The sequence below is a fragment of the Cimex lectularius genome, unplaced genomic scaffold (genome assembly GCF_000648675.2).
Source record: "Cimex lectularius strain Harlan isolate CLEC.00 unplaced genomic scaffold, Clec_2.1 scaffold124, whole genome shotgun sequence".
In the NCBI taxonomy this organism is placed as follows: domain Eukaryota; kingdom Metazoa; phylum Arthropoda; class Insecta; order Hemiptera; family Cimicidae; genus Cimex; species Cimex lectularius.
The window spans coordinates 245958-368457 of NW_019392703.1; the positions used below are offsets into that span (position 1 = coordinate 245958).

The 122500-nt window shown below is 35.9% G+C and overlaps 7 protein-coding genes, 2 long non-coding RNA genes, 1 other non-coding gene and 1 pseudogene across 14 annotated transcripts in view; 6 read left to right on the forward strand and 5 right to left on the reverse strand.

Annotated features, from left to right (window-relative positions):
* Positions 1–27774: 27774 nt before the first annotated feature.
* On the reverse strand, positions 27775–29755 carry LOC106666315. Its single transcript, XR_001340408.2, has 3 exons — positions 29565–29755; positions 29361–29479; positions 27775–27965 (listed from the first exon to the last, which is right to left on the reverse strand). It is a non-coding gene; the product is annotated as an uncharacterized LOC106666315 (long non-coding RNA).
* A 403-nt stretch (positions 29756–30158) lies between these two features.
* Trnak-cuu lies at positions 30159–30231 on the forward strand. Its single transcript has one exon. It is a non-coding gene; the product is annotated as a tRNA-Lys (tRNA).
* Positions 30232–33386: 3155 nt separating this feature from the next.
* On the forward strand, positions 33387–48704 carry LOC106666356 (transient receptor potential channel pyrexia-like). The gene is made up of 6 exons (XM_014393494.2): positions 33387–33715; positions 40297–40615; positions 40670–41449; positions 45181–46191; positions 46258–46503; positions 47811–48704. The coding sequence occupies exons 1-6, from the start codon at positions 33486–33488 to the stop codon at positions 48558–48560; spliced, it is 3336 nt and encodes a 1111-aa protein (XP_014248980.1). The 5' UTR covers positions 33387–33485; the 3' UTR covers positions 48561–48704.
* Positions 35281–35412, forward strand: LOC112126673 (annotated as a pseudogene).
* Positions 48705–56561: 7857 nt separating the features above from the next.
* LOC106666297 (transient receptor potential channel pyrexia-like) lies at positions 56562–66671 on the reverse strand. The gene is made up of 6 exons (XM_014393381.2): positions 66365–66671; positions 63014–63332; positions 62253–62954; positions 61169–62185; positions 60185–60430; positions 56562–57262 (listed from the first exon to the last, which is right to left on the reverse strand). Exons 1-6 carry the CDS (start codon positions 66589–66591, stop codon positions 56669–56671), a joined length of 3105 nt encoding a protein of 1034 aa, XP_014248867.1. The 5' UTR covers positions 66592–66671; the 3' UTR covers positions 56562–56668.
* Positions 66672–78531: 11860 nt separating this feature from the next.
* On the forward strand, positions 78532–82863 carry LOC106666379 (cytochrome P450 4C1-like). 3 transcript variants are annotated; one of them, XM_024226214.1, is made up of 13 exons: positions 78532–78640; positions 78705–78934; positions 78986–79092; positions 79149–79239; positions 79298–79480; positions 80574–80640; positions 80707–80833; positions 80893–80959; positions 81050–81162; positions 81244–81312; positions 81510–81678; positions 81736–81915; positions 82579–82863. In XM_024226214.1, exons 2-13 carry the CDS (start codon positions 78733–78735, stop codon positions 82617–82619), a joined length of 1416 nt encoding a protein of 471 aa, XP_024081982.1. In that variant the 5' UTR covers positions 78532–78640; positions 78705–78732; the 3' UTR covers positions 82620–82863. The 3 variants fall into 3 exon arrangements, with proteins under 3 accessions (XP_024081982.1, XP_014249033.1, XP_014249034.1); XM_014393547.2 differs by lacking the exon at positions 82579–82863 and adding an exon at positions 82269–82538 and having other exon boundaries at positions 78533–78640; XM_014393548.2 differs by lacking the exon at positions 82579–82863 and adding an exon at positions 82269–82538 and having other exon boundaries at positions 78549–78640; positions 78744–78934.
* A 205-nt stretch (positions 82864–83068) lies between these two features.
* LOC112126671 lies at positions 83069–84532 on the reverse strand. The gene is made up of 3 exons (XR_002910131.1): positions 84430–84532; positions 83341–83877; positions 83069–83272 (listed from the first exon to the last, which is right to left on the reverse strand). It is a non-coding gene; the product is annotated as an uncharacterized LOC112126671 (long non-coding RNA).
* A 197-nt stretch (positions 84533–84729) lies between these two features.
* LOC106666331 (DNA polymerase epsilon subunit 2) lies at positions 84730–86713 on the forward strand. Its single transcript, XM_014393434.2, has one exon. It carries the CDS (start codon positions 84880–84882, stop codon positions 86437–86439), a length of 1560 nt encoding a protein of 519 aa, XP_014248920.1. The 5' UTR covers positions 84730–84879; the 3' UTR covers positions 86440–86713.
* Positions 86714–91096: 4383 nt separating this feature from the next.
* On the reverse strand, positions 91097–100265 carry LOC106666332 (cytochrome P450 4C1-like). 3 transcript variants are annotated; one of them, XM_014393436.2, is made up of 13 exons: positions 100153–100265; positions 100052–100083; positions 94221–94383; positions 94051–94157; positions 93888–93978; positions 93620–93825; positions 93463–93548; positions 92283–92409; positions 92014–92196; positions 91886–91954; positions 91644–91815; positions 91410–91589; positions 91097–91336 (listed from the first exon to the last, which is right to left on the reverse strand). In XM_014393436.2, exons 3-13 carry the CDS (start codon positions 94375–94377, stop codon positions 91173–91175), a joined length of 1542 nt encoding a protein of 513 aa, XP_014248922.1. In that variant the 5' UTR covers positions 94378–94383; positions 100052–100083; positions 100153–100265; the 3' UTR covers positions 91097–91172. The 3 variants fall into 3 exon arrangements, with proteins under 3 accessions (XP_014248922.1, XP_014248921.1, XP_014248923.1); XM_014393435.2 differs by lacking the exon at positions 100052–100083 and having other exon boundaries at positions 91100–91336; positions 100153–100264; XM_014393437.2 differs by lacking the exon at positions 100052–100083 and having other exon boundaries at positions 91101–91336; positions 93463–93532; positions 93640–93825; positions 100153–100263.
* Positions 100266–105243: 4978 nt separating this feature from the next.
* The window catches only part of LOC106666298 (annexin A13-like), a 46683-nt gene continuing 29426 nt past the window's right edge, over positions 105244–122500 (reverse strand). Inside the window, exons 2-9 of the mRNA XM_024226215.1 lie at positions 109190–109630; positions 108540–108653; positions 108384–108477; positions 108160–108296; positions 107890–108085; positions 105650–105762; positions 105486–105587; positions 105244–105299 (exon numbers count right to left, since the gene is read on the reverse strand). Of these exons, the coding sequence (XP_024081983.1) occupies positions 105279–105299; positions 105486–105587; positions 105650–105762; positions 107890–108085; positions 108160–108296; positions 108384–108477; positions 108540–108653; positions 109190–109498 (1086 nt within the window). The 5' untranslated portion in view covers positions 109499–109630 and the 3' untranslated portion in view covers positions 105244–105278. The remainder of the gene's footprint in view (positions 105300–105485; positions 105588–105649; positions 105763–107889; positions 108086–108159; positions 108297–108383; positions 108478–108539; positions 108654–109189; positions 109631–122500) is intronic.
* Positions 112211–122500, forward strand: part of LOC106666334 — a 30337-nt gene continuing 20047 nt past the window's right edge. Inside the window, exons 1-2 of the mRNA XM_014393439.2 lie at positions 112211–112335; positions 122368–122468. Of these exons, the coding sequence (XP_014248925.1) occupies positions 122369–122468 (100 nt within the window). The 5' untranslated portion in view covers positions 112211–112335; position 122368. The remainder of the gene's footprint in view (positions 112336–122367; positions 122469–122500) is intronic.

The window sequence follows — 122500 nt, forward strand, 5'->3', positions numbered from 1 at the left end:
TATACATATACACATATATAAACATTTGTATAGTGATCTTTTGGAAATAAGTAAGCCTGTTAATTAGGAACATTGGGTACCCACTAGTTTTCAACATTTGTTTTATTTTCCTAATTTTCTCCATGTAAAACTGAGCGTCACTCAATTTAATGGCCCTGTCAATAAAAATTCTTAGCTAAATTGAGCTTCAGGATGGAAAGAATGGTATGAATAAATTGTTGACCTCACAAACGCTATGACACCCAATGAGGTGGGTAATATTTTGGGACTTGGGTCCACATACCATTTGCCTTACTACTTCAGAATTTCCAGTGAAAGATGTTGAGGTTGTTCTGGGGGAGATAACTGGTAGGATTGATAGAATCAAATTGAGACAGCTGGTATCGTTCTCAATGAAAAATCAATACACCTCAGGAACCTCTTTCTTAGAAAAATCCATCTCCTCAGCATAATATATTCCGAAAGCTTGGCGGTATTGCAGTAATTTTCATTCTTGTACCACATCTCTGATCCTAAAACATCAATATTACAAAGATTTATTTTGACTTTGCTTCCTGTACTCTTTGAAATATTTCTAAACATTATTGACTATTTGATTTATTTAAATTTAAAAAGATTTATTTAAATAAATACTAGTAGAACCAAAAAAGGTTTATTCTAGGAAAGAAAGGAATTTGTCGATGTAGACGTCGCAATTTCTAAACATGAGTATGGAGGTTTTATTCTAGCGTGGTCAGTATGAAAAATATGCAATATGTATGGTTGGATCTGTTTTTTTACATTTTCTGACAGAAAGCGCTGATTTAATCAAAGCTATCTCCCCAACACAGGCGGATACATGATTCTTTTCAATACCGCCGGTGAAAAATACTGCCGGGAAAATATGTCGACTGTCAGAAGTGTTTTATCACATCCTATCTTTTTCCCTCTAGTGCAGATCATAGGCTTTTCTATATTTTTCATCTCTCTCAGATCCACATTCCCTTATTTCGTAGACTTGTAATTTTTTTCGCTTTCCTTTTCACCATTTTATCAGCGTTTATTTTTTCAATGTTTGGTTTCTTTAACTCTCTTTGACTATCAATGTTACACTCATGTCACCTGTTTTGAATTTTTCTTTTGATGTATTTACCAGGTAACCAAAAAGGTTCGTATGGTTTTTTATTTGTTACTGTTTTATTACCGTTACTCAGTGTTTCTAATTACATAGGAGGATTAAGTATTTGCACCAGGTAATACCAAGTGGATAATAAGTAAGTTCATAAAGCAAAAGTGAACAGTTCATTGAAAATTATAAAATATTTTCTTCTTCGTAGCTTCAATCCTCATAATTCGAGCGTGCTTATTGATTGAATTTTAAGCTCCAGTACTGAAGGGCAGTTTGTAAAATTACTCTGCATTCGGTGAGGAAACTGAACGCACTGCTCAAAATAGGTCCAAAAAGTTTGCTTTAAAGGGGATTGAAGATGAACCAAGGTCTGGTAGACCGTCCGTCAAGAATGACGTTTCATTGAGGGAAGCTATCGAACTTGATTCAAGTCAAATATGTCAGGAGTTCGTCGGAGTATTCACCACAAGCGATAAAACCATTCGCTCCAGCTTACATCGGCTTGGCACGTGGAAAATGAGCAAACGCGTTCATCATAAATTGCCCGACGATATCAAGCGGCATCCTCATCTAAAAGTTTGCCTTTCATTACTTACACGGCACAAAGCAGAAACTTTTTTGTCATTGATTATCCCATACGACGAAAAAATGAATAGTTTACAGTAACACCAGGAGGTAGAACCATTGACTGTTAGTCACCCAATGACCCTTCCCATTGACGCGAAAATAATCAATAACAAAAGGTGATGGTTTTTGTTTACGTACGTCAGGCTCACTACGAATTCCTCCTTCACCGGAGAAAACTGCTAAAGTCAAGTATGAGTAGCTCTTGTCCTAGCCCATAAACAACTTGTTCTTGTAAAAAGAAAAGGTGTAATTTTTGACCAGGACAACCGAAGGTCTGATACAGCCAGACCGACGAAGGAGGTGATAATGTAGCTTGATTGGGAAATCCTACCACAGTGTCTAAATTTCCAGGCTCCATCAGTCGTTCACCTTTTCTTTGCAATGTACATCATAAGCTCAATCGGGAGTTCAATAATTGCCAATAGCTTGAAAATGAGCTGAATTTATTTTTTAATTCCCTAAACTCAAACCTTTATAAGAAGGGCTATAACTCGTTGGGAAAAGGTTATAGATCCCAATTGAGACTATTTCCTGGATAAAATATTTCTACTAATTTCAATTGTGACAATTGTTAAACGCTTTAAACCAGCACAAACCTTTCTGTTATCTTCTATATAGATAACCTAAAGAAATTTTAACATGCATGCAGTTATGTATAGTTATGTATTATATTTATGTAAGTAACAACATTTTAACTCTTTTCAAAAGTTTGTAATTCTAGAACACACGTGTTGGTCAGAAAACGACTTTTTTTTTAAGTAATCACTTTTCATTTATCTAAAATTAATTTTAATTATACACATTTCTTGGGGGTATGTTTTTTGTAACAAAAATTAACAAAAAATTAACTTGGGGTTTGTATAAGACCATTTTTTGCTAAAGTTAATCGTTTTCGAAATAAAAAGAGAAGACCATTTCGTTGTTACAAAAAGCATACCCCCTCACTCGTTTTCTGTTGTATTTAACTCAAAAATGGTCGATGCTAACAAAATTTTCCTTTCAGTAAAAGTGACATTAAATAAGCTCTAGAATAGAATTGTACAATAAAAATCTGAGATTCTTATCTGAAATAATAAAGTTAGTGTCATTTTCCAGCTAGATGAGAAAGTAATGCTAAAACTGTTACCACCACCCAATCCCTATCCAAAATTAACTTGGGGTTTGTATAAGACCATTTTTGGCTAAAGATAATCGTTTCAAAATTAAATTCGTGTACTATAGAAGTTGATATATAATGTGTTATATATATATNATATATATACATATACTAATAGCTGAGGTCATTATTGGTCTTTTGCGTGTTTTCTTTGTTTTTCTGGGAATCAGTATTTTAATGAGGAGTCGTTCAAAGTTTTTGAAACTGTTTTTTTTTAAATATATCTTTTCCATAAGTATTTTCAAAATATCTCTCAGAAACCCAAAAATTGCTATGCACATTTCTTTGTCTCTACTATTCTAACTCAATCTCCATCTTTCACAATATAGTAAAAAAAATTTAAAAAATCTTTAAAAACTTGAAAATATACAGATTTGATAAAGAACCCAGCTACTAGAAATGCTTCTAGCGTTACTTGAATCTGAAAAGACAATATTTTATAAAGTAGCCATGTTTCGTCGACGTAGCTGCTCCATGCCTGGAGTCTCAGCCCGCCCGGAAAATTTGGGATGCTCCATCGATCAAACAATTGTCCGTTGGCTTGTGATTTACCGTTAGAAAAACATTTTAAAAGTGGTTTCATAAATATCGATCGGACTAATTTTCCGATTAAAATTTTTTATAGAACGGTTTCACTATCAGTTTGACCAATATTAATTATATCAAGTTCAGCCTAATCAACTTGTCTTCCTTCCTTTTATCAAATGAAAAGACTAATATGTCTTGGAATTGGTGGAAACAATCCGACATCAATCGATATTGATAAAAGTCCCAAGCTGATCGGGAAACAACAATTTCCGGTTGTTTAACTCCCGCATAGCATTTACTTGAGTCCCAGCTCTTCGAGCAGGTTAGACAATTAACGAGGGAACAACATAAAAAGTCAATTGGTTGACCTTATATTCGCTCGTCCTTGGGATAATTTACTTAAATGAAGATTCATATCAACGATGTTAGGCGCGATGAACCCTGCATTATACTTCCTTAATCAAGTAATCCCAGAATTTATTACACCACAATTCTGACATAATATTAAAGAAGGCGACACAATATATTATATTTACTAGAAGTGTATGATACACATCTTATTTTATTACAAGTACTAAAAAACTCGTATTATACAAAAACTGTCATTATTGAAATGGTAAAATTGCGGTTTTTAATTAAATTAATTAAATAACCTTTTTTGGGGTTGTTTTATGAAACGCCATAGGATTGCATGAAAATTGACTAATATGATGAAATTTTGTCAATTTAAATTCGACCAACAACCCATCAATGTTACAATAAACAAACACGTCCTCGTCAAAGGAATAATCACTCACACGTGACATGTGTTAATAACGTTTCAAATATTTATAGGAGTCGAATTTACAGTGAAATCATGAAATTCATTCATTTCATCCTTTCCAGTGACAAGTTGGCGAGTGAGTTCATTAATGTTTTACATAGTTTTCTTTGTTATAAACTTGTAAATTATAAATTTCAGTAAAACAATTATTTTCTTAAAAACATGGTTTTAAGTCAGAAGATCTCGCCGGAGCAAATTCTTTGGGCAAGGACAGATAGTAGCATCCGTTAATGCCCGAGGAGCCCTGGGTGTGTCGTCCTCTACCATCGTCCATGGTCTACAGCGATTAAGGGCTAAGGTCTCAATCTAACATCAGGTAGTGTTTGAGCGAAATATACTACGGCTAGAGAAGATCGTTTTAACTGTCATTAAATTTTTCGCTCGATTGGTAGTCAACTCCAACGGTCCTAATGTAATGGTGAGCTCTAAAACAGTCATTACAAGACTTCGTGATAATAGCCCCTAGACGTCCCGCATTAGGTTCTCTACTATTGGGGGCATCGAGCAGAAAGGCGACTATTTTCGTAAATCCGCAAATCTACATCTCACTTGGACACTTGAACAATGGAGGGTTCTCTTCAAAGATGGGGTAATCAGATGACCGGGAGAAGACGTGGAGAGCACTGGTACATGTGCATGTGTCTCAGCCGATTCAAAGACAGCCACATACGGTCATGCCCGAACCGAACCGTTTATCATAATATATGTTTGACTGTACTAAGATACATAGAAGATTTTCGGAATGGGCAAGCGGGGAGCTAGGTTCTCTTGGCCCCTCGGGGCTGAGCTGCCTCTACACCAACGCTGCGGCAGTAACACCATTCCATCGTACGGGAAGCAATGTACTAAGATACATCTACCGAGGGAGTTGTAGCCCACATAAGTGGAACTGCAACGACGACGGTGGTACAATGTGGTTAAGGCTCGGGGCCCAAGAAAAGAGTACCTCGTGTCCTCATCCACATCCCTCTCTCAATCCAGGTTCCTTCATTCTTCTCTGTGACCCCTCCCAACCCTTGGCTACAAGGGGGGGGGTTGTCCGGGCGCAAAATAATCTTGCAGCCTGAGGGCGTGGCAACCTCTCTCAAGCACAAGCTGTACTCGTGTCGTCATGGGGCGGCGGGTGCCTTATCAGAGGCACACGAGGATTAGGGTACCAGATTCTGTCTGCACAGACGGGGGAGGGTGCATAACCATCTGTACTACGGGGTAACAGAAATCGTCTTCTCTATCTAGGGAGTACGCGAGGGGGGGACGGGCTGATGTATTTTGGCCCGTTAGCCCCTCGCGTGCGGCGTACGACCCGACGCACAATGCGGGCCCGACCACTCGGAATGGACAAGCGGAGAGCGTGGCTACTGACTCTTAGGGGCCGGGACACCACTACACCAATGCTGCGGCAGTAACACTCTTCCGTCGTATGCAGAGGTGCGTCAGCTCTCATCTTGAGAATCAAAACGTCCGATAAGGCCGTATAGGCTAGGTGCGGACGTTAAAGATCCTCTTGTCTTGATGACGATGAGTAATCGGGGTAACAGAAATGTTCCAAGGTTCAGCCCCAGTTACACTGGGAATGGACTCGTAGTGGTTCGTGGTGACACCCCCGGCAGGAAGTTAGAGAAGAGGCTGTCTTCTAACTGTGACCTTCGCACGAAACTTGCGTATGACTATCGTTATACACCCGGCCTATCGGGATACGGCGGATCGGACCAAAGCGTATAAGCGTTGAGGACGCTATGACTACGCTGTCAGAGTCCCTCGAATGCGTGAGTAGTGGCGGATGGGAATGGGCAGTGAATCGGTTGCTCCTATTCGCGTATGCTTTGCACATAGGTGTAGGCTGAACTCGATGGAGGCTTTTACCGTTGCCAGTCTCCTCTTGGGGGTGGTTAGCAATTCCACTTTAAACAAAACCGCGGCCTGAGCGGATCCAGTAGTTTCTACGCTTGGGGATTACTCTGGGAGATAGAGTGACCTTCTAGACTAGGCTGATGTATTTTGGCTTAGGTAGCCCTTTGCGCACGGCATACGGTTTGATGCTTAATGCGGACCCGACCAGTCGGAATGGGCAAGAGGGGGAGGCGAGGTTTTCTTGGCCACTCGGGGCTGAGCTGCCTCTACACCAATGCTGCGGCAGTTACACACTTCTGTCGTATGCGGAGGTGCGTTAGCTCTCATCTTGAGAATCAAAGCGTCCGATAAGGCCGGAAGGCTAGGTGCGGATGTGAAAGATCCTCATTGTCCTTTTAAGGACGACCGAGTATACGGGAAAGCATTGTACTAAGATACAATGGAGAAGTTCTGGAAGATGTGGTTGCTCCGTTTCTTGGGGACAACTCTCGAGTCAATTATCACAATGAATTATAGTACGTTCTCCTGACATGAATTCTTTAGGACAATTATAGCATCGTTGAACAGCCCCAAAAAGCTAATGTTGAAGAATGGGTTTGTGTTTTACAAGACGAAATTAGATCGCTTATTGACTCGATGTTCAAGGTTCGATTAACTGGGAGGAAGAAGTATTTTAATCCTGAGGAACATCGAGTACCCTGGGTTGAGAGTGCGACATTTTTGGGGAATAAAAGTAAGTTATTGGCGAGAATTTGGGGGTTCAACCTCTCCCAAAAAATATACTGGGGCAGACCAACTCCTATGATTGTATCGGGTGTTGGGTTTATGTTAATTTATTGGAACGAATGTGATTTGTTAGCGTGAAAAAAGCGGTCGTTTAACTCCGCCAGGAGGAATATCGAGCACTTTGGTGTGAGTGTGTGACGTCTGGAGAGTAAAAGTAAGTTATTAGCGAGAATGGAGTGGGTTCAACCTCACCCTGAAGAATATCGAGTTCTCTGGGGAGTGAATGTGTCCTTCTATGTTTGTATCTGGTAGAGTTGGGATGTTGTAAGAACTTATGTAAAAAAAAATAAAATATATATATATAAATACCAACGATTCGGACGTGGCCTGGGCGGCGTGCCGATGCTTGATGGTTTCTGAGTGGAACGCCTGGACTCGCCAAGCGAAGTCCTGCCGTCCTGCTGGGAATCGCCTTGCTGTGCTGCAAGGTCACGGTGGTTCTGTAGGTCCCATGCCCACATCTGTCTGTAATATATTTATGCTTTCGTTTACATTTGATAATTGACAACCTGAGATTCAAATGAAAGGGTAGCATTTTAGCATATCGATGTTGGTTAGTAAACAGATCGAGACCCTTTAATGACTTTAATGACCAACCTCGCCCAAAAGAATATAGTGGGGCAGATCCTATGTTTGTATCGGGGTATGTTAATTTTTTGGAATGAATATCATTTATTAGCGTGAAAGGAAGGTTTTTTTAACCACGCTTCTATTATTGAGTACTCCGGGGAGTAAAGGTCAGACTTCTATGTTTGTGGTTATGTATATGTATATATTGTATATTTTATATCTATTCAGTAGGTGGAAAGAACCAATGACAGGCTAGCATTTTAGGACGTACTATACCTATACAAGCTGAGTGTCAGTAACCAGATCGAGAGATGCTCAAATGGCTGCAGTTTAAAACAAGAAATGTGAGAAAGACCAGAAAAAGAAAGAAAACACGGAGAGGACCGGCGTTGACCTCAGCTATTTGTCAGCCTATAAACCTCCTGCTTTATATACTAGATGCCTAGAAAACATAAGGCCCTCCGCAAGGCCAAAGAAGGTACTATGAGTTATTAAGAACTAAATTGATAGTTAAATTTTACTCTATCAGAAAATAATTTTCAGGTGTTTTGGTGAATTTTCTTATAAACCATCATATAATTTTTGTTAAAACTCATAAATTTCTGATTACGTTTAATTTGATATACATTAAAAAATCTTGTGTTTAATATAACCAACGAAAACTTGTTGTTTTCAGTTCGCTTTCATAATGTTTTGAAATTTTATTAATTATTTATACTACCGGTATTCAAGCAGTGGAAATTTTATGAAAAATATTGTTTTTCAGTATTTGTACAGTAATGAAGTTTTCCGTTTTAAATGCCCAAATCACGATAAAAGTTTGTTTCGCAGAGAAGCTCTTTTATCCCTATATTTTTTCCCATTGGAACCAGCGTTCCATTCGACCTTTTTTTACCTATTGAACCTCTTTCGGCCCGTGGGTGGAATTTTCTCTGTGCCTAACAAAACTCCACAACTGTATTTATATTAAACTCAACCGAATCGAAATACATGTAATACATTTTCCATTGTCATGGTCTATCTTATTATTTGTTACTGTTCAAGAAACAAGCTTCTGAATAAGTTTTTTTTTCTTTCTACATTTTATTTAGAAACGTGACTTGGATTTACAGAAGAAGAAAACAGCCCCTATTTGCGAATTTCTATTTGCCCAGGGCCTTTTCTTTACAAATACCTACGTGACTGTTGATTGAAATTCCCGTTGCATATCAAACACATATGTGCATAGAACATATTTCCACTGGGTTTTTTGTACAATGAATTTGAATAGAATTTTTTAGACTTTTATTTTAACAAATGCTTGTTATTTGAAAAGCGAAGAATCTAAAAAGTCTGTATGAAAAATGATGATAAGCGCACAATTCAAAATGTTAGTATTTTAAACAAGAGAATAAAAAACAATGTACTAATTTAGTTTTACTGAAAATGATAACGTTTTTTCGGTATTATATAAAAAAATCATCATATTTTCATAAATTGTTGTTAAATGTATCATATTTTCATAAACTGTCAGGAAACTGGCTGAACAATTGACATAGTTGAACAAAAAATCAATTTAATTAATAATATCAAAATAAACAAGAAAAATAAGCTGAATAATTGTGATTAAAAGAAAATTTACATTTTAATATAGTCATGTTATCAATATAATTGGTATGGTTTATAACAAATACAGTGTGGCGCTGGCCCGAAGAGAGAGGGTGAGAGGAAAAAACAAGCAGAGAGGGGAAGGACAAAGGAGTTATGAACGGTACCGGGTGAAGTCAGGACTTTTTTTTGGGGAGCTGATTGCCTGGACTTAATGAGACATCCTTGGCTTCAGGATCATACAAGAGGACTCGTTGCACACATCGGAGACCAATATTCAAGATTAGCATTTCTTCGACTTCGAAACCAGTTTCCTTCTCTCTACAGGATCAGCATAGCGAGGCAAGAATTATCAACTTACATACAAATATACAATACAATTATCAACCATCAACTTTAATTTGTAATCTTTCCTTAATTAAATTAATATAAGATATTCAAAGGATACTATTTATAGTATAGCAAGCATTTATGTACATAGTTTTCTGAAATTTGCTCATTGCACGTGTACCTTTGTATGTTAAGTTTTTTTTGTTTGTTTGTTTAAAAAAAAAATTCAAAGAATCTTGTCATTCTTATAGAATACATTATATAACTTCTCCAGTACAAGGAAATATTTTTTTAAAATTAAAATATATAACTGCAGCAAGATAAATTCCCCTTTATATATGTTTATTTTTGGACAGAAGGTAAGATTCAATTAAACAGAAAAGTTCCGAAGATCTTATTTTAATAAGACAACAGGAGTATCATTACACGTTCTTTAACATTATAATTTTGTATTAATATATCAGTGATAAGACCAATTTAGTGATTGAGTGTAATATCAATAACTTCTTGTCGTCTGTTGGTTACAAAAGTCGGTTCAGAGCCTTTGTTAATAATGTGTGGTGATTAGTGAGCGTTAATCGATACTTCAGAAATCGTGAGATGCGGTCTGGTGTGATGTAGGTTTCAAAAAAACATTTTCTTTATCGTGCCAACGTTTCGATCTTTATTGAGATCATCTTCAGAGCTTGGGATTTATAAACATTGTTTGCATTTAACAAATACATTTAGGAGTGGAAAAGTGAAAAGTGAGATTTTGCTGTTTTATGTTTATATACATTGGATTTTGAAGGGGTGGGGATGGAAGTCGGTATAGAAAAGACATTTTTGTATAAGGCTCTTTTCACCCCTGAGGTACCGGAACAGCGATCTGTGCCCGCTGCCGTGCCCCAAGACTACGCACAGGTCCGATGATATGCCAAAATATTGTCTATATACATCAAGCTTTCTGCACTTGAAGAGGTGCTCGACCGTTATTCTATCCTTACATAACGGGCACCTACGCGGTCGCTTTCCGGCCAGAAGGTGCCCGTGTGTTATTCTCGTATGACCTATGCGTAGTCTTGTCAGTATGGCCTTTTCCCTTTTCGAACCGTTCTCCGTGGACCAGGGACCGACTTCTTTCTTAACCTGCCACAGTTTGGCAGGGTTAATTCTATTTCTTCGAGCCCAGCGGGTTTCCCATTTTTTTTTTTTTTACTGAGTTTGAAATTAGTAGTTTTTTTCACCTGCATCCCCGATCTCTTTGTTTTACTGTTTATCATTGAAGTACTGTACTCAACGGTAATTTATTAGCATGAATGAACAGGCTTATCCCTATAATTACACCGAAGAATATAATAGCTATTTCCCGCTGTCGATTTTTTTTTCTTGATTTTCGAGATGCGGAACATAGTAGATTCAGAAAATGTGAATATTTTCTAAACCTAAAACACCATTGAGTTTTTTTTTTAAATTGTTAAGTAATGGTATATTTTTGTAGAAATGCGGTTCATATTGGATTTAAATATTTTCTGTGTAGTTATTCAGCCCGGTTTGTCTTATAATCTTTCCTTTCGCTGGTTATAATTGCTTTGGAGATAGATTAGGAAGAGTGAGAGGGAAGAGGTGATAAAGTGGGGTACTGAGACGTGTTGATTTATTGTTAGATAACACGGCAATAAGGATTAAATAGACTAAACCCACTTCACTCGCTATTGTTGTTGGTCTTAGCACAGTTTGCGCCGTTTGTCAGAAAAATTACTCGCCGTCTACGTAAGTAAAACCGACAGATAAAAGTTTATAGTTGTGAGGCAGTCCGTCCCAGATGAGACCTCTCATACTACAGTTATTTCTTATATGGTTGGGGGTAGGTATGGACGAATTCAGACTGTTTAATGAATCACTTACAAAAATATGAATATCCTGTTCTGACGCTACTCGACGCAAATGGTGAAATTTTATGAGCAAAATCATGTAATAAATTGTTTGTTAAATTTTATGAGCACAACCATGTAATTAATTGTTTGTTAAACTTTCTTGTTTTGAATAAAGTTATTCCGGTGTTTTGATAAATTTTCTTCCTACTTAAAAATAATTTCCATCATAATTAAATAATTTTTATAAAAAGTTATGAATTTTTTAATCTCGTTTAATATGGTTTAGATTAAAATAGGAATGTTGTAATTGTCATAACGAGAAAATTACATATACTTAGTTTGAAATAAACTACAAAAAATATGAATATCCTGTTCTGACGCTCCTCGACGAAAATGGTGAAATTTTACGAGCAAAATCATGAAATAAATTGTTTGTTAAATTTTATGAGCACAACCATGTAATTAATTGTTTGTTAAACTTTCTTGTTTTGAATAAAGTTATTCCGGTGTTTTGATAAATGTTCTTCCTACTTAAAAATAATTTCCATCATAATTAAATAATTTTTATAAAAACATGAATTTTTGATCTGGTTTAATTTGGTTTATATTAAAATGCGTGCATCAAAAATGAATATCACAATCACAAAGCCTCTTTTGTTCTTAATGCATTATTTTGAGCAAATCATGTAATAAATTGTTTGTTAAATTTTATGAGCACAACCATGTAATTAATTGTTTGTTAAACTTTCTTGTTTTGAATAATGTTATTTCGGTGTTTGTTGTTATTGTTATTGTTAACTTTGTTATCTGTCAACATGGTGATTCACACTCAAAGTAGTCTTAAACTGTTCACTTAATTTAAAATCATTACCATGAGTCAAAAGTGACAGCGGGTTTTTTATAATCAGTTTTCCCCGCAGTAACAGGCAAAACAAGACAAAATGATTATATTGCTAAGGTTGTAGAAGGTTATAAAGCCTTCTAACACAAATGAAAAAAAGAGTCAGGTTGCAATATGTATATATGTAAATATTTAGTCAAATATACTACTTTTCCTATCCAACCATGACTAAAATAAATTTGAAACTACAAAATGAGATTTAATAAAATCAAAATGTGTCTATATGTTTTGTCTGAGTGCATGTGTTTATTAGCGTGAATGGCGAGGGATGAGGGTGAAATATAACGTCATCATCACCCCTCGAACGATGAGAGCATAAGAGTGTGTGTTCGGGGTCGATGGCGGAATATTTATAAAAGTACTCCATCTACCCCAATCTAGATTAGTTTGAATATAGGGTCGGTGGAGGAATATCAAGTATTCCACCGACCAAACGGAATGAGTGTATTGTATGGATGTATTTATATGTATGAATGTATTTATTTGTATGAATGTAGTGTTTGAAAGGGTAAATAGAATATAGATATAGTTGGGGGCTGAAATGACCTAGATGTCGGAAGCCCCATTAAAAAAAATAATAATAATAATAAAAACAATCAAATCAAACCACAGGTCCATTAGAAAGAAGCTTTACTGAAAAACCACCAAAGAAGAGATTGACTATTCTAAGATTTATTAATAAAATCCAATTGTAAACACAACTGGACCTTTTATTTGTGTTTTATTAACCTCTAGTAATTTAAAACGGACCGGAGAATTGTCTATGAAATAATTAAACATGTGTCCACGTTTTTTGCCTCTCAGTGTATTTGACTATTGCATGTAAGCCGGCACGTTTTCATGTTACCACCTAAAGTTGTCAATTTATAAAAAATCAGTTTATACGAAGACGTTTGAATAAAACATTTCTGAAAGCACATCCCATTCCTCGGGTCTCACCGCATACGCTCAATCCAATCGAATAAATTGATGTAACGATGAATAAATCGATTTGAAATGACATTCGCTGTTTATAGAAAGCCCGGTTATATCGGGGTAATTTCTACAGCAAAGCTTCCGATTCCAATAGTTTCTACACGAAACAACAAAAAACAATTGAGTTGTGTAAATACAAATACAATTCAATCGTCATGTAGTTCTAGTCACTGGATATTATTATTTGAACATGAATTTGAAACATTACTATTTGAAATTCATTATAAAAAGATTACCATATTACATACTAGCGTATTTATTATTGAACGCTGTACATTAATGAAAGTATCCACAAAAAAGTAAAAGAAATAACAGTTTAATGTGTATCCACTTCTTTTTTATCGTTTTTTGATACATTCTGTGATGGAGAATTTTTCGTTTGGTTTTGTTATCCCGAAAATAGTTTCAGAGCCTATATAAGGCCTTGCGGATCCTCCTTTGGCCAATGTGTCTGCCTTTTCGTTACCCAAAATTACTGTGTAGCCTGGTACCCGAGATTTTATCAAATTGTTTGTTTCCTCGGTTTTAGAGATTTTGGATGTATTTTCTAACTAATTTTGATGTGATTTTTTACACGCTAATGCTTCAAAGGCTGTTTGGCTAACTGATCGTATAAGGATTTTTTTTCAGTAATAATACAACCTTTTTTAAGATTTTCTCATGTGCATGGTAACACGTGAACAAAAGTTATTGTTTCGGCAAGAATGTCAAATTAAAAACTAAAAAGAAATATAGATAATTGAAAGCAAATAAATTAAGGTAAAGATAAATAAGGAACCCTTTTTAAAAAGTCGGTGGTTCCCACCCTTGGTCCCAAAAGGTTTCATTTGGCTCATGGACCGGATGTTAAAACATCCGCTAACACCTGATAACTATAAAAAAGAATTAAAAACTATTAAAACCTTAGCAAAAAACTACGGGTATCAAGAAATATTTATTGATAGGTTGATAGTTAAAAGAATAAAAAAATTAACTTTAAACGAATCAACAATAGGACTCAGCCACCCCAGCAAAAATGAATCATTAGGTTTCCGTTGTTTGCCATACATTGGTGAATTATCGGAAAAAGTTAGTAAAATTTTTAAACAAGAGGGTTTTAGAATAGCGTTTAGAAGTACAGGTTCACTTAAAAACATCCTCTCAAAACCTAAAGACAAAGTAGACAATTTGGCAAAAAGCGGGGTTTACCAACTCAATTGTAATGATTGTGATATTAAATATATAGGACTAAGCGGTAGAGAAATAAAAACAAGAGTAAAAGAACACTTGCCTAAATCGAGCAAATTTTCGGAATTTGAGGACCATCTGAAAGAAACAAAACATAATTTCAATTCAAATCTAAATACAAGAGTGTTACATAGTTTCAACAAAGGGAAAGAATTAGATTAGTTTGAGAAATTTGAAATTAAAAAATTTAAAATTGAACATGGTGATAAACGCATTAATAATATAACAGATTTTGATCTACCTCCCATTTTAAATATGTACATAAATAATATCAAACATCCAAATAATTAAACTAATTATTTTAATTGTTATTATTTTTATAGTAATTTAATAATATTAAGTATTTACTAGTATAATATTTATTTGTGTTATAATTTCCGCGTTTCGCACGTTCAAATTGAGCGCCATTAAAAAAATCAGCTGCTAATTGGAACGTCGCGTTGGCGGAGGTATCAGCGGGTTTACTTTGGCAATTCATGTCGAGAGACGTGTTGCAGAAGTCCTTCAACCTGATGATGAGCTAAAAGGCTCGAAATCCGGATCGTTGCAAAACAACTTACTGTGAGTAGGAACTATCTTTTTAAAAAGGATTGAACACCACACTCACTCCATCATTTATCATTTCTATAAATAAGGAACGGTAAGAAAGGGGGGAAAGGGGAAAGAAGGGCAGGCAGGCGTAGAGGAGATGCACGACTTAGGCCCGATCCCACTACTCCCTTTGTGGCTTAGCCGTGGTAGCCGAGGAGGGTGGTTTTGGAGAAAGTGAGAAAGAGAATTTTTGTAGAGAGGAGAAAGAGCTTGTACTGCCACAGGAGACCGAAGTAATAATGAATTCATCCGGTCCGGACGGAGGGATACAAACACTTGAGGAAAAAGTGTTCGAAGTTCAGAGGAAACGCTTAACATCCCGGAAGATGCCCCCAGCGACATTTCGTTTCGACATTATTATAATGTATATTTGGTTTGTATTGGGAGGAACAGTCTCTAGGTTTTACTGTATGTTCTATTAGTTAAGCCATGCACCTTTTTGCAGTTACATAAAAAAATTCGATACCTGCCATACGGGAGTGCTTAACATCCTAGTAGTATAGTTAGATTAGATTAGATTATATCGAAGCCGGCCTCTTTATGACCTGTGTACCGCGACCAGTACTGGTCTATTGTGCATGGCCATTTTTTATCTAGAACTTCTCGTTAAGCTTGAAGCTTTTTACCAGACACCAAAACTTTTTCAAAGGCCCCCAAGCCTGTATCCTTCAGGCCCTGGTTTTTCCTCTCCCAGGATTAAGAATCTTAGACTACATAGACCTTCGCAACAACAAAGTCCGTGTTCCGCTTTTTCTTCTTTTTCTTGGCAATATCTGCACAGGCTTGCTTCTGTTCCTCGAGTTTATACATATGCCTCCGGAGTGTGCACAGTTAGCAGTCCAACAATTATTCTAGTTCTAGCACGTTCTAGATTTAGTAGTTCTGCTGTTAGTTTCTGCGATGGCCTTTGATAAATTTTTTCGCATGCCTCTGTCCTGGTCTACATTCCCAAGGAGCGGAGAACTATTAATCCATTGTCTAATGGATCCGCGTTCTTGGAAGTTTGGTAAGCCACAGGGTTCAGACCCAATAGGGGTCCTCATTGAATTTTGCTTGGCCAATTTGTAGGCTTCATTGACCCTCCGCCCTATGTGCCCTGGAGGTAATTTTGTTATTTTCACCAATGTCTAACAGGGCTCTAATGCAGGCCAAACGACTCTGGACTTTACCGTTGATGTGACAATTGCCTTCAGTACCGCCTGGCTCTCCGAATAGATCGCTACTCTTCTATTGACAATCCGCAGCCTTTTTATATCCCTGGCCCTGCGTTCAATAGCCTCAGTTTCCGCTTAAAAGGCAGTGGCACATTTTCCAAGGCTTATATTATTGATTTATTTCCATAATTGCCAGCTCCTCTCCCGAATTCGGTTTTGTAACTATCTATAAACTAGAGTCGACTAACTGGGATCCTTTTCTCCCAGTATACTTTACAAGGTAATTTGATTACAAATCTTTTCTCAAAACTAAATTTAGGGGTCATGGCATCAGTAGGCATCCCCAAAATTCTGTCTTGCTGAAGGTTTCTTCGAATCGTAGTATGGTACTGAACCACTTCAAGGACGGAACTACTAATGGGTGGGAGAAAACCTAATAAAAGGAAAATTACATCCATCCTGGGCGGCACAACCATCTGAGCTAGAACAGTCAGAAGATGCTCACAAGGACTGGTCCCTTAACCACTTCTATGGACACCACCAAGAAAGATTCTACTGTCTAGGCTATGCGGGCAAAGTTGTCGTAGTGGAAAAAGGCCGCCATTTAAGGGACATTATTGACCTAGTACTACGAGCTCTCAACCTGGTGGACCGGTGGTGTAAAAGGGAGGAACCATATATCAACCTTCGGAAAAGCTTAACGGCTTCGTTCACAAGGAAAAGGCCGATGGGAAGTCTAAAATTTTCAAGTCTAAGCGAGACACCGATTCCATTCTCCAAAGAAGACAAATATCTCGGGGTGATTTACATATTTACATTATACACTGTATATTATGTCTTGAGGGGAGTCGCCAACCATTGTTGATTTCCCAGTTTTGTGCAAGATTAGTCCTTGATGAGGAGATCCCCAGGCAATCTCCGCTTTAATCGGCGGACGGAATTGTAGAGATGGATTATATTGGATATGGATTGGGCTAGAGGGTTGGAGTGAGTGAAGAGTTTATCGTGGAACTGGGTGAATTTGGACCGGATTAATTTATTTACAAAACGTATTTTAAGGTCATTGTGGAGGATGGCGTTGGAAACATAGTAAGGAACGTTAACTATAATTCTAAGGACTTTGGATTGGAAGGATTGAATTCGTTGAATATTGGTAGGTTTAGCAGTGCCCCACTGTTCTAGTCCGTGTCCAAATCGGTTTCAGTAGTGTTTTGTACAGTGTTAGTTTGTATTTTGTCGACAAATTAGATTTGCGTCCGAGTTTATAGAGTAGTCCGAATCGTCTATTCAGTTCCTGTACTTTTACTTGGATGTGTTGTTTCCACGTCAGTTGTGAATCAAAATAGAGCCCGAGTAACGTCCGCAGTCAGCTTTTGGAATAGGAATGTTGTTGAGGTGTATTGTGTGAGGAGTTTTTCTTCTAGGGTAAATTTAGTAATATGGGTGCACTTGTTTTCATTAATTTTTCTGCAATCCGATGTACGTGTGATTGGAGATCCTCCGAAGCTTTTCCAGGATCGGGAGTGGACGAAAGGACGGCCGTGTTGTCGGAGAAGGATGCAAGTAGAGTAGAACGTGTGGATGGGATGTCTGATGTGTAGAGGAGGTACAAGAGTAATCCGAGGTACAAGAGTGGTAGTCCCGCTCCCCCAGGGCAGTAGTCGGAGTAGTCCGACCCTTGCAGGACTCTGAAATATCGTCCAGTAAGGTAGGATTGAAGGATTAGGTATAAGATGTTTGTAAGGTCGAGATTTAATTTGTACAGGAGACCTTCGTGCCATACACGAGCAAACGCCTGTGATACGTCTAGGAAGGCTCCCGCACAGTATTCTTTTCGCTCGAGGGATGAGTATATATGGTTTACAACGCGAAGCACCTGTTGGGTTGGAGAGAGTTGGGAGCAAAAACCAAATTGGTGGTCCGGATGGTGGGATTTAAATGAAGACGTCAACATCTAAGCAAATTTACCCAAATAGTTAAAATTGCCTGGGGGAGGTGGAGAAGGCTCTGTGCTAACAGCTGGGGATTAAACCTCAAAATGATCCTATGGCTCTACACGTGTTTCGATTTGTTGGGGACCAAGACTTTGCTGGTTAAGGCGACCAGGTGACACTCTTAAGACATGTTTGCCTCAGTGTCGCAGAACCCCTGAGAACCACGCCAACTGCGGCCTTGGCTCTACACATGTGCCAAAAGACTAATGTTGCTCATACTCAGATCTAGGTGCGGAAGGTCCTGCGTCCGCCTCATTTTTCCCTAATCTCAATTAAAATTCGATGGGTTATGTCGGGATTCGAACCCAAAACCGAAAAACTTCGAATTACCCTTCCTTATAGTTTTTAATCATTTTATTTTCTTTCTGTTTTCCTAGATGCGTTCGGATCAATTTAATCAATTCAGATTATCAGTAACTTTCTACACTCATATTTTAAATGCCTAATTGTTTTAGATTTTACTTATGAATTTCGCTAAACAAAATATGTAGTTATTTAGAAACTTCTCATTTACTGCCTTATACAATTTTTAAATAAATGTAAGCCGAAATATAATTTTGTGAAAAAAACTGTTTCGTTTGAAAATGAATGGTATATTTGGACCTTTTAGATTGCACAATATACGGTAATAATCGAAATATAGCGCCAAATAGCGCGTAAGTACGGCCTCCGGTAATAAGAAAATCAAATTAGGCGTGTTTATCGCCCTTTTAACATGGAGGAAAAAATAAGCCCGTTCTTAGTAATTCTAGAGGTCGAAGACGGTGTTGATTACCACTCTTTTTAGGTCAACTTTCCCGCTTTTCCCTTTCCACCCGGCATAATATCCCACAATGTTCCGGTTTTTGTCAAATTGAATCTTGTAATTTTCTAGAATTTTTTATTGTACCAGGATGCGTGAAATGTTCTGTCATTATAGTCCGTCATACACCCGTTGGACTAATTTGGTGGCGTGGGCGAAGATTGATGGCACCCTACGGCTATAAATCTGTGTCGATAACAGCTGATAGGCAGATCGGATCATGAAACAAACAAGCTTTAAACAGCTCGTTTATTAAAGTCAATTTGAATGAATGAAAAAAGAACTTTATTTACAAAAAGAAAATACATGTATGTATTTAAGGAAGGATAATTAAAATTAAAACAAAAAATTTCTTTTACAGCATTGATTCTTAAACCGTCTGCTGGAGATGGTGGCCGGCGGAGATTTATTTAAATAAGAGATAATATATATACGTATATAATATAATAATAAAAATTAAGTAAACAAAATAAAATTAAGTTAAAACTATTAGTGCTTCTCAATATAAAATTAAAACTGAAACTTCTCAGAGCTCTCTGCGGTAGTGCACTCTTTGCAGAAACAACCAGGTTTGAACAATCCTGGGAATTAACTTTGCGATCAAATGCGTGTTCGAAACTAGTATTTTCAAAATGAGAACTCGAAATTCTAAAAGAATGGGACTCGGCCAAAAAATAGAAAAGTTCTTCTTTACAGCAGGGGTTTGAAAAACCACTTAAATTGAGGACAACTATAAAGTATTGGTTCAAATGAAAAAAAATAGTGTCACGAGCGGGATTCGAACCCACGACCTTCAGCTAAATACGCCGCTGCTTATACCTTACATAAAGATTAATATATTGAAAGAAGTTCTCTGGTCAACGGACCACGAAATATAATGGTTTTAATAAGTAAAATGAAATATATCTTCACTAAAGCTCTCCGTGGCCATTTCATTTGCCACTGAGAATCGAATCCAGTCCAATCGAAATTTGAAAAATGGCAAAAAGGAGGAAAAATTGGAAAGGTAGGTTGAGATGGGATGTTGGTGTCCGAGTGGATCGAAGTCACGATAGCTCAAGTGGTAGAGCAGCGGCGTATTTAGCCGAAGGTCGTTGGTTCGAATCCCGCTCGTGACACTAACTTTTTCATTTCAACCAATACCTTACATAAAGATTAATTAATTGAAAGAAATTATTAAGTCAATCGGACCACGAAATATAATGAATTTTTTATTATTATTGGACAAGTCGACAAATGCCTTCGGATGATGAAGTTCTTTGTGGATCAGAAATGTATTGGATCTAAGACCCAGCTCGGTAAAACGTTCACAATGCTTACAACGCATGGATGATTGAAAAGAAAATTTTAGAACCAGTATTCAGGGTTGTTAAAACAAAACAAAAAGTAACATTAAGATCTTGGGCTAGTGAATTGAGTTCCTTAAATCAGGATAAATTTTCGTTAATTATTTCAACTGCTCTAATTTTAGAGAGTCTGTAGTCAGGCAGTGTGAGTGTCCTGCTTGGAATGAAAAGTGGAAATTGATGGTATTAAACAAGATACACTGCATTAAAAAATTTGAAATTGATCTTTTTATATAAGGTTTTGGTTGAAATCAAAAAGTCAGTGCCACGAGCGTGATTGGAACCCACGACCCTCAGCTCAATACGTCCCTGCTCTAACCTAACTCAAGTGGTTAGAGCAGCGGCGTATTGAGCCGTGAGTTGTGGGTTCGAATCCTGCTCGTACCACTAGCTTTTTCATTACAACCAAAACCTTACATAAAATGATTTAAACAAGACATTACTGCGACCACTTTGTATTGGCTGGTTTCTCATATGGATCCGCAGGGTGTAGCACCACCTCCCCATCTCTACAACCTTTCGAAATTTCCCCCTTTTTGTCATTTTTCAAATATCGTGTAATCAGAATTCGATTCTCGGCGACAATGAAGTGGCCACGGGGAGCTATTAATGAAGTTATACTTCGTTTTACTTATTAAATCCATTACATTTAGTGTCTATTGACCAAATTACTTCTTTCGATTAATTAATCTTTTTATGTAAGGTTTTGGTTGAAATGAAAAAGTTGAAGCCACGATAGCTCAAGTGGTAGAGCAGCAGGGTATTTAGCCGAAGGTCGTGGGTTCGAATTCCGCTCGCGGCACTGACGTTTTCATTTCAACGAAAACCTTAATTTTAAAACCGTAATTTTTGTTGATATTTCGAACGTTGCTGGTCATCTATGGTTTGATAGTATCCTTCTGCCCGACAAAAGAAATAATTTGGTCAATAGACCACTAAATACAATATAATGGATTTAAATTAATAGTGGAAGGGTTTGAAGGTTGGATCAGACCGAATTGATTGACTTATAAATATTATTTGTGAGATGAGAAATATCATTTGGGAGAGAATATACTTTAATATCTGTGGTCAAAAGATGGCAGAAGCCTTGATGGAGACTGGAAGTACCTAAACATACGCAACAAAAATCTACGTGAAAAATAAATTCACAATATGATTACATTCGATACTATCATATATATATACTCACAAGATAATCAAATTCGACCCATTTTAGTTAAAAACCATGTCTTTCGATCGACGTCTGTGGGAAATGTTTGAGTCCGAGATTATACGTTTTGATATAATTTGAGAGGAAGCGATACGGGCATATAAGTCACTTGCAATTATAAAATATTTTGTCAGAATTTTCTCCTAATAAAGACGTGTGTAGTGATTGGTGACAATTAATAGATAATTATTCAGAAATCGTGAGATGCGGTCTGGTGTGATGTAGGTTTCAGAAAAACATTTTCTTTATCGTGCCACGTTTCGACCTTTATTGAGATCATCTTCAGGGCTCAAAGTGTATGTCTTCTGTGTAATTGTGCCATTCTTGCGTGTGGGCACTCTCAACACGACACGCAAGAATGGCATAATTACACGGAAGACAAACACTTTGGGCCTGAAGATGATCTCAATAAAGATCGAAACGTTGGCACGATAAAGAAAATGTTTTTCTGAAACCTACATCACATCAGACCGCATCTCACGATTTCTGAATAATTACTAATAAAAACTGTAGTATTCTATTTTCAAAATCCCTGGACGAAGAAAGCAGGTAAGTCATAACCAAGAAAGTAATGCCATCAGTGGATCTTATTTTCAATACAATAAAATCAAGCATTTCGTCAAAAATAATAGTCAATTTCCTAGCTGTTTAAATGTCCTAATGATATGCAAACACTCTATTTTCCTAAAATTTCAATTTCAATAGGTATATTATAACAGAATAAAGACTTAGAGTTCATTGCAGTAAAGTTGGGGAGAAAAACGAGAGAAGACACTTTGTAAAATTGGGCAAATTTGATTCCAGTTTTATTGGCTAGAATAGCGCTTTTTGCAAGGTACATTTGTGAATAATGATTTTCCTCCTTTCCGAAGGATTTGTCCGGATTAGAGAGGATTCAAGGCAAAAGGAATTCAGTTCTTTTGAGCCTAGACAAAACGCTCATTAAGTGAAATGAATGGAAACGAAGTAATTTAGAGCCAATCAGTGAATTCCCTCACAAATTGAGTGAAATTTCAGTTAAAGATGACAGACGGACTACTTTCCGGCTAGTTTAGTTTGTAAAACTTATTGTAGAAATTATTACATAATATGAATTATTATATGAAATGAAATTGTGTTAAATTCGTTCTGATTGTGACACCTTTCTCAATAAGAATTAACTTAGAACAGTTCTCGTACAAACAAGAATTGTGAGATATTTTCAACTAAATTTATTTTTTAAGAGAACAGTTAAATAAAGGAGACTTCAAAATCTTCAGACTGATTAAAAGTCAATTGAATACATTTCGAGATATAAAAATTCAAATTGACAAATCTCTTTCTTTTATAAGTTTTGAACTTTCAAACAACAATATTACATTACCAGACATTCAAAATTCCTTCAGTAACATTGGAAAATATCAAATGCAATTTATACATTCTTCTAATAAAGCAAGTTAATTTTTTATGACCGACAAAGTGCATGATATAGTATTAAACCCTTAGACAAATCTTAGACCATAGAAAAAATGGGAAATAAATATAGAATCGCATTTACCCACCTGCGGTTGACACAAAGGCATGTCCTCGCCAAAGAAAGTCCACGTAGATGCCCTTTATGCTGTACATAAGTATCTGTAAAGCACGTATTAACAGAATGCAGATTTTAAACGCCTTCTAAGGCACAATAGTGGTTTTAATAAGAAATTGATTCGATACCTGCAGCAGGTAAATGTATATTTTTACATATATAGATTTTCGTACCTAGGTATAATATTCTTTATTTGAGTGAATGTATCTATTAGTGTGATCGTTTTAATATAAATATATTTTTTCTTTCCAAAAGATAGATTGGGGATGAAGCCAGGAAGACAGAAACAACATTTATTTTCTTGTCGAGCTTTCGGCAGAATATATCGCCTTCATCAGGACTATATAAAATCGATGAAGCACCCCGCTGCTGTTGATTAATATTTTCTTTGGTGATTGATCAGCCTTCTCAGTTTAAATAAATTTTTTTTCTTTCCAAAAGTTAGATTAGGGTGCTTCATCGATGTTATATAGTCCTGATGAAGGCGATATATTCTGCCGAAAGCTCGACAAGAAAATAAATGTTATTTCTGTCTTCCTGGCCTCATCCCCAATCTACCTTTTGGAAAGAAAAAATATATTTAAACTGAGAAGGCTGATCAATCCCCAAAGAAAATATTAATCGTTTTAGTATGTTGAGGGGATGTAATATCGAGGACAACTACCCCAAAGTTGACTAGATTATTTAGTTTTATATTTGCAGTCTGATAGGTGGGGTATTCACTGCCGTAATACAAAAACTCTAGAGATTAACTAATTATGTGAATGTATTTATTTGCATGAGTGGTTAAGTGTGTATTGACGCAGTCTGTGTGGAATATCGAGTACCCCTGATCATTCGAATCAATTAGGTTAACTTAGATATTCGTCTAATTTTTACTTGTGTGAATGTATTTATTGGCGAGAAAGAAGAGAGGGCATCAAGATGAAAATTGTCTTAACGGTTTCGGATGGAAATAATAATTGGAAATAATTGGTGGGTTCTCAGCAGTAGATCTCTTGAGACCTGCTAAACTGTTAGATAATCTTTTAAATAGAATGTGTACTTCAATTGATTTTAATGACGCGTAGGAAGGTTAAACATAAAGGATAGGGAAATAAAAAAACGCGAGATAGACAAAATGCCATAGCCATAGCAACTAGCCGGCAGGAAAAATAAGACTTAGGAAAGTAATACACTGATGGACAAAATTAACACACAACCCTTAAATTTTTACGTATTTAGGTTTATTCGTATTTTGCATAGCAAAAATAGGTTTGATTATAAGATTAAGATATTTAACAAGGAAATGTTTATTACCTAATTCTAAAAAAAAATTATTGAGTAAAGAACACGAACATGCAACTTGAGGTACCTACATCAGGGGGCGTACGTTTCTCCTAGGCGTCTCCATAGTCATATGCCTGACTGGAGCCATTTGAAAAAGTTTAAGAATAATAATAATAATATCAAATGAAATCAATGAACGAAAAAGTTTAATTAAAAGCTATCTTTGGAGTAGCAGAATGGAAGGGCATAATGGTACTTTTTGTGCAAATCGGTCAGTACAAAAGTAAAAAAAAAGAAAGTAAATAAAGCACTAGTTACTGTTTCTTTCTACTACGATAGCTCCTAATTACCTTTAATTAATATAGAAAGATAATGGTTTTTATGGGCACTCTCAACACGACAGACAAGAGTGACACATCTTTGAGCCCTGAAGATGATCTCAATAAAGATCGAAACGTTGGCATGATAAAGAAAATGTCTTTCTAAAACCTACGTCACACCAGACGCACCTCACGATCTCCAAATAATAATGGTTTTAATTTAAACTAAATAAATTGAGTGTTGGGTTAAATTTGTCCATCAGTGTGTTTCAAGCGGGTCCTGAGAGTTTAAACAAAAATTGGATCCAACTGAGTAAAAAAAAAAAATAGTTGGAGAGAAACGGAGATGATTAAACAGTTGACGAGCAAAAACACCAGTGAACCCTTTCTACATCCGGCTAATATTGAAGTCCCCAAACTTGTGAAGCTTAGCAAGGAGATTGAAGGATATGTGATTATCCTACTACAGATGGTATTCCATCCAGACTTAACGGTTTTCCCTTTTTCTTTAATACGTTTCTCAAAGAATAAATTAGTAATAATAACTTAGCAAATTACTGTACGTGTTATTTAGAAATGAACTTTACATGTGTGATCTAATAATTAATTAAATTCTAAAAATCGAAATATAATTGTTTATTTTTTCTACTTTCTATTCAAGCAACTTACTTTACTATTGGGGCGTATTAAGGCCCACTTGTGTGAACGATTTTGAAATTGCCACATACGATTTTTCCCATTGGTTTTTATATTTTATTTTATTTATTCAATTTTTTGGTAATTGAACATTTAATTTCGAAGGAAACATAAAAGGGTTAAAGGTAACAGGTAGAGGTGGTATGATTTGAAGTAGGGCTGCTGACTCCGGTATCGATCCGTCCGGTACAGGCACGCCATATCTTTCCCCCACTTCATCCTCCATTTAATTACACACATTTATCCATTTATACAAATAAGAAACTCGTCCGTTTAATTCTGTTATATTTTTAAAATTTTGAAGAGGTTATTCGAATAATTTGCCGTCATTTGGCGGCCCTTTGATCATAAAGATGCGCTAATCGGTCTGTATATATGTGGGAGGTTTATGAGCCGACAAACAGCTGAGGTCATCGCCGGCCCTCTGCGTGTTTTCTTTCTTTTTCTGGTCTTTTACGCGTATTTAGTTTTAAACTGCAGCCATTAAAGGGTCTCGATCTGGTTACTAAATACGGCGTCGATATTCTAAAATGCTACCCTCTCATTTGTATCTCAGGTTGTCAACTATCAACATAAATATATTACAGACAGATCTGGGCATGGGACCCAAAGAACCACCGCGGCTTTGCAGCACTGCAAGGCGATTCCCAGCAGGACTGCAGGACTTCTCTTTGCGAGTCCAGGCGTCCCACCCATAAACCATCAAACCTCGGCACGTCGGAATCGTCGGTATTTATATCATTTTTTGACACAAGTTCCTACGACGTCGGTATCACAACTCTACCAGATAAAAACATAGAAAGACAGATTCACTCCCCCAGAGAACTCGATATTCTTCTGGCTGAAGTTCAACCCACTCCATTCTTGCTACTAACTTACTTTTATTCTCCAGAAGTCACACACTCACCCCAGAGTACGCGATATTTCTCCTGGCGGAGTTAAACGACGCATTCCTTTCACGCTAATATATTACATTTATTCCAATAAAATAACATAAAGACAACAGCCGAAGCAAACATAGGAGTTTGGTCTGCCCTATATTCCTTGGGGCGTGGTTGAACCCACTCCATTCTCGCTAATAAGTTACTTTTACTCTCCAGACCTCACACACTCACCCCAGAGTATTAGATATTCCTCCTAGCGGAGTTAAACGACCTCGTCCTTTCACGCTAATAAATTACATCATTCTAATAAATTTACAAAAATACAACACAGACATAACACATACACTATACACGATAAGGCAAAATGTTGCCTAATAAGAAACTAAGTCTAATCGGTCTAATAAGTTAGCGTATCTCGGCAATTGTTTTCATATTCAAATCTACTGAAATACCATGTTAAAATTTATCAGCACAATTAAATGGAAAATCCAACTTAAAAAAACTGTTAAAAGAACCATAAGCAAATTAATTATTTATTATCTTGGTCCCATTATTATAGGCAGAAAATGATAGGTTCAAATTATAGAATTATCACCCGGCAGATCACAGGAGGAAATCTATCACATTTATTATAAATATGTTTTTCTATTTTTTCAAGACCACAGGATATTCTGTACGCTGGAAATTTATTTATTATTTCTAATAATGCATATTATTTATCTTGCATTTTTTTACATTTTAAAAATAAATGTAAGAAAATTTATTATTTATCGTCTTGGTCCTCCTATTATAGGCAGAAAAAGATAGGTTCAAACTATAGGGTTATCCTCTCAACGAAATATTGTTTGGTTTCGGCATAATCTACATTTTAGCAATTATTGTACCTTGTACAGTACACTAGATTGTTTTTTTATCCACTGTGTTTTATCCTCTGTGTCATTATTAACATGTTAATATTAATATTTAATATTTTAATGATTTTATTCTCCTTCTCTTGCTCTATCCCTTATTATTTCCCTATTTATATCTCCCTCACTCCTTTTTTCTGTCACTCTTTATCACACTTTCTTTCTCCCTCTGCTCGTCATTCTTTCTGTTACCCTTTTTTCTGTCTTATAAATATTGTTTGTTTTCGGCATAATATATATTTTAGCAATTATTGTACCTTATCCAGTATACTAGATTGTTTTTTATCCCCTGTGTCATTATTAACATTTTAATATTAATATTCTCCTTCTCTTGCTCTATCCCTTATTATTTCCCTATTTATATCTCTCTCACTCGTTTTTCTGTCACTCTTTATCACATTCTCTTTCTCCCTCTGCTCGTCATTCTTTCTGTTACCCTTTTTTCTCTCTTATAAATATTATCTGGTTTCGGCGTAATATACATTTTAGCAACTATTGTACCTTATACAGTATACTAGATTGTTTTTTATCCTCTGTGTCATTATTAGTGTCATGTTTTGATTGTAGAGCCGTAAGAAGGCATAAATACTGAAAGCCTGGCTGTAGTACAAAACTACGACGTAGATCACACCTCTGATCCCGGATAACAATCTAAAAAATTGATAACAATTATATGAAAATAATATTTTTAAACAACGTCCATCTATATATTTTTTATCTCGATTAAAGTGCTAAAACAGTTCTTTGTGTAAAAATAATAATTGTTTATTGCTTTCGTTACAACTTATTTTTTGTTTGAATAATGAAGCTTTTGTGTGTTATTCTAATGAAGCTTGTAAGATGTTTTGAAGAAGGATGATAACAGGATCTTATCGACGCTCATGGCAGATTTTCTGTAAACAATTTAATATTTGAAAAAATTAAATAAGAAATTATTGAGAAAATTTATACAAATGTATTTATGATGGATTTTATTGATGCTTAATGGAATTGAATGTGTGATGATTGTTGTTTGCTTGGAATCTTGTGCTATACATTCGACCATTTCGTTTCCGATGTTTTCTTAAACAATTTTCCGATTGGACTTGGAATCTTTTCTAGTGGTAAAGTGTAAGTAATAACTGAAACGAGAGCGAAGTCTATTTCCATACTGCCTACGGGTATTAACGATCGGCAAGGAAGGCTGACCTCGGTTTATGCATTTTACAAAGATGTTTGAATTCTGCGAAATTCGTCTGCGTTTTAAATTTTCGACGAGGTTCTCCATAAAAACTACAATAAAAAAATAGTTCAAAATTATGGAGCATATTGGTTCTGCGAGTCGGTGAATACAATACATATTGAATTTGGCAATGTGTCTGATTTTGAAAACCGCGAGTGTAGAAGAAGCCCATTTTAGAAAAAATTGTATATAGAAAATAGATTTATTGGTAGTCTCTAAATAAGGAGCAAACAGGATATGTATTCATATTTAATATGCTATGTTCGATGCTGTCTACTGATTTCATTTCATGCAGTTATGTTTTCTATTTGCGCATTTATGTCTAAAATATGTTGAGAAAAAGAATTAAATTAGAATTTCCTTTTTTAATAAAATATAATTCTTTTTCATATAGTAAATATGCCAAATGTATGTTATGTTATCGATATTCAATAGCTTATCAAAAGAGCAAGAGAATGTTAATCTTATCAAAACCTATTTTTTAAATCAATCGATTACCTATCTTTTATCTCAGTATTATTATTTCACTATTAATAACGCAGTTATTATCTGTAAGCACGAATGTTAGAGATGTATGAACGCTTTATAAAGCTGACAGTCGACATAAGCTTTAAATATTGTTAAAGCAAGTTGACTGGAAAAGTTGTTTATCCTCTTGCTCATTTTTATTTCATAACTTGATATTCAGAACTTTTTGAAAAGTTATTTCTCAATTGAAATTTATTGTTTACGCTTTGAAACTCAGAGAGCAAAATAAAGCACTTAAGCTGTTCAATTTTTTCTTTCAACTTACTAATGAAGCACCCCAAAATCAAGCCATGTAAAATTATAATAATACATATTTGTAAGGAATTGTCTTTTTTGGGGATCTCCGTTTATGAAATATAATAAATTATAGCATAAAAAATATATTTAATGAAACGACCTATTGAAGAAAAATTACACTAAAAATATTATCAAACCTATGACTTGTGTTATCGAACTCTGGGGGGTCAGCCAAGCATTTCAACTGCCATCGCAACCAAACATAACAATCAAACGTCCTAAGAAAAATTATTAACCCTACATTTCCTAAATGGAGACCTTGACGTTCCCTTCGTTCCAGAAGTAGTGATAGTCCATTACAAACAATTTTCCACGCATCCCAATACTTCGGCCCGTCAGCTCAGTTCTACTCCGCGTCGACTGAAACACGAAGTAAAGTCACTATTTATTTTTTCTATAGGAAGCTCACTACTGTGCGAGTGGCGTATGAAAATAGAGGTATTACCTAAACTATTCAAATCGGTTGGGTGGTCTTCCAGGACCTCTTGGTAGTTGACCCGGTTCGTTCGCCGGAGATGATGAACGTTCCTTCTCGGCAGTTGGTGTCCTAGTTGAGCGGTTGGACGTCCTCAAATTTCACAAAAAAAAAAACTGAAGGAGCTGGAATGAATCTAGACAGTCTAGGCCAGGCTTGGCCCCAAGTTGGTATATAGGGATAATCCTTTTTAGCCGAGAGGCTTAGCAATGTTTTTGTAACGTGGAAATGAAATTTTTTGTTCACTCTACGTTCCACCATTCCTTAAACACTAGCTCATTTATTCTCTTGTAAGTCCTCTCGTTGTTACTCTGTCTATATATTTATTTTTATTTTAGCTATTTTAATTATTTCATTCTCTTGCTCTCTCCCTTATTAGTTCCCTAGTTAAATTTCTCTCACTCCTTTTTTCCCTTGCTCTTTATCACACTCTCTTTCTCCCTCCTCTCTCTCTTTCTCTCTCTCTCCTCTCTCTCTCTCTCTCTCTTTCTCTATCTCTCTCTTTCTCTTTCTCTTTCTCTCTCTCTCTCACTCTCTCTCTCTCTCTCTCTCTCCTTCCCTCTTGCCCGGCTAGCTCAGTCGGTAGAGCATGAGACTCTTAATCTCAGGGTCGTGGGTTCGTGCCCCACGTTGAGCGTTTAATTTTTCTCTTTAGATGTAAGAGTGGTCCTCGAGACCAAATCTTGAGAGTTATGTAATATGATATGATATCAATCAATCAATCTCTTTCCCACCTTAGTTTTTAGTTAGTGCCCATTTATTATAATAATATTGTATATCACATCATTGTCCCTTACATTTCTACCCACAGGGACACCTTCCTTGTGGGCCCAGGCAAAGTCCGACCATCGACCCGGGTTTCGGGGGTAACCAATGATGGAGGCAAATTTACCCCCTTACCTTCCTATACCCTTCCTTTCCTAATTATCCTTTCTCTTCCTTACCCCCTCTGCTTTGGCAGAGGCTTCCTGGGTTATTGAATCCGCACCTCTCATGTAACGGGTGTATGCGCGAACGTCACCGAGATATCCCTACCCACAGGGACATCTTCCTTGTGGGCCCAGGCAAAGTCCGTCCATCAATTCGTCAAGTGCCTGGGGGTAATAGATGGAGGCAATTCCCCACTTATCTTCCTATACCCTTCCTTTCCTAATTTTCCATTCTCTTCCTTACCCCCTTTGCTTTAGCAGAGGCTTCCTGGGTTACTGAACCCGCACCCCTCAGGCAACGGGTGCATCAGTAGGGGGTTCGTACGAACTCCCAGGTGGGCTATCAGTCCCACTATGAAAATAATATTGACCCACGGGAGTAGAGTATTCAAGCGGCTCTAGTAATTGAGGTTGGACTCGAGGTGGTCGTGGTTTGCAAACAAATTGAATCTTAGCTGGAAGCCAACCGGTGCCGGAGCTAGAGTGCCTTCTCTATCTAACCGAGGGTGGTGAAAGCCTGAAAAACCGTGCCAGAAACCACAAAACTGCCTTTTTCAAGGCACATGTATGGATGTGCCCTTTTTAGGGCACTTCTGAACTTGGTTTACATTGCACCACCTTGCTAACCAACGGATCTGACAAGTCCATGCATGTAAAATCTTCTTGGTGTTCTCTTTGGGGAAACTGGGCGTCTGAGAGGTCCTCATTCATTTTTATATGAATTGTTTTTAAGTTTAAGGAAAATTAGTTTAAGTTTTAATAACAAAACCTGATGACGCCGTATCACCTTATCCGGTAACGGACGTTGATCATCATGATCGCAATGCGTCTTTGTCAACAGCAGGTTTAAAGAAGAATCCACTGCTTTGGTTGAACTCAGTCACAAAATCTTTCTTCTTCCAGGACCCTCACTTCAATTTTCCTTCTAGTATAACATTAAGCAGATCATATTTATACGTAGAACATGACTGAAATACCCAAGTTGTGTTGTTTTTACGATTAATTATTAATATTAATGTTATTTAGTTTCTGTTGTTTTGTTTATTTTCCTGAATACATACCCGGTAAAGATTCAGTCCAGGTTAATTTCTAGCTTCCTTCTCGCATGCCTCAAGCTTTTTCATAGTGTCTTCTGTTAGTGTCCAAGCTTTGAGTTGAGAAGACGTATTTCGTTCGTATTTCAATAATCCTTTCCTTAACCCCAGGTCGAGCTGTGTACTGCACAGTACCCTTTTCTTTTAGTAAATGCTGTCCTTTTCTATCTCTTTATTTTTTGCTTATTATTGCTCACTTTTATCTCTTTAGGTTGGTCCCATAGGTCTTTGAACTGACAACCTAGGTATGTTACCTTTGAGACCCTCTCTTAGGTGACTTCCATCTTGATTTCAATTTTCTGCGATTTTTTATTGTATAACCATAAATTTAGTCTTTGCCGCATTTAGAGTTAAACCATGTATACTACTTGTTTACCTTATCCAGTAGGCTTTGTAGTTCTTCAGTTTGCAATTAAAATGGTATCTGCATATCAGATATTATTTATTGGGATGCACACCAATTACACAAATTACACCTTCCTCCATGTCATCATGAGCTTCTTTGAATATAATTTCGGAATATATGTTAAATAGTAGTGGCGACAGGATGCACCCCTGCCTTACACCTCATTTGGTTTCAATGTGCAGCCTATCGTAACATTTGCTTTTTGGTACCAGTAAAGGTTTGCGATAATGTGAATAGCTTTATCATCCATTTGTGAGTTTTTTAGAATTTTCTATCAATTTTATATGTTGTACTTTCAAACGCTTTTTAACATAACAACTTGTGGCTGTGGTTTTTAAGTATGAAGGCTTATAGATATCGAGTCAAAAAATGTATCTTTTGCAATTTTCCTACGGCTTAGTGAAATGTCCCACGTCATATTCTATATAGAGAAAAAATCTGATATGGCGTATCCATTTCTTAGCAGTTCACGCGACTGAAGAACAGCATTATTTGAATGAAAGATGCACGTCATAAGTCAATATCCTCGCACCTTTGATGCCGGAGGACGTTGAGGCAACACGAAGCCGGTTTTGAATTACAAGGATTCTCACTTAAAGTCGACCTTTTTCGTAATCGATCGCCACTTTTTGATCCGGCCTTTATCCGGTGTCTTACTTTCAGAGGCACAACGACACTGGAGAATATAAATTCTTCGTTCAGAGATATTAAAATTCTCTTCTTTTCTTTCTTTCAAATTATAAAGACGAGAAAAACAGAAAGGGGGTTTTTACATTGTAAATCATTTTTAAGGAGGGAAGAATCAGAGAGAAATTGGTAAAATCAGACCGTCAGGGGCACGCAACAGCCTCTGAGCAACAGGCACTGGAGGCAACAAGTTGCACGTTCTAATACTTCCCGGATCGACCCATTTCCAAGAGATAAATATTCATAAGAATCATAACGAACTCTCTTATATTTTATTTCAAATAAAAAAGATAAAAACGATTTTTGAATAAATTAAAATTCAAAATATACGTAATGAAGACTTCAGAAATATCGTTGTATTCTCATCATCAGATTTCATTGAAGGGCTATTTAATTTTCAATGTTTTCTCTGATAATCTATCTTTTTTATATAGTTTTCATTTTAATAATCTACTACCTGAAATATTAAACTTGTGCAATTGATCAACTGTGAAAATTTATGATGAAAAATCAAACGGTCTTTATACTTTTTGAAGTTTTGCAACATAGATACATATGTACATGATCCCAATTTTCATTAGTGCCTTGTTTTTTTTTTTCTTCTTTTTAATGGCAAATCTAAGCCTCGTTATCAGATACGCGATAAGACACCGATCTTACGTCTTCCACGATGGTTAGTCAAATGGCAAATTGTAGTCAAAGTGATAAGGTTTAGTGGGGGCAGAATACGTTTCGAACTTTTTTTAGTCTGCTATGACCGGCGGGGGCGGCGGCTATGAGGATGAGCAGATCCGAGTACACGCGGGTTCCTGACCTCGAACTACTCGAAGTCCCGGAGGGAATCAGGATCCAGAGATCGCCCTGGGATCAACCCTCGTTGACCGCATCCAATTCCGGTTCGATTTGCCTGACGGTAGACCGTAAAAGACACGATAGGAGGAAAGAAAGGCTCAACACGGAACTTCTAACTGCGGTGTTTCGCTCAGATCACCAACAGACAATAAGGTAAAAGAACATCAAGTAAAGAAATCAAATTAAGTCAAAGTTAATCAAACTATGTTTAAAAAAATCCCCGGAACAAATTCTAAATTTTTAATTTTGTATTCTAAAAAAAAAGTCAACACACCAAGGTTATATTGCATAGCAGACAAGCGGTTGTATTTGTTATCTCTAGGCGTCTTATTTTATCAAATTAAACAACGCAAGAGCGAAAAATAGATCACAATTTAAATATCTTCTGTTATAATATTTCACTAGAAAAAAATGTATTATTCGTTTGATCATAAATTTTGCTTCAAACTTCCTTGATATTTTCAGAGTCACATCTATGTCTGTTGATACGCTTTCTTTTTAGGAATATTGTATTTTTTGGCAATTATTTTATAAAGGATTTATCAAAATTTTGAACTTTGTTCAATTGATATCACTAATTATCAAACTAAATAAATTTAAAAATTTAAAAATAGTTTTGAATAATTTTTCGAATGGTTTTCATAAGTTATTTACGCCTGAAGTTCAAGATATTTCATTATATGGTTCGGGACAAAAAGATCTTCCACTCTAATATTTTGGGTATTTGGTAAATTTTATTGTTTTATATATAACTTTTTTTATTAAATTTTAAATGTATCTTGTTAATTATCTGCCAATAAAATATTACACAGTTTTGAAATTAATAGTCAAAATTAATTTTGAAAAGGTACAGAATAAAAGCCCACCGTATTATTTTTGGTATATATTCAATTTTATTGTTTGCATTATTTTTTAAAATCATAATTAACTTTTTGCTACATTTTGAATAGATCTTGTTAATTATTTGCCAGCAAAGTATTACACAGTATTGAACATAATTACAATTAATTAAGGTTTTCAGTTGAGATAAAAAAAGGGAATGGCACGAGCGGGATTCGAACCCACGATCTTCGGCTTGATAGATGCTCTGCTCTACCACCTGAGCTACCGTGACTTCGATCCACTCGGACATCAACTTCCCATCTCAACCACACCTTTTGAATTTTCCCTCCTTTTTGCCATTTTTCAAATGTGTAATCAATTTGATTCTCGGCGACAAATGAAATGGCCACGGAGAGCTTTATTGAAGGTATACTTCATTTTAAACTTATTCAATTCACGAATAACGAGCGGGATTCGAACTCGTGGTCGAGATGGTAATTTGATGTCCGAGTGGATCAAGGTCACGATAGCTCAGGTGGTAGAGTAGCGGCGTATCAAGCCGAAGATCGTGAGTTCGAATCCCGCTCGTGCCATTGACTTTTTTATCTCAACTGAAAACCTTAATTAATTGTAATATATTAATTGGTCAAGCGGACCACGAAACTACTGAATTGAAAATAATAGTAATAGCTCACCGTATTATTTTTGGTATATATTCAATTTTATTGTTTTCATTATTTTTCAAAAATCATAAATAACTTTTTGCTACATTTTAAATGGATCTTGTTAATTATCTGCCAATAAAATATTACACAATTTTGAAAATAATAATCAAAATTAATTTTGAAAAGGACAGAATAATAGCCCACCGTATTCTTTTTGGTATATATTATCTATAACTCTGGTCTCCCTTCATAACGAATAAATCTTTCGCCTTTTACTAAAGATTTCCGTGGAGGGGGACTCACTGATGAGTCTGTAATGAATGGTATATATCCCATTTTATTGTTTTCATTATATTTAAAAAATCATAAATAACTTTTTGCTACATTTTAAATTGATCGTGTTAATTATTTGCCAGTAAAGTATTACTCACACAACCCCTTATAAACACCCCTGACAAGGTGTAACCAGACACTTCAATTATATTAAAATCAGGACTCTTAGCTGGCTATTCCAAAGCTTGATTTGTTTAAAGGCTTTTACCATTTTCTCTGTATGCATTGACTTTGGTTCATTTACTCGGCATTACCTCTTAGTTCCTTGTTAAATGATTTTTTATTAATTCTAGATATTGGATACTGTTCGTTCTATTAAAAACAAAAACAGCTTGTTTTCTTATTGTAACCGATGCCACACTATACCATTTCTTCTCCACCTTTTCGAAAATACCATTTCCTCTGTCAGTAGATAGTGAAAATAAAATGCCAAACCATAAGGGACTTTTTATATCTGAAAAGATCTATTCAATTTAAATCTATTCCTCCTTCCAGGAGATACAGTCAGGGTTGAACCTTTGCATTCCTTATGAATTTTATTTAGCGGTGGTATTCGTTTTATTTTCCTCCTCTGGGTGCATCATGGCGAAGCTGTTAAATAGGACTTTAGGGCTGGTTTTTCCCTGGTGGTTAAGGCAGATGGTCTAGTTGTCTTCTTTCTGCATGTTTTGGATTATTTAAAAAAGTAAAAATGACTTTCCTACTCCGTCTTATGTTTCTTGACATTTTCGAAATATTTTTTTTACGATTTTTCATTCTTAATACAATTGCGCGATCAGAAAACGACATACAACAAGCACGACCCATTATAAACGCTTAATTTACAGTAGCAGCAAGCTGAGTTTCATTTTTGTTTACAAACAACAGGTGTGCTGTTTTTCCTCCCACCTCATAGTCAATATTTACTATTATTTCCAGGTTTTAAAATTTTACTGATATTAAGTAACAAAATTTAATTAAAATTTAGCTGAAAAAAGTCATTTATCTGTTTAAAAAAACTTACTGAAAACAAATAATTGTAATCTACAGATAAAATAGTAGGGTGTGCTATATTTTTTTCACACCTCAGTGTCAATATTTGCTAATATTTCCCGGGATTAAAATTTTACTAACAATTAACTTACAAGATTCTATTAAAATAACTTAAATACGACAATTATGTTTAAAAACTTAAAGAAAATAAACAATTTTGATGCTTAGGCAAAAAACTAGAGCGTGCAATATTTTTTCTACTATCTCAGAGTTAATATTTACTACTATTCCCAAGGATGGATGTTTTTCTTGTAATTAAGCAATATGTTTCACTTAATAATTAGCTGAAAAAGTCATTTATGTGTTAAAAAAAACTTAGTGATAACAAATAATTGTAATCTACAGATAAAATAGTAGGGTGTGCTATATTTTTTTCACACCTCAGTGTCAATATTTGCTAATATTTCCCGGGATTAAAATTTTACTAACAATTAACTAACAAGATTCTATTAAAATAACTTAAAAACGACAATTATGTTTAAAAAAATTAATGAAAATAAACAATTGTGATGTTTAGACAAAAACTAGTGCGTGCTATCTTATCTGTACCATTTCAGAGTTAATATTTACTACTATTCCCAAGGATTGATGTTTTTTTTGTAATTAAGCAACAAGTTTCACTTAATATTTAGCTGAATAAGCCATCTATTCTAAAAAAAAAATTTAATAATACTTGAAATGTATAAACAAAATACAAGGGTGGGCTATTCTTTTGTCGCGAACTTTATAAGTCTGGCTTTCGTTGAATATATTCACGAGGACTTCGCAACTTAAATTAACAGTCCGAGCCTTTTAACTGGGAAAAAATTAATTAAAATATTTTTCAAGTAGTCATTTTTAAACTTGTATTTTTTATTCTAGGGCATTCTAAATTCCGTAAAATATATTCATATTTTTTGTATTGAAAGTCAAATGGAAAAGTACTTAGCTAAGCCATCGAAAATTGTTCGTTGTGGATAATTACGTGAAATATGTTATAATATATAAACGAACAATAACATTCGCAAGGAATAATTTAATTTCAACAAGTCGTTTTGTCAGCCGTTGATAAAAATGAACAGTTGGATACGATCTACACCGATTTTTCAAAAGCCTTTGACAAGGTAGATCACTCAATTTTTCTCAACAAGTTATGCGACTTGGACTTAGACATTGACATTGTCCAGTGTTTTGAGTCATATCTAAAGGGTCGCACGCCCCTTAAAATGTGTTAATTTTATCTCAAAGGAGATAAATTCAACTTCAGGGGTACCACAAGGTGGACATCTGCCCCTTTACTGTTCAAAATATTTATTAATGATCTGCATAAATAAAGTATAGTAATTTAAAAATGTTTGCTGACGATGTCAAAATTTATAAAACCATAGAAATAATCATTGGCTGCAACCTCTTACAGTGGGACCTAAACTCTTTAGAGCAATGATGTGCAAATAATAAAATGTATTTACATTGTGAGAAATGTAAGACTGTTACCTATAGCAGAAAAATGATTGATTTACATACAGAGTAAAATTATGTGATCAATGGCTGTGTTCTAGAGAGACTTGATGCGATTAAAGACTTAGGTGTTTGGCATGATGAGAAATTAACATTTAGTAACCAGATAGACAAAATTCAAACTAATGGTATGAAAATGTTGGGATTTGTCGCAAGGAAGTCAGTGGACTTGAACAGTAAGACAGCTTTGAAAGTGTTACATTATTCATATGTGAGACCAATCCTTGAATATGGTAGTGTAGTTTGGGCCCTTATATACAATAAGCCTACATTGTTTCTGGAAAGTGTCCAAAAAATGTTTTTAAGAATTGCTGCATTTAAATTAAAAATTAAAAGAAAACCTCATGAGTCCACTTTTGAATGAAATTGGTATCCTCTCTCTGGAAGATAGAAGATTTCTCGTTGACTTGCTGTTCCTCCTTAACTTTACATTCTAAAGTGGATGTGTTGAGCTGCTTGAATGTGTAAGAATCCATGTAACTCAATTTAATTCGGGGATAATTAAGATTTTTTGTCCTGCTCCTAATCAAACCAACTAGATGAAATATATGGTAATAAACAACCTAATGAACCCCCAATCATCCTAGATAACTTTTACCCAAACTTTCCCTTGTTTAGCCATACTTGCGCTATACCGGATCCCTTAGCCCTCATTGGTCTCATTTCCCTCCATATGTAGAAGAGGCAGCCATGAGGGGGTCAATCTGACGCGGCACTAACCTTATACACGGACGGATCCAAGCAGGGTAATCTGGTGGGTTCATTTTTTGATCCCTGTAATAATTTCGCCGTACAAATTAAATTGAGTGGGGTCGTGTCCAGTTTTACTGCCGAAGTGTTAGCAATCTTGGAAGCCTTAAAGTATGCTCAGATTATGAACCCTTCCGACTTAATTATATTCTCTCACAGCCAAAGTATGGTCCATTCCCTTTATAGTATCCTTAAAGCCAATCACTTCGTCCTCACCAGATTTTTAATTTAATATGTCAGTTAAAAACCTCCAATACTAACATTCATAAAATCTGGGTAAAAGGACATAACGGCAATGTTTACAACGATAAAGCCGATATAATGGCGAAAGAGGCGGCTGTATCTGGTCCTTTGCAGTTTTTCATCTCGGTTGGAGATATTAGATCTCATTTGTATACGCACTCCTTGAGATCTTGGCAAAGGGAGTTTAGTTCCACAAGTAATGCCAAGGGTTACAAATCAATTCAAACCCAGATTCCTCCCCGTGGTTCCGTTCTTTGAATTATCCCCGACAATCCCTCACTTTCATAATCCGCCTCCGACTAAACCACCATGGTCTACCTGTCCACCTTTACAAAATTAAAATCCGGCAACAACTTAGTAGTGGCCATTGCCAACCACGTCCTTCTTGAGTACCCCCTTACCGCCTCAGACAGAGAAGCATTTTTACAGGTTCTCCTGTGAATAAAATAAAACAAAAAAATATTTAAAAAATTGAATAAATGTTGTTTGCATATAATGTGGATTAATATTGATGAACATTTTTTTATTATTGTTGAACATAAAAACTCATAGGTGTACTCCGTCGTAGCATGATCGTCCAGCGTAATTGTGAATTTAAAATAAACAGTACAAATTCATAAACATACTTTTTTTTAAAAAAAACCTTATCTAGAAGGTGTAGCTTCTTATCATTGTGCCAAGTGTCGTACAAAATGTTATCTCATCCTTAGTAATTCTATTATCAATATACTTTCCTGTGAGTTAATCACTGGGAAATGTGGTTTACAAGATTGTTATTAGTTTTGACTCATTTCAAATTTTAAAAACGTCCAAATTTACACAAGCTACCGATCATCTGTTGAAAACATATGCGAATGGCAAATGAAATTCCAATTAAACAATAAAAAAAGACGAGTAAGAATAAATGTTTTGTTTGTTATTTGAAAAAAAAATTGTTAGTTCAAATTAACAAACCAAATAATAAAAATATAATATGTACAAATACTCAAATATATTTTATATACTTTTTGCGCTGTTGTAAGACTTTGTAAAAATTGAGATTATCAAGCCTGTTCTTAAAAAAATTGGCCAATCGAAATATCACCATTCTATATAACAATTACACGATGAAAGGGGGCTCTCGGTGGTCGCAACGGTTTAGGCGTTGACACGACGCTCATCATTGTAAAGTAAAGGTCCTGGGTTCGAATCCAGTGGCCCTGCATTCGAACCCGACATACAAATGGGCTTTTTTTTCGAAAACACCGAGTCCCTGAGGGTTTATATGACCTTTGCTGTTGCGAACTCTCGTTTAAAAAAAAATAATTTAAAACAAAATTAAACAATCCAAAAATATAGGATTCATTGTTATTTAATGCAGTTAGAGTTCTAAGAGATTGGTCTTTTTTGTAGGTTACTGGAGCTTGGTGCTTCGCCGGATGCGACTTGCAGGCCTACAAGAGTTTCTGTCTGTCACATCGCCGCGCTGAAAGGAGACAAAGATATTTTGGACATTCTGCTCACAGCCGGAGCTGATTTTACAGCCAGGGACAGAGAAGGAAGACAGCCGATTCACCTTGCAGCATGGGAAGGCCACGTCAGCATATTGTCAATGCTGTTGAACATGGACGAAGAACTGATAAACAGTCCGATTTTAGTCGAAGAGCACCCCACACACGAAATAGACTGTCTAGATTCGTGGAATCACAAACACGACGAGCTTTTGCATCTGGTATGACTAATTAATGATTCTGTTCCAATTTAATTTTCATGATATATTTTACAGGTCCCGGACGATGTTTCAGAGGGTAGCACTTCTTTACATTTAGCGTGCAAACGGGCTCATGTCAACTGCGTCAAAATGCTCATTCACATGAAAGCAAATATACACGCGGAAGATTTAAACGGATTGACGCCCCTTGACGTCTCTGGGCTTTGTTACGACGAAATTGACAATCCCGTGCCGAAAAGAAGACGTAATTCCAGTTCGAACACGACGTCCTCCAAAGAAGAAACCCCACCGTTGGAAGAGTTTAGAAGTAAAAAGATAAAGAAGAATCCTTCCCTGAGGAATGTGGTGAAACCTGTTTACAGGGTGGTGAATTTGCTCATCGAACGCGGTGCGAACATGCCGAAAGGCAACTTGATCAAGAGTCGGAGTTTGATCAACTCCAAGAAAATGTCAGTGACGACTCTTCACACTGCGGTGGCCAAATGCGAATTGGAATTAATCGAGTGCCTTCTCCAAAACGGAGCCAGCCTTTCTACCTGGAACGACGAAGGCGAAACCCCGATACATTTAGCCATCAGGAAATGGTTTTTGGACGCGCTCAAAGTTCTAGTCAGCTGGGACCCGAAAATGATCGACGTCAGGGACAGTGAAGGCAGGACCCCTCTGCACCTGGCGGTCCTCCAGGAGTGGTCGAACGGAGTTGAAATACTCCTCGAAGCCGGAGCCGACGTGACCGCGGTTACGAACAATCGGGAAACGGTTTTTCACATTGCTGCTCAACTCGGAAACAGATTTATGCTCGAAGAATTACTCTCTGTACCGGACTCAACCAAGGCAAGTCGTTTATATAACTAGCTGGCCCAACAGCTATATACATGCAAAATTCATCGTTTCGCTTTCATCCTCACTTCCTTTGATCTCCCGTCGCATGGCCTCGAATCATTAATATGACTAGTTGTTCCATCTAATGCTTCAGATTATGATAGAGGTGTAAAAAATCATTACATTTTAGTACGGTTTTCTTGTTGCGATTGTTAGTATTGTAAGTAACGAATGGAAGAAATGGCAAATAATACCAAGGATCAGATCTCCTGGGAGGCTTTTGGCCTTGGGTGGTTGAACAGAGCGAAAAACAAATTTCTCAACTGTTGTCATTGATGATCCGAATAAGAAGAAAGTTTGGTCAAGTTTTCTACCATTTTTATTTATATTTAATTAAAACAATAAAATACAATAAAATAATTACATAACGTATTTACATAAAGAAAATTAAAAATTAAAAATCTTGCCTGAATGCAAAATAAAAATGAGAGTATAGGAACCTTAGAAAAATATCTGTGTAAGTGCTACCTGCAAAATGTTTTTAAAAAATTTATTAAAGGGAATGGTTGAAAGGAGTGACTGTAAATTTAGATTTTAAATATATAGTATATTGTTATTTGAAATGAAAAAATAGAAAAATGCGTTAGTTTATGGTTTCTCAAATGGCAGTAAGTTAATTGAATTATTAAATTAATCTAGCTTTTAAAACAGACTCACCAATGACGTTACTGAGCCACGATTTGATTTTAATCGCAATTTTTATTTAGAAATCGTGAGATGCGGTCTGGTGTGATGTAGTTTTCAGAAAAACATTTTCTTTATCGTGCCAACGTTTCGACCTTTATTGAGATCATCTTCAGGGCCTGGGATTTACAAACATTGTTTACATATAACAATTACATTTCTATACCGACATCCTCCCCCACCACATCAAAATCTAACGTATATAAACACAAAATAGCAAAATCTCACTGGCACTGTCGACACGACACGCAAGAATGGCACTACTACACAGAAGAAAAACACTTTGAGTGAGTAGAAATACTTTGATTGAATATATAAAAAAATATATTTTGCATTGTATAAATTCACTTTTCCACATCCAAAATGTAATTGTTATATGTAAATAATGTTTGTAAATCACAGGCCCTGAAGATGATCTCAATAAAGATCGAAACGTTGGCACGATAAGGAAAATGTTTTTCTGAAACCTACATCACACCAGACCGCATCTCACGATTTCTAAATAAATATCGATTAACGGTCACTCATCACCACACTTTAATCACAATCTTTTTTTTACTCAGTTAATTGTACACAATTTTTTTAAAATGAAAAATTTGTGTCACAGACGGGATTCGAACCCACGACTTTCGGCTAGATACGCCCCTGCTTTACCACTTGAGCTACCGTGACTTCGATCGCCCATGCCACAAACTTCTCATTTCGACTCCCCGTTTTATTCCAACTGTAAGCATTTTCATTTTGAAAAAATTGTGTATAATTAATTGAGAATTTATATAACTAAGCTAAGCCATAAAAATAATTAAAAAGTTAATTTTTTCTTAATTAATTTTTTAATACGGGAGGAATCATGTTATGCCAGTTGTGGCCAATGTATAGAAAAGAGTTTAACATAAATGTACAGTTAGGCTGAGGAAAGCAGAATTTCTTAATTTGGAATTTACAGTTTTGAATTTAGCATTTTAATTGCTTCCTGTATTGAAAAATTCACGAAGCGCTCTATAATTAAAAAGGTAATGTTTTTTGTTTTGCTTTTTCCTACAATGGATACCAGGGACTGGAGGAGTTCCCTCCTGAGCACTGAAGCTCCATATTTTTGGGGGAGGGCTCGCAACACAAATGTGAACTTAAGCCCCCAATGTATCGGTGTTCTTCCATCGAAGAAACTCATTTTTGAAGGGGGTTGGGACCAATTTCAGGGTCGCTGAGATCCGGTGCCGCCCCTTCCATTGATGAGTGCCGTGTCAATTTTTTTCAATTGCGGCCACCGGTAATTAATTGAAAGATGTTATTTGGTCAATCTGACCACGAAATCTAATGAATAAATTTTGATGTTAGACGTAACGGTAGACATTTATAAGAAATTAGTCATTAAAAATACTAATATCATGATTTATACCTTCTATATCCACTCAATTCGTCGGAAGTGTCAGCGAAAGCTGTTAGGGAAGCCGTTAAGTCCTAATGTGGTAATTTTTCTTTAACAAAGTGGGGCCGAGCACAGACCCCTGTGGCACCCCACGTTCAACAATTTTCTTGCAATTCAAGCTGCAACTTACCATAACACTTTGGCTACGATTTTGAATACATGAATTAAACCGCAGGAATGAAATACCTCTGGTACCGAGGTCTTCACATTCTTGTAATAAAATTTCAGGGGAATAAAAACTCGTTTCGTTTTCCGGTGTTTTGTTCTGTATCATTTTTTTTTAAAAACGCCCCATTTTTCATGTCTCAATCGATTCAAAAGGGTGTAGGGGGCCGTTCGGGCCAACACGCATTAGACTGGCACATTGGGTTACGATGATTTATACGGACTACATTTCGGTACACCCTGCAGAGGACATTCCGAAAATTGCGTATCGGAAGGAGTATTCGATATCCAAGGCTCTTTTTAACGTTTATCAAATTTTAGATTTTTCATATGATGAAAGGACGTTCAGAAAGAGATTCGGCAAACTAAAGCCCTTTTATTTGGCACCCTCACGCATGCAAATATCCCACCGATTTTTTGCACATTCCTACCATTAGGCACTTTATGGAACGCCGTCCATTAAATTATCGTAGAAATAGACGTCATCAAGTCTACAATGTTAGTAATAACATTTAGCTGAAAACAATATATTATTTCTCGTGTATCATGAGCACTGTCGTGAATCATTTGAGTGAAAAAGGGTCATGCTTGCTCGATTAAGAATAGGCCAAGCGAGTTTGACACACAGACACTTAAGGTTAAGCCAAAGCCCGCGTTTGTGTGCATGTAGAGAAAGGTTGTCCGATTTAATTGAAGAGTATGAGAATACAATTACCTCGGTCCCCTGTTCTGAATTTGGTTGTTTCATTGTATAGTACTGATACTTTTGTTCTGCTAACGCTCTAACCATCTCTGAAAGTGAATGTATTTATTGGCGTGAATGGGTTGTGTGAGAGGGCCGATGGCGTAATATTCAGAACCCCCATCGACCATCAATTAAGTTAGTTATATAATAGGTGTAAAGGGTGATGAAGAAATATCGAGTACTCCTCAACCCTGAGTGAATGATATCTAAATAAGAAAGGATGTATTTAAGAATGAATGAGAGTGTGAATGAGTTTGGATCTAGGAACTGCAACTTGTTTCTGAATTGACCTAGCTGTTGACAACATCCGGTGCCCAACCTCGGTGGCTGAACGAACAAGACCGAGGTTGATTCTCAAGGCCTGTCGGAATTTATTGTAAATTACAAAAACTTAAATTGCCGGTAGACTGCGAGAAGCGATAGGTATGTCTGTCATGAACCAAGGTATACACGTGAGCAGATTTGAGCTTATTCCAAATCCAAATGTATTACCGTATGAATGAGATAATTGTTTTGGTTGATCAAAAACAATCATTAAACAGAAAATTATACATTAGTGGGAGTAAATTATTTATGGAAATGTCAAATTTCAATTAATAGTTAATAAATTTGGAACTTTTTTGGAATGTACGACTATTTAAGCATAACTTTTATTCTTAGGTTCTCGAGTATAGAAATACATCCATGCACACGCCGATCTTTCAAGCCGTTATAAACAACCATTCATTATGTATGGAAATTCTGTGTGAAAATGGTGCGGACCTGACAGTGAGCGTGCAAGGTAATTTTACCCTGCTACATTGCGCCACGTCCAACAACTCGCCGGAAATAGTCGAATACCTCCTCCGCGACCCGGAAGTGGCGAAAAAGCTGAAGGACGTTAAGCTCAGAGATGAAAAGGGCGGGATGACTGCCCTGCACATCGCTGCAAAGCAGGGATTCGTCGAATGCATCAGACCGCTTCTAGCAGCAAGATGCGACATATATGCCAAAACGTCCGAAGAGCCTGAAAAGTGTTCGACGCCACTCCATCTCGCTGCCAAATACGGTTGCCTCGAAGCCATCGAGCTAATAGTCTCCTGCGACAGCAACACTTTGAAATCTGTGAACAAAGACGGTTGGCAGCCTCTGCACGTCGCTGCCAGCTCAGGTCACGGCGAATGCGTCAAGCTCATGCTGAAGATGGGCGCGGACATATCGGAGACCGTCCAGGACAGAAGCTGCAAAAGGTCCGGGCTGGATATCATCATGTACTGTGTCCCTCAGCCCATCGATTTCATCGAACAAATACTCGATTCCTACATAGAAGTGAACCAACGTTCATTATCAGATCCCGAATGCAGAATTACGCTTAAATACCAGATTTTGGTGCCCAACCAAGAATCCGGAAAACAGCTGAAAGTACTCAACGCTGTCTTAAACAGCGGAAAACGGGCGCTCCAAGAGCGATTCCTCCTCCATCCTTTGGTAGAAATATTTCTCTTTCTAAAATGGAAAAGACTTAGAATATTTTTTACAGCGATAATGGCAATACATGTCATCCTCACTCTGTCTCTTACAGTTTTAGCGCATTTAGAATATGTTGAAAAAAACTCAACCCATGTGCTAAAAATTTGCGTTGAAGTCGCCAGAGGGGTACTTTACGCGTCTCTCCTGCCCATAGTAATAGTTGTAAGTTTATGTACGACACGCCATTTTTCATAATTCCTTATCCTGATTTAAATTATTTGTTTTCAGGAAATCGTCAATGCTAGTCAGCTACAAAGGTATTATTTCCTTGACTTCGAGTCGTGGGTGAAGTGGGCCGTGATCTTTTCCACGATTGTAGTCGGCCTGATTGATCCGAATCTAGTCTGGGCCCGTTACGTGACATCCGTCGCGATACTTATCGCCTGGATGGAATTGCTGTTCCTGTTAGCCCATTTTCCCTCCTGGGGATTTTACGTCTTGATGTTTTCACGTGTAGCATCCAATGTTTTCAAGGTAACATGTTTTATGAGTTATTATTTATGAGTTTTACTTTTAAAAAGTTTTAAAAGTTTCAATTCGGCTAAAAGACTCTTTTGTACAGATAGATAGATAGAGATGTAGATGTAGATGTATTAGTCGTAGGGTGTAATATACTGCGCCCTTGAAGAGTTGTAGCATACCCGGCTCTGTGCCTATAGCACACCGGTGAGTCCTAGTTCATCAAGGAATTTGATTAGTAGGACCGGTTTCAAAGAGATAGATAATAGATAGATAGATAGTCATGTGAAACCAGCTTGCATTCAGTGCATTCAGGTCTCATGCCCATGATCGATTATGGTGGGTCCTCGGGATGAGAATATGTAGGGAGGGCTCGACCAGCAGGATTAGGGTGGATCTAGTGGTTGGTGTGAAACTTTTGGCATTGCTGCTGGCAACCAGATAAATTTTCTTTTGGCAGCTCCGCTGAGCTTGTTTTGTCCTTAAGTAGCTTTGAGGAATTTTCCTCTCTTTTAGTTTAGATGTCTTAGCTTCAATTATATCAGCTGAAGATAGTATTTCAGGGTTTAGCTCTTTGCCCTCGGAAGGCTATTTACTTCTGGAGTCGCTCGGTATCCAGAGTCAGCGTACTAACGGTCAGGCCTGACCATGCAGCCATTCGGGCTTATGCTCTCTCTCTTGGGGAGAAAGGTATTTCTATAGGAATCGAGGGTAAGGTAGAGCGTGAGTTATGGGAAGGCTATTACTTCTGGAGTCGCTCGGTATTCAGAGTTCGCGTACTAACGGTCAGGCCTGACCATGCAGCCATTCGGGCGTATGCTCTCTCTCTTGGGAGAGAGGTATTTCTATAGGAATCGAGGGTAAGGTAGAACGTGAGTTATGGGAAGGCTATTACTTCTGGAGTCGCTCGGTATCCAGAGTTCGCGTACTAACGGTCAGGCCTGACCATGCAGCCATTCGGGCGTATGCTCTCTCTCTTGGGAGAGGGGTATTTCTATAGGAATCGAGGGTAAGGTAGAGCGTGAGTTATGGGAAGGTATTGGATGGCTCATGCTAGGAAGGAGGAGAGGAGCCAAAGCCACTATGGCCTACCCAAGCCTTCGCACTCTCATCATCCTCATGGTCATCGGATCCTTGACTCTAGGTCATACTGATTTGTTCAAAATTTTCAGGTCTGTTTATTTTTGCAATTGTTTTCTTGCAACAGTTTGTATTGAAATGCAAAAATTAATTTATCTTATATGTATTTTTTGTTGGGGAAGTAAGGAAGATATGCAGATCAAGAGGATAAATATGGTACCTAATTATTATTATTTTTTCAGGTTTTGGGAACATTTACGTTTTTAGTTCTTGGATTTACATTTGCTTTCCTCATATTGTTCGAGGCGAATGTGCCTTTTAGGAACTTCATGGAATCGCTGGTTAAAGTGATCGTTATGATGTTGGAATTCGATTACGAGAACATGTTCGAATCTGCGCACGAAGTCACCGCATTTTCCATCATCGGACGTTTCATGTTCGCAACTTTTGTCGTCCTCGTCGCCATGGTGATGATGAATCTCATGGTGGGCCTGGCTGTCAGCGACATCGCCGAATTGGAAGCCCAAGGGAAGACTCAGCGGCTCGCGAAGCAGACGGCTTTCCTCAGCTTCCTCGAACGCTGCGTCTACAACGAAAAGCTCCAAAAAGTTCTGCCATGCGGTGTTTTCAACGTGCTAAAAAGGAGGAGGGCGGTGCCCGAAGTCACGGTCATCCTGCCGTCGCAACCGATGTACTCCGATGATTTCGTCTTACCGAGAGCTATGAAAGAAGCCGTTTTGGACAGACTCTGGGACCAAATGGGCCAGAAACACAATGAAATTTCTATTAGCCTTCTCGACAATAAAATCGATCGGTTAGCCGGAATGGTGGACAATAACCTAAGGAGCGTCAGGTCCTCCTCTAATTCTTCAAGCATATCCTTATCAACGGAAAACACACTCACCGAAGACACTAAGTCCATTTTAAAACAAATTTTGAACGATCAACGACAATTAATGGACCAAATAGAGCTTGTTCTCAAAAGAAATTAATCTAATTTCAAAGGTACTTTTCAAGAACCCAATGTAAGTCGTCGTATCAAACAACCTACATTATCATGATGTCAGAATTTATTTATTGCCACAAATTCGTAGATATAAAACAATAAATGTAAAATAAATAAATTACTGGCTTTATACCTGCTTTACAAAAACCTCTCCCAAGGGATGAAATTAAGTTGGGCTATAGCACAAGAAATTCTATTAGTTGAAACCAAATTTAATTATTTTTCCCTTCTGTAAATAATTAGCGATTTTGTTACATTAACATTCCCTCAAAAGATTAGCTCCAATGAATCCCCTAATCTCTCCTGAATTTCGTCTCGCCATACTCTGTTAGATCGTCCTTTCATCTTCATAGCGTGTAGGAATGCCACCTGATTCAAGAATTGTGCTTGAGCACGGCATCGAGTACTTGAGTCATCTTTTCTGATTTTGGGAGTAAGAAGTGTTCTTTTATTGTTTATACACTAGCAAGCAAACAAAAGTGGTCATCCCTAATATTTTTAATTATCTGTCAGAAGATCTTCCATTGATTATCTTACAACACTATTTGGTCCGTTTTAAAAGGTTAGAGATAAATAAAACACAGATGAACTCTTCCACTTGTGTTTACAATTGGATTTTGTAAATAAATCTTTGAATAGACAATCTCTTCTTTGTTGGCTTCTCTGTAAAAGTGAGTCCAGAAGGCATGGATCAGGTCGCCATTACGTTTCACACCACAAGGAGATTTATTATCTCAAATGTACCCCGTAATCGGAATTCCACCGCTGTTCAGTTCAAGCAATGACCTCACCAAACGCACTCTAAGGAACTAACTAAGTTATACAGGTTTGGCCAGAATCATAGCATTATTGGAAGATGAAAGAAGTCAAGTGTATACAGCCCGGGTTCTTAACATTCCCAGAACAACTGTCCGAAGGGTCTTCTATCGCTACCAAGAAACTGGAGGTTACTCAAGAAGGCATGGATCATGTCGCCATCGTGTCCCATCTTGTGTCGTGATCCTTTTAGTGCAACGAATCTATTCCGTAAGGACATTCTATCGCTGTTGAGATCAATCAAGACTTCAACAAGTTAGAAATGTTTTTGTTAGTTTACGCAATGTAAGGGGAAGACTTTCAGAAGTCGGATTGCATGCGAGAAAGCCTGCCACTGGCCAGAACTTCTTACAAGGCACAAAACATCTCGGTTAAGTTTCGCAAGAAATCGCATCAATTAATGTGAGCAAGATTGGACTAAAATTTTGTTTGCGGATGAGTTCAGGTTTTGTTTGAGGTCTTCTGATGGCCAAGAGAGGGTTTGTAGAAGAACAGAAGAGCGATATATCAACATTCTCACTCCGGATATGCTATGGAGATGGTGGTGTTATGGTTTGGGCTGGTGTTTCTATGGAAGGTCGCACAAAATTGATCGTCATCCTAACAGCTGAGCGGTACATTATCAGAAGTTGTTCCTTACATGCCACTAATTGGCGACGGTGTTAAGGTCCCACACAGCAATGATCGTTGCTGACTACTTGTAACGGGCTTCAATTCAATGTTTGGCACTACTCACACGGGGCTACTCAAATCTCGGAACGACTGGGATACTCGGAAACTAAGATACGCGTGTAAGTTGGTAGTGCCACTCAGACGGAGATAATCCAGTTTGAAGTTTGTAGGTGAAGTGGAGAATGAATTATTATTTAGATTCTTTATGTTATGTACAAACGATGCTATTCCTTTTTCTTTTGTAAATATTGAATAAATTACATTGCTACAATGAACTATTGCTATTTTCCAAGATTCCCTCATGTTGCAGTATGATGAATGGCAGGAGTGATGAGCTGCATTGGTTTTCGCTACGTGTCCTTTCTCATTCTGTAGAATGCGAGGAATTTTGAATCTGAGTCCGGCAATTCTTTTGCAGCAACAAATAGTCTACAATTTATGTTTCCTTCTATTTATGCTTGTAATCAAAATCTTCTCACTGTCCTCTTTCTGCGGCAGTGATTACAGTTCTGGATAATAATATCATCACCACTACTAGAATCATGTTGAACTGGCACACGGGCACTACTGGGTCTGTCTTCACTTCTGTATATTTTGTTACTTCAAAATATACAGAAAACCCACTGCTACAGACAACATAATAAATGCACAATCAAACCACCCACACCAACACAAACCTTCAGCACTGCGACACATGATACACAGGCTAAAAACAATCCCACTCAACACCGAAAACTACAACAAAGAACTGCAAACAATAACAAACATTGCAATAAAAACGGTTACAAAACAAACACCATACAGAAACTTCTAAAAAACAAAACAAAACAACGAAACACAAATCAACAACAAATGGACAACATTCACATACACAGGAAAAGAAACCTACAAACTAACAAATCTGTTCAACAAACTCGGACAGAAAATAGCACTAAGGACCAACAATAACACAGGTAAAGTACTAAAACGAAACATAGACACAACTAACCCGCTTGACAACAACGGTGTTTATAGCATCACATATCAATGCGGATACACTTACATCGGACAGACTGGAAGGAAACTAAGAGATCGATTCAAACCTCTTAGATCCTTCAGAGACAATGACGGAAAATTAAATTACGCCACACACTTAATACACTACAACCACGAACCAAACACAATAGAAACAAGCATGACATTAATACACAACGCACAAAAAGGACGAAAACTAAACATACTGGAGAACCTCGAGATATACAAACAAATAACACTTAAAGACGGAAAACTTATAAACGCACAAACAAACTCACAATCACACACCACCTTCACACCACTAAAAACACTCCATAACAAAAAACGAAAACGTTCAGAAGAACAAAACATCGCAACCAACACCAGGAAAAAACAAAAAACCGACAACGCACAAATAATAACTGACAATGAAAATAACCGCCACCAAGACCGACCAACGAGCACGGAGACCACGCCCCCTAACGCAACGCCCCCAGCGACAAGCGACGGACGCAACACTATATAAACCCCACTCAGACTGAATGACAGACAGTTTTTCACTGAAGATGGCGTAATGCCGAAACGCGTTTGAATAACTCAAACAAAAAACCCGCGAGTGAAGACAGACCCAGTAGTGCCCGTGTGCCGGTTCAACATGAGTTCGCCAACTCGCAGACCAAACCCCATCATCTACCACTACTAGAACCACAAGACATTTTAGCGCACTGAAAAAAGGCAGGGAACTGAATACCTACTGATGGAAACTCGCAACTTCAGTGGTGGTCGTGTGAGCATGACGGGCAACCAGAGTCTCGAGTCTCTAAGACTCTGTATCTCAGTTTCCGAGTATCAAAGATTTAAGTATCCCCGTGTGAGTAGTGCCTTTGGAGTAGCCACTATGTTAGTCCCGACTTAAATCCTACTTAAATCCTATACCTTTGGGACGATTTGTCAAAGAAGGTAAAAAGTCGCCCAGTGATGCAGTATGAGTATTTGTACGAATTAAGCTATTTTTATATTAAGATATTTATAGTTCATTTTTACTTTGGAACAGAAGATCAAACTACCAACCAAAATATCTGGCAAATTCTCCAAAATGTGGATATGTTAAAAAAGGCCAAATTCAATTTTCTCTTTGTTACTACACGGAAAATCAGGCATTTTGGTCATGTTACGTACTTGGAATTTATCCACGACATAACAAAGCATATTTATTATAGCAATGCTTTAAAATAGCATGTTTCGTGTGGTATAATCAGTAAAGATTCGACGGTGGGTTGTCCCATTGTGTGGTTTATTCTTCGGTGAATCTTTTATATTTCCCAATGATATTTTTAGTCCGGAACAGTAGGATTCTCCATTATATTGATCCGCGCTAACAAACTGACGGGGAAGATTTACTTCACCTCTCCACAAATAGGGATGTTTCCAAGTAAGAATTTAAACAAAAATGAATGAAACCAAACCTATCGATAGTTATTTCACAAAATAAATCCATTCTTGTCGATCAAAATCACTTCCGAATACTTAGAAACTTTTCATTTATTATATTGTTACTGTAGGTGGAATTTGATAACTTTGGTCAACTTTAAAGTGTAAAATTTGTTTTTAAACACCAAGCACCAAATCATACCAACAAAAAAAATCGATAAAGAATTACTTAATCGAGAATGATTAAAATATTTATACTGATATATATATATATATATTGTTGGAAGCCTTGTTGAAGGGGCAGGCTTTTATGTGTTGTTTTTTTTTCAACTTTAATTTGTTATGTTTACTTAAATTCAACCCCCAAAGTTCAAATAAATGTTTTTGTAACGATAAAATGATCATTCACGAGTTTAAGCGTGTTCCCTTGTGCAAATAACGATGTAATTCAATAAACTGATATCGATTCACGTCGTATTTTCGTCTTGGAACTGTCTAGAGAATAATACGGCTCTGTTGGAACTCATATAGGACTTGCCGAACTATACATCAACCTTAATGAAATTCCCCCTTTCCCTTCATACGCCCCCATACCCGGTACCTTATTTTGTTTCCCTCGACTCTTCTTTAAAAGGAGACCTTATTGTTTGTTCTTTAAGATGGTTGATAGAGATAAGAAACCCAAGGGCTCTGTGAGTAGGGGAAATTGATGTTGTATACAGACACGGATTCATAATAATAATAATAATAATGTAACAGATACATAATAAACAATTCATAATTTCTATAAATACACGCTGTCAATGATTGAACATTTCGATACATCCAATTACCCTCCGTCTCACCCCTGTTATAAAATAAGAAAGTGATGGCTAAGTTCATAGATGAAGTTAGGCTCGGCGTAGGCGAGTGGCTGACCAACTACGCGGACCTGCGTTCGTTAAAAAGACGTCTCTATAAAGGAGAGCTCGATAATTGGGCAAACTTGGATGCTACGGGGCACGGAGTGATATGCTTCACCGATGAGGTGGGCAACCGGCGGCTTTCTGACGGTCGTCTGATTTGTCAGGAGTCCCGGTTTGTCCAGGCACTCCGCCTAAGGACCAACTCGATGGGAACGAGGGGGGCGATGAGGAGAGTAGATAATAGTTTTCCAGCCGAATGTAGGAGATGTGGGGCTGGCAACTCATCGCTGTCCCATGTGCTGTCCACATGCCCATCAAGTTAAAGGTAATAAAAAGACACGGCGAATTCGTCAAGGTCCTTGCTGCCGGTCTCCGTGCTTCCGGGTACCTAGTCAGCGTCAAGCTCCCCTTAAGGATTGACAATGAGCAAACGCTGCGACCGGACATAATCGTCACTAATCAAGATGAAGTATATGTACTAGAACTTGCAGTGGTATATGAAACTTGAGCCGCATCGCGGAGGCAAAGAAAGAGAAGTACATAGTTCTTCGTGGCGTTCCCCGAGAGCGGTACCAGAAGCCGTATTTTAAGGTCGAAGGGATAGTGATCGGAACGCGGGAGGCACTTTCGGAGCGCACCAAGAGACCGTGACCTCGGAGTATCAAACGCGGTAAGAGTGTACTCCTCACCATGTAACTGATCGCTCTGCGCTCTTCGATGGCTCTTGCGTGTAGTCATATGGACAGGGACAGATGCTTTATGCTACCTGTCAGACATGAGCCGTCCAGTTGTCGAGATTGCTACCGGACCGAGACTGACCCCGGCATGGAGAAGGATACACGATGGACCAAGAGAAGTTGCTGAAGAGAGGAGCTGTCCGACGCTGGATAGGAGCCTTCTGGAGCCCGGACAGCGAGGATCCCCACAAGAGGACACCACCCATGGCGAGGAGACTTCCCCTGGGCATCCGCCCAGGTAATAATTCTTCAATTAGAAAAAAAAGTGAAGGGTAAGTTCATAGATGAAGTTAAGAGAAATTGATAACGAGATTTGTCGGTTTGAGAGCGAAAATTTAATCTTTGGAATGTAAACACGAAAATGATCATCTTAATAGAAATGATAAATGATGGAGTGAGTGTGGTGTTCAATCCTTTTTAAAAAGACAGTTCCTACTCGCAGTAAGTTGTTTTGTAACGATCCGGATTTCGGGTTGAAAAGGAATGATAATCTTTATTTTTTCGTGCAACGCCATTGATTTTTTCAACCATCGATGGATTTCATAAGGGTTGTCAAAACCGTCGTCAAAACCCCAGGTTGAGAGAAAAACACAATGACGTCACAAGTCGAAATATCAATGACGTCAAAACCCACGTCAAAACCCTCGTCAAACCCCATGGCGTCGTGCCCCATCAGACCCCATGAGCAGTATCTCATGGCCCACAGCCGGTCTTTTCTCACTACTACTTTCAATACTTTTTGTTACATCGGACACAAATGACATGCGAAAGAACTACACAACATAGCACACTGCTGCTACACTGCTTCCTCCAAAAATTGGAGGGACTCAAATACACGCTTTACGGCCCACCGACGCTGCCACTTTCTTTTAATTATGATTTTATTGCGTACCAAAAGATTTATAACTAAGTACACGGATCGCCATGTCATGCTCTCGATGTTAGTATGTAATAATAATCTTTATTCACGGTTTTAGCCATTTTACATCGCATACAAATACATAACATGCAATGTTGGAGCAGCACTCAAAGCGGATGTAATTTTATTCTTAAAGTTTTGTAAGCTATTAAAGAATAAATCTACTGAATTCATAAGCCTACATATGATAATAGGTGCTGAGAATAAATAGTTAGTATTGCAGAAAGGGATAGAAAATAAATTTTTATGTCTAGTTAATTTCAAAGGAACATTTAAATAAACTCGTTGCAGAAGCTCAGGGCTTTCTATAATAAAATTAAACAATTTCTATAAAATTATAACATCAAAAATATCTCTTCTTATTTTAAGGGGAATAATTTCCATCACAGCTCTTAGTTCATTATAATTTATACAGTCTAAGAGTTGTTATACAATTTATATTGTTGAAATCCTCGGAGTTTATTAACAGTTATTTACAATTTGTTTACAATTGCATCTATATGATCGGTAAAAGATAGAGTTTTGTCAAAGATCTCCTAAATCTTTTATTGATTTTTGCTCATTTAAATTTATATCACAAATATTATAACTAAATTCACTAATTTCGTGGTCCGCTTGACCAATTGATATATTACAATTAATTAAGATTTTTAGTTGAGATAAAAAAGTCAATAGCACGAGCGGGATTCGAACCCACGATCTTCGGCTAGATACGCCGCTGCTCTACCACTTGAGCTATCGTGACCTCGATCCACTCGGACACCAACTTCCCATCTCAACCCCACCTTTTGAATTTTCCCTCCTTTTTGCCATTTTTCAAATGTCGTGTAATCGGATTGGATTCTCGGCGACAAATGAAATGGCCACGGAGAGCTTTAGTGAAGTATACTTCATTTTTAATCATTAAATTCACTAATTTCATGGTCCGCTTGACCAATTAATATATTACAATTAATTAAGGTTTTTAGTTGAGATAAAAAAGTCAATGACACGAGCGGGATCGGGATTTTTTTTATCTCAACTAAAAACCTTAATTAATTGTAATATATTAATTTATAGTAATATGTGAATTTAATGATTAAAAATTAAGTATACTTATACATTGAAAAACACTTGACAATGTCGTTGATGAACTCAATCCTTAAGCGATGGGTCCGTCCCCACTCGCGAGTTTATCGAACTTCTCAAATGTGTTTCGGCATTGTGCCATCATCAGTGAAAAACTGTCTATAATTTCGTCATAGACGTTTGAAACTTTTTTCCTCTTTAAAAATGCCTTAAATCAAGACAATCTAATTTTAACTTACAATAGCGAATACAATTCGAAAAAGGCCGGAAGATTTAATAAACTAGAAATTCTGTGAAGCATTGTAATAAAATAAGAAATTATTATTAAATTTTTTTCAATGAATAAATAAATTATGTATTCCTGGAGTTTTAATTTTAAAAACTTACAAAGAGTTGAAATATTATGTAGATTAACAAGGAAGGGACGAAACAACAAAGAGAAAACATTTTTCAATATACTAAATATATTAAGTTACAAAGAAAGTATCGCATAATTATTATTTAAAAAAGGGGTTTTTTTGTTTTAACTTTGGTTATTCATATTTAAACTGTGTTATTGTTTGTTGTTTGCCGCCTTGAGGTGGGCCAAAATTAAGTCTAACTTCTCTTCCAGCGTTTCTGTCCAAATTGAATTATCTTCCTTTTGTACGGATGCGGTAGCGTTCGCGATCACTTTGGCTCTCAGTTCTGCAGGCAGTTCCTGCGGTCGATGCGGGTGCACCGAGACGATCGACGCGACTTTCAAAGAAGAGACGACGTTCTGAAAGCTGCACGAGAAACAGCTGAAGACGAATTTGTTGTAAAAGCAGGATTCTAGGAAGCTCAGGAAAGCCGTCTGCTTGGCCAGACGTTGAGCCCTTCCTTGGTTTTCGAGTACTGCTACGTCGCTCACGGCCAGGCCGACGATCAGGTTCGCCATGGCCATAGCTACGAGGAGCATGTAGGATAAATACAAAAATCGGCCGGTTAGAGAAGAAACTGATAAATCTGCTCCTGCCTTGAATGTGTTGTTATAATCCAGGTCCGTCATCATGGACATGACTTTGCACATCGCTTCCCAAAAACTGCCGAACGGGGGTTGTCCGTCGAAATGTATCATGAAGGCAAACATGAATCCCACAAATATAAACACGAACCTCAACAATACCTTTAAAAAAAAGTAAATAAAACAATAAAAATTACTGAAACAAAATAAAAGGGGCAGATTAACAAAAATTAAACGTACCTAGACGACAAAATACACTAACAAGCAAAAAATTCCACCCAATTGATTTTATTTTCTCGATAAAAGACAATTTTGCCCTTGATTTGTCTCATTGTTTTATCAATAAATATTTGTTTATGCTATGTTTTAAATTGGGAATATCAATTAGAGGTAAAAACACTTCATCCTTAATCCAAAACAAGGATAAAGGATTTTTCAATTTACGGATTTTAAAATGTGTATTTAGTCCCATTCTGAAGCAATAAACTGTTTAGGTTTCATCTTTGTTTTCTTAATTTCAATTTTTAATCTTAAAAATGCCACTTAGAGCTGAGGATGTTGGGCGTGGTGTGGCACTTACTGATGATGGACGTTCCACCTGATATGCGGATATTGCCATCGTAGTTCCCTACGAAACACTGCGAGACGCCGTTAGACGTTTTCTAGAAACTGGGTCCTACCATAGAAGGTCCGGTTCTGGACGCCCTAGCGAACAGAACCATAGGATGACCGTTTTTTGACTTTGAAAATTTTGCGGCACCTTACAGTCGGTCCAAGCGATTCATCTGCTCCAGGAAGTTCGAGGTGTCCAAATTTCTCAACACACTGCTCGAAGAAGATTAAATCAGAACGGACTGATGGCTTTTCGCCCCGTAAGAGGACTAGAATTGGCCAGAATACACAGAGTTGCACGGCTCGCAGCCATTGGTCTTTGGACGATTGGTCTGCTGTACTTTTTACAGTTGAGTGAAATGAAATGTTTCGAAGTCTGTATTTTTTTCCCAAAGCCAACCTTTTCAATGTAGCTTAGTGATGGTGTGGGGGGAGAGTCGCACCAAGTTGGTTGTTGTTCTTGGAGGGTCTTTGACCGCCACTCGCTATATGGATGAAATTTTGGAACATCATGCGTTTCCTATCATCGATGAATTGAGCGACAATCCTGTTCTAATGCACGATAATGGATATCATCACGATGGAATGAGTGTAATTTATTAGCGTGAAAGGAAGAGGTGGGTAAGAACCACGCCCCGAGAATATCAAGTACTCAGGGAGAGTGAGTATGACCAGACTTCTTGTATAGAGTGGTGATGTTTGCGTTTTATGTCTAGTGTCTACTCTGTAGTGGTCAACCTTAGGTTCAAATGAGAGACTAGCATTTTAGGATATCGACTTAGCTTACATGTAAAAGCAGAAAGGCAGTAACAGATCAAGACGTTCAAATTACTATAGGTTGCAAAATACGCGTGAAAGATCAGAAAAAAAAGGAACATAAGTATAGGGCCGGTCAATGACAGCTGTTTGCCGCACCTAAACTCCCCATTTTATCGTTATTATTATTTTTTCTTTTAGGGGGCATTCGACAGCTTGGTCATTTCAGCCCCGCATGCGAAATATTACAACACACATTTAATACGCATTCACGCAAATTAATACAGTCACACCTATATACATTCATTCTATTGTTGGGTAGATGAAGTACTCATTATTTATCCATTGACCTGCATGCAATAAAAACTAATCTAATTGGGGTCGATGAGGTACTTTTATAAATATTCCGCCATCGACCCAAGTCACATACACAGCTCGAGGGGCGATGAGGATGGTATTGTACTATCAGCCCCTCCCCATTCACTCTAATAAATACACTCACTCATAGAAAACACAAACACATATTTTGAAGGCTATTTACGATTAAAAAAAATTCCAAATTCTTCTAAAAAGGGGAACAGGGGACCCTGAAACTCGCTACCGTGTCCGAGAACCATTCTTAAATCCGGCGGCATGCCTACACGCTCTCTGTATGAAGCCTAGGCATGACACGACTCTATTATGTGGGACACATCGAGCAACTTTTCTCTGAATAAGAGGCACCTGTCAACCGCGAATGGCCAATCCTCAGTCGGGTGAGGACAATCCCTCGGCTCATGCTCAGGTTCTCTCAGGGCCATCTACCGGTCGTGCTCTTGACTCGCAAAAGCCTCTCCGATGACCCCGCCCACTGACGATGCCATCTTTCTTTTATCATGTTTTTCAATGCGTGCATAGCTTCAGAGGGACTGATCGCGATGGTCCGATCCGGAGAGTGGGAGGGGGGCTTTCCCCAATCAATATTTACACACCATATAAATATTTTTATTCTTAAATCAAGGAACGTAAGGCCTCTGTCACACCAGTCGCCTAGTTGAGTCAAATGAATTCACTATGGAAAGCGTTTCTACTGCAAATTTCAATATTCAGAAGTAATACTTCGGCTTAACCCCGCGATATGGGACCTGAGGTGTAAAGAATATTGTGTTAACTTTCAAAAAAGAAGCTTGGAGAGAACTGAGACGCAAATGTTTTCCCGATTTCAACAGCATGGAGCTTGCCAAACAAGAAGAAGGTCAAGCACAAAAAGTGGTGAAAAGCCTGGTGTTAAACAAGCCAAGAAAAATATATGCAAGGCAGTGACTAGTTGAGAGTCAACCAGGCGTTGAAACAAAAAAAACCGCCTCGTGTGAAACTAGTCTGAGTCCCGGGTTCGAACCTCAACGGGCTGAATTCGAACCAAAAATACTTACAATTGGGATTTTTTTCAAACCGGAACTCCAACCACTGATTTCTCTACAAACGGGAGACCTACGCGGGTTTTAGACCTAGACTAAACTTGTTGCAGAAGTGTTCATCGGGAGATGTAACCAAATCAATGAGGACATCTAACCTCTGCTAGATGTAGTCCTTACAGGTCACCCCCTGACATCAAGTTAACTTCTTACAAAATTGCGGCGGTGCAAAATCCTCATTGAATAATAACTATTTTGATATACATAGTGTGGGCTACTAGTGAACACTAAACAGATAATAATAGAGTAAAACCGTAATTACCAGAAATATGTTGGCGGCGACTTTTTCGAACATTAAAACATGCAGGCCGCCGAGAGAAAACCTGGCAACCAAGAAAAGCAATTCTGCCCATGACAGCAGGACGGCGACACAGGCGTAATGTCTTCTCTTTTCGTCCAAAATGTTCAAAGTCAGCGTGTACAGGCTCGTCACTACAACAGCCCATTTTATCCACGATTCCGTATCGAAAAAGTAAAACCTCTTCCGAGAAAGTGCTTGGAGGACTTCCTTAAAAACATAAAAATTATTCACAGGCATAGTTTTAATATTATTATATTGTTTATTTTTCATCATGACGATAGTAGGATGCACTCATTATTTTTCTGTGAAAACCTTTATAAGATGTATAACTAGACCAAAATTAACACAGTCCTTTTAATTGAGGTCGTTGTACCATTAAGAGGATTTTTAATTATAATTGTAAAATTGCATTATTTTGGAAATAAATCAGTGTTGCCAACACACGGGCTGAAAAAGCAGGAATAACACTCCGCCCGCCCTAAACTCACGGTATTTCCTGTTAAACTTACACGAAATTGCTAAAGTTGACATTGCTCTGAAGCAAATTTGGGCATGAAAGGATTAAATTATGAACTGGAATTGAAAAATTTATGTTTGGCTAATATAACAATCGATACAAGCTGTAGTGTGAGATGAAGAGCCTTGTTGCACTAGAAGATTCCAAGATGGTAATTTTATACGGTGCCAAAAAAATCAGTGTTGCCAATACATGAAACATCGAAGGAAAAACACTGCGCCTACCCTAAACTCATGGGATTAGCTAAAATTTAGAATATTTGCTTAATTTAGTGCTGCTTTGATGCAACGTTGGAAAAGAAAGCGTTAAATGTTATCCAAATTAAAAACATTACACTGAACAAAAGCTGTCTAATTAAAAATTTTAAAAATGAGTTGTTTTGATCCTAATTTCGTCTGGTGAAAAACGAAGTGATAAAAAGTACTTACTATTGCAAATATTAGCAGTAAAACGAATACAGTTGCATAAGTCCACCCACTCGCCACTTGGACTTTTTGGACATAGGTGAAAACGAAAAGTGACGTTAATAAGACAGTGTGTAAGACGTATAATACAAACAAAAACATAAAAAAATTCCTCATTTTCTCCCACTTATAAAACAAAAACGTTTCGACCAAAGGATGGAGCATTATTTTCTCTTTGAGAAGGGAATTTCCGTTGTCCAGCACTGTATTGAGGAAGATCATCTGTCTCTCTTCCTCGGGTTTTGCGTTCGTCGGCCCGAGTAGAATGTTATAATCGAGTTTTACTTCGCAGTTTGAGTATTTCAAGGAGTTATCGCAGCTGATGTAAGTGTCGAGAAGTTCTTCTAAAACGTCGACGCATTTTGGAATATTTAGAACCATAAAGTCCAAGGCGGATTTTCTGACGCCGTGGTACATCACCTTTTCGGCTATGTTCGCTCCTCCTTTTAGCATGAGCACAACGGATTTTCTGTGTCCGTAGCCGGCCGCGATGTGAAGCGGTGTCCAGTCTAAATCGGTTTTGACATTTAAAAGTTCAACTTGTTCTTTTTCGTTTGTATTTTGTAGGATCACTTCGATTATTTTCCAATAGCCCTTCTCTGCGGCGAAGTGGAGGGACGTTGATCTGTGGTGCGGATCGCGGCTACTCGTCTGACGAACATCGGCACCTTTTTCTATCAGGATTTTGACCAATTCGATGTTTCCGTTTTTAGCGGCGATATGAAGAGGTGATAAGCCGCCTTTTCCATTATCGCAAAGTTCGTTCATGAGTTTGCGTCGGACTGCATCTTTTTCCAAAAGTGCTCTCATAATGCTGGCCGTTTCGCATTCGGCTGCGAAATGAAGTAGGTTGAAATTACCAGGCAAACGGACGTTCAAATCAGCCTTATGTTTTATGAGAATTTCAACATTTGTTGTGTTATTTCTTTTTATTGCGCGAAACAACGGAGTGAATTCTTGACAATCTTTAGCATTTATTATCTGAAACATGATTAAGTTAATAGAACAGAAAAGAAGACTTATCCTTGTTTCCTATGCATTAACTTACCTCTAAAGAACTTTCAACGCTTAACAATTCCTCTAAGATGGTCGGGCAGTCTATTCCAGCTGCCACGTGAAGGACAGTCTCTTTTGTTTTTTCGGTAACGACTTCGATATCCGCCCCTGATTCTAGAAGGATGCCTACTCCGCACGCCCATTTTTCTTGAACCGCCTGGTGAAGAGGAGTGAGACCTGCACTGTTCTTTATATTGATCTGTTTCAGTTCCAACCAGCTCAGCATTGTCTTTAAGGGTTCGAACAGTTTTTTTCTGACGGCCAAATGCAATGGAGACTCTCCTTGTTCATTTAGGACAATAAGGTTAGCGCCATTTTCCAACAAGAAGTCTATCAGTTCTAAATTTTCATTTGCGACCGCAGTATGTAAAGCGGTGACGTCGATTGACGGGAGGTGAATGCCGTCGACGATGGTTTCGTTTTTGTCTGTAAGTACGGCTCCTTTATCAATCAATACGCTGATGATGTCGTACAACGGTCTATCAGATGCGTGGGACGGTTTGCTTTCGATCGGAATCGTTTGGTCAGATGAGGAGGACGTATCTTCAAGCCCAGCGACGTCCAAAGGAGTCAAACCACGGGCATCCCTGCTATTTACTTCTGAACCATTGTTCAATAAATGTTTGACGAGTTGTACTTTGCTCAACTTGCAAGCGATGTGAAGAGGGGTGCTTCCAGCGCTGATCTTCGGCAGCTGTAAAAGCGACGGTATAAATGCGAGGCTAAAAATAAAAAAATTCGGCTTATATAAACCATTGATCTGATCTCCTCGTGGTCGTGATCCCACGAATCCACCAGGTCAGTTTCCCGTATATAATCTTTTGGTATCTCGACTTGAGAATGGATGAGCTCTGGATGGCCTTCGAGTAAAACGTCCAAAGTGGATATTTGACCGGACCAGGAGGCCAGATGAATCGGCTGTCTACCATCTTCGTCTATGCAATCGCGGTTCGCCCCGGCTTCAAGCAATAGTCTCAAAATGTTATCATCCCCTCTGAGGGCGGCGAGGTGGACCGTCGAACACATAGAAGAGCGGCAACTGGCCTGCGGTTTCGCTCCATTCTCCAATAACCTAAAATTATGATCTTATCAACAGCTGAATGCATCGTTATTCTACATATACAACACAAAATATAAATAATTATAACTATGGGCTCAAGAAAGACTTAATGTTTTAGGTTTTTTATTGTAAAATTGCAGGCCCGGTCTAAGATAAAGATAAAATTTTAAAAAAACATATCACCTATCCTGTTTTACGGTGTCTAATCTTAACCAAACATGGTGACACATCCGTTGGAAGAGATAAAACTGTTTGGTCAGCGAATTCAAAAGTAAGGCAAGTAGGTACACACTTATTACAACATCGGTTAATTACCTTCCATTTATATTTAGTTCTGACGATCCTCCTCAATTAATTGTTCATTTATGAAATGAGAATTATTAAAATAGTTTTACTTTACAACTTATAAGTTTCAATTGTTGGCCATCTTAGTGAGTGAAAAATTCGTTTTTTTTAACATTCAAAAAGGACACAAGCAACAAAACGAAAGCAAAAAAGTTTATTTATCTATTCATTTTTAATTTACTGTCAATACTTAGTAAATTAAATTTTGAAACTTTCTGGGTTTCATACGAAAATTTTCATTTTCAAGGCTCGTAAATACATAAATATAAAGAAGAAGAAAATAAATTGTATTCTGGGGTTTTGGGCTTTTTGAATAACAACAAAAGCACAAAATTTGGCACAATTCATGTCAAAAAGAAGACAGGAGGTAGGCAAAATTATTATTACATTATTAAAAGTTATATTATGCAACTATTTGTGTACAGATAAATGTATTTTTTGAATAATTATTAGGTTTTATAATAGAATTATTAGAAAGGATTTTTTAATTTTATAAAGAAACTGATGTTACAGATCAAAGGGAATCTGGCCAAAATAATGATCTGACGAGAGAATTACAACCGATTGTTGTTTAAAATAGTAATTTTTTTAAGTTCTATTCATGAGTTAAATAGTACACATTATCTTTTCGAGAAAAAATACAATTATTTATAAAGCAAAACAGCATAATAATTTATATTTATGAAACTACGCCAAATTCGATTTCCAAAATAATTTCATTGCTGTAAACCACCCCACCATGGAGATTTAGCGAAATAAATTAATTATGAAATTTATACATTAAGTCATTTTACAACAAATACTAAAAACAAAAAAATTATACATCTCTGAACGAGTTTATACCGAAATGAAATAAGAAGTTCATTAATATTTGCATAAAAAACAACATAAAAATAGTGCATAAGTGTTTAAATTTTTACTTTTACATGAGTTTTTTTTACATAAATTATGTATTAATTTTGCGTTTAGAACATATTTTTGACTTTTCGTTCAAAAATAATCTAAAATAATTTACGTCTTTTGGATGTAATTAAAAATATTTTTATGAAAATAAGGGGTTGTACATTTATAAATTTATTTTTTATTCAAATGGGACTTAAGATTACTAAAGAACGAGACGTTCTAAAAAGCACTAGTTAAATAAGCATAGTGTGTTTAAATCCAAATAAAATTTTTCACTTTTTCATGATTTTGTTTACATACATTATGTATTGATTTTGCTTAGTTGTACATATTATTTCCTTTTTGATCAAAAACAATCTAAAATAATTTAAATTATTCGAAGTGATTAAAGATAATATAAGTATTAAATTAAGGGGTTAAACATTTATAGTTTTATTTATTGTACAAATGGATGTGCTAAGAGACGTTAAAAAAAGGCCGTAGGGTGTTTAAATCAAAATAAAATTTTTGCTTATTTCTGAGATTTTTTAGAACATATTTTTAACCTTTAGGTCAAAAACAATCTAAAATCATTTAAAAAATTTGTGGTGTTTGAAGATATTTAAAGGACGAAATTAATTAAGGGATTGAATATTTATAATTTTATTTTTTATACAAATGGAACTTAAGAGTACTAAAGAACGAGACTTTCTAAAAAGCACTAGTTAAATATGCATGAGGTGTTTAAATCAAAATAAAAAATTTTACTTGCTCATGACTTTGTTTACATAAATCATGTATTAATTTTGCTTTGTAGAACATATTCTTTACTTTTTGATCAAAAACAATCTAAAATAATTTAAATTTTTTGAAATACTTAAAGATAGTTAAAGAATGAAATTATGGGGTTGAACATTTAAAGTTTTTTTTTTCAATTAATTATTCTTTTTATGTAAGGTCTTGGTTAACATGAAAAAATTAGTGTATACGCAGCTCCTCTAACCACTTGAGCTAGGTTAGAGCAGGGGCGTATTGAGCCGAGGGTCGTGGGTTCGAATCCCGCTAGTGACACTAACTTTTTCATCTCAACCAAAACCTTACATAAAAATAATGTTGTGGATTGAAAGAAAACGTTTTTTTTTTTTTTTTTGAGATGACCTATTATCCAACCTTCGAGAAGGAAAAATCATAAGTTAAATTGTTGAGGTCGAAATATAAGGAAACATCGATAAAAATAATAATTAATTGAAAGAAGTAATTTGGTCAATTAGACCTCTAAACATAAATGTATTTATAATTTTATTTATTATACAAAGACTGTTAAAGAACGAGACGTTAAAAAAAGCACTAATTGTTTAAATAAAAATAAAAATTTTCACTGGTTCATGAGTTGCTTTTTTTTTGTAGAACATATTCTCAAACTTACGATCAAAAACAATCTACAATAATTTAAATTTTGTGAAGTGATTAAAGATATTTAAAATGTGAAGTTAAAGGGTTGCATAGTGTGTATAAATCAAAATAATATTTTTCACTCGTTCATGAGTTTTTTTAGAACATACGGTTGACCTTTCGATCAGAAACAATCTAAAATAATTTGCGTTTTTTTTTGGAAATAATTAAAGGTATTTTAAGCATGAAATAAATTATGTATTAATTTTGCGATGTAGAATACAGTTTGATTTTTCGATTTTTGATTTCGATATAAAAGTCAGGAGGGTTTGGATGTTAACAGGGTTTTGGCAAAGTATAGAGTGCACAGAAGGTTTAAAATAAGTTAGAGTATGAAATTAACCTGTCAACCAAAAATATCCCACCTTTTCACTTGCTCAGCGTCGGATTGTAAGACTGCTAATAATAGATCTGAGTTCTGCCTTTCCTGCTGCCTGACAGCCTTGCCCCTGCAATGCACTTGGTACGTGGAAGTTGCCGGTTCAGAAGGCACCCTCAGCAAAAATTTCGACGACAAACATTCACCGTCTTTACTGTCCGAATCCTCCGGTGGAAAAGTCGGAACGGGCGCGTAATTATTATCTTGCCACATCGTCTAACACTGATCCCCTCCCGGTGGATTTTGTCTTTACCACTTTTGCCATTGCACGATCGTGCGCTTTATCATCTCAACTTTAATTTAGGTAACTTTACCTTGGCCACTGCTGTTTTTAGCGTCCGCCTTAGCTGGCTAATTAAAAAAAACCAACAACTGCCAAATGGTGAACAATCGTTCCTTTGTAATTATCCTAAGGGCTGTATACTCTAAGCCCAGGTATCAGATATATTATTAATAAGGTTGAACAAAACGGGGACAAATAATTGCCCAAAATACAATAACGACGTAAAAATATAGAGCAAAAAGTTATTTAAAAAATAAAGAATATAATTCACATATTTCCAAAATTACATTGAGTTCAACAAAAATGTGACATAATAAACTACAGATAGTGTACTGAAATAATTGCTATTTTATTTTTATTTTTTCTAAATCCGTCAAATCGGCCCGAAACATTGCGTTGACGCATCAAAGTTCCCTGAGGCGTTAAATTTACTATTTTTTTTAATTTGTTGTAATAATTGGTGTTTTGGGCAGAGCAAAATAGACGCCCTGCGCCTTGACCCTTTGAGTCCTCTCCTAAACCTCTTCCTTCGTCCAGCAGTTCTGATTTCTCTGTCTACTGAGAACGAAAACCTCTCCTCTTTTTAAAAAACCTCTCCTGTGAGCACCTCTCATTTTCCCCTTAAATTTTCCTTTAGTATTTCACAAATTTCCCATCCTATCCTTCACTTCCTGAACCAAAGGTCGTTCTACGGAGTTGCAACTTCAGTGATTCCTTTTTCTTTTTTCTTTATACAGACCACGCCAAAATCGTAAGTTTTTTTGGGGGGGGAGAGGTTTTTGGTACTCCAGCCAAAACAGTTGGAATTGTAAACATAATTTTAATGCATAAATAAAAAAAATTTAAAAAAACAGTGTTTTGTCTTTACCTTTATTACAATTGTTTTCGTTAAGTTTTTTATAATTATGACAGTTTGAATGAAAATTCACCAAAAAAACTGGAAAATCATTTAACTATAGATTAAAATTTAACTAACAATTTATTACCTGGATATCTTCTGAATAACGAATTACCCCTCTGGAGGGCCTTTAGTCTTATAGGCATCGAGTTAATAAAAGTTAAGAGTTAAATTAAATAAGCGATCGGATTTCGCCTTGTGAAACAGAATCCCATTCTTCAAGAGCAGTTTAAAGCTTTTCAAAGCTTGTTGGAGGCGTTGAAAGATATCTAACCCGCCATCATGTTCCATAACGTTCTATGGTTTGTCAGGAGAATGTGCTCGCCGATTCTGAAAATCCCTACTTCCTCCAAGTAATGGGTGAAAACTCGAGTAAATACGATAGATCGTTATCCTGCAGTAATACGAAGTTTTCCCCTGATAAATGGTTCGAATAGGACCACAGCTTCCAGAAGAACTTCCTCAATGCACCTTCGTCCACTTAAACATCCATTCGGTAAGTTAATCAGTTTGGACGGGCATGGTCCTGGCTTCCATCAGATAACGAAACTGATTGTCTTTGAAATGTAGTTTTTAATCTTCCTTAGTTAGAATTTTTATTTATTTATTAAAACTGGTCTTATTAGACCAACCATTAATTTTACAATAATATTATAGAATAAATAAATGTTTACATTCTTATAAACCCATTGGTACAATAAGATTTACATTTCACTATTCACTATTCACTTTTAACTACACAAGTTCATCTGGCTTTGTTCTTTTTAATCTTCTGACCATGTTTCGGTTATGTAAGAGTTTGGTCGCTTCCACATTCTCGTGCTGGCTGAGGCGATCCTAGTGTTTGGCGGCAAATCTTTGTATTTCCGCCGTGACTTCAGGGATCTTAAGATGACCAAGGTGCAATGACCATGTTACGTAAGATTTTATTTTGGAGTGTTTGTATGATTTTGATATNTTGCAGCATTAAATAGGTATGTTAGTTTAACTATACCCTTTTTTGGCAATTGTTTTAGTATTTATCCAGTGATAAGGTCATATCCTGGAGTCTTTTTAACAGGTAAATTTTTAATTTCTTTTGCTACTTCTTTAGGTGAAACTAGCTTTATATTTTCATCTTGTGGCGTGGCTGTTACTTCAAGTAAACTGCTATTGATGATTTCATTTGGTTTGAAGATTTCAGCAAGGTAACTAGCAAACAATTCGGCTTTTTCTCTGCTATCTCTCGCCCAATCTTCTTTTTTTAATGGAATGGTCTTCCACAGAGAGTAGTCAGTGGCTTCGCCTGGAGTTAGGTCTTCTAGATAATTTGTGATTGAGTCGTCATGTAGTTTTTTTAGCTTTCGTTTAAGTTTTTGAGCCATATTGTTAAGAATGTTTTTGTATACAGGGTCTCTTGATTGTTGCCATCTTCTTCTAGCCTTTCTTTTCTGATTTATTAGTTCTTTAATTTCCTTGGGGTAATTGAAGCCAATTGTTTTATGGATAGTCTGTCTAGTATAGTTAGAAATAGATTTTTTTAATGATTTTGTTTGTACCCAACAGTACATACTACAGATGCGTAGTACTGTAGCGTTGTCAAACTGTTACAGCGCTAATACTAAAGTCAGTGCTACACCCGGAGGATACATTCCGTGAGAAACCAGCCAATGCAAAGTGGTCGCAGTAATGTCGTGTGTAAAAGTCTTTTTATGTAAAGTTTTGGTTGAAATGAAAAAGCTAGTGTCACGAGCGGGATTCAAACCCACGACCTTCGGCTCAATACGCCGCTGCTCTACCACTTGAGCTATCGTGACTTCGATCCTCTCGGACACCAACTGCCCAACTCAACCTTCAACCTTTCGAATTTTCCCTCCTTTTTCTATTTTTCATTTCAACCCAAATCTTACATTAAAAAGATTAATTAATTGAAAGAAGTAATTTGGTTAATAGACCACTAAATATCCGGTCCTTAGTCCAGTTCTAAGACCTAGCCTCACAGAAATCTTCTGTTAAATTGTTGTGATTCCACGTTATCAGTGTCACAGTCGTAAGTATTTGACTTGAAAGGTAATCGATATCTCTTTGTGGTTGTTTTTAGCGGAGGCCAACTTTTTTCAATGAGGACGCACACTGAGTACAGTTTTCGTCATTCAATCTTCTCCTTTATTTTTTTTTCACCACCCTTCAATAAGCTCACAGTGTTCTTGGATGTTGGAGATATAGGATTCGAGTAGCGGACAAATTGCAGTATCGTGAAGGTGGTGATGATGGTATTAAGGTGAATAGATAGGTCGGCAGTATAAATTATGTAAAGGATGGGACCAAGAATGCTCCCTTGTGGGACGCCGACTTGTTCTGTCCGACTTCCGAGAACTCTTACCATAAAAATGAACCAAAAACTATAGAAAATTTAATACATGAGTTAAAAAAATTTAATGATTTGATTCGTGAAAAAAGTTATGTAGTAGATATGAATGATGAGAAAAAGAAAACTACAGCTGCGGAAAAATGATCGTTAAAATACCTGAGAAGAAACGAAGAAAGTAAATGATAAGATAAAAGAGGTTAAGAATGTACTTGATCAAAGTTTAAAAGACAATAATATTATTAAAACCGTTCAAAGACAAATTATGTAATCAGGAATTCTTCTTTATTCTATTAATAAAAATCAATTAAAATTTTATGAAAATTAGAATACTGAGAATTTTAAAATAAATTTAGATCATTTAGATCATCATCCGGAGATTACATTCGCCGCTTCATAAGAAATGGTTCTTATAGCCTTTTATAACTCTCAAAAGAATTAGGCGTTGAACCTGTTTAATACGTTGAATGTTCCTCTTCTTATGTAAGCCTTGGACCCCGTACGTTAGAATTGGTCCAACCTTCACTTTTAGCGTAGTAAGCCATAGCAGATTTACCTAGTTGGTGGATAAGTTGCGTTGCGTGGTTACAAATGTCCTCAATATGTCCAGGGCATATACTCATCAAAAATGACTCCCAGGTAGTGTATTTGTTTAGTACATTTCAGTTTGTTTCCTCGGTAGTGTACAGCCATATCATAAGCATTACCTTTTTAGATAGGTACATAGCCTTGGAGAGATATCTACTTTTACTAAGTTAACGGATAGTTGGATAGTGATAAAATTAAGCGGCAACGAGACCTTCTACACCTCGTCCTGAGTAGGTCTATTGTGCACCTATATTTTAGTTTTTATAACCAACTGGCCAGCTGTTGTTATTCAACGTCCATAGCCTTGCCAGGGCCTCCTTAGTGTAGGATCTTGCTTGCGGCTTTTTCTCTCCTTGTTGAAAGAATCTAACCTACATAGATGCTCCCAAAAACATAAAACGTATTCTGCTGTCTCCCCTTCTTCCTGGCAATATCTGCACAGTTTCTTCTGTTACTCCTTTCGAGTGCATGTGCCCTCTTAGGTACAATTAGAATCCTGGTTATGTTGCAGTAATTCATTTGTAAAAAGAAACTTGGGGCAAATACAATTGTAAACTGTAAAGCCTTCTTAATTAGTGAACCTCGCATGAATTTGAAACGTGATAGATTGCTTAATAAGAAAATGAATACTTAATGAATTATTATATTGTAAAATAATTTATAAAACTAGTACTTAAATTATAATAAGTACATTTAAGCTATTAAAACTTTATGTTGCAACTGTATCAGGAATTAAGGTCAAGAAATAAAGGCTTGTATAATTCTCGAACTTCTGCCTTTCTTCGATCAAAAACTTAATTATTCTTTTCGGCTTTCGACCAACCTAGGACAAATTAATTTTAATCTGGGCCAAACTTCAACGTCGGCAACATTCGCGAATGTCCAGAAACTTTAGGAAGAACTTGTGCCATCACGAGTTAGGAACTTCTCAACTCAATTAGGAGTATATAACAAGATTTATTAGGATTAAATAACATCCCTTTATACTCGTTCACACAGACACACAGCTAGATAATACACACATACATTATATACCGTACATTACATACAGTACATAATACATACAATATACATATACAATGTTTACATTCTAATGATGGGGGAAACCCGAATAGGGGAGCTCACACTCTCATTCCCAAGGACTGTGGTCGGGAATGCCTACACGCTCACTATAAGAGATCGAGGACAAGGTCTGATACTCCTCGATCAAGTCTGACACTGAGCACCTTTTTCTACATTCCGGGCACCTGCTCGAGGTTTGCCCTAAAAGCAGATGTTGTGTCAATCATGTATGGCCTATCTTCAAACGGGTGAGCACCCTTCCTTGCGTTTCAGTGGGTCACTGCTCGCACTGATACGCAAGTGCTTTTCGGACGATCCGTCCTATTGATGCCTAAACGTTCTTTATTGATCGTGCAGCATGTTTCTGTCTGCACGTCTGCACGTTCGTTGCCCTGTTGCACAACTTGTTCAGGTATCCAGATACGCGACCTAGCTAATACCGCAAGATCGTCCCGCATGAGCAGGCCGGGAGGGACCCAGGGAGGTGTCAGCCGTTTTCCCAGCTCGAGTATCGTGCCCAGTGTCAAACCGTCACTCCCTAAGGCTTCGCTGAAGCGAATACCCAGAGGTTACGACCGGCTTCGAAGTCTCTCGTATACTGGTGTTTGGGCTGGTAAAAAAAAATCAATCAAGCGAGAAAAATAGGAAGTAAGAAAAGAAACGAACACTTGGCTTTTGTAGACTGTATGTTGAAGTATCGGAGGAGATCTACAGGCCGCCACGTAAAGTTGGGGCCCCACTTGCGACGACGATGGTGACCTGCAGGTTGGATGGAAAACGGGAAATCGTTTGAATATGGTTGGAATGGATGAAAATGGGAAAAACTTCGTGGTAAGGGATTTAGATGCGAGAAGGCTAAAACTTAGGGTTTTCGAAGCTGGGTGAGGTGGGCATTGGTCTGGGTTAACGACAGAGGCTGATCGTTCGAGATCGAGGTGAGAACAGAAAGGGAATGGATTTAGGGTCGAAGGAATACAGAAAAAATGGGGCGAAGCCTACTTGAATCTGCCCTGGGCCCAAACAACTGAATTTTTTTTTTTTTTTTTTTTTTAGGAACGTACCTCACAAGGGGTGGCCCAGCTTGTACAAGAAACCTTCCACATAGCCGTTCTCTCTAGGATTCGGACTCTCAGCTCGCAGCAGAGGCTGGTTCTAAACGTGCCCAATAAGCTCAAAGGCCCTGACTTCGTCATCTCGTTTTCATTCAATATGAGGCCGAGGAACTGCACCCACTCCACCACCGTACTGGTTCTCCCCAGGCATTGTTGTCGTGGGTTATGAACCCTCGTCAATCTGCAAAAGTGGACGCACGCGGTCTTTGAGGAGGGGAAAGGAAAACCGGTGTGGTGATCACGTCGACGAGGTCTCAACACCCACTAATGGAGCAAGCCATCAGTACTAACTACAGCAACAAGGGTACTCGCACCATCATCTCTCCCAGACTGGCTGACTGCTGCACGAATCTCTAGCGGTAACGTGTAGTACCTACAAGTGGCCACTACATAGCTCCCCTAATGGGCGAGCCACTAAAAGCTGCAGACCAATGGTGTTGGGTGGCGTGTTACGCCCAGACCCTAATTTGTTTTCAGGAGCATGATCACGTCGGGGTCACCAATTTAGTGCCTGGGAGTTTTGTGGCCCTGAAAAGGGCCGGTGTTGTGTTGAGAGAAGCTGTGACAAAGGTATGAGGCCGAGACCGTGCGAGTGGGGCCGTTGGTTGTGGTGTGTGACAGAGTAAACCGTTGGCTAAGGTCCGGGGAAGCCGTGAGTCGGCTGACTCCACAAAGGCCGAAGGTCATGGAGTGCAGCAATTAGCCGAGGGACAGCGTTTGGCGTTAATGGCCAAGTAGGCTGTTTAGAAGGCGAGATCGGGCTAATGCTGCGGGAACTCTTGCTGTCGTCGACGGTGTTTCATTAGCGACAGCTCTTCAGGCTGACGAGTCTAGTGTAGTCGATTATTAGTGATGTATGAGACCTCGTCGGCTGACGAGTCTCCGTTATATTAGTGATGGTTGAGATCTCGTCGGGCTGACCGCTGACGAGTCTGATTCCAGTGAGGCAGTGCCCCTGCTTATATAGGGAAGAGCTCTTACTCTGATTGGCTGCAGAGTGGAGGGCGAGAACATTCCATAAGTCGTAGTGGCATCTACCCTCTCCCCCTATATATCGATATCAGTCCATCAGCTCTCCCTTTTCAGGACCTCCAAAATACTCGACTGCATCGCCCAATGTCAGATCCTTACCAGAGACGTGAAAACAGAGGTCGTCAACGCATAACATTTTCTGGATCTGCCGGGGAATAGAGTCAGTGATTCCGTACAGCGCGACAAGAAAGAACACACACTTATTACCTACCCTTGGGAGGTGCCGTTCTCTTGAACGTAATCCCCTAATAGCACAGCTTGACTCGGACTTTCCTGTTTTCTAAAAATTCGCTAATAAATCATTTTCAATTGTATTTTTGTTAAATAAATACATAATTAATCTTAATTACTAATTAACGCAAGTACATAACTAATAAAGGATTTTTTTTTCTTCGCGTTATTCAAACGATTTTCATAACTCAAGACTGTGCAAGAGCAAAATAAACTTTAATATCTAATGTTTAGGTTTCTTTATAAAGATTACGTTACTTGTTAGCAGTGATCAAAGAATTCCTCCGACGCAGCCACTGAGGTTTTCTTTTAGGCTAACAAGCATCGGCCTTTTTTCTTTTTCTTTTTGTTTCTTTTATCTGCAAGCGTATCCATGTTGCGATGTATAATGCTTGATAAAAACTCTGTTTTCCTCGAAACATTTTTATAATTTAACTTTTAATATAACGTTCCTGATTCAACTTTCGCCAAAACAAGGGTCGTCCAATTCTGAGATCTTGTCAAATCTTTGTTGAATAAATATTTTAATGGTTTGTCTCAACAGAATAGTTTCAATATAAAACTTAGTAATATATAGAAAAGTTTTTTTTTCATTTGTGTACCGTGTTTGTAATTCTCGAAAACGCTTTTATCAATTCTTTCTTTTTGAAATTGCGCTTAAAATTTCGGAGACTGTGTGGCAAAATTAGCCACACATGGAACTCATAAGTGTTTAGACGTTTCAAAGACGTGAGGGTTTATTTATTTTACGGTTTCCCAATTACAAATTTATACAATAAAAGTATAAAGATTATATCTGTTCATAAATTTAGGGATGTTTAATAATAAAAAAATAACAAACAAACAATTTCAATTGAAATATGAACTAAAACTATCTAATTATCAATTATTGTAATAATTATACCCAAGATCAAATTAACTAAATATATTAATGATATAATATTTAATTTGCTTAAATTTACTTAAACTGACATTAAATATATCTATATTTTTGAACGACTTTAACTTTATTAAGAAATTTAATTAAAACAACGCCACGATGACGATTATATTTAGACGAATAAAACGATCATTACAGCCTAAAACGACAATTTTGTAAATAATAATATAATTTTTTCAATTCATTAAGGTTTTTAGTTGAGATAAAAAGTCATTGTCACGAGCGGGATTCGAACCCACGACCTTTGGGGATCGAAGTCACGATAGCTCAAGTGGTAGGGTAGCGGCGTATTAGCCGAAGGTCGTCGGTTCGAATCCCGCTCGTGACATTGACTTTTTTATCTCAACTAAAACCCTTAATGAATTGAAAGATATTAATTGGTCAAGCGGACCACTGAATGTGTGTTTGCGTGGTGAATTTAATAATAATAATGCGTTTACAATAGAATATATGAAACAAGAAGTAATTAATACAGTACAAAAATAATATATAATCTCCATTTAACAATTGGGTATCATCTATTTTTCATACAAATACTTAGGTTTTTTAGTTTTTATTACTTAGAAAATCATACATGCTTTGTTATAATCAATTATATCTTTCATCATTAAGAAATTTAAATTTGAAATTTATGATATATACGATCGTTAAAATTAAGATTTAGTATGAATCTTATGCACATATTTAAACCTCTTTGCAATGTAATTTCTTGTAAACTTTTCATGCCACACATTGCACATAAAAAGTAATACAGACGTAGGAAATTCAGGTGTAGTTTCCCAAATACAAATTTATACAATAAAAGTATAAAGGTTATATTTGTCCATAAATTTAGGAATGTTTATAATGTTAAAAAAATTTAATTTAATTGAAACAATTTGAAATATGAACTGAATGTAATTTTCAATTTTTGTATTATTAATAAAAAAGATCAATGTAACTGAATATATTAATGATACAATATAAAATTTGCTTAAATTTACTTAAACTGGCATTAAATATATCTATATTTTTGACATTCGTTTAACATGTTAAGTTATGGGTTAAATGAGTTGGAAATTTAATTGAAACAACGCCACGATGACGATTATCTTTAGATGAATAACACGACCATTAGAGCTTAAAACGACGACTATATAAGAAAAAAAAACCAGTGATATCTGGCGACTCAAGTAATTTAAAAGCGATTATCAATAATCATATATTAAAAGTTCCATATAAAAACTGTTAACAATCAAAAAAAGTTCCGTATAAAACCTACTATTCACAACAAAGAATTTAACCTTTTCGTTTACTATGAGAAAATAAAATCAAAATTTTTCTTTAAAACGAAGGAGGACGAAGGCAAAGACGTTCCAACCCTGAGCTTAACCACTTCGATCCGGCCCCGTGACGCTAAAAGTGCAAAAAAAAACACGATTAAAAGAAGATGGCAGCATGGGCCAGGTCAGCAGAGAAGCTCTCGCGAATCATGATTGGTGGTCCTCGGAGGATCTGACTCATACGAGAAGAGTTATCCTCAACCAAGAATAGGCAAGGTTGATACACGGGCACTTAGTTTTGGGCCAAAGACCGTGTCTGGCCTGCAGGGAAAGATTGCTCTATATCCATCTAATTGAGCGGGGCAACTCCTTGGATCCATATAGGGAGCAGGTAGGAATGCCACAGACATGAGGATTGTGCTTGAGCATAGCAACGAGTATCTGTCCCTATTTCGATTCTTCGAGGAAACAGAGTTATTTTATTGTATATATTATATTTTTTCTGTCCACTAGCATGAGTTGAGAGTGAATGCATTTACTAGCGTGAATGTTATAGCAGTTATTAAATGGATACAGGCCGGTGTACTGCAAGATCCTTGGTCCTATCCTATATATCATTTTATAATGCTGACCTACAAATACAACCTGACACTCTTATCACAACCTACGCGGACGACACCGCAATCATATCCTCTAACTCGAATCCTGTCCAAGGTTCTTCCAACATCCAGGAATACCTTGAGCTTATCGAAGACTGGTGAAAAAAATGGAGTACAAGAATGAACAAAGAAAAATGCTCTCAGTGTACTTTTATGCTGAAAAAGTAGTCTTGCCCTCTATTGTACATCAACAACAAAGAGCTACCAGTTTCCACTCAAGTCAAATACCTGGGACTACATCTCGACAGCAGACTGACATGGAATCCCCACACAAGACTTAAAAATCAACAACTTAATACAAGACTTAGACTACGAAGACTTCTAAGACCGAAATCGACAATTAAGACAAAGCTAACACTGTACAAGACTTTATTAAGACCAATATGGACATACGAAGTGGAACTGTGGGGTACTGCCAAGCTTTCCAATATCCAGAGCATCCAGTCCTTCCAATCGAAAGTCCTTAGACAAATTGTCAAAGCACCTTATTAAGTCACTAACTTCACTATCCACAAAGACCTCAACATTCCTTTTGCCAACTAACTAATCCGGTCCAGATTCCAAACCTTCCACACCAACCTTTTGAACCATCCTAACCATACTGCTTGAGCCCTCTTCTCTCATTCCCATCTTGACAACCCACCACGTCGCCTCAACCAACGATGGCCTCAGGACCTCCTTGACCCCTAATCATACACACTGAGTGCTAGCAATGGCTGGCTTCTCAAAACATGTGTTCTACCAGTGCAGGGCTGGCATTAGTGCTAGTGTGATATATTAATCATGTGTACACATTTGTATAACATATTATCATGTATACGTAACAAACCATTTTTTTGTTTTTTTTTATTTAAAAAAATCTTTCGTAAATGCCATCATGCCTAAAGGTTCATGAAGCAAGCCAAACAGTAAACTTCAGTGCGATGTCCAAGAATGCGAGAAATCGTTTAAAAAAAATTAATTGAAAATAAAAATAATGACGAAACATCGTAATAACAAAGAAATAAACATAATACACCTAACCAAGGAATCCACCCAAAATATTTAGTCATGTTGGGAAATACAGATATCGTGGAACTTATTCACAGCTTTATAATAAAACAAAGGAGATAAGGATTAACGAGAGACACTTAATTCCAAATTTAAATAAACCAACTTAAGCAGATGTTTGTAAAATTTCTCTTTTGCCTTTTTACATGCCCAATGTTCCTTTTCAAATGCAGCAAAACTTTGAGAATGAATGATATCTAAATAAAAAAGGATGTATTTAAGAATGATCGAAAGGGTGATTTGGGTTTGGATCTAGGAACTGCATGTGGTTGGGTGCTCTATTGACCTGTATTGGAGTCCAACTCTGGTGGATGGATAAGACCAACATCTACCCCCAGACTGCCAATACACGAGATGCGTGATTATCAAGCCCATATCTATAATAATAGAAGTCACTCTATCTGTAAAGGATGTATTCCTTATGTACAGATTATACATAAAAATAAAATACGAATATATGAAAAAATAAATTCTCATGAAACACATGAATATATTAAATAATGGATCAAGTGCTGTTGAATTTAATTGAAAACCATTTTACACAGAAAATATTCAACTTATTGACGCAGGTTAAGAAATATTTTACACTGTTGCCAAATCCTAAAAAGCTCTTGTTCCTTTTGTAACATTTTACAGCAACTACCACTGTGATTAGTTTTTTGTCTTATTATTTATTGACCTTGGTCTTATGTTATCTCTCCTTCTCCAATCCTACCCAGTAGAATATGTTTTTAACAGCATTTCTATTGTACTGTAGTGTGAAAAACTGACAACAAATTATTGCTGTGCACTGTTCTGGTAAAATACTTTAACAACTACAATATAAAAATACTTTAATTTATATTTCATATTTTAATTACAGCGTTATCACTTGATTGATTTAGTGTTGCATGACTTTTAGACAAACTCTTAATACTAAATATTTTATGACAATGTTCTTGGAAACAGCATTGTTAATAGCCGGTTTAATTTTTCTCCTGTGGATTTACACTTTACCCGATTCCAGTATGAGAGAACTGGGTAATAAAATACCAGGACCTTTATCACTTCCAATAATTGGATGTATATTCAGCACACCAAAAAATGGCATAGGTATGTTATTATTTGACGATGTTAGCGTTTTTCTTAAAGATACGTTTTCAGAACAATTACAAAAATGGGGAGAGAGATTTCAGATGTACGGAAATACTGTTAGATTTTGGGTCGGAAATAGATTATATGTAATTTGTAGAGACGAAGGTGATATGGAGGTAAACTGATCAAAATCTTCATATATAGTGAAATATTTTCAATCATTATCATTTAGGTCTTACTGACTAGTAAAGATAACATTACAAAATCACCACTCTACATGTTACTTCATGGCTGGCTTGGGACGGGTCTGCTAACAAGCACAGGTAAGGCGAATAAATTAAATTGAAATTTTAAATATGTATCAATTTTGCTTTTGAGCAGGTGAAAAGTGGTTAAAAAGACGGAAAGCTATAACACCTGCATTCCATTTCAAAATTTTAGAGCAATTTGAAGACGTTTTTTATAAAAATGCAACTATTCTTGTTAACAAATTGTCCAGCTTTTGTGGAAAGTGTTGTGATGTGAATCCATTCATATCGGACTGCACTCTGGACATTATTTGCGGTGAGCATTCAGAGTAAAATTAATTTTCTTTCAATAGTATTACTTTATATTAATAAAATAAGAATGTGCTGTGGCCGCCACAAGTTTCAGGAAAAGACCCTAATACACAGTTGGATCGAAGATGGAACTGGGTGTATGTGTAGGTGTACTAAAAGGGCCGAACTATACCCTAGCCAAGCCCCTTGAACTTATCCCAACAATTTTCCAAGCTGTGGTCCTTGCAATCCATCTTTATGCACAAGAGTCAATACAAAAAATATGAAATTTGCAAAGATTTACAGACTCTCAATCAGGCAGCTATAGGACTAAATGCACATGCTTTCTACTACAAACTTGTCTGGGAGGCCTTAGTTGCCTAATGGCTCAAGGAAAACAGGAGAAGATTATCTTAAATGAAATTTCAGGGCATGAAGATTTGGGAAGAACGGGATTACTAACTAGTCCCAAGGGACCAGAGCCAAACTAGGTGCACCAGAGTGTGTGCTTAAGATGGAACTGGAAAAATAGCTGGAGAAAGAAAAACTCAAGCCCTGGATAAAAACACCAAGTATATGGCAAGATAAGAGATTTATAAATCTCTCAAAAAGGAACATGAAAGAACTTTCTCTCATCAAGCAGAATTTTAGGAAAATTATAGGACTCTATACCATCCACTGCCCTCTTAACTACCAACTAAGGAAGATGGGTAAAGCAGAGACAGAATGATGCCATCACTGACAGGAGGATATATCGGCATACTATCTTTTGTGAATGTGAAGAATTGCCTGGTTTACGGTACATCCACTTCGGTAGGCAATTCTCATTCCAAAAGAGGTGTGTGAAGAGGCACCGAGGAAAGTGCTTAGGCTTATAGGAAAAGAGCACTTTACAAAGTAAGGCTATAATTTTCAGGGGTTCCACAATAGGTCTATGTTGGTCAGAGTGTGGGAAATGAATTTTAAAATCCTTATTCAACTTACCCAAACCTAAAAAAAAAAGTGCTATGGCTAATTATGGTTCTTTTTTATATAAGTATTGATTTAGTTTTAAAATTAATATATATAATGTATTCAGGTTCCAAAAATTTTTTAAATAAAACAATAATACTTTTTAGAAACATCGATGGGAATTAGTGTGAATGCACAAATTCAAAAATCCAGTTATGTCACAGCCTTGAGAAAGTAAAATAAATTTCTTAACAACTTTTTTTTGTAGAATTTAATAATACAATATTGTTTTTCTATTAGAATGGCATCACTTATTACTGAAAGGATGCAGAAACCTTGGCTCCATTTGGATTTTTTATATAAACTGCTCAAATCACCCAAAGAAGTCGAGGATACCATAAGCATACTGCATGAAACTACGAGGAAGGTAAAGAATTAGCAAATTAGTGTCAAAAATGTCTTAGCTGTATCTATTTACCCCCATAGGTGATCCAAGATAAACAAAAATCAATGCAGTTTGAAAGTAAAACAGATGAAGCCGAAGAAATTTTAGGTGAGCATTTGGTTTATAGTATAATTATGTAGTTTAATTGTAATTTTTTTTTTTTTTTTTTTTTTTTTTTTTTTTTTTTTTTTTTTTAAGGATTCAAAAAGAAGATCCCATTATTGGAATCTCTACTGAAACAGAAGACAGTCAATGGTATATTTAGCACCGATCAAGATATACAAGAAGAAGTTGATACATTTATGTTTGAGGTTTATATTTTCTACTTGCAAACTTTCTATTTTATAAATTTACATAATTGAATTCAAATAAAGTAAATTGTATTATTTTAGGGTCATGACACTGTAACCTCCGCTATTTCTTTTGTCCTTAAAGCACTTTCAAAAAACAAACCAATTCAGGTAAACAAGGCAGAAAGTATATTTTTTATAGTCATGATTTAAACACCTGCATCCATTAAAATTGATTTTTTTATTAGTCTAGTAACTAGATAGGTGTAAAAAAAAATCTGTAATTACCTCGATCTCTTGGCTGAGTAACTTTTTGAGAGAGAGATTTTTTTGTAACTTATGTCTATATCACGTTTTTATGATTATAGGATTTATTGTATGACGAGATGAAGCAAATTATCGGAGATAAAACAAGGCCAAGTCATGATGATTTGCAAGAATTAAAATATTTAGATCGAGTGATAAAAGAATCACTAAGACTTTATCCCAGTGTTCCAGCAATAGGAAGGTACATCACTAGTGAAATCACGCTGAAAAGTTAGTATAAAAGTAATTTATCCAAGATAATACAATTGATGAAATTGTAATTTTTAGCTGGCTATACTTTACCCGTTGGGACAGTAGTTCTCATGTCGATATACTGGTTGCACAGAAATGAGAAAAACTTCCCTAACCCTTCAGAATTCAATCCTGACAATTTTCTTCCAGAAGCTGTAGCAAATAGGACTCCATTTGCTTATATACCATTCAGCGCAGGTCACAGAAATTGCATAGGTTTGTCACAAATAATTATTTTAAAAGTTTCCTTTGAGTGTAAAGTAATGTGCAATAACAGTCACACCTCCTCCTTCCATTAAAATCTAGAGTACCCCCAAGGTTCTAGCACCTCTCAAATCTTTTTCAGCATTTACATTAATGACCTCTCCGATTCCATCCAGTATTGCAACTATGACTTTTATTCTGACAACGCCCAAATGTACCTGTCCTTCTATCCCTCTGAACCATTGGCCATCCCTAAAATCCAGAAAGACCTAAATTCCATCAACAACCGGGCCCACCAAAATTCCTTGGGGCTTTCAAGGGAGCAAAATTTTTTCTTCTTAATGTGACAGTTGTTTTTATTCTAGGGCAAAAGTTCGCCATGATGGAACTAAAATCCATTGTGACTCAAATTGTTCTCAATTACATAATAGAAGTTAGTAAACCAGATGTCACTTTGCAAATGGATATTATTTTGCTGTCTGCAAGTGGTCATTACATTTCATTAAAGCGTCGTGAACATTAAAAACTTTTATATAATGAATGTTATTGTAACCATTTAACAAGCATGAATTATGAAATACCTGAAGAAATATTATGTTCAACAAATTCAAGCATAAAACAATTCCAAAAAAATATATTATTGTAGTTTTTTTTTATTTTTGCCCCTTGGCACAGACATGACAAGAAGAAACAGAAGATCCTCCAGCGCCCAATAAGAAGAGAGCTATCAGCCACATATGGTGATGGTGATAGATCCTAGGAAATGTTTTTTTTTGTCTTTCAAGTACTGTAGCCACATCATGGAGTGACAACCCTTCACGGTGCAAGTCCAACATGTGATGGCTTGCTTTTAATATGGGGAGGATACACAAATTTTCTGAACACAGTATATGCAATGGGGGTTACACTGGCAAACTATAAAACCTTGCTTCTCTGGAGATCTAGAAATAAATTGCTCAAAAATGACAAGGGATATTTATAATTTATTCTTATTCAATTAATTTTCATTAAATTAACCGATATATGTTAGTTGGATAAATAAAAAAATAACTAGAAAATACAAACAAATGTTAATCCTTATTTTTAATAACAGATTTACATAAGAAAACATGAAGATTACTCATTTTGTAAACAAACACCTTTTCTAGTCTTGTGTCCATTTTAATCCAGTTGTATTCTCTTTGGAAAGACATCATCTTGAACCAGAAGTATCCAATATTATTGTGAGAATGAGTCATCAAGGTCACAGGTAAGTGGATATTACAGAGACAGTTGGCGTCTCTTAGAGTGTGGTTTCCCGACCTTTAGCCCAATTCCGAGAGACTGGAAGTGCCGATAGGAGGCCTGGTAGTGGATCTCAGCATTATGACTAAAGGAAGACAGAAATATTGTCACCCTTTCTATTAAGCCCTGATTACAAATCGAAGTTGGCCTCACATTGTATGCCCCTTTGAGATGACCTGCAGCAACAGCCTGTCATCATCGATTCAAGAAAATATAGTGCAACGAGCACTTTGTAAGCCTGTTATGTTTACTGATGAGTCACGTTTCTGTCTGCATAGTGATAGCAGGTGCCAAATAGTCTACCGAGAATAGGGGATGCCCCATGCAATGCCCCATTTCATGCTCCCTTCAGTGCAGTTTGGTGGAGACGGTGTAATGGTTTGGGCTGGGATTTACACTGGAAGACAAACTGGACTTCATAATGTTGAAGGCAACCTCATTTCAGTCCATATGTCTAAGAAATTATGGTGAAATACATCCCTCAAACCAGGGATCTCATAGACATGTATTTTCGATTTCTGGATTACAATGCCAGGCCTCAGAGAGGCAGAGATGTTCATCAATGTTTTTTAATCCTGGGAATTTCCAATCCAACCCCTTCCCCCATTGCCTCCAGACCTCAATCCCATTGAGCATATGTGGGATGTGTTACAGAGAAGGCTTTTTGATCACCATTCCCAGCCAGTTGACCTGCAAAAACTGAGTGCAGCATTGTGAAATTCCTTACGCTTAATGACCTTATAAACAGTATACCTAACAGGTGCACAGAGGATTTACCTAACATAGGACATTATACACGGTATTAATTGAATCAATTATTGTATCCAATAAACAAAATTATGGAATTAAAATCTTTTATTTTGTTATATTTCAAAATCCCTTAATTTTAAATGTTCCTCCCATAAAAAACAATAATTTCTAATAAATTTTAATGCAATTTACAATAAAAATGCTAGGGAAAGTAAATACTACAAAATTAGCAATATCCCTATTCATTTTGGAGCAATAATAATAATATACTTTATAGCAAAAAAAAGAAAAGTTATAAACATTACATAATATATAATTTAAAGTAAAATTACGGCATGGAGGGTCCGTCTGCCGACATTTTGGAGCAAAATATACACTACGTTTTTTACTTTTTTTTGCCGTTGTTTCACTCAGAGATGTTATGAGTGGCTGTTGCTTCCTCCTCATTGCATAACTTACAAATGGAGTCATCATTATATGTATATATCATACCTATGTTGGGTAGATGCTTTCTCACATGCGTCGGTGGCCGTTTAAGCGTTGACACGGCGCTCATCACTGTCAGGTAAAGGTCTCGAGTTCGAATCCAGCGACTCTGCATTCCAACCCGACGTGCAAAAGCATTTTTCAAAAACGCCGGCACCCGAAGGGTTGATATGACCTTTGCTGTTGCGAACCCTTTTAAAAAATACAATAATCGTTATAAATTATTTTTTATATATATAAAAATACAAAAAATGTAATCTTGAGAAAGATCTTTCAAAAAAGTTTTGGTTAAAATTTGTTGTTCTATTCCTTTATCGATAGCTCAGTCATATCTGTGATCGCTGATTATTTCCCGCGTTTTTTAAGTAACCTTTAGTTTTTTTTAGTTCTATTGATTCTGATACTGGCGTTTTATATTCAATCGTGTTTAGTTGTTGAAATGCTTGTTTTGTTGAAATGTCGGCGGACAAAGAATTGAGAAAAAAGATCGTCGCGTTGTTCCAGCTCAACGGGTTTACCGTTCGAGGGGACGCTGCCGATTTCCTGACCGAGACCCTTTCACCTCTGAGCAAAGCCGAGAGAGAAGAATGGATCGAAAAGATCACAGACCACTGCCAGAAGAGACCGTTGACCTCATCAGTGCTGGAAAAGTCCCAGTTGGAGAAGGCGATCCTTGATAGCTGCAAGAGCGAAGCGGACGAAGACGAAGAACTGCTGTCCGTCGTGTCAGCTTTCGACGTACCGAAGTTCGACTACAGCCTAGAAAGGAAAAAGTTCCTACCTTCGTTCAACGGGAAAAGAGAACTATTCGGCCTTCCCGCTTCCAAAGGTTTATTGTTGAAAGACAGGTATACGATAGTCTATCAGAGAACTATGAGGAACGAACTGTTCCACGGTGCTGCGAACGACGTCTCCCAGTACAAACTCCGCCCCGTTGAATGTCTTCTGGCGACGACTTCCAAGTTGGAAAATGTGGTCGTCCTGGGCGTCCTGACACAGCTCAAAGAAGGCAGATATTACATCGAAGACCCGAGCGGATTCGTTCAAGTCGATCTTTCGAACACGACCTACCACGACGGGCTCTTTACAGACTCCTGCTTCGTACTCGCAGAAGGATTCTATCAAGACGACATTCTTACAGTCCAAGCGATGGGTCTCCCGCCGAGAGAAAACGCCGAAGTGAGCAGAGTATATTTTGGGACGGCGAATTATTTCGGAGGGAGTGCCTTCATATCTCAGAGGAACAATGAACGGCTTAAGGCGCTCGAAAGACAAAGGGACGATTCGATGTTTGTCTTCTTATCCGATGTATGGTTGGACCAGCCGCAAGTCCTGGACAAATTGAGAACCCTGTTTATCGGTTACAACACCTCACCGCCCACTGTGTTTGTACTTTTTGGCAATTTCCTCTCCTGTCAAAAAGGGCACAATCGAATGACATCGTTAAAAGACGGTTTCAGGGCTCTGGGTGAAATTATTTCTCAAAATGTCAATTTAGTGAAAATGTCTAAATTCATAATAGTGCCCGGTCCAACAGACACTTTCGTCGCTAATATACTCCCAAGGCCCGCCCTTCCAGAATTTATCTTAGAAAACCTCAAGGCGCAAGTCCCAGGACTTATTTCAATGACAAACCCTTGCAGGATACAATACTGCACACAAGAGATCGTATTGATAAGAGAAGACATTGTGACAAAACTATGTCGTAACACTATACATTTTCCTGTGATTGACGATATTGGCCTTCAGTTTGCAAAGACTATCATTTGCCAAGCTCATCTTGTCCCCCTTTCCTTAAATGTCTGCCCTGTCTATTGGGAATATGATGCCGCCCTTCAACTCTACCCTACCCCTGATGTCGTTGTCGTTGCAGATCAGCACAAAGCATTTTCTTCAATTTATAACAACTGCCATGTCGTCAATCCTGGTCCTTTCTCAAAAGGGGATTTCTCCTTTAAAGTATACTACCCGGCCAGTAAAGAGGTTGAGGATTGCCAAATACCGAGTGAAAGTTGACACTTTTCACATTCCATTTACTTTTATTGTTATTATTTTTTCCTTGGTTGTTCAGTGTGCAAGAAATTTATAAATCCTTGTAAACAACTTTTAATCACTAGCAATTATTTTAATCAAATTTGAAATGTATAAAATATGGGGCAACCAAGTGACACATTTTCGGTTTTATTATATTTTGTTTTTATTTTTACTATTAAGTTTTTAATTTTATATAAAAACCAATAAATAAAACTGCATGAATATGGCACAAGATGCCAAAAAATGGCAGGACAAATAAGTCTAATTAATTAATTTACCCATCTTCAAAATAAATGACCTGACAACAATGATTTAATATAAACTTTTTTCTCTCTTTCTCAAATTATAAATATTACAAACTTTATAAACCCAGTTGCATGGATAACTGGATATCTACATAACAGGTGATGGAGGAATATCGAGTACTCCACCACCCAACTGAGTGAAAAATGGGAAAGAATGAACTTAAAGATGAGTGTGTTAGGAGACCTCGCTGTTGATAGCCCCTTAAGCCCAACCTCGGTGGCTCGACGATTAAGACTGAGGTCTGACCCCGAACAACCAACACCCGGGATGGGTGATTCTCGAGGCCTTCATTGAAAAATGCAAAAGCTGAAATTGCTGATGGACTGCAGGGAGTGATAGGCTCAACTTATAGCCTGCTCGTATGTAATCCATGTGCAGAATTGAGAAAACAGTTATTGAATATGTGCAGAGTTCACATAATTTATAAACACATTTTTCTATGCTCTGTAAGATGATGATGGGTACTAGAAAGTTGGTCCCCCCAACAAACATAGCAGTCTTTTTGCTTTTTCTTTTCTTGTTCCTTAGTTCAGCGCAATCAATTAATCAACTCAATGCTTCCCCAAATTATTAAACTATGTACTGTCATTGCTACAATTCCTTTCTCTGGGTTTTCTTTGTATCCCAGGTTATATCTCCATTAGTAGTTGCTTCATATTTGAAGGTGATATGAGCGGCTGTTCTTGCCAATTGCATAACCAAATGAAGTCATCGTTGAGCCATGTTTTGTAGATGTTTCCTGCCCGTGACTGGCATATAGTCCCATCACTTCTCTGAGTTTAGCCTTCTCAAATTTTAGCACTGAGTTTGCCAGGCTTGGCGAGGGCCGTTTTGAAGTAAGCTTACTATATCTACCTCCTCTAGAGTTCATCCATTTTTTCTCTCTTTTTTTTGGATCCATTCTGTGATGGAGGATTCTGTTTTTTTTTTTTTTTGTTTTTTTTTTAAAGGTTCAGGACCTATATATGGTTGGTATATTTGGTCCAGGTTATGTCTCTATTCAGTGGTTTCTTTGCATTCTTAGATACGGGTGGCTGTTCTTCCATTGCATAACCTAATCATTGAGCCATCATCATGCCTATGTTGGGTATATGCATTCTCAGGTGCCAGTGATCTGTATATCCCATCAGTCCTCTAGTTTAATTGTAGCAGTGAATTTGCCAATCTCGGTAAGGGTTTTTTTACATTCTGAATTTGTTTTTGTTATGAATAGATTCAGGGTCTATATATTGTCATGCAGATCCTCAACAGGCCAGTGTGCCTGCTTTTTCATTACTGAAAATTCCTTTGAGTCCTGGCACCAAGATATGATCAGGTCGTTGGGTTTCTCCAAGTTTTTTAGATGCATTCGCTAATTTGGATGTGATTCTTTTACACGCTAATGCTCTAATAACTGCTTTGCTGTCTGTTCTTATGAGTATTTTTTCAGTATGTCAAGGCTTGACCAAAAAACCATGTGTTTTTAAGACATTTGTATATTGTATCATTCGGTTCTGAATTCTTCTCTTCTTTTGTCTTTTGAGACTTTATTGGATGTTGTAAAGAATGTTTACAGTATCACGTAATCAATCCCCATTTCTATGTATGGACATCTGATTTTATTATTTATTGTTGTGTGCCTGAAGCATTTAGTTCCCATCCAATGTAAATGTTTTTGGGGCCTAAATGAGCTTTTCCTGGCTTCTTGTATAAATATTTCCTTCCAATAGATGTAGGTTTAGCAGTTTCAAGTACAATTGACAGGCTGCCTTCATTGTCCCTAACACGCTGTAGGAAAAACAATATACCACCTGCTTAAAGGATCTCTGACACAATTTTCTGATTAAAACAAATTTCTTGGTTGATTAAAACAAATTTCTTGGTCAACACTGAACAAATTTAATTTAATTTTGCAATGTTAATGTGTTAATAAATGATTTCCACGAAACAAAAAGATCATTCTGTTTACATAAATCAATAAAGTTAGAAAATCCACTGATAATAAATAAATATTAAGTACTTTCATAAATTAAAAACGTTTGTAAAGTTGGGAAAAACAAAGCTTATTATAATGAATGAATTTGAAGCCAAATGCGGTATTTGAAGCCACCCTCTTCAGTCACAACGCATTAGCTTCACCAGTCGATTCCAAGTGGATATTTCTCAGTTGTACTGATGTGATTATCAATATATATCCTCTGCTCCCGATACCAAATTCAAGTAGAACCTCCACGCAGCTCATCCCAAGCTTTTCCTGTGTTGCCAGCATCCTCTGATGAATTTAACGCCCACTTTATGTCAACCTTCCTGTCCCCACAATCTTTTATTTGCTCCATTTATTCCTAACAGTTCCTTCTTTTTAAACATTTCACCCAAATCACGACTAGCTTCCTTTATGGGTTTTCGTACCAAGGCAGCTGGTAGTGAAGGTATGCCTGTAAAAACTCATCATTTGTCTCCCATTTATCCTTCCTGTCCTTCTACATATCTATATTTTTCCTTACTCTGTTTTTTCAAAATCATGGAAGCAGGCGATTATGAAACCCGCATATAAAAATCCTAATCCCACCTCCCCTGATGATTTCTAGCCAATATCCTCTCTAACTTTGCTAAACCCCTTGAAAAATTAGTCCATTTACAAATATATTCTTATTTACAAACCTCAAATCTTGTATCCCATCTGGTTTTTGTCCTGGTTTTTCCACAGAACTGACATACAGACAGCAATTGACAGGTAGGTAAATTACAATTCTTGTTTTCCTGGACTTCTCTAAAGCCTTTAATGCAGTAGGTCATTCCCTTTTCCTTGATAAACGTGCTCTTTCTTCCTGCACCTTCATCCAAAGGGCTCTATCAGGATCTATTTGTTCTCGACAAATTGGCCCTGCCTAGTGGTCTTTTCTGCTCCCCCGGAAATTTGTCACACTTAAGCCATTTTGGAGGTATCCGGTCAGGACATGGGAGTGGAATTATAATTAGTTCCTGGCTATTACACACTCCAATTAAAACATATTTATCGCTTGTGATTTTTTTGGGTGCCATCCTTTGTGTTCCATGATTTTGTAAATAAATTTTTTTTGTAGCTATAAACATTTTCTCTGTGGCAAACATGTTTTTTAATGTGAGCGCTACTCCTCTTTCAGTTTCTCTTTTCCACTTACATCTTAGCGTGTCAAAATTTGTGCATTCAATGAGAGTATGACTTGCCGTCACCTGAGGTGCTAAGTCCCGCCGACATTGCCATTCTGTTGTTGCCCAGTTAATGACTTCTTCAACGTTTGCAGCATTGATACTCGGCTGTATATCATTTCTAACGTCCCATACTGCATTATTAAGTTCATTCACAAATCTATAGTCATCTGTCCTGAGATAACTTGTAATGCCTCCGTTGATGTCCTGTAGGTTTGCATGACCAGCAGTAATGCTTTCCTTTGCACTTTGTGAGCTCTGCCCAACCTGTTTTTTTTTTTTTTTTATGTAACTTGGCCATGCAGGTGACGCGTATACTATATAGTTGATTCACATACTGATTGGTACATAATAAGGCGGCTTTTATAGGTGATAACCCACATTGGTCCACTTATTGCTCTTATTTGGGAGTACTTGGTACAACTCTTGCACTCACTTCTTTAGTGTGGGTTTCAAATTGTCCCTAACCATCCTTGCTAAACCTAAAATGTTTTCCTTCTACCGCAACTCCCAATCTTTCTTTTCAGACCGTTCCCAAGTAGTATCCATCCCGGATAAGCCCATCCTCTCCCCCAGCCTATCGGTTCTGAACTCCTTCAAAGATCAAGTATCTTTGTTTCCCTTTTTTGTTGCGGGTTAACGACGTCCCTAATTCCATAGAATATTGCTCCCATCATCTTTAATCAGAAAATTACCAAATTTACCTTTCCTTTCTACTTACAAATCACAAGCTGCAATTGTAAGCATTTAGGAGGACTTAAAACTTAAAGCTTAACTTTAATGTACAAAAGTCCTAGGCTACTGTGTTTGGAACTGTTCACTCCTCCAACCATCTCTCAGTTTACACCCCTATTTAGAGGTTAAATCGCCCTATTTCTTTCCGTCATTCCTGGGGATTGTCCTTGATCAGACCTATCTTGGAAACCACATAACTGTATTCCTGTGAGAACGTCGATATGGTAGGTTGATAATTCAAATTTTGGCAACGAATTAGAGATAAATTGGCCAATTTCTAGGAGTCCCTAGAATTTACAACATAAACATAAGTTATAAATTTAAAAGAAACAAATTTATGTAAAATGAATGTATTTATTCAAGGTATATATTGTCTTTTGCTGGATAATTATAATACATACATTTATATAATTATATGAATTATACATACATTAAACAAAAGTAAAATAATATACCAATCTATTGTAATAATAATTTATACATTTAATTAGACCGACCATACATATTTACATTTCTCTTTTGGAAATTCTTAATTTGTGACCAGTGCATGAATGTAAGACCATTTTTACATCAGGCATAGGTTTGAAATTTCCATTTGCTGGCTCAATTTTGTAATTTAAAACTATTTTTGCCAATATTGTTTTTATTTCAAGCAGTGCAAATCTTTGCCCTTAAAAAAATAAATAAATACAAAATGACATTTTCATCATTTTTTTAGTTTAGCAATAACAAACAAAATGTACCCATGCAATTTCTAGGCCCTGCACTGAATGGGATGAAACTGAATGGATGGCGTTGTGCTACATTCTCTGGCAAAAAATTATCTGGGTTGAATACGTCAGGGTTTTCATATTGTTTTTCATTTTTGTGACTGTACGCTATGTTGACAATGACCATAGCATCTTTTGGTATAACATAACCGCCTGAAAAAATCACTTTTGCATTATCAACATTTACAAGAAGTTCAGACTACAGACTAGGTAACTTTATATCCTCGTTGGCATTCCTCCCGATAAATGGCACCGTTGGATAGAGTCTTAATGTTTCCTTAATGACTCGCTCCAAAAATTTCATCTCATTAAGATCTTCACGTGTGAAATTTTTATCTTTGGAATGAAACGTTTTGATCAAGTCTTCGTATAACATGTCCTGCAAAAGATATTGGAATATCGTCTCCGTTAACTGATCAACCAAAAGAGCTACTGACAAATTTGTGTACCTGGATTTTTGGGTTTACCGCCAAAAGATAAAGGGAATAGCATAAAGTTGAGACAGAAGTGTCATGACCCTAAAGGGAAATTTCCAGGTTACTGTTTCAATCAAAACAATTTAAATAAGTAAACATACTGCAAACATAAAAGTGTTAACTTCTTCCATTATATCTTTATCAGTTGCTATAATTGTGTTGGGCTGTGATTTTATGTTAAGCAGCATTTCCAAAAAGGCTGTTTTCTTTTTTATTCCAAAATCATCAAAATCTTCGCTGCTTGATTTGGTATCAGCTTCGTCAGATTGTTTCATGTTAATAACCTAAGATTATTTTTTATTTTAAAAGTTATCAAATGAATAAATATAATTTAAAATAGATGAAACAAGAAGAAAGATGATAATATTACCTCATCAATAAAAAGTTTCAGGGTTTTTAAAAGTTTGCGTTCTATGAAATATCTTCCTGACAAGGCATATGTGATTGGGCTAAAGAGCCAAGGTTTAGTTAAGCGGTCTGATAGAATCTGAATAATCCTACAACAATACAAATTCTTATTATTTAAAATTATGCTTTAAATAAACTATTGCTTCCTAGGTTCTTTTCTTTTCTGTCTGACAGCCTCCTAAGAAAATAGAGATCCAATTTCCCTGATTTATTTATTTCAAGGCCTTGGCCAGTTGAAAATATTTACACTCTTCTGGACATGAACAAAGGTTTGCATGTCAAACAATTTTGTAATTGCTGTGTAATTATCTCTTACAAAGGTCAAATTTGCGAAGTAATGGTGCATGTCATTTATGTTAATGTTAGCTCTGTTTCATTTCATCTCTCTGAGCTCTCTCTCAGGCAGAATTTGAGGAAAATTATAGCCCTCTATACTAGCCAGTGCCCTCCTTAACCACACCTAAAGAAGATGGGCCAACCATAGACAGAACAATGGTCTCTGTCAGGAGGAGACGTCGACACACTATCTTTTGTGAATGTGAAGCATTGCCCAGTTTACGGAACAGCCACTTCAGTGGGCAATTCTTATGCCAAAAGAGGTATGCGAAGAGGCACTGAGAAAAATACTTAAGCTTATCGAAAATGTGCACTTTCCAATGTTTGGTTCAGCTTTTTTATTTGTTTTCCTAACATAACATTATATTTTTTTAAATGAATAATTTGGATTCATGTAGACATATCATACAAGAGCTGACTTGACTGAACAGAATTAGGTTTTTAAAAACTGTAATTTGATTTGATAAACACACATTTTAAAATAATTGCTTCAGATTTTTCTAATCTTAACGTATAAAACATTGTTGATGCTGATTTATATAAGCTCAAATGTGCCTATCACTTCTCGCAGTGCACCAGCAATTCCAGATTTTGTGATTTACAGCAGGCCTTGAGAATCATTCCTCGTTTTTTCTGTACAGCAGCCAAAGTTGGGCTCCAGGGGCTATCAACAGCTAGGTCATTTCAGCCTCTAACGCAATCAATTCCTAAATCCTAACCATTCACACTCTCATTCACTCTTAAATACCTGTTTATCAAACCATTAAAATGTATATTAACTATCAATTACTTCTCCATATTCTCACCTTTCTACACTTTTTATATAATCTACAATGACAGAGCTTTTTTCATCTGTTTCAATGCCCATTGCTGTTTCTGAAAACATAAAAAACTTCATTTGAATGAATAAGAAAAATATTAATTAAGTTTTACATGTCAACTAGGAGCAAATTTGGGTATTACATGGGAAAATCTAAAGTTACCACAAATGATGTCCAGTGTGCATCTTTTTAGCAGCATCTCCACATCGAACGATTCTTGACTGCAGTGTTTTTCGAGACGTTTGATCAAAACGTCTGTGTGTTTGTTGAAAACGTTGATGAACTTGTCAAGTATCTTGAAATGAAAAGTTGGCGTGATTATTTTCCGACGTGCATGCCATTTCTCACCTGTAACAAAAATTTTTGTCACTAAGTGTTCACCCGCTTTGACATTCTTAAAAAAATTTCACCAGTAGAGGTGAGGAGGCCTGTCCCAAGCCAAGATTGCAAAAATTCATATGTGAAAGCTTTATTTATTAAACTATTACTAGTCAAGACTGCCTAAAAAACAATAATAGTTATTTAAAAAAAAGTAATATAAAGACAAAGCAGATGATGAATAGTAAATAGTACCTCGATGTCTTCAGGTGAGCTGACGACAACGGAAAGAATGTTTCCCATGTAAAGGCGGTATGTCCCATTGTATTTCCTCGCTAAAGCCACATGTTTATCCAATGCATCTAAGGCAAAAGTATTGTGAAAAACAAATATTACTGCATGTGTTCAGCACAAATGAGTCTCACTAGGGCCGGTAAGCGGCGCAGTCAGCATATCCCCGAAGTAAGGATATGGCCGTGGACCTGGTATAGCATCCCCAAATTTTTTAAACCTGGCATTCGGTTGAGTCAGCCACCACAAAAATAACAGGACAATGATGCCCAAAATTATCGTCTCCAGCATTATTCCCTGGCAACATAAAGTTGTACTATTTTATGAAATATTTACTACTTTATAACAATTCACTCAGTAAAATAGTTATATGATCTGTTTACTAAATCTGAAGTTTGTAACTGCTGAAAGATGTCTACTGGACAAAACCAGCAAGAACTGGCATACTCACAGGCACCTGCTCCTGGGCTAAAGCCGGCGCAGGTGCCCCTTATGCAGAAAAAGTTTGCTTCATATGTCTCACATAATTGAAGCCTATCTGGCCTTGGCTCATTACAGAGAGTGAGTAGGCATGCTACCGGATTTAAGGATGGTTCTCGGGTAGAGCAAGTCTCCTGTTCTGCTTTTTAGATGATTTTTTTTTTAACCTAGATCTGTTTTGTACATTTTGGGGTTCTGTGTTTTGTCTGAGTGTGGGCATTCATTAGTGGGAGTGTTGAGATGGTGAAATATATGTCATCATCACCTCTTCAGCAGTGCGTGTAGGGTCAATTTATGAAAGTACTCTATTGACCCTACTTTAAATTTAGATTAACTATTGTGTACAAGCCGATGAAGGACTATCAAATACTCCACCAACTAACCAAAATATACAGAGGTGTGAATGTATTTATTTGTGCGATTGTATTATAAATGTTAGTTTTAGGGTAGATTATTATTTTGCTGTATTGGGGCTGAAATGACATAGCTGTCAAAAGCCCCTGGAGCCTACCCCCATTGGTTGGGAAGCGACAATCTCCGGATCATCTCGCTCAAGGGGGATACTAGCAACCCAGCTGCATGATGGGGAAGGTGAACGCCCTGATGTATATACCTGAGGGTCAGCATGTAGGAGAGTGGCAATCTTTCCGGGTGAAAGTCCAAGGAATTGTTTTTTCGAGGACTACCAACAACAGAGCCACATCACCCTCTGTGCACTGTGAGGGGCGATAGGGTATTCAATATTCCACCATTTACCCTCTCACTTACTTATTCACACAGACACACAACTATATACATACAGACTTTATATATAGTACGTTACATAAAAATGGGGAAATACTCCAATTTCTCTTAAAATAGAAACAGGGGACCCAACATCACACTCTCATTCTCAAGACTTTATATCAGGTGCTATGCCTACTCGCTCCCTATAAGGGAACAAGGCCTGGCACTCCTCTACCAAGTGCGACACTGAGCAACCTTCTCAATAAGTGGCACACCTGCATTGGGTTTTCATCCAAAGTAATGTGAGTCAATCAGGTATGGCCTATCCTCAAACAGGTGAGCATGATCCGTTCATTGCGTTTCATAACATCGGTGGGCTATTGCTTTGCTTAGTGCTTTTGAAACACACGATGCTTAAATTATTATAAAAGTAACTAACTAATAAATAATATAATAAAAGTAACTTGAGAGTGAGAGTGAGGAACAAAAGGTTAATAATTCTGTACTGCATAGAGATTAGTGAAATGTTTTATTAACTTTTTAATAAATTATTACAAAAATAACTATTTTTACCGAACACAGGGTACACATTCGTACATAACAGTCAACGTGATCGAACGTTTTTGGGCCCTACTATGTCAGGAAATATATTGAAAAAATTATTAATATTTTTTTCGCCTAAAAAATAGCAGACATGATGATATGACACGCAAATATTTTGAGAAACGGGTTATATTAAGCTCGCTAAGTAATTTCGTAATTTAGAAAAATGTAAAAAAGAGCAAATAACAACTGAAATAGATTTGACACATATTTTTTATGCACGCATAAAACACAGGTATTATAATTAAAGTAATAAAGAAATCACAAGGGGAATGCTGTTTACAAATGAACAGGGTTTTTATTACTTAATATATAATATTTATAATGCGTTGTGTTAGTTTATTTCTACGTTTTTGAGAATGTTCATTTTTCGTCCATTTTGTACGTTATGTAGTAGATTCATGCTTGCTTGTATTGTCGATGGTTCGTTGTTGTTTTATATTAAATAAATCGCATAATTCGTTTTTCCGTCATCCCTTAACGATTTTATGTGTCCATTGTATCTGTCTTTTTTTTGCTAGTGGGTCCGTTTGGCGATGGTTTGTCTTAGTAATTTTCCGATATGTGTGCGGTGTTATGGTCTTCAGTGCTGTTTTTATGCTTATTTTGATGAATAAATTAGTTTATGTTTCTTTCCTTAGGTATGTGAATATGGTCCATTTAATGTATGTTTTTGTGGTGTTGTTTTGATTTGGTGTGCGTGTTTTGTTTATTAATAACGAACAATACTTTTTTTTTTAATTAAAAAAATTATATTATACAATTTACAGCATTAATTAGACAATGGATCTATAATCCGTATGTCAGAGGTCGTTGGAATTTAACAACAAAACATTTATATGCATTTATAATCAAAAATAAATACAAATATAATGCTATAAATAAAATAAATATTTTTAACAAATAAAAAATTAAATTAAATTAAATTCTTATCTATATCAACCGCAAGGAGTGTGTTAGACAGGGCTGACTCTTAAGTCCTTTGTTGTTGGCTCTATTCTTAGACAACCTGCCCCAAGTTTTGGAATATGGTATAAAAAAATAGGAAGCACCACCATAAAAATTTAACGCAGACGATATTGTAATATTATTTACATAGAACGCTTAAACCCTATAAAGAAATATTAAATTACTGGAAGCTTACTGTCAACAATAGGACATCACTCACTATAAACCTTAAAAAATCAAACGTATTAGTATTCAGGAAAAGTGGAAGATTAGAGTTCTAACCATTGGAACTTCGAAGGGAACGGATTGAAGTAATCAACGATTATAAATATTTAGGTGTTAGCCCTTAAAAGGATCTGGTCAACCTGGTTATCGTCCCAATCAAATCAAAATTTGATGTCTTAAAGCTATGGGCCGTTCCATCATTTGCTATGGGTGTCAAGTTTGGGGGTTTCAACAGTATGACAGTATATTTTATATATAAACGTTTTTAGGCCGCTTGCTGCCCGAATCAAGATTGACCAAAATTACTGCCACTGAAATTATCAACAGAGAGTTTTCTGGTTCTCACAATGGAGAAAAAATATGGCCAGACCTTCCATCTAGGGAAAACATCGGCTGTTTGGATCACCAGCCAAACCGTTGCGAATGTTTAAAATTGGGCAAATCTAGTCAGTTGATTGACAGCAAATTTCCCTAAATACAGGTAAGTTTAATTTAAGTAAAGATAATTTTGAGGGATTATCATTGTCACTTTAGACGGCTGATTAAATGCAGTAGTGAAGTCCTGTACGTGAAGTCTCTATGTCGCTTCTGGGGTGGTAGGCGATGTGTACGCTCTGCAACTCACGTGCTGTGGAGAATGTTCTCTTTTATTGATGAATGAACTATTCTGGGAGAAATTCGTAAACTACACTTTGGGAATTTTACCTTATCAAAAAACCTAATTAAATTATTGGACGACTCAGAAGCCGTGGCCCTCAAACAATACGCCCACCAAGTATAGACCTACAGGTACGACTTTGTTCATGGGCAGGCAGATTTAGCCACAACAGATAAATTAATTTGCGTCGTACTGTTTCCATTTGATAATATTCTCCAGAAGGTTCGTCTTTATTTATCTTTTTATTCACCATTTATACTAGTGTTTTTCAGTATTTTTTTCTTTTGAGTCACGTATGTATAGGAGAGTAGATACATAGTAAATCCTTGTTTGATGACAGATTGTAATGGATTCCGACAGACGGTTATAACCCAAGTCGTATATACATCGGATGTAAATAAGATTCACTGGTGTAAACTACATTTTGTAAAAAAAATAAAGTATTTTCTGTTCTGTTCTATTCCTGGAAAAAATTTATTTCCCAACTTTAACTTAATAAACAAGCACAAAAACAAACAAATTTGGTTCACTATATATCTTTTTTATGGGTTTAGTTTGATTTAGATTTTTTTTATTTAGTTTTTTATTATGTTAGTATTAGTTTTTAAAACTTTCTTTGTCCAATTCTATAGTTTTGGTTTTTCGCTATATTTATTGTCTCTTTTTTATGTGTTTAGTTTGAAATTTACTTTTTTTATTATATTAGTGTTAGTTTTTAAAACTTTCTTTGTCCAATTCTGTCGCTTTGGTTGTTCGGTATGTTTATTGTCTCTTTTTATGTGTTTAGTTTGATATGAACACTTTTGTGTGTGTGTGTGTTTTATTATGTTAGGTTTTACAACTTGTTTTTGTTCAATTTTGTTGCTTTGGTTGTTCGCTATGTTTATTGTCTCTTTTTTATGTGTTTAGTTTGATTTTTACTCTTTTTTTGTGTTTTTTTTATTTTATTATGTTAGTGTTAGGTTTTAAATCTTTCTTTGTCCAATTCTGTTGCTTTGGTTGTACGCTACGTTTATTGTCTCTTTTTATGTGTTTAGTCTGTGGTGATTAGTGACCGTTAATCGATAGATATATGCAAGAATGGCACAATTACACAGAAGACAAACACTTTGAGAAAGTAGAAATATTTTGATTGAATATAAAAAATATATTTTGCATTGTATAAATTCACTTTTCCACATCCTAAATGTATTTGTTAAATGTAAACAATGTTTATAAATCCCAGGCCCTGAAGATGATCTCAATAAAGATCGAAACGTTGGCACGATAAAGAAAATGTTTTTCTGAAACCTACATCACACCAGACCGCATTTCACGATTTCTGAATTATTATGTGTTTAGTTTGATTTTTACTTTTTTTGTGTTTTTTTATTATGTTAGAGTTAGTTTTAAAAACTTTCTTTGTACAATTCTGTTTCTTTGGATGTTTATTGTCTCTTTTGTGTGTTTTGTTCGATTTTTACTCTTTATTTGTGTTTTTTATTATGTCAGAGTTAGGTTTTAAAACTGTCTTTGTCCAATTCTGTTGCTTTGGCTGTTCGCTATGTTTATTGTTTCTTTTTATTCGTTTAGTTTGATTTTTACTCTTTTTTTGTGTTTTTTTATTATGTTAGAGTTAGTTTTAAAAACTTTCTTTGTTCTGTTTGTGTGTTTTTTATTATGTCAAAGTTAGGTTTTAAAACTTTCTTTGTCCAATTCTGTTTCTTTGGTTGTACGTTATGTTTATTGTCTTTTTTTGTGTTTTGTTTGATTTTTACCTTTTTTTTTATTATGTGAGAGTTCGGTTTTAAAGCTTTTTTGTCCAATTTTCTTACTTTGGTTGTTCGCTATGTTTATTGTCTCTTTTTTATGTATTTTTTTTCTTTTGGTGTTTTTTCATTAATTTCGAGTAGGGCAATAAATTTTGTCCATGCCAAAAAGTTGAATTTCTAGATCATTCCCATTCCACTGTTTTCACACCGTCACCAATTTTTTTCCCATTTAGCATAAAATTTCAGCATTTTGGTTCGATGTGATTAAAGAAAAGGTATACCACTTGAAGGCTTATTAAACGAAGAATTTGTTATGAAATTTTCCAATCAAGGTTGCAAATTTAGCTTATTTTTTATTTTTATATTTCCCAAAAAATTAATAGTTCAAGAGCTACGAGTTGATTTATGACAAAAACCGTTGATAATTGAAAAAAATAATGTAAAACGTTGAATATCTGCGGAAGAGTTGATTGTCGGACCATGTTTCAAACGGGCATTTTTGTTGTTGTTGAGATGTGAAATTCACTTGCAAAGTTTGTGTCGCGAATACCTTGACACCAAAAATATAGGTTACCCTTGAAAAAGCTGATACCACGGAACGGCGAACTAAATAGAAAAGACGATCCGTATTAATTCATATTGGACGATATAATAGAAGAATTATAAGGGACACACCTGCTTTCGAATCTAGTCGACCCTTTCCATCTGTCAGTACTCAGGCTCGGACTTCGCACAACTTCACTCGCGGGAGAACTTTTTCAGTCAGCGCTCAAGAAGCGACTCGTTTATAAATCCTTTCATTCCCCCTCTCTTCAATTGTATTAGTTCCCAGTGTAATCTCGCCGGTTTTAACCCGTTTTTATCAAAAATACAAACATTTTTTTTCCAGGTCTATTTGTACGAAATTGACCGGCTAAAGTCAATTGCATAAAATTAACTATTAAGCTTAATAAATTCTATGCTAATGCTAAAAGATTTAAGGACCAAAAAATATTTTACAGTTGTATGATATGTTTAGAATACGTTAATAAAAATACAATCAAGGAAATGGCAATGATTTCGAAATTTATTGGTTAATATTTCCTGTTCCGTCTTTAGATCGAAATCTGTCTGACTTCAGACCATCTTTTGAACGATTTACGAGATTTGGATTCCAAGTCATATCGGAATTAAGGGAAATGAGCTAGCTGCACAGAACCATCATCTCAGTTTTAACGAGTCCTGAAGATATAAAGTCTGCTTTCAAACTTAAATTAATTGAAAATTGGGAAAATCCGTGGAAACAAACCACTTCCAACAAATTAAGAAACAAAGAAAGAACGGCTTGTGTGATGTTTAGTCACCGTTAGTTTATGATTATTTGGAAATCGTGAGATGCACTCTGGTGTAGGTTTAGAAAAACATTTTCTTTATCGTGCCAATGTTTCGACCTTCATTGAGATCATCTTCAGGGCCTGGGATTTATAAACATTGTTTATATTATACATGTAGGATGTAAAAAAATGAATTTGTGCAATGCTAGAAAATCAGAAGAAGATGATCTCAATAAATATCGAAACGTTGGCAGGATAAAGAAAATATTTTTCTAAACCTACGTCACACCAGACCGCATCTCACGATCTTCAAATAATCATAAAAGAGGCTGTTAAACCTTGGGAAACATCCTTCCACTTTCCAGGCGTGATGAGGTCGTACTAGGTCGATTACGTATATGGCACACAAATATGACCCAAAAGCACCTCATGGAAAAAATCTATACTGCAACATGCCTTTGTGGTGATAAATTAAATGTATTACACTTGCGCCCCCTTTCTTTTGTCTGAGGTGGGATAATCACCCCAAAATCCCTAGGACTCTAAAGGAAATTAATAAAAAAAATTGATCAGGTCTTCGAAAGTCTAAAACTGAGAAATCTCTATAACCTTATATAAATTTCCATAATTTCCAATAAACCAGTTTAAAAAAAAACAATATCTGGATTAAACCATTAATCTTAATTACTATACTTCTTGATTTCTTTTTATAAACTTTCTTTTCAACACCCAAGTTTAACCTACTACAATGATGTTCATTTCACTAATAGATAGGCGAGTGATGAATCAGAGGCGTCGGTGGTTGAGGCGTTGACACGGCACTCATAATTGTAAGCTAAAGGTCCTGGGTTCGAATCCAACGGCCCTGTATTCGAACCCGACATACAAATCGGCTTTTTTCATTAAGATTAAGAATATGTACAATTTATTAGGTTTCGTGGTCTGCTTGACTAAATAATTTTTTTTCAGTTAATTAAGGTTTTGGTTGAGATAAAAAGTGAGTGTCACAAGCGGGATTAGAACCCACGACCTTTTGAATTTGAAAAAAAACTTTTGAATGTTCCCTCCTTTTTGTCGCCGAGAATCAAATAGATTACACGACATTTGAAAAATGGCAAAAAGAAGGGAAAATTCAAAAGGTGGGGTTGAGATGGGAAGTTGGTGTCCGAGTGGATCGAAGTCACGATAGCTTAAGTGGTGGAGCAGCGGCGTATTTAGTCGAAGGTTGGGTTCGAATCCCGCTTGTGACTCTCACTTTTTTATCTCAACCAAAACCTTAATTAATTGAAAATAAATATGTAAAATAACGTTTCTGTGAAGGGAAAGGGTTATGGTTACAATACTAGGAAGAACACCTGAACCTTGTATTGCAATCTGACAATTTCCTATAACTCCTCCCTTCACAGATTTAACCTCAGGGTTGATAAACGATTTTGTACTTCCGGTCTCAATAAGAATTTTCAAAAAGTTTGGGAATAATAAATAGGATAGTTTGTTTTCGGTTATGGTCAGAGGTGGTACTCAGGTAATTTTCTCCCGACTCAAAAAAATAATTCTTATTATTAAGTTATAAATTTTGGGTATCTTCTAGAATTCCGTTAATTGAATTTTCGTTTGATCGTATTTCAAGTAATTTTGGATCGTGTTGTCTCCTGGGCTGTCTTGAAAATTTGAATAATTTCCATCAGTTGTGGCTTAGTTTAATTTTTCAGTTTCTTAACTTAGTCGCGTGAAGTTCACTAATTCCGCTTGGCCAATTAATATATTACAATTAATTAAGGTATTTTGGTTGAGATAAAAAAGTCAATGGCACGAGCGGGATTCGAACCCACGATCTTCGGCTAGATACGCCGCTGCTACCACTTATCCAACCCGATTACACGACATTTGAAAAATGGCAAAAAGGAGGGAAAATTCAAAAGGTGGGATTGAGATGGGAAGTTAGTGTCCGAGTGGATCGAGGTCACGATAGCTCAAGTGGTAGAGCAGCGGCGTATCTAGCCGAAGATCGTGGGTTCGAATCCCGCTCGTGCCATTGACTTTTTTTTCCTCCAAAAAACCTTAATTAATTGTAATTAGTCGTGAAGGTTGATTCGAATTTATTAAAGTTTTGATTGAAATACCAGCATACCTTTAAATTCAAGACATTTTCCTAGGTGACTTCGATTAATTTGTAGGGCTTCTTAAATTCTATGTGAGCTATTTCGTCTATTACTGTTTCCAGATTCGAAGTTTGCTGGAAACTATTCAATAGGTGTTGTTCGTCCCATATCCGAAAATTTTGGTTTTTTTGTTTGTTCCCTAGATTTACCTACTATTTTTGATTTTGAACAACAGTGTGACACAATTTCAACAAAGGGAGGGAACTAGATTGGTTTGAGAAATTTGAAATTTTAAAAAATATATTTGTTTACCTATTTATTTTTTTTTCTCACTCATACACTCATTCTTATTCACTCTCCTTTCCCCTTCCCTTCAAAAAATATTCTATTTATTCCTTTTAAAATTCAGAATTCTCGAATTTTTTCCAGTTTGGATTGTTGGAATGTTTGGCGTGCCATCAACTAGGATGCAGACTGTTTGATAAGAGATTGTCCTTTAATAATTGGCAATAGCAATTCGTTAGGGTTTATTTCTATTTTTCTGTTTTAATTTAGCTTTAACAGCTTTAAATCTTGGATGATTTTCCTCCATAAATGATTTCCAGCCACCTTTACTCTTAGACTCCTCCCTCATTCTCCCCAACTTACAAAACAAAGAACTCCATGGACTAGAGTGATCATGAATCCACATGTTGTTGTTTTTTTCTAGAACGTGCCGGAAACTTTGCAAATCATGCAGGAAATCTTGCAATGTCCTCGTTCAGTTCATTTACGTTCGTCGAAGCCAGTAATTACGTTGAATAAATATAATTTTATGGGGGGGGAGATGCCAGGGTCTCACGACTCCTGTTGTACAGTCGACTTACGTTAAAGAGGTTTGGTCGTATTTTCTGGAATGTAACTTGTAATGAGCCACTCTTAAATTAAAGAACTATTTGAAACCGAAACAGACACTTTTTTATTTGGGATATGCAGTCACTCAAACATGCCTCATCCAAAAAATATTCCAGATAACCCATAATTACATATTCAACATGAAGTTGAAGTAGTTGGATTTATTAAATACTCATTCCTTTCTACCAGTTTTTTAGGTAACTCATAATTCCTTAACCAATGATTAACTTTCTGCTAAGTCGCGGTGTCTACTTAAAAAAATGTATTCTTACATATTTCAATGCATAACTTAATCATCATTATGTATAATGCAAAAATCTCAGAAATAGGAAAAAAAGTTAGGATTTTATCTTCCATACTTTTAAAATATAAATACATAACTATATTAAATATACATTTTTTTCTGTGAACAGTTAAAATAGTGTATAAAAAACACGATTATTTATTGTGTCAATTTTGAAAACGGTTTTATTTTTACATACACAATCAAAATGGATGCAAATTATCTTCTCTTCTCTTTGTAATTTTTTTAAACGATCTCTATGAATATATAGTAGGTGGTATAAGGATTGGCAATCTGAATATAAGATGCCTGATTTATGCAGGTAACATTGTAGTTCACGATGGGTTTTTTCTCAGGCTGTTGTGAGTAATTTTGGAGTTCCATCCTGGCTCAACACAAGGAGAGATCAGAAGGTACAACACAGGATCACAGTGAGGTCTTAAAACAGAAATTAATTCCATTAGAGTTCGTTGTCCGATTGGCCTAATAACTTTTTTCAATTAATTAATCTTTATGTAAGGTATTGGTTGAGATAAAAAACCACAAGTGGTAGAGCAGCGGCGTATTTAGCCGAGGGTCGTGGGTTCGAATCCCGCTCGTGGCACTGACTTTTTTTATCCCGACCAATACCTTACATAAAGATTAATTAATTGACAGAAATTAATTTTGGGCCTCTTCTACGACAGTGCACAACTGTCTTCTCCTTCTGAAAAATGGAAAATTCCAGCTATTTCTTCTACTAGTCGAGAAATGTACTCTGTCAAAGGATTTTGTCACAATGTATATAATTTTTTCTTTATTATACATACACCAATATCATGAAAATCAACTTATAATCAATACCAATATTGATCAAGGCTATTTTTTTTTCATCAGCATCTGCACATCAAATGCGGTATTTTTCCAGAAATTGGACCAAAATTCCTATTTTTTTATTGAAAACGTATTATGGTCGAGTGCATACATGAAATTGAAATTTGGTGTAGTTATTTTACGGTGGGCAACAAGCACAGCTCCTCTTCACCAACAGAATAGATAAAGAAAAAGAAAAAAATTGATGTGCTTTCAGTATTATTAATCGGGATTGTATAAAAGAAGTTTAAGTAACTTCTAATAATAATCTTGCATTACGTTAAAGTTAAGATTATTTGGTTCAAATACAACAAAAATTATTTTTTATTTGAAACATAAAAACATTTATTCAGAATATCATAAGTACATAAGTGAAAGTATTGGGTTGTCCGGAAAATAATGCAGGATTTTAAGTTTTCATTAAAAAAAATCTATATAAAATATTCTGTTTACGTTTACAGGATTACTCATTTGTATNTTGATTAAAGAACATTGCTTTAAAGTAACTAGTTTCTTTTTTTTTGTTTAATACCAAAATCCTGCATTATTTTCCGGACAACCCAATAGAAGAGTTCTGAGCGCGCTGTTATCTTCGCTTTTGACCACGTCCGATATCCTCCTGTTGCAGAATTCCGTAAACCTGTATTCGACGAGGTTGTAAAATTCCTGGTGGTAAACAATTAGAGATTAGAGAGAAGTATTATTTTTAAAAATTTGATTAGGCTTACTTTATTCCTTGTCAGCCGTGTTACAAGAAGTGTTTTGTAGAACTCGGCAAAATTTGGAGTAGAAGAGAGCAAAACTTTGGCCGTAAATAGTTCTGGATTATTCACAGCCTCCACTAAAAAAATATTTAAAAAAATAAAAGCATATAATTTTACGAAAATTCAAAAACAGACATTTTTTACAGACAAAGACAAGTTGTCATAATTTTAACATCTTTTATTACTTTATTTCATTTATTTTATTGAAAAATATCTATATAACAGTAACGATTTTTTTTGTAATATTGCAAAAAATAAACCATTAATAATAATAGCTACAATATTGTCCATTTACAAATTATTTTACAAAATATTTTATCACAATCTACAATTTCTGATTACATTTAATTTGATGATGCATAAATATATTTACAAATATTTACATATGGACGTTGAACAAATAATCAATATTATTCTCCCACTTTATTAAATAAAGTTCACTTCCTCAGAAAGTAGTTGCGGTACCACTTCCTCTTAAGACGCCTTATGAGATTGTAGGGATAGGTTCGGTTGAGCAAAGTTTGGGCGAGACTATTGTGGTGATGGGAGAGTTGATCGTGGAACTTGGTAAATTTTTGGGTAATTAATTTTTGGATAAATCAGATTTTATGGTTGTGGGGGTTATATTGGAACCGTTTTACTTATTAAATCCATTATATTTAGTGGTATATTGACCAAATTACTTCTTTCAATTAATTAATCTTTTTATGTAAGGTTTTGGTTGAAATGAAAAAGTTAGTGTCATGAGCGGGATTCGAACCCACGACCTTCGGCTAAATACCCCGCTGCTCTAACCACTTCTCTCGTGACTTCGATCCACTCGGACACCACTTCCCCATCTCAGCCTACAACCTTTCGAATTTTCCTTCCTTTTTGCCATTTTTCAAAATTCGAAAGCATTCAAAATACGGAGCATTTATAATTAATCTGAGGACTTTAGACTGAAAGGATATTGGAAGGTTTAGTAGTACCCCACAGTACACATTTATAATCAAATCGGTTGGTGTAGCAGTTTGTAGATTGTAAGCTTATTTTTCGTCGATAGCTTGGATTGTCATTCTATAATATCCTAGATCTTTTTAGGTCTTGTCTTTTCAGTCGTTTGTGCTAATTTCATGTGTGTCTGATGGTGCCCAAGGTAACGCTAAATGAATCTTCTGATGTGATCTCTGCAGATCTTTCGAAGCAACCACAGGATAGGGGTTAAAGGATAGTACAGCTGTGTCATTGGCAAATGATGCAATGAGGATTGTAGGTGTAGTGGGAACATCTGCAATAAAGTATATAGAGGATAGGTCCGAGCACACTGCCCTGCGGTATTACACAGGTACTGATTACAGATTTATATAGGCTCAAATCTGCACACGCAAGTACAAAGTTGAGCCTATCACTGCCACCGGCAATTCCATCATAATTTACAACAAATTACATTCAAGGCCTCAAGAAATCATCCATTCCGAGTAGTTGGTAGTCTTAGGGATCAGACCTCGGTCTTGTCCGACCAGCTCTCGAGGTTGAGCTCTATCAAAAGCTAGGTCATTTCAGCCCCCAATTCAATCAGGCTCTAAACCCTTTCTCACTCTTACTCATTCTGAAAAACATTCTTTCTTAATTTTATAATATACCATTCACTCAGAATGCTGGAATACCTGATATTCCTCCAATCACCCTTTACATATATTATTTAACTAACCTAATTCGAATAGGTCAATAGGGTTACTCAATATTCCACTATCGTCCCACTCACACTGCACATTCATGCCAATAAATACATTCACTTTCAACACACGTTAGACATAAAACAACCTGTTTCTTCCAAGAATCGGATATAGGAACCCAAATACTCTTGTGCTCAAAAAAGGTTCTCATTTCTGGTGGCAACCCTATGCGCTCTATATAAGGAGCCAGGGAATTGCACCATTCAAGATGGGACAAATCGAGCAACCTTTATCTACATTCCGTACACATATAGGCTTTGGCCCAACAGTAAATGTATCATGCCTATTCTTTTTAATTGTTCGATGTACTGAAAAATACGTTTTTATTTATTTAAAAAAGTGGGAAACTGTCAAACATAAAAACATTGCTCAAGTTTGATTCGTTTGGAAGTTTGTGTGTTGGAGTAATGTGGCTGTAATTTGAATAATTTGCCTGACAACAGTGATTTTTCATTTTTATAGCAATAGAAAAAATTCAGTACTGACTTATCAAAACTAATATCTTCCTGCAGTTCTGCGGCATGGCGGGTTCCAGCATGTTCCAAACTTTTTTCCCAGTCAACCTTTCGTACTCGGCAAAAACATTTCTTAGGTGGTTGAAACCCCTTTTCCTCAGCAGCGAATATATTATCGGATTAGGGCTGTCGCCGTAGGAAACGCCTATCCCTAAATTGAGCAGATTCTAAAACCAAACTTTTGTCGTTGAAAACGTTCGCTTCCAAGATTTCATTGTAAAAGATATTTTAAAATAAATACTTGGGCATCGACGTGCACCTGGAGAGAATTGAGCGACCAGTCTTCCTGTCGGAGAGGATTGACGAGTATTTTGATGAATTTGGCTTTCTCTGAGTCGAGATAGTGTAAAAAACTTTTCTCCAGGGATTCACCAAACTCTGTTTTCAAATATCATCATATCACGACAAAAGCATGCTTTGATTAAAAGTTTTGTATATTATCAATATTAATATTTTTCTACTTACTCTTCTCATAGGTATGTTGAATAATTTGTATCTCCTCGTTTGATCTTTCACAGAGTATTGAAATCAATCTTTCTTCCCTTGGAAATGGAAACTCCTGACAACAATTCGGTTGTATTGACAATATTTTTAAATATCTCATTATTTATTGATACATACAATGAGTAAATCGTAGATTTGTTTGCAAGCAATCACTTTTGGATCGGATATTAACATGAGGCAAGCATCACAAAAATCGCCCCCGAGTACATTTTTCATATCGGTTGAAAGTTTCTAAAATCAAATTATTTCCCAGTAAAATTGCTTCCGTAGGTTTTGATATAAAAAATATTAGTTATATTTCATTTATATATAACCAATAATAGTAATTGTACCAATTATATGAATATATATAACTCCATTAATAATGAAGAATTTTAAATCTACCTCATATTTTATTAGGTTTCGTGGCCCGATTGACCAAATAAATAATTTTTCAATTAATTAAGGTTTTAGTTGAGAAATAAGTGGATCGAAGTCACGATAGCTCAAGTGGTAGAGCAGCGGTGTATTTAGCCAAATGTCGTTGGTTCGAATCCCGCTTGTGACAATGACTTTTTTTATCTCAACTAAAACCTTAATTAATTGAAAAAGAATTTATTTGGCCAAGCGGACTACGAAACCTAATAAAATATAAGGAAGATTTAAAATTCTTCATTACTAATGGAGGCTTTTCTTTCTTTTTACAACTATTTTAAACTTGTAAACTTTATATTATTGTCAATGTTACCCATCACAATATGAGACGTTTTAATGAAATTTGTATTTACCCTTCCGAATAGAGATTTGTAGTAGTGAAGAATCCTTGTCCTCTGGTACTGGGACATTCTCGACAATATTGAAATAATTGTGCCCACTTCTCCATCTACGCTGTGTAGGGCAGAGTGTAGTTTTTTCGCTTGGCTTTCGCTGTTCAAAATATCCACGATGGAGCTGGTTCGTCTCAATTTGAACCTGTCGTCTTGAAATTTGTCTGACTTTCTGTTCGATAGGTTCAACGGTTCGTACACCGGGAGTACACCGTCGAAAGGGGTTTTCGTACTCCCCCGGCTGGTGTGTCCTGCCAGAAACAAATCCATCACTCTTTCATCCCGAGAATGATGCACTGCTTTTGTCAATTTTTGTTATGCCCGTTACCGCTGCCATAGGTAACGGGACGATGGGCCTTAATGGGAATATCGCATGACTCCCGATCGTCGCCCAAACAAATTCTAAACAAAATTGGTGAAAGAAAAATTAACAATGGCTTAAAAAGAAATCTTATCAATTGAGCTATCCTTCCTTCATTCCTACCAAATCCTTCATTCTGTACTTTGCTGTTCTTCGTTTAATAGCATGATTAGTAGAATAAATTATATAAAGTATCAACCTGATTTGGCTGTGTTCAATCTTTGTTTTATGTGGTATCATTGAACACCTGCTGCTTCACTGTCAGTAAATCAATAATAATTGTTGATGGCATTACAGTGATTGTCAGTATTTGTCATGCTTCACACATTATATAAATGTGTGGTATTTTAGTGACCGTTAGCCAATGATTATTTGGAGATCGTGAGGTGCGGTCTGGTGTGACGTAGGTTTTAGAAAAACATTTTCTTTATCATGCCAGGGTTTCGACCTTCATTGAGATCATCTTCAGAGCCTGGGATTTATAAACATTGTTTACATTTTACAAATACAGGTAGGATGTGAAAAAAATGAGTTTATACAATGCTAGAAAATTTTAGATTAAAAAAAAATTTATTCAATGCTAGAAAATTTTAGATTAAAAAAAAATTAACAATGCTAGAAAATTTTAGATTAAAAAATAATTTATACTATGCTAGAAAATTTTAGATTAAAAAAAAAATTTATACAATGCTAGAAAATTTTAGATTCAATAAAATTGTATAAATATAATGTATAAATTCATTTTTTTTAATCTAAAATTTTCTAGCATTGTATAAATTTATCTTTTTAATCTAAAATTTTCTAGCATTGTATAATTTTTTTTTAAATATAAAATTTACTAACATTGTATAAATTCTTTTTTCACATCCTACTTGTATTTGTAAAATTTAAACAATGTTTATAAATCCCAGGCCCTGAAGATGATCTCAATAGAGATCGAAACGTTTGCATGATAAAGGAAATGTTTGTCTAAAACCTATGTCACACCATACCGCACATCACGATCAAAAAAATAAACATTTTATAAGTTAGATTTTTTGAGTCCTTAACACACTATTTTGATGAAATGATGATCAGCTATGATCAACCGATTTGGAGTGATTGCTAGATGTACAAAGTACAAGGCAAAAAATTGACCCATTTTGACTCCGTCCGCCTATTTTCGCTGTGCAAAAACGCAAGAAACCAACTCAAGTTAAAGTTAGAGGTTTATTTTATTTACCTATTTTATTTATTACTCTCTGTACAAAATATATAATCGTTGAGAAAATAGTATATATGATTAGATACAAATTTGACAGATCGTCAGACCAGGAGGCAGGGGGAGAGAAACCAGCCAGTGATGGAAGTCACGAGGCCATCGTCGTTTTACACTATTATATTTATTATTATATATTATAAGGGTAGATTGTTGCGGAAAGAGTTTGGGGTTAAGGTGGTGTGATAGTTAAAAGTGGAAATTAAGGGAATTTTAAGATCTTTATGTATCATTGGAATGGTGACGTAGAAGAGACCGTACTCAGACAGAATGACAGTTTCTCACTGAAGATGGCGCAATGCCGAACGTGTTTGAATAACTCAAACCAAAAAAAACCTGCGAGTGAAGACAGATCCAGTAGTGCCTGTGTGCCGGTTCAACAAAGTTTGGAGTCGTTGGATGTTGGAGAATTTGTCTGATGAATGTTTTGTTATGCTTAGTGTTGATTTCGGACTCAGTAGGTATCTGAGTAGTCTATATCTTTTGTTAAGTTCTTATCTTTTTAATATTATATGTGGTTCCATGTTGTATGTTGGTTGGAGGAATTATCTTGTTGCATTGTGCACTCAACTTGATCAGCCGAGTTCACCAGTCGTTAATGAGATTCAAATTTTGGATTGCTTCTGCGGCTTGTAGTGTGGATTGTCGTCCATATAGTTTGTGAATTGTGCGATTTGGATGTGTAGGTATGAAGTACGCCACAAACCACCCAAACAGGCACTCAACACAACCTATCAAACCAATAAATACAATTCAGGACCATAAAACAACTAACCTAATTTTGCGGGTCTGTGGGGTACTCTATACTCCGCCACAAACTTACCCATTCACGCTAATAAATACATTCTTACATACATTTATACGCTTCAGGTATCCAATCAAATTTTTGCTGCCATTATTTAGTAATGTAGTTTCTAGGTTCTTTTTCAAGAATAATTAGCCTTCAATTCAATCAAATTCATTTAATTTAAGTTATTTAAAGGAATAAACAGCCACTCCTTTTTTTAAATTTTTTATTCGTATTGATTTCGGGGGTTTCTTCCTGCCACCCTTCTTCAATAATTGTATTTTCTTTTGTATATTATTTCAAGTATTATATATTTTTAAGTTGTCTTCTTCTTCGACTCCTTCGGAATCGATATGTAAATTAATTTCTCAACAAGAGACTAAATATTAAACAATTAGAATCTTAAACAACTAAGGTTTACAAAGGATGGAAAGAAAAATAAATATGTTTAACCCTGTATTAATTGTTCGTCCTTGGTGTAATTAATTACCTTTATGAGTTTAATTAATGTAAAAAAAGTCGTCTGCATAGAAATTAACCTTTTTTTTTTTTGTTTAATCATAGTGATAAAGTGGCGGGGGGTGTAGTTGAACCCTGTTGACGACTCTCCCGGCTCAGTATATTCCCGTCCGTCCGACAAACCGTTGGTTCAGCAACAAACCCAACTACGCAAACTGCAGCACGATCATTATTATTATTTTGTAAGTTTTTTTTTTTATATTTTGGTTTTTGGTGTTTTTCTTATAATTTTTAATAACTTTTTAAAAAATGATTCGCAAAATTTAACTTATCTAAATTTCAAGTTTTAAAGCTTGGAAAATTGATAATTTTCGTGAAAATTATTAAAAATTAATTGCGCTTTGTCGTTGCGAAAGTATATATATATATACACTAAACAAACATTCCATAGTGATAGAAAAATATTTTACTTTGTATCATAATTCTATTGGCCCTACCTGAAAACAAAATACAATAAAATACATAACTTCAATTTTCTACATAGTCACTTTTCTTAATTTAAAAGAATCATTAATGCTGTAAGTACAAAAAGTAAAACAATCTAATGTAAAAAAAAAAAAAAAAAAAATTTAAGAATCACCAAATTTGAAAAAATCAATTCTTACCATTTTACCCTTTTAATAAAAAAAAATTAATAAAAATACGAAACGCAAGAAAAATATATAAAAATAAACAAACAGACTAAAACGTTGAAAAAAGATATATTTTTCTTAAGTAAAACACGGTATGACGCTAAAATACAGCATTACATTTGCGCAAATTTGAATAAAAAAATCTTAAAAAGTAAACAAATTTGTTCATCTTTTAAAAAATTTTGTTGTCTAATTGAAAAGGATTTAAGTGTATTCTTTGACCTGCAAGTAAAAAAAAAATAGTTGCATAATTGGAATTTATTTTATATTCAAACTTATATACTTAGTCTTATTGTTAGTAGGACTTCTTTTAATTTTGCCTTCCATTATCCTTTAATTTCCTCTTTGGAACATTTTTATTGTGTCATTTGTCGGGTCTGAGTTTTGAGTAAGAAAAGAAGCCTAACAAGTGACAATAAAAAAATATTTTCAAAAAACATTCTTGTATATTCTGTATACAAATTGTGTGTATAAGAAAAACAAAACGTAACTTTGTTATAAATCGGTTAGTTGTAAATATTTATTTTGCAAAATATGCACAGATTGCTCGTTTATTATTTTATATCATATATTTTATATCAGTTTATATCATATATTTATTTATTACAAGTGGTCAAATGAGACCATCTGTTAATTTTTTTATTTAAATTATTTATTAAATATAATATTTTCAATTTTCTTAACACTTAGGCATGGACTTGTAACTATGATTTAAAGCTTTCTAACCAACTTGGACTTCCTATAATGTAAATATATATTTGCCGAATTACATTTAATTAAAACATATTAAAACAATAAAAAACTATGATCAAAACTAGTTTTCTAAGTAGCTGAATAGTCTTCAACTGTTTGATTTTTTTTTATAAAATTAAATAAGATAGTATTTTTTTCCCTAATATTTTATCCTAAATAAGTTAGTATTTGCATGATTTATTGGGTTATTAATGAGAAAAATTAAAAATATATTATTTCTATTGGTATCGTTTATACATTTTTTTTTTATAGGTAGGTATTAAAAACTTATTTAATTTTTTTTCTCCAATATTTATTGCAATATTATTGTTTATTGCGGTTAATAAATATAATAACGGTCAAAATGAAGTGTTGAACACAATTTTCGATCGGGTTTTTGTTCAATCCTTAAAAACCTTGGCCGAATGAAAAATAAATTAAAAATTTTTTTTGTTTTTTAATAAAATTAAATAAAATAATTTTTTTTGGTTTTTTAATAAAATTAAATAAAATAGTATTTTTTACCTAATATTTTAGCCTAAATAAGTTACTATTTCCATGATTTATTGTGTTATTAATGAGGAAAATTAAAAATATATTATTTCTATTGGTATCGTTTATAAATTTTTTTTTAAGTAGGTATTAAAAGCTTATTTAATATTTTTTCTCCAATATTTATTGCAGTATTATTGTTTATTGCGGTTAATAAATAAAATAATGGTCAAAATGAAGTGTTGAACACAATTTTCGATGGGTTTTTTGTTCAATCCTTACAAACCTTGGCCGAGTGTAAAATGAAATGATTTTTTTTTTTGTTAATAAAATTAAATAATTTTTTCCTAATATTTTAGCCTAAATAAGTTAGTATTTGCATGATTTATTCTGTTATTAATGATAAAAATTAAAAATATATTATTTCTATTGGTATCGTTTATAAAAATTTTTATAGGTAGATATTAAAAACTTATTTAATATTTTTTCTCCAATTTTTATTGCAATATTATTGTTTATTGCGGTTAATAAATAAAATAATGTTCTAAATGAAGTGTTGAACGAAATTTTCGATCGGGTTTATGTTCAATCTTTAGAAACCTTGGCTGAGTGTAAAATGAAATTATTTTGTTTTTTGTTTTTTAATAAAATTAAATAAAATAGTATTTTTTACCTAATATTTTAGCCTAAATAAGTTAGTATTTGCATGATTTATTGTGTTATTAATGATAAAAATTAAAAATATATTATTTCTATTGGTATCGTTTATAAATTTTTTTTTTATAGGTAGGTACTAAAAACTTATTTAATATTTTTTCTGCAATATTTATTACAATATTATTGTTTATTGCGGTTAATAAATAAAATAATGTTCAAAATGAAGTGTTGAACACAATTTTCGATCGGGTTTTTGTTCAATCCTTAGAAACCTTGGCCGAGTCTAAAATGAAATGAAGGTGGGGATTGGCAAGAGGGAAGCCACGTGGCTGCACGAGTTTACTACGAGGCACGTGGGGTCCGTGACGTCACCTCGACACGTGTCCTTCAACCGGGGTGTCGTCACTCGGCAAAACAGCGATTTACATTCACGGGCGGTAATCGGATGGAAAAGGGATAAATCGGAGATGGGTAGCTGAAATCATTTACACGACCGGTGGGCGGCATAGCTAGCTGATGGTTTTTTTTCCATGGGGACTTGAGGGTCGCAAGTCAGCAGAAGATGAGGAAGGTAGAGAGTACAAAGAAACGAAGAAAATGACGTTTTTCTTATATAGGCTATGATTGGTCTATAATAATCATGCCAAGGAATAACAATACAATTATCGAAAACATGCATTACACGCTCAGTTTATATGTGTTTGCCTTAATATCATAAAATTTAACTGAACCTGGGTAGGCACTGCCCACTTTTTCGTTCAGTTTCTTCGTTTTTTCTTCAGTCCTTGCTGTTGTTGCTATGCGAAAAAACGGTATGGCATGACAGAGGAATGTTAAAATTTAGACTTTGGGTTGGTATCTCGGAATATTAAAATTTGGTCTCAGGATTGGTGTCTCGACACTAGATAAGAAAGCTGAAAAGCAGTACTATGGTTGGATAGCATATGGCAATGAAAACCTGCTTGAACAACGGTACACTTCTATAAGGTCATGGTTAAACATTAATTAACGAAAATGACATGTCCCAAATGACTTGATAATCTGGAAGATGTGATTCCTTAAGCGCTATAGGAGTTTGGAATGGGTGAAATTTATAGATCAAGGATAATCTGAATGGAGGTATGAAAAAACCAATTCAATTGTTATCAACCAAACTTTCGGCCATTTTAGGTCATCTTCAGAGCAAAATAATCTTAAAGATGTCTATAAATTGACATAATTAAGTTTTTAATAGATTGTATCAAATTTCTTTCAAGATAGACTCAATCCCTATCTAGATCTATAAAAATCTTAATTATGTCAATTTATAGATATCTTTAAGATTGTGTTTGCTCTGATGACCTTAAAATAGGTAGAACAAGTTGAATTTGTTTTTTTTAATCCAGATCCTACCGAGGTCCAGATTATTCGGGAGTAAAAAAGTGGCCGATACATCCAACAACAAAAATTTATAGATACGGCACGATCCATTTATGAGGCAATCGTGGAAACGGCTTGTGACAATCCTCCTGCAGAAAGATATAACAAGAAGAAAACATCGTTTATCCATATATCTCTACTAATTATAGACCATGGTTTCATCCATAGTAGCCAAGTACGATAAATTATCAAAAGCGGTTTATATATCTACATTTGTACCTGCCGGAGAGCTAAACAATACTTTTTGAAATAGTATTACGTAATATAAAAATATCTGAAGATCTTCATTACTCGAAAGGTTCACCACCACTGGTGCTTGACGGGTCGTACACGTGCAGTGAATTGTTTTTTTGTTAATTGAGTTAATATTTAAATAATATTTTACATAATGGCCATAATTAGAGTAGTGTTATTAAGAAGAATAAAATTTTAACTATGTAGTTTATCATAGAAAGATCATATTATCAATTCGGTGTTTTCTGATTCAATCTACAGTGTAAATAAATATGAGTTAAAATTTTATCGAATTTATTGACCTGAGAAAGGATGAGTTTTACAAATCGAATCTGGGTCCGTTTATTTTCGCTGTCTGGGAGTATCGTGCGTTTTAAAGATAGATAGATAAGGAAAAGCATGACGTGTCTGAAAAATATCTCGAGCAAAAGAAAAACGTTATCATTTGATAGGAACAATATTTTTAAAAAATCCTGGAAAAATACAAAAGAGGTTTTTATATAAACTAAAATAACCAACTTTATTACTTTTATAAATTTTATTAATTGTTCGTGTAGAAGTTAGTAGTTCTTTATTAGCTTTATATCGGGAAGCTGATTCGTTGCACTCTTTACTACAGTTTGTTTACTAAAATATAAGGAAAAAATGCGAATTATATGATGCTGTGTGATCTGACACGAGCTTTTGACACAATAAATCACGACTTTTTCTCAGAGAGGATTCGGCATTGTGATACTGTTATTGAAGTTTTTACAAAATTCCTTGTAAATAGACGACAAGTTGTCAAAATAAACAATAACCCTTCTAGACAGAGAATTGTGATATGTGGCGTACCTCAGGGTTCAATCCTAAGACCACTTTTTTTAAAACGTGTACGTAAATGATTTAAGCAACTTTGTATGGTTTATGTTAATATTGAGCTATTCCAATTTGATGATAGACGTTTCATATTTAACTGTGATAATATAAAGCTTTAAGAATATTTTAAGCTTTATATATGATTTTCAACTCATTTCCTGGTTTGGAAAGTTGAAAAAAATCAGTTTGTAAGTTTTTCTCTAATGGGATTTGAAAATAGTGTTAAGTCTTAGGGTTCAAACTTGATTAAATTGGCATAATCACAACATGAAATAAGTATATTTTAAAAATATACTTTGTCATTTACAAAAAATTTCTAACTTAAAGACCTGGGTGTTGAAACTGAAAACTTCTATTGTGTCAAATCGTCCCATTTCTAAGTTTAGTCTGGTTTTTAAAATTATCATAATCTGTAATGATTTAGGTTTACATTGATTTCACCTTTCGGGTAATCGAGTAAAAACAGAAAATTTTCCTTAGTATTAACGACACAGTTAAGCAATAGTTTTATTTTGGTACTATCAGAGTTTTCTATTGCAATTAACCTTCCTCCTTATTAATAATTACTGTGTCAATTTGTCAAACATGTCGATTATATTTTTGAAATGAATAAATGAGGAAGTGTGCTAAAGTTGTGAAATTTTAAATGGACATCAGTTCCATTTGCTGAGCTTAGATAATGGCTAGCCTGCGCGTATCAGACACGTGTACGTTCGCTTAGTTGCGCTTTTATTTTCGTCCTCATTAAACGCGATTACTTCCCGTTGAATAAAATTAATGGAAATTATACTCCACTATCTTCTTGCGATTGATACATACGTTATGTACTACCCTAGGATCCATTCGAATATGAGAGAGATATGAGTATGTTATTTTGTTGGGCCGACTGAGACCAACTGCGCTTCAAGCGAAAGTTCGACGTTTTTATACTTTTTCTTTCTCACTGAATCTCTCGTATTTTGTCTCCTGTTTTCTTATCCAAAAAAAGACAAGTGTGGTTACACTCACTCCCCCAGAGTCCTCGATATTCTTCGGGTCGGGTTTAAACCCTACATTCACGCTAATAAATTACTTTCACTCTCCAGACAATACACTCTCACCCCAGACTCGATATTCCTCGGGCTGAAAGATAATCCTCTCTTCCATGCCAATAATTTCCACCAACACATAACACACAACTCATAAAACGTAACACATAATCATATATATATATATATATATATATATATATATATACATTTAAAAACGTTTATACCCCTGAGGTAGTGAAGCATCATGCCGGTTCTAGTTTTCTGCATTGTAAAATATGAACAACGCTTAATATTTCGGTATACAATGGACATCGACTGGGTCTTTTTCCCACCGGGAAGCGCCCATGTGTAAGCTTAGTATGACCTATGCGTAACCTGGTAATTATAGCCTTTTTCCTTCTCGATCCGGCCTCCGTTGACCAGAGATCAATTCCAGTCTCTATCTGGCGTAATTTGTTTTTGTTGATGATTTTGTAAAAATTTTAAATTGCAAACTTCTTTCTTAAGTCTCGAGAGTGGAGGTCAATTTGTCGTTTTCCAATTTGAGAATAAAAGTTAAAGGATTCAGGTGAAACACGTGGTCGAGGGGGAAAAGGGATGAGAGAAAGGGAAAGAGCAGGATGAAAAAATGCGCTCATGTGAATGGGGAAAAGGAAATAGGCCAGTGTACATTTGTGTAGCGAGCTCAGAGGGGGAGACACGTGGATTGCGCAATCCATCCGAACTGCACGTGTTTGAGACTCTAGGTCACCATTTTATAAACAAATCCTATCTCCTTTCTAGAAATATCGCAATTTTTCTGCTAACTCAGCTTTTTTAAATATAGTAACGTCTGGTGGCAATCGCGAGAATAAACAAATCTGGAATGTTGATAATCCGTTCTGACGATATTCTCCGGGTTACCGAAACTCAAGGATGATGAAGTAATTCAACCCAAGATCCGATATCACAGGGCCGTAGATATTTTTAAATGAATATAGATCATTGTACCTTCATGTATGCGATGTGTCTTATTGATTGGAACGTATTTATTTGCGTGAATGGAGAGGCTTATCTCCAAACTACCCCGGGGAATAGCGAGTACTCAGGGGTAGGAATAATGGATGTGTTAATGTAATTAATTATTGTGAATGAAGGGTCTTATCCCCAATTACCCCGAGGAATATCGGAGGAATATCGAGTACTTTGTGGTAGTGTGAACGAATTGTGGCGTATGAAAGTAATTTATTAGCGTGAATGGCAAAGGTTATCCCCAATTATCCAAATCGTATACTCTGGGGTAGAGTGGAAGATATCAAAAATAAAAATGAATAAAAAATTTATTTTTAAGTACAACACCAATGTAGGGAAAACCTATTTGATCTGAGAATGGTGAATGCATGTAACCTAATTTATGTATTAACTAGGGATGAATGTATTTATTAGCGAGAATGTTGGCTGAATGAGTTTGAATGAAAACAGGCATCTCGGCGAAGTATCCAAATACCTCGAAGGACTGTTACCTACGTTTTGGTTATTGGTGTGAATTATAAGAGGTCATTGGCGGAATATTGAGTTCCCCCAAGGCCTCTTATAAGTTTTTAATTGTAAATAGTATAGTATATATATNTATATATATTAGTGTGAAAGATGGACTAATAATTGTATTTATCGCGAGAAGAATGTTGAATGTATGCATGGTGTTTTATTCTGTAGATTTTCGTGTGAATGATGATCGGCTACGATCGGAATATGGGGTACCATGGTAGCCCGTCATTTACTATGCTTGTTTTTTGCATGAATCATATATTGATGCGAAAAATGCAGAGGAGAATATTGAAGAATAGTGAAAAAACATAAAGAAGAAGTGACTATTACCTTGTTGTAAAAAGATAAATAATAAATAACTTTTTTTTAATATTTCCGTATTCACAATTTGGATAGAGTACCACTTCAGTATGAGAATAATAGATGTATTTGTCTGATATTCAAAGCTTATTTGCAGAAAGTGAACTTGTTTGTTGCAATGCTGATAATTTTAATTTGCATCTGTGCCTGCCCTGTTGCCAGCAGTGTCGTAAGATCTCCCTGTTTCTACATGAATAAATAATCCTCCGCTAAATGTCAGACCACCCGTGCTGACCCGTCTTTTGTACGAAACCTTAAGTGGACGTTGGGAAAGTCGAACAGTATCAGCCTGTAAATCGGACGACAGAGTAGAAAATAGAGAAAGAGAAAAATAGTCCACGAGGTGAAATCGGTGCACGATTAAAAAGGCAGACACGTGTGTCGAGGTGTTTGTCCTGCCCACCTCCGCCACACGTGTCGTCACAAAACCCACGTGGCCTTGAACTCCACCACGTGCCAAACCTACCCCTCTGTCCGACCCTCTCCTTCGCACTCGACCCGCCGGGTATTTCCACCTCCTTCAAACATTGACCCCATTCCCAACAAAGCTGACACATTTCATGGTACAAATGTGCAAAATGGGGAAGAGAGAAAAAAAAGAAATTTTTAACGTAATACACCTTACAAATGCCAACTAGAGAAAAATAACGGCGAAAAACATTTTTTTAATAAATGAAAACAAGAGTTTAAACAAATAATATACCAATCATAGCACCAAATACACAATGGGTATCAGGGATATTTACTGGATCCGTCTATTTTCGCTGTTCTACACACTTTAAGCAAATCCATCAGAACAATATTTTAATATCACAAAAATTAGACAAATTTTATGTTGAGTATTTTAAAATTGTTATTATATTCATAATTAAATTGGTGATTGGGTATAAAAGACAATTTTGGCTACTGATAAACTTAAATTGTTTACATTGTATAATTCAGTTCTTAAAAGTTCAGAGTGTTGATTAAATTTCTGTAATTTCAGCCAGCAATAAGCAGGACAATAATGACTGTCCATGAGAAAGAAAGAGAGAGAAAGAGAGAGGGAGATTGTGTGTGTGTGTGTGTGTGTGTGTGTGTGTGTGTGTGTGTGTGTGAGAGAGAGAGAGAGAGAGAGAGAGAGAGAAAGAGAGAGAGAGAGAGAGAGTGAGTGAGTGCTATGCCGTGAATGAGTGAGTGTGAGTGAGTGAGTGAGTGAGTGAGGGAGTGATTGTGAGTGAATGAGAGAGGAGTGAGAAAGAGAAAAGGTGAAGGTGCGAAAGAGTGAGTGGCATTGTACAATCGCAATGATTACCAATTCCCCCTTTTATTTTTCAAGTTAGTCGGTATTTCAGATTGAACGTTTATCAATAGCATTAATTATATTAATAACAATAGCAATACGTTCTGAAGGTGTTGATTGAATTTCTGTAATTCAGTATTAATAACTTCTGCAATAATGACTGTCCAGGGAAAAAAAGAGTGAAAGAGAGTAAATGAAGGGGAGTGTGTGAGAGAAAAAGAGTTAGAGGAAAAAATTACGGTCAGCGTAGGTGGTGATGATAGTATTAGGGTGTGTAGGTCTGTAGTATAAATGATTTAAAGGATGGGACCAAGAATGCTCCCTTGTGGGCAACCGGCTGTATCTGTCTTACTTCCGAGAACTAATTATCGCTCCTCGCTCTAAAGCAGCGGTCGATTAGATAAAATTTCAGGATAAGGCAATAAGGAAAATCACAGGTCACACTATAAACGAAAAACAATAAAGAAACCACAAACAAATAGACGTCAGACATACTCACAAGTATGCACGCACACAACACCTAAACACACGCACTTTGTTATAAAACAATTATGTCAAAGGATCTAAATTACATTCAACCGTTTTTATTAGTAGAATGTGAACGCATGAAGGGTTTTTTCTGCAGGTGAAATTATTAACCCAATTAAAAGTTCAATTATTATTATGTATGTTGATTTATAAATAGTTTTCTTTATAAAATTAAGGTTAATTTAAAGTTTTTATTGGTCCTTTTTCAATTGTATTAACTATTTGTTGTACTATTTGCGTATATGTTGCATATCTACATTGGGGTCAGCTAGAACGGACAATTAAGTATTATCCTCTATCTGTATTTTTTGAATATTATCTATTTCAAATTAAGTAGTAACCAAGCTACCTGAGTTTCAAGTGGTATCGTTCTTTTTTGCATTCATCTTTCTTTTTAATCGTAGTATCCTATGCATTCTCATTACTACCAGCTTTGGTTTAAAACTGTTTTCTTTTGTTTAGAATGGCGCCTACGATAAGGGAGTTCGCAGACCACAGAAAAGAAGTCTCATTGGAAGAACAACTGCAGCATAGATTGAAAATTTGGGACGGCAAAAAACCAGGTATGTACTAGTTAACTTGATATGAATAAATA

What these genes read in the sequence shown, in the direction of transcription:
- LOC106666332 (XM_014393436.2), bottom strand. Translation starts at nt 94,377, where the DNA reads ATGCTGGAGACGATAATTTTGGGCATCATTGTCCTGTTATTTTTGTGG. An exon ending in GTAACTTTAGATTTTCCCAT is followed by an intron (nt 93,549 to 93,619) that starts GTAATACCCAAA and finishes ATTCAAATGAAG; the next exon opens with TTTTTTATGTTTTCAGAAAC. An exon ending in TTAACACTTTTATGTTTGCA is followed by an intron (nt 91,955 to 92,013) that starts GTATGTTTACTT and finishes ATTTCCCTTTAG; the next exon opens with GGTCATGACACTTCTGTCTC.
- LOC106666356 (XM_014393494.2), top strand. Translation starts at nt 33,486, where the DNA reads ATGAGGATGAGCAGATCCGAGTACACGCGGGTTCCTGACCTCGAACTA. An exon ending in CTGTACCGGACTCAACCAAG is followed by an intron (nt 41,450 to 45,180) that starts GCAAGTCGTTTA and finishes TTTTATTCTTAG; the next exon opens with GTTCTCGAGTATAGAAATAC. An exon ending in TCCTGCCCATAGTAATAGTT is followed by an intron (nt 46,192 to 46,257) that starts GTAAGTTTATGT and finishes ATTTGTTTTCAG; the next exon opens with GAAATCGTCAATGCTAGTCA.
- LOC106666297 (XM_014393381.2), bottom strand. Translation starts at nt 66,591, where the DNA reads ATGTGGCAAGATAATAATTACGCGCCCGTTCCGACTTTTCCACCGGAG. An exon ending in GACGCTGAGCAAGTGAAAAG is followed by an intron (nt 63,333 to 66,364) that starts GTGGGATATTTT and finishes TCATAATTTTAG; the next exon opens with GTTATTGGAGAATGGAGCGA. An exon ending in TCGCCGCCAACATATTTCTG is followed by an intron (nt 57,263 to 60,184) that starts GTAATTACGGTT and finishes TTTTTTTTAAAG; the next exon opens with GTATTGTTGAGGTTCGTGTT.
- LOC106666331 (XM_014393434.2), top strand. Translation starts at nt 84,880, where the DNA reads ATGTCGGCGGACAAAGAATTGAGAAAAAAGATCGTCGCGTTGTTCCAG.
- LOC106666379 (XM_014393547.2), top strand. Translation starts at nt 78,733, where the DNA reads ATGACTTTTAGACAAACTCTTAATACTAAATATTTTATGACAATGTTC. An exon ending in CACTCTGGACATTATTTGCG is followed by an intron (nt 79,481 to 80,573) that starts GTGAGCATTCAG and finishes AATACTTTTTAG; the next exon opens with AAACATCGATGGGAATTAGT. An exon ending in AGGTCACAGAAATTGCATAG is followed by an intron (nt 81,916 to 82,268) that starts GTTTGTCACAAA and finishes TTTTTATTCTAG; the next exon opens with GGCAAAAGTTCGCCATGATG.